General features: G+C 44.0%; 3 protein-coding genes, 3 long non-coding RNA genes and 2 other non-coding genes across 10 annotated transcripts in view; 4 read left to right on the plus strand and 4 right to left on the minus strand.

The window, feature by feature from the left end:
• Positions 1 to 19,470: 19,470 nt before the first annotated feature.
• Positions 19,471 to 64,978, plus strand: PRIM1 (DNA primase subunit 1). Its single transcript, XM_060195139.1, has 14 exons — positions 19,471 to 19,609; positions 31,700 to 32,027; positions 33,176 to 33,333; positions 41,133 to 41,239; positions 41,670 to 41,743; positions 43,482 to 43,618; positions 45,402 to 45,460; positions 46,795 to 46,904; positions 49,471 to 49,562; positions 49,877 to 50,018; positions 51,497 to 51,566; positions 55,361 to 55,452; positions 57,057 to 57,155; positions 64,882 to 64,978. The coding sequence occupies exons 2-14, from the start codon at positions 31,832 to 31,834 to the stop codon at positions 64,899 to 64,901; spliced, it is 1,356 nt and encodes a 451-aa protein (XP_060051122.1). The 5' UTR covers positions 19,471 to 19,609; positions 31,700 to 31,831; the 3' UTR covers positions 64,902 to 64,978.
• LOC132539555 (U2 spliceosomal RNA) lies at positions 29,892 to 30,087 on the plus strand. The gene has a single exon (XR_009550910.1). It is a non-coding gene; the product is annotated as a U2 spliceosomal RNA (small nuclear RNA).
• On the minus strand, positions 35,298 to 35,361 carry LOC132539708 (small nucleolar RNA SNORD78). The gene has a single exon (XR_009551034.1). It is a non-coding gene; the product is annotated as a small nucleolar RNA SNORD78 (small nucleolar RNA).
• Positions 64,979 to 69,991: 5,013 nt separating the features above from the next.
• Positions 69,992 to 84,459, plus strand: NACA (nascent polypeptide associated complex subunit alpha). The gene is made up of 8 exons (XM_007533320.3): positions 69,992 to 70,127; positions 70,937 to 71,008; positions 81,871 to 81,956; positions 82,110 to 82,187; positions 82,290 to 82,436; positions 83,289 to 83,417; positions 84,031 to 84,153; positions 84,328 to 84,459. The coding sequence occupies exons 2-8, from the start codon at positions 70,939 to 70,941 to the stop codon at positions 84,340 to 84,342; spliced, it is 648 nt and encodes a 215-aa protein (XP_007533382.1). The 5' UTR covers positions 69,992 to 70,127; positions 70,937 to 70,938; the 3' UTR covers positions 84,343 to 84,459.
• On the minus strand, positions 76,923 to 77,585 carry LOC132539485 (uncharacterized). 2 transcript variants are annotated; one of them, XR_009550807.1, is made up of 3 exons: positions 77,430 to 77,585; positions 77,211 to 77,360; positions 76,923 to 77,057 (listed from the first exon to the last, which is right to left on the minus strand). It is a non-coding gene; the product is annotated as an uncharacterized LOC132539485 (long non-coding RNA). The 2 variants fall into 2 exon arrangements; XR_009550806.1 differs by having other exon boundaries at positions 77,004 to 77,117.
• Positions 78,278 to 78,889, minus strand: LOC132539487 (uncharacterized). The gene is made up of 3 exons (XR_009550809.1): positions 78,780 to 78,889; positions 78,561 to 78,710; positions 78,278 to 78,467 (listed from the first exon to the last, which is right to left on the minus strand). It is a non-coding gene; the product is annotated as an uncharacterized LOC132539487 (long non-coding RNA).
• LOC132539486 (uncharacterized) lies at positions 82,588 to 83,391 on the minus strand. The gene is made up of 2 exons (XR_009550808.1): positions 83,263 to 83,391; positions 82,588 to 82,627 (listed from the first exon to the last, which is right to left on the minus strand). It is a non-coding gene; the product is annotated as an uncharacterized LOC132539486 (long non-coding RNA).
• A 19,633-nt stretch (positions 84,460 to 104,092) lies between the features above and the next one.
• PTGES3 (prostaglandin E synthase 3) overlaps positions 104,093 to 104,739 on the plus strand; it is a 21,329-nt gene continuing 20,682 nt past the window's right edge. For both annotated transcript variants that reach the window (XM_060195127.1, XM_060195128.1), the window contains exon 1: positions 104,093 to 104,421. In XM_060195127.1, coding sequence (XP_060051110.1) covers positions 104,420 to 104,421 — 2 coding nt within the window. In that variant the 5' untranslated portion in view covers positions 104,093 to 104,419. The remainder of the gene's footprint in view (positions 104,422 to 104,739) is intronic.

Genomic DNA, 104,739 nt, shown 5'->3' on the forward strand with positions numbered 1-104,739 from the left:
ACCATAAACTAGAGATGAGTAATGTTCTGGTCTTTCTCTATATATCTTTCATTAATATAAAATAAATAAAATATTTAATAGATAAATAAAAATCTACCTTCCCTACACTCATAGATTCCACTCTCAGATATATAACAATTATTGTGTCTATATCTCTACTCTTTGTAATAACCAAAAGCTGGAAATGACCAAAACATATACCAACAGTAGAATAGAAATATATTCATGGGGCCGTGGATAGATAGCTTAATGGTGATGCAAACAGACTCCCATGCCTGAGGCTCCAAAGTCCCAGGTTCAGTCCCCGCACCACTGTAAACCAGAGCTGAGCAGTGCTCTAGTTAAGGAGGAAAAAGAGAGAGAGAGAGAGAGATTCATGTAACAAAATGTTAAACAATAATAAAAATGAACAAACTACAACTATCCACAAGTGCATGAATAAATCTCATAGAAATGATATTTAGCACACAAAAAATATGCTGTGTGGCTTCATCTATGCCAAATTTTAAGTAGACAAAACTAATCGATGTTGTTAAAATGGAATTAATTAATGGTTGCCTTTGGCAGGGAAGCTGCCGTCTCAAGTATTGAGAAGGATACTAGGGAGTCACCTGTGGTGCTGGTAATGTTTGTGCTGTGTGGCTGTAAGAGAAGCTTCATCTCGTGAAAATTCATTGAGCTGGATACTTACAATCCATGTGCTTTTGATGAAAAGTAGAAAAAATTAAAATTAAAAAACAAGCAGAGAGAGCCTGGAAGCAATCACTTCTGCACTTGCGCATCAAGAACATAGTGCAAGACTTCAAGTGGCAGACTCTGTCATGGGTTTATTACCAGGAAGCATTTATCCTTTCTAAATAAATACAACACCAGTTATTCTCAATTACCCAATTCTATCATTTTTTTTAAAAATCTTTATTTATTTTTTTAAAGATGTTATTTATTTATGAGAAACATAGGAGGAGAAAGAACCAGACACCACTCTGGCACATGTGCTGCCAGGGATTGAACTCAGGACCTCATGCTTGAGAGTCCAAAGCCTTATCACTGCACCACCTCCTGGACCACAAAAAAAATCTTTATTGTTTTAGTGAGAGAGATACAGAGAGAAATATACCCAGAGACCAGAGCACTTCTCAGCTCTGGTTTATGGTGGTGCTGGGAATTGAACCTGGGATTTTTGGTGTGTCAAGCATGAAAGTCTGTTTTGCACAACCATTATGCCATCTTACTAGCTCCTTTTTTTTATTTATTTTTATTTTTTTCTTATTATTTTATTTATTTATTTACTTATTAATGAGAACAAAGGAGAGAAAGAAATAACCAGACATCACTCTGGTACATGTAGTGCCGGAGATTGAACTCAGGACCTCATGCTCTAGAGTCCAATGCTTTAACCACTACACCAACTCCCGGACCACCCCTTTTTATCATTTTAAAAGTTCAAGGCCAAATGTAACATTCAACCATAGTAATTCATCAGCCTTTGTAGACAGCGTTTTTCTTCCCATTTCTTCTCTCTCATCACTTTGACTTTGTATTTCTTTTTGTATTTCCATTTGAATTTTAATAAATTTACTTTCAAAGTTACTTATTAATATGTATGTTTTTCTTTGGGTTATCTCAAAATCTTTACAACGCTACATCTAGCTAAGAAGAAAATTTGACTCATAGGTCCTCTAGTCTCAATCTCATTCCAAAAACTTGACTCCACAAAAGAAAGTAAGAGATATTCCCTAATCTCACCTGACAGCAACAGCATTAAGGTCACTCCCTTGATAATCTTTAGAAGAAATACTATATACAATTGGCCACGAGATATACTGGCAAGAATATATATATCAAGTAAAGGACAATTACTGTCCCTATCACAACCTCTATTAGAATCATCAAACAAGTAAAATGCAGCAAAACTTAAGGTTAATTTAGATCCCACTTAAACCCTAGGTCTAGTTCCTCCCTAACTTAAGGCCAGATCCCATAAACCCAAAACCAGTTTGGATACAGATACAGATATGATGGGCCTGGTCCTCTAATAGATCCTGTATCTTGCCTTCAATGTAGAGCAGCAACGGTAGGGATTGTCTCACTCTCCAAAGGGAGGCTGGGTCAGCCTAGTCTGCCACTCAAGGAAGACTGGCCCTGAAATGAGTGCAGCCTAGCATGTTCCCAGCTATGACCATGGACTGCGAGCTTAGACTGATAAAGACTCAGAGATCACACAGACTCATGTGCTAAATAGGAATATATCTGGGCCTTAGTTCAGGGATAAACAGTCAATGGTATTTATATATTTTCCTCATATTTGGGAGCTACTCTATCCCCTACTCCAGCTTTCTAGCCCTATTCTAAACTCTGAAAACATCTCCCCAAACAATATTTTTAGTCCACTGTTGGTCTGCTTCTAAATTCTGCTTCTAAGACCCCTTCTGTTTCATTGGTTTAATCCCCCCTGCTTAACACTGTATTCTATTTACATAACCACTGTTAACTAAGCACCGCCCTGCCTCCAGGGCATTGGTTTAATCCTCACTGTTTTGCACATTTTTTCCTTCTCCCCACCCCATATCCTACATACATCCTCTTCGGACCTGACACTTCCGCCTCAGGATATATAAGGACAGGATTGTGATTAGAGATAGTGTAGACTGCGCTGTGTTCCACATGAATAAAGACTGAACTGTGTACCACTCAGCCATGAGTCTCTAGTTGTCTCTCTCTCCCGCCCACGAAGCTATCCCGGCATAATGGCACCTGAACAGGGACTGGCAGTTCACCTGCATGCTAACTATTAGGCTCAGGCAGAAATTACTAAAGTCATGGGCCCCTTGGAACATGCCTATAATAGACTCCCTAGCTTCTTCCCACACAAAGACAACAAATTTCATCTGCTATGTTCCTACCTGTGGGTTCCTGTTTATTAAACAATTTGTCCTGCTTTATTTCTTTTTTTTTTCCTCCAGGGTTATTGCTGGGCTCAGTGCCTGCACTATGAATCCACCGCTACTGGAGGCCATTTTTCCCCCTTTTATTGCCCTTGTTGTTGTAGCCTCGTTGTGGTCATTATTATTGCCATTGTTGACTTTGTTCATTATTGGATAGGACAGAGAGAAATGGAGAGAGATGGGGAAGACAGAGAGGGGGAGAGAAAGACAGACACCTGCAGACCTGCTTCAACCGCCTGTGAAGCGACTCCCCTGCAGGTGGGGAGCCAGGGGGCTTGAACCGGGATCCTTATGCCGGTCCTTGCGCTTTGCACCACATGCGCTTAACCCACTGCGCCACCGCCCGACTCCCTTTATCTCTTTTTTTAATTAATTTTTTAATATTTATTTATTCATTCCCTTTTGTTGCCCTTTTATTTTTTTATTGTTGTAGGTATTATTGTTGTTGTCGGTGATAGGACAGAGAGAAATGGAGAGAGGAGGGGAAAACAAGGGGGAAAGAAAGACAGACACCTGCAGACCTGCTTTACCGCCTGTGAAGCGACTCCCCTGCAGGTGGGGAGCCGGAGGCTCAAACAGGGATCCTTACGCAGATCCTTGTGCTTTGCGCCACATGCGCTTAACCCGCTGTGCTACCAACCGACTCCCTCTGCTTTATCTCTTACTGTCTTTCAGTCACCAAGTTGCACAATAATCTGCAGTGAGTCAGTATATGCAGCAAGCAAGTAGAAAGACCTAAAAAGATACCATTAAGTTCATAATGAAATAGTGTCTACTTAGACTTAGATAACCTCCTCACCTACTTCCTATTACACTTCCTTCACTCACTCCAAAGCTAACCTTATCAAAGTATGGACTGAAAAGCTGAATAAGGGCACGAGACTGGCATACTTTAACAATGACTCTTTAGTCACTATCAGGGCACCCCATCAGCTGGGGCCCTAATCGGGGAGTCCTGAGATTGCCAAACAGACATGATGGGCCTAGACCTCAAATAAATCCCTCTCTTCATTGTTTCTGGTCATCTCTATCAGGAACAACACAACAGACCCCTCTGTGGGCCACCATAGGACCTTGCCCTCAACTTGGATCAACATCCTCCCTTTGGAGGATGGACAATATACTCTATGCTACACCTGAGGAAGATGGGTTCTGAAATTGGGGCAGCTTGGAATGTTCCTACTCATGACCACAGAATGTGAGCTCAGATCTACAGGGATGCAGAGGTCACATAGTCTCCTAAGCTGAATATGGGCCCCATATCACATCAAATTGATGGGGTTTACAGTCAACGATATTTATACCCCTTTCCCATATTTGGGAGCTACTCTCATCCCTGATCCAGCTTTCTGGTCCTTTTTCCAGCCATGACATCATCTCCCCAGACAATAACTTGGGTACACCTGCATATCAGACATCAGACTCAGAAAAAAAAAAAAAAAACTAATATAGTCATGGGCTCTTTCGAATATAACTAAAATATACCTACTAACTATCTACAAAACGGAGGACCCACACACACACACACACACACACACACACACAAAATCTTCATCTGCACTATTCCAGCCTTTAAGTTCATGATTAGTCAACAATTTGTTTGGCTTTATATGTTAACTCTTCTTTCAGCCACCAGGTTCCAGATGCTAGATGATGTCGATCAGACTTCCCTGGACAGACAACCCCACCAATATGTCCTGGAGCCCCACTTCCCCAGAGCTCTGCCCCACTAGGGAAAGAGAGAGGCAGGCTGGGAGTATGGATTGACCTGTCAATGCCCACGTTCAGCAGGGAAGCAATTACAGAAGCCAGACCTCCCATGTTCTGCACCCCATAATGTCCCTTGGCCCATGCTCCCACAGGGTTAAAGAATAGGAAAGCTATCAGGGGAGAGGGTGGGATGTGTAGATCTCTTATCCTATGGTTTTTGTCAGTGTTTCCTTTTTATAAATAAAAATTATAAATAAAAAAATTCTGGAAACAGGAACAAGGAGAGCCCATCCAGTTAACAATGACCTATCGCAGTGTGGAAGGAGCAAGTCCAAGGCTCTGGCCAGCACAGGGGGAGCTTCATGAGTGGTGCAGCAGTCGTGGTGGCTCTCAACTCTCTGTGTCTCTTGCCCTCTCTGTCTTTCATCTACTATCAAAAAGAAAGAGAGGAGGGGGAGTCGGGAGGTAACGCAGCAGGTTAAGCGTACATGGCGCAAAGCGCAAGGACGGGCAGAAGGATCCCAGCTCGAGCCCCACCTGCAGGGAAGTCGTTTCACAGGCGGTGAAGCAGGTCTGCAGGTGTCTATCTTTCTCTCCCCCTCTCTGTCTTCCCCTCCTCTCTCCATTTCTCTCTGTCTTATCCAACAACAACGACATCAATCATAACTACAAAAATAAAACAACAAGGACAACAAAAGGGAATAAATATAAAAAATTATTTTAAAATTAAAAAATAAATAAAGAGAGGAAGAGAGAGAGAGAAAGAGAAAGGAAAAACAGAAGGAAGAAAGGAAGGGAGACAGGCACCAGCTAGAGCAGTAGAATCTTGCATGTGTAGAACCCCAGGCAGGAAATAAGTAAATATAATTTTCTGGAAACAAATGAAAACACAAGGTATCAGTATACAAAAGTCACAGCAAAAGCAGCAATGAGAGTAAATTCATACCAATATAAGCCATACCATAAAACACACACCAAAAAAAAAAAAAGCACCTCAATTTAATAGTCTGACCTGACATCTAAAGGATTAGTCAAATATGATTGCCTGACTGAAACTGACCTTAAGGAGTAAAGCTCACCTTAGGTTCCTGGCCTGGCCCGGAACCACACTTCAGCCTGGGTGTACACGCCCACTGCTCTAGCACCAAGCAATCTCCAAGTCAATGTCAGTCCTTCACTTTGGTAAAATTAAATCAGATTCCAATATTTTATGAGAAGAAGAAAAAAAAAACACCCACTTAATAAGCCCCGAAATGGATTAGGAGAGGGGCTGAAGTTAGTCAGGCCAGCAGAGCGCTCTCCCACCTGGAGGCAAAGCCCAGACACTGTTGTACTGTTGGAAACTAAATCAGTTCCAAAGTGGCCCTGAGAGACAGTCTCCATCTCCTCAACAAAGGCTTCCCAGCTTAGTCCCAACACCACCCAGGTAGGTTTCTGCATTTTGCTATCCCCTGTCTGTGTATCCGAGAGCTGTCTGCATATTACAGAAAAGATGAACAGTTTCACAAAGACAGGGAGAGGAGCCAGAAGACCTGTCCAGCACCTGAGGAACCTCACAAACTCAAGTCCTGCAGTCCACACATCCAATAATATCTCACAACGCTCTCTAGCTCAGGAAAGAGCAGATATCATTAAAGGTTCTTAGTCATAGTGCTGGGAGACAGCTCTCCCCGGAGAGACAGCACTTCCTATTGTTAAAATTCGGCGGCTCTTGCCGGGCGGGTTGGCTTCACGGGCGGGTAACAGAGACGCAGAGACAACGGCTGGGCAGGGAAGCTGTATTTCTTTATTCAAGAACAACGATTCATAAACTAAGACAAACTAATCACCAAACAGAACTCTGCTGTCTCTTTGCGGCGGCGCAAGCACTCTCCCTTACTCTGCCACTCAGGAACTCTCCAAAACTGGAACTCTCGAACTCTGAAACTCTTCCACTGTGGAACTCTCTCTTACTCTGTAACTCTGAAACTCTCGAACTCAGGAACTCTAGAACTCTCCTTTACTCTCGAACTCTCGAACCCAGGAACTCTGGAACTCTGGCGGGGTTCCTTCGGGGCGGGGCCAAGCAGGCCCGCGAAATTAACAGGACTGATGCAATTCTCTTGGCGGGGGAGAACTACCCAATGTAAAGCATACAACAACTTCCTCAGGCTCATGCACCAGGGTTCAAGCCCCCAGTCACCACATGAGAACATCTGCATAGAGGAATCCTCATAAAAGGTGGAAAAAATGTCATAATAGCTCCTGTCTCACCATCTGCTTCTACTCGCCACCCTGTTTTTTCACTGATAGTCACCTTCAAATTAAATTAAAGGAAAAAGGGGGGTGAGGACAGCACTATGGTTTTGCAAAAAAAAGACTTTCATGACTGAGGCTCGGAACCCCCAGATTCAACCCCCAGGCCAGGTGAGGGCGCACCCAGTTAGGAACACAAACTACCTACCATGTGCAAGGATAGGGTTTGAGCCCCCACGCCCATTTACAGGGGGGACACTTCAGGAGCAGTGACGCAGGTCTGCAGGTGTGTCTCTCTCCCTCTTTATCTACCCCTCCCTTCTCAATTTCTCCCCATATTATCAAATAAAATAAAGGGAAAAAAAGGATGGTGGGGGAATGGTAGATTCCAGGAGTGGTAGATTCATAATGCCAGCACCTTGATAAACCTAGTGGAATGAAATAGTAGCCGCAGCAGCAGTAGTAATAGTAGTAATGAAGCAACCAGAGAGGTACCTCTATGGTAAAGAGCAGATCTTAAGTGGTCTGGGAGGTGGCGCAGTGGATAAAGCACTGGACTCTCAAGCATGAGGTCTGGGGTTCAATCCCCAGCAGCACATGTACCAGAGTGCTGTCTGGTTCTCTCTCTCTCTCTCTCCTCCTATCTTTCTCATTAATAAGCAAATAAAATCTTTTAGAAAATCAATCAATAGGGAGTCGGGCGGTAGCACAGTGGGTTAAGTGCAGGAAGCGCATGGACCGACTAAGGATCCCGGTTGGAGCCCCCTGCTCCCCACCTGCTGGGGAGTCACTTCACAGGCGGTGAAGCAGGTCTGCAGGTGTCTTTCTCTCCCCCTCTCTGTCTTCCCCTCCTCTCTCCATTTCTCTCTTTCCTGTCCAACAACAATGACAACAATAATAGTAACATCACTGATAAACAACAAGGGCAACAAAAAGGGAAAAAATGGCCTCCAGCAGCAGTGGATTCATGGTGCAGGCACTGAGTCCCAGCAATAACCCTGGAGGCAAAAAAGAAAAGAAAAGAAAAAAGAAAGAATCAGAGTATCATTGTGGTACATGTGCTGTCACGGATTGAACTCACAACTTCATGCTTGAAAGTCCAATGTTTTATCTACTGTGCCACCTCCCAGGGCACATCATACTTTTTTTTTTGGTAATATTGAAAACATGGTTTTTGGACATAGTGGATTTTGACACACTCAAGGCTGAAATCACTCAAGAAATGGTTCATTTTCCTATGATGAATTTCATGAATTGACTGTCAGCATGGCATTTACTACACACTGTCTCTGGGTTAGGTGCCAGCTGGATTTCACAGATCACGACTGACTTCATTTTCCTTTTAAGTAGGGGATTTGAACCAGAAAGTGAGAAGCGGGGTAAAGGGAGATTCTAGAAGTAAACAGAACGAGAGCGACAGAGGGAGTAGCATCCCAGCATTTCACCTATTGGGAAGCTTTGTGCAGGTGCTCTCAGGTGGTGTCCAGTGCTTGGATGTGGCACCTCAGACAGTCAAGTTCTGCTCTTTATTTATTGATTGATTATATATTTATATATATATATATATATATATATATATATTCCTTTTAGTTGCCATTGTTGTTTTTATTATTGTTGTAGTTATTGTTGTTGTTATTGATGATGTCGTTGTTGGATAGGACAGAGAGAAATGGAGAGAGGAGAGGAAGACAGACAGGGGGAGAGAAAGACAGACACCTGCAGCCCTACTTCACTGCCTGTGAAGCGACTCCCCTGCAGGTGGGGAGCCAGGGGCTCGAATTGAGATCCTTCTGTCAGTCCTTGGGCTTTGCGCCAGCTCTGATTCTTTCTAATGTCCTCTTATCTCTCTCACAAATAAATAAATAAAGTATTTTAAATAAACAAAATATTTTAGGGGGCAGGTGGATAGGGGTAGGGAGTCTCTGCTCCTCTAACTTTCCTTCTGTTGCTCCTTCTCTACTCATCTCCCTCCATCTCTCACTGCGCCACAAACTATTAACTGGGTTAAAAGGAAAGTCAAGGGAAGTCGAGTGGTAGCCAGTGGGTTAAGCGCACGTGGCGCAAAGCGCAAGGACCGGACATAAGGATCCCAGTTCGAGCCCCCGGCTCCCCACCTGCAGGGGAGTCGCTTCACAGGCAATGGAGCAGAACTGCAGGTGTCTGTCTTTCTCTCCCCCTCTGTCTTCCCCTCCTCTCTCCATTTCTCTCTGTTCTATCCAACAACGACGACAACAATAATAACTACAACAATAAAAAAGCAACAAGGGCAACAAAAGGGAATAAATAAATATTTAAAAAAAGGAAAATTATGGAAATCGGGCAGTAGCGCAGTGGGTTAAGCGCACATGGCACAAAGCGTAAGGATCGGCATAGATCCTGGTTTGAGCCCCCGGCTTCCACCTGGAGGGGAGTCGCTTCGCTTCACAGGCGGTGAAGCAGGTCTGCAGGTGTCTGTCTTTCTCTCCCCCTCTGTCTTCCCCTCCTCTTTCCATTTCTCTCTGCCCTATCCAACAACAGCGACATCAATAACAACAACAACAATACCTACAACAATAAAAAAAAAAGGGCAAAAAAAAGGAAATAAATAAATAAATATTTTTAAAAAGAAAGTTAAGGGAGTCGGGCGGTAGCGCAGCAGGTTAAGCGCACGTACCGCAAAGCGCAAGGACCAGCCTAAGGATCCTATTTCAAGGCCCCGGCTCCCCATCTGTAGGGGAGTCGCTTCACAGGCGGTGAAGCAGGTCTCTATGTATCTTTCTTTCCCCCTCTCTATCTTCCCCTCCTTTCTCCATTTCTCTCTGTCCTATCCAATAACAACAACAATAATAACTACAACAATAAAACAACAAGAACAACAAAAGGGAATAAACAAATATAAAAAAAATTTTTTTTTTAAAAGGAAATTTAAGTCACTCATGATCTGTGTAATCCCGTAGGCGGTTAATTCCAGAGATACAGTATAGTGGTTAGGTAAATAAATAATAACAATCCATCACTAAAAGAAACCGTTTCTTTTTTAAAATTTTTTTTTACTATATTTATTTATTTATTTATTTAGGTACACACAGCCAGAAATTGAGAAGGGGGAAGTAGAGACAGAGAGACACATGCAGTACTTCACCACTTGTGAAGCTTTCCCCTACAAGTGAGGACTAGGGGCTTGAACCCGTGTCCTTGAACATTTTTTAAAAAATATTTATTTGGGGAGTCGGGCTGTAGCGCAGCGGGTTAAGCGCAGGTGGCGCAAAGCACAGGGACTGGCATAAGGATCCCGGTTCGAACCCGGCTCCCCACCTGCAGGGGAGTCGCTTCACAGGCGGTGAAGCAGGTCTGCAGGTGTCTGTCTTTCTCTCCTCCTCTCTGTCTTCCCCTCCTCTCTCCATTTCTCTCTGTCCTATCCAACAACGACAACAACAATAATAATAACTACAACAATAAAACAACAAGGGCAACAAAAGGGAATAAATAAAATAAATATTAAAAATATTTTTTAAAATTTATTTATTCCCTTTTGTTGCCCTTGTTTTCTTGTTGTAGTTATTGATGTCGTCTTTGTTGGATAGGACAGAGAGAAATGGAGAGAGGAGAGGAAGACAGAGAAAGGAAGAGAAAGATAGACACCTGCAGACCTGCTTCACCACCTGTGAAGTGACCCCTACCCCTGCAGGTGGGGAGCCGGAGCCTCGAACCGGTATCCTTCCTCGGGTCCTTGCACTTTGCTCCACATGTGCTTAACCCGCTGCGATATCGCCCAACACCCTTCCTTGAGCATTTTAACACATGCGTTTAGCCAGGCGCCATCACTCCACCCCCAAGAAACCGTTTCTTAAACTACGCAGTTCACACAGTAAAATCTACTGTATCCAAAAACTGTGCTCCTAATTTCCCATAAAATGCTTAGAAAAATGTAGTTTGCTGTGTTTTTGCTGCTGCCTGGTGGGCATACCGCAGAATGCATCTGAATATAGAGAAATTCATAAAATCCCTGTTTAATTGACAACTGTACATGTGAGTTCACTTATAAAAAGAAGAGAGACGGGAGTCTGCCGATAGTGCAGCAGGTTAAGCGCACATGGTGCGAAGCACAAGGACCAGCGTCAGGATCCCAGTTGGAGCCCCTGGCTCCCCACCTGCAGGGGAGTCGCTTCAGGGAGTCGCTTCACAGGCGGTGAAGCAGGTCTGCAGATGACTGTCTTTCTCTCCCCCTGTCTGTCTTCCCCTCCTGTCTCCATGACTCTCTGTCCTATCCAACAACGACGACATCAATAACTATTAAATTAAAATACATTAAAATACACTCAGCACAAAAAACTGTGCTCACAAGATCACACAAGAGGCTTAGAAACCATGAGATTTGGCTTTCTCTCCTCTCCTCTCCTCTCCCGGATCAACTAGGAATACTAAAGGAGACCACCGGGACCAAAACAAGACAGGACTAGAATGACCACAAGAACCCAGTAAATAACCAGTGAGTACAAACACGTGTGGCTGGAGGAGAGAGGGGCCTAAGGAGAGATTTAGTGACTGCTAACAGTTCAGCAGTTTATCCGTTGAGACACCACCTCCAGTCTGCTCCACCAACAAGGGAACAGCTTAAGGGAGGAGAGGACTCCCCAGAGACTCACCAAGTGCAACTCTGAGTCTCCATTGCTACTACCCTCAGAATCTGGAGCAGCGACAGGAAGGGACACCAGGGGACAGAGATCTAACCAGGAAACTCAGAAGACCTATACCTCTGTGACATAGTTGAGGGGCTGTGAAAGTCTCTTTGCATAACCACTGGATTATCTCTGCCACACCCTGCTTTATCTCTTGGTCAGGAATCAGTGATTAAGCTAAGAAGCCTATTGATAGTTTAAAAGCCCTCAGGCTCCCATAGCCTACAGGAAAGGGGAAAAAAAAGGCTTTTAAACCACTGAGCTCCAACTCAGGGATTGAAATAACTGTTAACTTCCACCACTGTGAACCCTTTAATTAACTTACTTAGACACAAGTCAATCCAGGCAACAGTGATCAATAATTTGAAAAGTACTGATAAAGGGAACTCATAACATAATATATAAAATGGTTAAAACAACAAGAAAAAATATTGGAGAATCGAACCAGGACAAGAGTCCAGCTAAAAGTCCTCCAGAGGGTGAAGCACAAAATAATGAGTTCAACATCCAAACATTAGCTAAGGAAATAATAACAGGAGTGAGTAAAGAATTTGAAAAAATTGTAATCAGAAATATAGGAACAACAAATGAGAATATGGAAGAAATTATTAATTATCTCATGGTTATTAGAGAGCTGAAAGCTGAAATCGCTGAGCTAAGAAGGCAACTAGCTGAACAAGCTAAAACAGTATCAGAGCAGGGCAACAAAATAGATGAACTCCAGAAAACAGTAGAGGGCAGAGAGAATAGAATCTATGAGGCTGAAGACAGAATTAGCAAGATTGAGGATGAATTAGAGACAACTAAAAAAGAAGTAAGAGATCTCAAAAAGAGATTAAGAGATGCTGAAAACAACAACAGAGTCCTATGGGATGACTTCAAAAGAAACAATATACGCATTATTGGCATACCAGAGAAAGAAAGAGAAGGAGAGGAAGAAAGCATTTTCCAGGTCATAGTAGCTGAAAACTTCTCTAGTCTAGACAACATCAAAGATATAAAAATTCAAGAAGCACAGAGGGTCCCAAACAGAATTAACCCAGACCTAAAGACACCAAGACATATCATACTTAGAATGGAAAGGAATAAGGATAAAGAAAGGATACTGATCCTGGTTCGAACCCCAGCTCCCCACCTGCAGGGGAGTCGCTTCACAGGCGGTGAAGCAGGTCTGCAGGTGTCTATCTTTCTCTCCTCCTCTCTGTCTTCCCCTCCTCTCTCCATTTCTCTATGTCCTATCCAACAACGACAACAACAATAATAACTACAACAATAAAACAGCAAGGGCAACAAAAAGCAATAAAAAATAAAATTTTAAAAAAAGAAAGGGTCCTGAAGGCTGAAAGAGAAAAACAAAGAGTCACCTACAAAGGAAAACCCATAAGATTAGCAGCAGACTTCTCCATACAAACACTACAGGCCAGAAGAGAATGGCAAGATATCTATCGAGTGCTCAATGAGAAAGGCTTTCACCCAAGAATACTATATCCTGCTAGACTGTCATTCAGACTAGATGGAGGCATCAAAACCTTCTCAGACAAGCAACAGTTGAAGGAATCAACCATCACCAAGCCTGCCCTGAAAGAAGTTCTGAAAGGTCTCCTATAAACAACCAGACCACCACAAATAGGACATATATCAAAACACTCTAAAACTCTACAAGAATGGCGTTAAAATATCTTCAATCTTTGATATCAATAAATGTCAATGGCCTGAATTCACCTATTAAAAGACACAGAGGAGGAAGATGGATCAGAAAACACAACCCAACAATATGCTGTCTACAGGAAACCCACCTAACTCAACAAGACAAACACAGACTTAAAGTGAAAGGATGGAAAACTATCATACAAGCCAATGGCCCACAAAAAAGGGCAGGAGCAGCTATTCTCATATCTGACGTGATAGACTTTAAAATAGATAAGATTAAAAAAGATAGGAATGGACACTACTTAATGCTCAGAGGATCAGTCAATCAAGAGGACTTAACAATTATTAACATCTATGCACCCAATGAGAAGCCATCTAAATACATCAAACTTCTACTGAAAGAGCTACAGCAATATATTAACAGTAACACAATCATAGTAGGGGACTTCAACACCCCACTATCTCAACTTGACAGATCATCCAGGAAGAAAATCAATAAAGGCATAAGGGAGCTAAATGAAGAGATAGATAAACTAGAACTACTGGGTATTTTCAGAGTCATTCATCCCAAGAAACTGGAATACACATTTTACTCAAATCCACATGGGTCATTCTCAAGGATAGACCATATGTTAGGCCACAAAGACAGCAGCAGCCAATTCAAGAGCATTGAAATCATCCCAAGCATCTTCTCAGACCACAGTGGAATTAAAATAACACTTAACAATCAACAAAAGATTAGTAACAGTCCCAAAATTTGGAAGCTCAACAGTACACTTCTTAACAACTTCTGGGTCAAAGAGGAAATCAAGAAAGAAATCAAAATGTTTCGAGAGTTCAATGAAAATGAAGACACAAGCTATCAAAATATTTTGGACACAGCTAAAGCAGTCCTAAGAGGGAAGTTCATAGCTATACAAGCACACATTAGGAAACAAGAAAAAGCACAAATAAACAGCCTGATTGCACATCTTAAAGACCTAGAAGAAGAACAACAAAGGAACCCTAAAGCAATGAGAAGGACAGAAATCACTAAAGTTAGGGCAGAAATAAATAACATTGAGAATAGGAAAACCATACAAAAGTTCAACAAAAGTAAATGTTAGTTCTTCGAAAGAGTAAAAAAAATCGACAAACCTTTAGCCAGACTCACAAAACAAAAAAGGGAGAAGACCCAAATAAATCGGATAGTAAATGAAAGAGGAGATATCACAACAGACACCGCAGAAATTCAACATATCATGTGAGGCTTCTATGAACAACTATATGCCACCAAGTTAGAGAACCTGGAAAAAATGAATGATTTCCTAGATACCTACCAACTTCCAAAACTAAGTAAAGAAGAAGTAGATAACATGAACAGGCCCATCACAGTTAATGAAATTGAAACAGTTATCAAAAATCTCCCCAAAAATAAAAGTCCTGGACCAGATGGTTTTACAAATGAATTCTACAAAACTTTCAAAGAAGAACTAATACCTCTATTTTTAAAAGTCTTCCAGAAGATTGAAGACTCTGGAATACTCCCTGCCAGCTTCTATGAAGCCAACATCACCCTGATACCAAAAGCAGACAGGGACACAACCAAAAAAGAAAACTACAGACCAATATCTCTGATGAACATAGATGCGAAAATATTGAACAAAATTCTAGCCAACTAGATACAGCAGTATATCAAAAAGATTGTTCATCATTACCAAGTGGGGTTTATCCCAGGCATGCAAGGTTGGTTTAATATAGGTAAATCAATCAATGTGATCCACCACATCAACAAAAGCAAGACCAAAAACCACATGGTCATATCAATAGATGCAGAGAAAGCCTTTGACAAAATACAACATCCCTTTATGATCAAAACACTACAAAAAATGGGAATAGATGGAAAATTCCTCAAGATAGTGGAGTCTATATATAGCAAACCTACAGCCAACATCATACTCAATGGTGTAAAACTGGAAGCATTTCCACTCAGATCAGGTACTAGACAGTGCTGCCCATTATCACCATTACTATTCAACATAGTGTTGGAAGTTCTTGCCATAGCAATCAGGCAGGAGCAAGGAATTAAAGGGATACAAATTGGAAGAGAAGAAGTCAAACTCTCCCTATTTGCAGATGACATGATAGTATACATGGATAAACCTAAGGAATCCAGCAAGAAGCTTTTGGAAATCATCAGGCAATACAGTAAGGTGTCAGGCTACAAAATTAACATTCAAAAGTCAGTGGCATTCCTCTATGCAAACACTAAGTTAGAAGAAATTGAAATCCAGAAATCAATTCCTTTTACTATAGCAACAAAAACAATAAAATATCTAGGAGTAATCCTAACCAAAGAAGTGAAAGACTTGTATACTGAAAATTATGAGTCACTACTCAAAGAAATTGAAAAAGACACAAAGAAGTGGAAAGATATTCCATGTTCATGGGTTGGAAGAATTAACATCATCAAAATGAATATATTACCCAGAGCCATCTACAAATTTAATGCTATCCCCATCAAGATCCCAAGCACATTTTTAGGAGAATAGAACAAATGCTACAAATGTTTATCTGGAACCAGAAAAGACCTAGAATTGCCAAAACAATCTTGAGAAAAAAGAACAGAACCAGAGGCATCAGACTCCCAGATCTCAAACTGTGTTATAGGGCCATTGTCATCAAAACTGCTTGGTACTGGAACATGAATAGACACACTTACCAGTGGAATAGAATTGAGAGCCCAGAAGTGAGGCCCCACACCTATGGACATCTAATCTTTGACAAAGGGGCCCAGACTATTACATGGGGAAAGCAGAGTCTCTTCAACAAATGGTGTTGGAAACAATGGGTTGAAACATGCAGAAGAATGAAACTGAATCACTGTATTTCACCAAATACAAAATTAAATTCCAAGGACGTGGATCAAGGACTTGGATGTTAGACCACAAACTATCAAATACTTAGAGGAAAATATTGACAGAACTCTTTTCCACATAAATTTTAAAGACATTTTCAATGAAATGAATCCAACTACAAAGAAGACTAAGGCAAGTATAAACCTATGGGACTACATCAAATTAAAAAGCTTCTTCACAGCAAAAGAAACCACTACCCAAACCAAGAGACCCCTCACAGAATGGGAGAAGATCTTTACATGTCATACATCAGATAAGAGTTTAATAACCAACATATATAAAGAGCTTGCCAGACTCAACAACAAGACAACAAATAACCCCATCCAAAAATGCGGGGAAGGACTTGGACAGAATATTCACCACAGAAGAGATCCAAAAGGCTGAGAAACACATGAAAAAATGCTCCAAGTCTCTGATTATCAGAGAAATGCAAATAAAGACAACAATGAGATATTACTTCACTCCTGTGAGAATGTCATACATCAGAAAAGGTAACAGCAGGAAATGCTGGAGAGGGTGTGGGGTCAAAGGAACCCTCCTACACTGCTGGTGGGAATGTCCATTGGTCCAACCTCTGTGGAGAACAGTCTGGAGAACTCTCAGAAGGCTAGAAATGGACCTACCCTATGACCCTGCAATTCCTCTCCTGGGGATATATACTAAGGAACCCAACATATCCATCCAAAAAGATCTGTGTACACATATGTTCTTGGCAGCACAATTTGTAATAGCCAAAACCTGGAAACAACCCTGGTGTCCAACAACAGATGAGTGGCTGAGCAAGTTGTGGTATATATACACAATGGAATACTACTCAGCTGTAAAAAATGGTGACTTCACCGTTTTCAGCCGATCTTGGATGGATCTTGAAAAATTCATGTTGAGTGAAATAAGTCAGAAACAGAAGGATGAATATGGGATTATCTCACTCTCAGGCCGAAGTTGAAAAACAAGATCAGAAAAGAAAACACAAGTAGAACCTGAAATGGAATTGGCATATTGCACCCAAGTAAAAGACTCTGGGATGGGTGGGTGGGGAGAAGACAGGTCCATGAAGGATGATAAATGACATAGTGGGGGTTGTATTGTTAAATGGTAAACTGGGGAATGTTATGCATGTACAAACTATTGTATTTACTGTTGAATGTAAAACATTAATTCCCCAATAAAGAAATTAAAAAAAAAAAAAAACGTGAGATTGTTGTGTTTTTCTGCCGCCTAGTGGACAATCTGAAGAATGCATCTGAATATAGAAAAATTCATACAACCACCCCCTTTTTTTGTGTGTGCCCATAATCAAAACTTTATTCAACAACTGACACCATATTAAAAGATCATTGTTGTATACCTTACAAAATAAAACAGAAGTACATTATCCTAAGAGACAGAATTACTGAACGTATAAGACTTTCTGAGATGTAACACAAATTCAGGAAGTTGTATAGTCTCTTCTGAACCCTGCTGTGAGTCTGGCCTTTCCTCCTGAGGTCTGGCACAAAGTGTGAGCAACCTACACAGAGAGCCACTGTCTGGGTATGGCTGAAGACTGGTGATCTTATAACAGCCGGGCATTTTACATCCATCCATAAATTTGAATTTGGGTTTTGAATTAGTCGTTTATTTTTGTTTTTTTCCTTTCCTCATCGAACGGCTGGCACAGCAAATCTCTGACCAAAGGCACACAGACCCTCTCCTGAGCACAGTGGCCTAAGATCTCCGTTGCCCAAACCCAGTTGTTGTTTTTTTTATTGTTGCTGTTGTTGTTGTTGATGACGTTGTTGTTGGATGGGACAGAGAGAAATGGAGAGGGGAGGGGAAGGCAGAGAGGAGGAGAGAAAGATAGACACTTGTAGACCTGCTTCACCACTTCTGAAGTGACTCCCCTGCAGGTGGGGTGCCGGGGGCTTGAACCCGGATCCTTATACCGGTCCTTGTGCTTTGTGCCACGTGCACTTAACCCGCTGCGCTACTGCCTGACTCCCCCCAGTTTTTTTTTTTTTTAACCTTTTTAAACATTTATTTATTGGATACGGATAGCCAGAAATCAAGAGGTAAGGGGGCGTTAGAGAAGTTGAGAGACAGAGACACCCGCAGCCCTGCTTCACCACTCGCAAGGCTTTCCCCAGGCAGGTGGGGACCGAGGGCTCGAACCCAGATCCTTACTCATTGCAACATGTGCGCTCACCAGGTGTGCCATCACCCAGCCCCCAATCACAATTTTATGGCAGTGAAGGGCAAAGTCCACCTACAGAATAAAGCTTTGCCAGGTAGCATACTTTGGCATCAGGGGTGCATATTCACCGCTCTATAAAGTACAGGCTCCCAGCCAGTGTCTGTCCTTTAGTTTGGCAAAAATCAAATCATATCCCAGCTTTTCATGAGAAAGGACAAATGTCCCAATTTTTCTGTACTTAATTGCCCAGAAAATCGTTCTGGGGAGGGGCTCATCGATGTTAGGAACCACATTTTTTTTTAATTGGGGAATTAATGTTTTTACAAAATACAATAGTTTGTACATGCATAACACTTCCCAGTTTTCCATATAACAATACAACCCCCACTAGGTCCTCTGTCATCCTTCTTGGATCTGTATTCTCCCCACCCACTCACTCCAAAGTCTTTTGCTTTGGTGCAATATGCCAATTCCAGTTCAGGTTCTACTTGTGTTTTCTCTTCTGATCTTGTTTTTCAACTTCTGCCTGAGAGTGAGATCATCCCATATTCATCCTTGCATTTCTGACTTATTTCACTTAACATAAATTTCTCAAGGTCCATCCAAGATTGGCTAAAAACGGTAAAGTCACCATTTTGTATAGCTGAGTAGTATTCCACTGTGTATATATACCACAACTTGCTCAGCCACTCATCTGTTGTTGGACACCTGGGTTGCTTCCAGGTTTTAGCTATTACAAATTGTGCTGCCAAGAACATATGTGTACACAGATCTTTTTGGATGGATGTGTTGGGTCCCTTAGGATATATCCCCAGGAGAGGAATTGCAGAATCATAGGGTAGGTCCATTTCTAGCCTTCTGAGAGTTCTCCAGACTGTTCTCCACAGAGGTTGGACCAATGGACATTCCCACGAGCAGTGCAGGAGGGAGGAACCACATTTCGTGAAACTTTCCCCCAAGAGGCTGGGTGGTGGCGCACCTAGTTATGCACACATTACAATCCACAAGGACCCAGGTTTGAGCCCCTGGTACCCACCTATAGGGGGAAGCTTTGCAAGTGGTTAAGCAGTGTTGCAAGTGTTTCTATATCTTCCTCCCTCTCCATCATCCCCTCCCCTCTCAATTTCAGGCAGTTTCTATCCAATAAATAAAAAACAAAATTTTTTAATGTTAAAAAAACTTTTCCCGGATTCGACTTCCGGAGGCGGAGCTACGAGCAGCAGATCGCTTTCTCTCCTCTCCTCTCCTCTCCCGGATCAACTAGGAATACCAAAGGAGACCACCCGGACCGAAACAAGACAGGACTAGAATGACCACAGAAACCCAGTAAATCACCCGTGAGTACAAACACGCGTGGCTGGTGACAGAGAGGAGAGAGAGGGGCCTAAGGAGAGATTAAGTGACTGCTAACAGTTCGACAGTTTGTCAGTGGAGACACCACCTCCAGTCTGCTCCACCAACAAGGGGACAGCTGAAGGGAGGAAAGGACTCCCCAGAGACTCACCAAGTACAACTCTGAGTCTCCATTGCTACTACCCTCAGAATCTGGAGCAGCAACAGAGAGGGCACAGAGATCTAACTGGGAAACTCAGGAGAAGACCTATACCTCGGTGGCATAGCTGAAGGGCTGTGAAAGTCTCTTTGCATAACCACTGGATTATCTCTGCCACACCCTGCTTTATCTCTTGGTCAGGAGTCATTGATTAAGCCAAGAAGCCTATTGATAGTTTAAAAGCCCTCAGGCTACCATAGCCTACAGGGGAAAAACAAAAAAAAAAAGGCTTTTACACCACTGAACTCCAACTCAGGGATTGAAAAAACTGTTAACTTATATAAAATGGTTAAAACAACAAGAAAAAATAATGGAGACTCGAACCAGGACAAGAGTCCAGCTAAAAGTCCTCCAGAGGGCGAAGCACAAAACAATGAGTTCAACATCCAAACATTAGCTAAGGAAATAACAGGAGTGAGTAAAGAATTTGAAAAAATTGTAATCAGAACTGCAGGAACAACAAATGAGAATATGGAAGAAAATTCTAATAATCTCATGGTTATTAGAGAGCTGAAAGCTGAAATTGCTGAGCTAAGAAGGCAACTAGCTGAACAAGCTAAAACAGTATCAGAGCAGGGCACAAAATAGATGAACTCCAGAAAGCAGTAGAGGGCAGAGAGAATAGAATCAATGAGGCTGAAGACAGAATTAGCAAGATTAAGGATGAATTAGAGACAACTAAAGAAGAAGTAAGAGACCTCAAAAAGAGATTAAGAGATGCTGAAAACAACAACAGAGTCCTATGGGATGACTTCAAAAGAAACAATATACGCATTATTAGCTTACCAGAGGAAGAAAGAGAAGGGGAGGAAGAAAGCGTTCTCCAGGCCATAATAGCTGAAAATTTCTCTAGTCTCGACAACACCAAAGACATAAAGATTCAAGAAGCCCAGAGGGTCCCAAACAGAATTAACCCAGACCTAAAGACACCAAGACATGTCATACTTAGATTGGAAAGGAATAAGGATAAAGAAAGGATCCTCAAGGCTGCAAGAGAAAAACAAAGAGTCACCTACAAAGGAAAACCCATAAGATTAGCAGCAGACTTCTCCATACAAACACTACAGGCCAGAAGAGAATGGCAAGATATCTATCGAGTGCTCAATGAGAAAGGCTTTCAGCCAAGAATACTATATCCTGCTAGATTGTCATTCAGACTAGATGGAAGCATCAAAACCTTCTCAGACAAGCAACAGTTGAAGGAAGCAACCATCACCAAGCCTGCCTTGAAAGAAGTTCTGAAAGGTTTCCTATAAACAAACAGACCACCACAAATAGAACATATATCAAAACACTCTAAAACTCTACAAGAATGGCGTTAAAATATCTTCAATCTTTGATATCAATAAATGTGAATGGCCTGAATTCACCTATTAAAAGACACAGAGTAGGAAGATGGATCAGAAAACACAACCCAACAATATGCTGTCTACAGGAAACTCACCTAACGCAACAAGACAAACACAGACTTAAAGTGAAAGGATGGAAAACTATCATACAAGCCAATGGCCCACAAAAAAGGGCAGGAACAGCTATTCTCATATCTGACATGATAGACTTTGATAAGATTAAAAAAGATAGGAATGGACACTACTTAATGCTCAGAGGATCAGTCAATCAAGAGGACTTAACAATTATTAATATCTATGCACCCAATGAGAAGCCATCTAAATACATCAAACTTCTACTGAAAGAGCTACAGCAATATATTAACAGTAACACAATCATAGTAGGGGACTTCAACACCCCACTATCTCAACTTGACAGATCATCCAGGAAGAAAATCAGTAAAGACATAAGGGAGCTAAATGAAGAGATAGATAAACTAGAACTATTGGACATTTTCAAAGTCATTCATCCCAAGAAACTGGAATACACATTTTACTCAAGTCCACATGGATCATTCTCAAGGATAGACCATATGTTAGGCCACAAAGACAGCATCAGCCTATTCAAGAGCACTGAAATCATCCCAAGCATCTTCTCAGACCACCAGTGGAATTAAACTAACACTTAACAATCAACAAAAGATTAGTAACAGTGCCAAAATGTGGAAGCTAAACAGTACACTTCTTAACAACTTCTGGGTCAAAGAGGAAATCAAGGAAGAAATCAAAATGTTTCGAGAGTTCAATGAAAATGAAGACACAAGCTATCAAAATATTTTGGACACAACTAAAGCAGTCCTAAGAGGGAAGTTCATAGCTATACAAGCACACATTAGGAAACAAGAAAAGGCACAAATAAACAGCCTGATTGCACATCTTAAAGACCTAGAAGAAGAACAACAAAGGAACCCTAAAGCAACCAGAAGGACAGAAATTACTAAAGTTAGGGCAGAAATAAATAACATTGAGAATAGGAAAACCATACAAAAGATCAATGAAAGTAAATGTTGGTTCTTCGAAAGAGTAAACAAAATCGACAAGCCTTTAGCCAGACTCACAAAACAAAAAAGGGAGAAGACCCAAATAAATCGGATAGTAAATGAAAGAGGAGATATCACAACAGACACTGCAGAAATTCAACATATCATGCGAGGCTTCTATGAACAACTATATGCCACCAAGTTAGAGAACCTGGAAGAAATGAATGATTTCCTAGATACCTACCAACTTCCAAAACTAAGTAAAGAGGAAGTGGATAACATGAACAGGCCCATCACAGCTAATGAAATTGAAACAGTTATCAAAAATCTTCCCAAAAATAAAAGTCCTGGACCAGATGGTTTTACAAATGAATTCTACAAAACTTTCAAAGAAGAACTAATACCTCTACTTTTAAAAGTCTTCCAGAAGATTGAAGACACTGGAATACTCCCTGCCAGCTTCTATGAAGCCAACATCACCCTGATACCAAAAGCAGACAGGGACACAACCAAAAAAGAAAACTACAGACCAATATCTCTGATGAACATAGATGCGAAAATATTGAACAAAATTCTAGCCAACCGGATACAGCAGTATATCAAAAAGATTGTTCATCATGATCAAGTGGGGTTTATCCCAGGCATGCAAGGTTGGTTTAATATACGTAAATCAATCAATGTGATCCACCACATCAACAAAAGCAAGACCAAAAACCACATGGTCATATCAATAGATGCAGAGAAAGCCTTTGACAAAATACAACATCCCTTTATGATCAAAACACTACAAAAAATAGGAATAGATGGAAAATTCCTCAAGATAGTGGAGTCTATATATAGCAAACCTACAGCCAACATCATACTCAATGGTGAAAAACTGGAAGCATTTCCCCTCAGATCAGGTACTAGACAGGGCTGCCCACTATCACCATTACTATTCAACATAGTGTTGGAAGTTCTTGCCATAGCAATCAGGCAGGAGCAAGGAATTAAAGGAATACAGATTGGAAGAGAAGAAGTCAAACTCTCCTTATTTGCAGATGACATGATAGTATACATGGAAAAACCTAAGGAATCTAGCAAGAAGCTTTTGGAAATCATCAGGCAATACAGTAATGTGTCAGGCTATAAAATTAACATTCAAAAGTCAGTGGCATTCCTCTATGCAAACACTAAGTTAGAAGAAATTGAAATCCAGAAATCAGTTCCTTTTTCTATAGCAACAAAAACAATAAAATATCTAGGAATAAACCTAACCAAAGAAGTGAAAGACTTGTATACTGAAAATTATGAGTCACTACTCAAAGAAATTGAAAAAGACACAAAGAAGTGGAAAGATATTCCATGTTCATGGGTTGGAAGAATTAACATCATCAAAATGAATATATTACCCAGAGCCATCTACAAATTTAATGCTATCCCCATCAAGATCCCAAGCACATTTTTTAGGAGAATAGAACAAATGCTACAAATGTTTATCTGGAACCAGAAAAGACCTAGAATTGCCAAAACAATCTTGAGAAAAAAGAACAGAACCGGAGGCATCACACTGCCAGATCTCAAACTATATTATAGGGCCATTGTCATCAAAACTGCTTGGTACTGGAACATGAACAGACACACTGACCAGTGGAATAGAATTGAGAGCCCAGAAATGAGGCCCCACACCTATGGACATCTAATCTTTGACAAAGGGGCTCAGACTATTACATGGGGAAAGCAGGGTCTCTTCAACAAATGGTGTTGGAAACAATGGGTTGAAACATGCAGAAGAATGAAGCTGAATCACTGTATTTCACCAAATACAAAAGTAAATTCCAAGTGGATCAAGGACTTGGATGTTAGACCAGAAACTATCAGATACTTAGAGGAAAATATTGGAAGAACTTTTTTCCGCATAAATTTTAAAGACATTTTCAATGAAACGAATCCAATTACAAGGAAGACTAAGGCAAGTATAAACCTATGGGACTACATCAAATTTAAAAGCTTCTTCACAGCAAAAGAAACCACTACCCAAATCAAGAGACCCCTCACAGAATGGGAGAAGATCTTTACATGCCATACATCAGATAAGAGTTTCATAACCAACATATATAAAGAGCTTACCAGACTCAACAACAAGACAACAAATAACCCCATCCAAAAATGGGGGGAGGAATTGGACAGAATATTCACCACAGAAGAGATCCAAAAGGCCGAGAAACACATGAAAAAATGCTCCAAGTCTCTGATTGTCAGAGAAATGCAAATCAAGACAACAATGAGATATCACTTCACTCCTGTGAGAATGTCACACATCAGAAAAGGTAACAGCAGCAAATGCTGGAAAGGATGTGGGGTCAAAGGAACCCTCCTGCACTGCTGGTGGGAATGTCAATTGGTCCAACCTCTGTGGAGAACAGTCTGGAGAACTCTCAGAAGGCTAGAAATGGACCTACCCTATGACCCTGCAATTCCCCTCCTGGGGATATATCCTAAGGAACCCAACACATCCATCCAAAAAGATCTGTGTACACATATGTTCTTGGCAGCACAATTTGTAATAGCCAAAACCTGGAAGCAACCCAGGTGTCCAACAGCAGATGAGTGGCTGAGCAAGTTGTGGTATATATACACAATGGAATACTACTCAGCTGTAAAAAATGGTGACTTCACTGTTTTCAGCCGATCTTGGATGGACCTTGAAAAAATCATGTTGAGTGAAATAAGTCAGAAACAGAAGGATGAATATGGGATGATCTCACTCTCAGGCCGAAGTTGAAAAACAAGATTAGAAAAGAAAACACAAGTCAAACCTGAAATGGAATTGGAGTATTACACCAAAGTAAAAGACTCTGGGGTGGGTGGGTGGGTGGGGAGAATACAGGTCCATGAAAAATGACGAATGAAATAGTGGGGGTTGTATTGCTAAATGGGAATCTGGGGAATGTTATGCATGTAAAAAAAAAAAACAAAAAAGAAGTAGAAACGCAAAGCAGAAATTGACTGAGTTTGGAGTATGGCACCAAAGTAAGAAAGCAGAAGTATACTAGAGTTAGCAGTGAGTACCTCCCTAATACTTCCTCTCCACTTTTTCAAGCTTTGGGTCCATGATTGCTCAACAATTTGTTTGGCTTTGTATGTTAACTCTCTTTTCAGTCACCAGGTTCCAGGTGTCATCAGGATGCCGGCCAGACTTCCCTGGATTGAAGACACCACCAATGTGTCCTGGAGCTCAGCTTCCCCAGAGACCCATCCTACTAGGGAAAGAGAGAGGCAGACTGGGAGTATGGACCGACCAGTCAACGCCCATGTTCAGCGAGGAAGCAATTACAGAAGCCAGACCTTCTACCTTCTGCAACCCTCAATGACCCTGGGTCCATGCTCCCAGAGGGATAGAGAATGGGAAAGCTATCGGGGGAGGGGGTGGGATATGGAGATTGGGTGGTGGGAATTGTGTGGAGTTGTACCCCTCCTACCCTATGGTTTTGTTAATTAATCCTTTCTTAAATAAAAAATAATAATAATAAAATAAATAAATAAATGCTTGGGGTTTTTTTTGTTGTTTTTTTTTAATTGTCATTGTCTATGTGCTCTTCACCAGTATGTATATGGTAATGCCAGCCTGTAGGACTAATAGTTCTGGAGTTCCCTTGTACAACAATGTAAATATATTTAACACTGCTGCATTATACATTTGAAATGGTCAAGGTGGTGAATTTTGTTAATTTTTTTTATTTCTTTATTGGGGAATTAATGTTTTACATTCAACAGTAAATACAATAGTTTGTACATGCATAACATTCCCCAGTTTACCATATAACAATACAACCCCCACTATGTCATTTATCATCTTTCATGGACCTGTATTCTCCCCACCCCCACCCCAGAGTCTTTTACTTCAGTGCAATACGCCAATTCCATTTCAGGTTCTACTTGTGTTTTCTTTTCTGATCTTGTTTTTCAGCTTCTGCCTGAGAGTAAGATCATCCCATATTCATCCTTCTGTTTCTGACTTATTTCACTCAACATGAATTTTTCAAGGTCCATCCAAGATCGGCTGAAAACAGTGAAGTCACCATTTTGTATAGCTGAGTAGTATTCCACTGTGTATATATACCACAACTTGCTCAGCCACTCATCTGTTGTTGGACACCTGGGTTGCTTCCAGGTTTTGGCTATTACAAATTGTGCTGCCAAGAACATATGTGTACACAGATCTTTTTGGATGGATGTGTTGGGTTCCTTAGGATATATCCCCAGGAGAGGAATTGCAGGGTCATAGGGTAGGTCCATTTCTAGCCTTCTGAAAGTCTCCAGACTGTTCTCCAATAAATGCTTGTTGTTTGAAGACATACATGCACATCTTTTCAGAATCATTGAAACTACTTATTTAATAGTGAAACTGGAGTGACACTGACTCATTGCAAATTTGGGTTTCAGGTGAAGTCTTTGAAACAATGTTCAAAGGTTTCCCCCAGGCTGCAGGAAAGCAGCCTTTCTTCTAATTTAATAGCTCCCTGATGTATTTATCTACCTGCCCATAATCTTAGACTCTTTCTCCATTTCTGAGCAGTCTGTAGACTCTACATTGGGCATTATATATTCATTTAAAACACTATGTAGCTGCCAGGTGGTGGCGCACCCAATAGAGCGTGCATGTTACAGTGCACAAGGGTCTGGGTTCAAGCCCCAGGTCCTCACCTGCAGGGGGAGAAGTTCACATGCAGTGAAGTAATGCTGCAGCCCTATTTCTCTCTCTCTCTCTCCTTATTTATTATTGGATAAAGACAGAGAGAAATTGAAGGGGAAAGAGGAGATAGGAAGAGAGACAGAGAGACACCTGCAGCCCTGCTTCACCACTTTTGAAACTTTCCCCCTGCAGGTGGGGACCAGGGGCTTGAACCTGGATCCTTGCACACTATGTGTGTTTATTTTATTGTTTGTTTGTTTTACCAGAGCACTGATCAGCTCTGGTTTTATGGTGGTGCAGGGGATTGAAACTGGGACTTTGGAGCCTCAGGCTTGACAGTTCTGTTGCATAATCATTATGCTATCTACCCCTGCCCAGTAATGTGTGTTCTTAACCAGTTGCACCAACACCTGGTCTCTGTGTGTGTGTTTGTGTGAGAGAGAGACTTTCTCTCCTCTAATCCCCCTTCCCTCTCAATTTCTCTCTCTATAAATAATAATTTCTGTGTCCTATCAAATAAAAAAGGGGGGGTGGAAAAAACGGCGGTGGATTCGTAATGCTGACACCGAGCTCCAGCAACGACCCTGGTCACAATAACTCAACTATTCAGCATTATGCTATTTATGGAGTTAGGTGTCAGCAGAATTTCACAGATCATGATTGGCTCCATGCTCCTTTAATTAGAGGATGCAAATTGGGGGAGTGCTGTTTACAGGGAGATAAAGGTTAAAGAAACAAGAGAGGCACAATGAGAGTAGGTGAAACCATAGCCCTGTTCCAGCAGTTGGGAAGTTTTGCCTGTGTAGGTGCTTTCATGTGGGACTTCAGGCATTCAAGACCTGCTCCTCACGGGTTGCTTTACCATTTTGGTTTTTTTTCTTCTTCTTTTCTCACCACAGCACTGCTCAGCTCTGGCTTATGGTGGAGCGGGGGATTGAACCTGGGACTTAGGAGCCTCAGACATGAGAGTCTGTTTGCATAACCATTATGCTATCTCCCCCGCCCACCATTTTGTTTTAAATGGTATCTAAAGAATCCCCTTATCTCCCTACTCAGCTGCATTATACGATATGTCCACAGGGTGTCGCAAAACGCAGTAAACCAGGTTGTTTCTAAACATTTTTACATTTTAAGGAGACATTCCTGAAAGTCCATTATTCGGATATTAAGAACTGTGCATGTAAGGGGAGGGGTAGTTAGTATAATAGTTATGCAAAGAGACTCCCATGCCTGAGGCTTCAAAGTCCCAAATTCAATCCCCCACACCACCATAAACCAGAGCTGACCAGTGCTTTGGTTAAAAAAAAAAAAAAAAAAAAACTGGGTTTAAGTTCGCTTATAAAAACAGATCCACCGGGCAGTAGCACAGCGGGTTAAGCGCACATGGCGCAAAGGACTGGTGTAACAATCTTGGTTCCAGCCCCCGGCTCCCCACCTGCAAGGGAGTGCTTCACAGGCGGTGAAGCAGGTCTGCAAGTGTCTATCTTTTTCATCCCTTCCTCTCTCCATTTCTCTCTGTCCTATCCAACAACATCAATGACAACAATAGCTGTAACGACAAGGGCAAGAACAAGGACAACAAAATGGGAAAAAACGGCCTCCAGGAGCAGCGGATTTGTAGTGCAGGCACCGAGCCCCAGCAATAACCCTGGAAGCAAAAAATAAAAAATAAAATAAATTTCAGAAACAGAGCAACCGCTTCTTAAACAATGTGTACATTGAATGTTAGGTTGAAAATACATTCAGCGCAACCTGTACTTATAACCATGATGTTGGTGTTTTGCTGCCACCTTGTGGATATGCCGCAGAATGCATCTAAATGAGAGAGACCCACAATGCCAGTTTTATGACAATGAAGAGCAAAGTCAGGAAGTATATACCCTGTCCTTAGGTATACATGTCCAGTGCTCTAGAACTATGCGGTGCTCCCAGCCAGTTCTTGTCCTTAGTTGGGTAAAAATAAAATCAAATCAAATTTTGGTAGAGGAGATAACATAATGGTTATGCAAAGAGACCTGGGGCTGGGTGGTGGGGCACCTGGTTGAGTGCACACATTACAGTGCACAAGAACTCAGGTTGGGTGGGGGTATAGCATAATGGTTATGCAAAGAGACTTTCATGCCTGAGGCTCTCAAGTCCCAGGTTCAATCCCCCACATTGCCATAAGCCAAAGCTGAGCAGTGCTCTGGTGAAAAAAAAAAAAGTGCTCAGGTTCACCACCCTAATCCCCACCTGCATGTGAGAAGCTTCACAAGTGGTGGAGCAGTGCTGTAGATGTCTGTCTGTCTGTCTCCCTCCCTCTCCTCTATTTCCCCTTTTCCTCACAATATCTCTGTCTCTATGAAAAACAAATAAGTAAATCTTAAAAAAGAGAAACTCTTGTGCCTGAAGTTCCAAAGTTCCAAGTTCAATGCCCCATACCACCATAAGCCAGAACTGAGCTGTGCTCTGGTAAAATAATAATGATGATAACAATAATAATAATTTAAATAAGATTTCAACCTTTCATGAGAAGACAAAGTACACACATTTTCTGTGCTTAACCTGCCAAGGCACCAGAGGAGAGGCTGACAAGAGGCCAGGAGTGTGCTCTTCAGTATGGAGGCAGAGCCCAGCCACTATTTAATTGTTGGAATTCTTGAATCAGATCCAGGGTGGTCCTGAGGAAGAGTCCCATTTTCTCAACAAGGACTTCCAAGATTGGTTCTAAGCACCTCCCCGGCAGTTTTCTGTACTGGGCTCTCTTTTGTATTTAAGGGCTATTTGCATGTGACAGTGGAAATGGACAATTTCAAAGACAGAGTGGGCTGGGGACCAGTCCAGCACCTGTGGAGCCTCAGGAAATTAAAGGCTGCAGTCGGATGCCCAACAATTTCCCATGATGCTCTGTAGTTCGAGGTGCTGGGGGGGGGTTCTTATGTTGCTGTTATTGTTACAACAGGAAGGAAGGAAGGATGGATGGAAGGAAGGAAAAAAATTAAATCACAAATCAAAAAAAAAGAAAAAAAAGAAAGAAAAATTAGTCTCTATCGCTTCTCGGCCTTTCGGCTAAGATCAAGTGCAGTATCTGTTCTTATCACTTTAATATCTGATAAGTCCTCTATCCGAGGACAATATATTAAATGGATTTTTGGAGCAGGGAGTCTGAATAGGGGCTTGCTCCATCCGCTCCGCTCCACTCATCGACCTGGTATTGCAGTACTTCCAGGAACGGTGCACCTGCTCCTAATAAAAATTTAAAAAATTAGTCTCTTTCTCTCCCCTTCTTTATCTCCCTTACCTTCTCAATTTCTCTCTCTCTCTCACTCTCACTCTCACTCTTTTTCTCTCTCTCTCTCTCTCTCCATATATATAATATATATATATATATATCCTATAATAAATAAATATATTTTAAAATACATAAATAGAGGCTGGGGAATCAGCATAATGCTTATGCAAAAAAGCTTTCATGCTTGAGGTTCTGAGGTCCCAGGTTCAATCCTCACCATGACCTTAAGTCAGAATTGATCATTTTCTGCTCTCTCTTTCTCTATCTACCCATCCATCCATCCATCTATCCATCTATCTTTTCCTCTGTTTTCTCTTTCTTATTAAAATAAGACAAATAGAGGGTCTGGCGGTAGGTTTAAACAGGTAGTAGATTAAGCGCACATGGCGCCAAGTCCAAGGGCATAAGGACCCTGGTTCAAGCGCCCAGCTCCCCACCTGCAGTGGTGGGGGGGCTCGCTTCACAAGCAGTGAAGCAGGTTTGCAGGTGTCTTTCTCTCCCCCTCTCTGTCTTCCCCTCCTCTTTCCATTTCTCTCTGTCCTATCCAACAACAATAGCAATAACAATAACAATAATGGCGAAAAAAATGGCCCCCAGGAGCAGTGGATTCATAGTGCAGGCACTTCTAGCGTTTGCCCTTCTTCCGTAGCCAGTCAACAGCGTCAGGTTGAGCCTGGTGTAAAGTTTCGAGACCTCCTTTGAATCTGGAGAGGTGGCAGTCATTGACTATGTGGGTCATAGTCGGTCTGTAGCTGCAGGGGCAGTTCGGGTCGTCTCTGGCTCCCCAGCGATGGAACATAGCGGCACACTGGCCATGGCCTGTTCGATAGCCATTGAGGAGGGCCCAATCATAACGTGCTAGGTCAAAGCCGGGTTGACGCTTGCAGGGGTCTGTGATGAGGTGTTTGTTCTTTACCTCAGCTGACTGCCAACTCTGTTTCCAAGAGTCTGGAACAGAGAAGTTCAGTGTAGGCATAGGGGACCAGATTGGGTGACGTCAAGCGTTGAACAGGGCGGGCGAAGATATCCGCGTATATTGGCAGGTCCGGTCGAGACTGAGCCCCAGCGACAACTCTGGAGGCAGAAAGAAAAGAAAGAAAGAGAGAGAGAGGAAGGAAGGAAGGAAGGAAGAAAGAAAGAAAGAAAGAAAGAAAGAAAGAAAGAAAGAAAGAAAGAAAGAAAGAAAGAAAGAGGTAGATAGCATAATGGTTATACAAAGTGATGCATGCCTGAGGCTCCAAAAGTCTCAAGATCAATCCCCCACACCACCATAAGCCATAGCTGAGCAGTGCTCTAGCTACAATAAGAGAGAGGGAGGAGACACCTGCAACAAATCTCCACTGCTGCTGAAGCTTCAACTTCCCCGCCCCAGCCGCATACCCACCTCTACTCTCCACCCCCGCGGATCAGGGAGGGGACTTGGACACAGATTCGTATGGTAACCACCGATAACCCCGAATATGAATATCTACCTATCTACCTACCTATTTATTACTTTACCTAAATAACCAAAATTAATGTGCTCAAGGACTCGCCTTTTGTAGATCCTCCTGGGACCTGCGCAGCCTGCTACCCACCTGAGCTGCAGACCTGGCGGTGGGAGCAAAGGCACAGAAGGGAACCTCCTCCCGGCTCAGGCCAGCCCGTACGGAACTACAATTCCCGGCAGCCCCTGCTGACGGCACTGCGCTGCACGAATGTTCCGCGTCTGCGCAGTGGTGGTAACTCCACTTAAACATTGTTCCCGCCAATTCGTTCAGGGATTCTTCCGGCCATCAATTCCGCGCCCCATGGAGACGTTTAACCCCGCGGAGCTGCCGGAGCTGCTTAAACTTTATTACCGGAGGCTATTTCCCTACGCCCAGTACTACCGCTGGCTCAACTATGGTGGAGGTGACAGGGTGGGGGGGGGAGTCTGGAGGGGATCGTGAGGAGTTTCGGGATTTGGGGGGCAGCTGGTTCATGTGCACCAAGTTTTATGCCGGGCGCTGGCTCAAGCATAATCTCCAGCCTCCCCCCCCCCAAGTCGGGGGCGTCCATGGGCCGAGAGAGAGTAGAATGACCAACCCACAACCACAGTGAAAGGCAGGCTCGCTGCTTCTACCATTGCGAGGTCGGGATCTCATTCTATGCCCAGTTTACCTGCTCCGCAGTCGAAAGCAGAAGTTACTTAACACCTAAAAGAGAGTTTTGCATCTGAGAAAGAGGAGCATTTGCTAGTGCCCACGGAGGAGAGAGAAATGGCATTATATACTTACGCATCTTTCCCCTTTTTTTCTTTTTTCCTGATCAGCTGCAAGATGGTAAATTCCTTCAAGTTAGGTACTAGGTTTTGTTTGTTTGTTTTCCACTGTATGAGCAGTGACAGACACAAGCTCATTAGAAACCTCCTAGGCAAGGGAGACAGCATAATGGTTATGCACAAAGACTTTCATACCTAAGTCTGCAAGTCTCAGGTTCAACCCACGGCACCAGCACAAGCCAGAGTTGAGCAGTGCTCTGGTTAACAACAAAAATCTTCCCACTGCCTAAGGTTAGAATGGCATGAGCAGAATAAAGTATCATGAATATTTATTTTATTTATTTTTTCGTTGTTGTTTTGATAGAGAAATTGAAAGGGGAGGGAGAAATAGGGAAGAGAGAAAACTATGCCTGCAGGCAGACCTGCTTCACTCCCTGCAGGTGGATAGTGGGGGGCTCGAACCTGGGTCTTGGTGCACCACCACCCGGCCCCCTCAAATTTACTTTTTTTTTTGTATTTATTTATTTTCCCTTTTGTTGCCCTTGTTTTTCATTGATGTTGTAGTTATTACTGTTGTTGTTATTGATGGCGTCGTTGTTGGATAGGACAGAGAGAAATGGAGAGAGGAGGGGGAGAGAAAGAGACGTGTAGATCTGCTTCACCACTTGTGGGGAGCCAGGAGCTCCAACCGGGATCCTTGCGCTGGTCCTTGCGCTTTACACCACGTGCGCTTAACCTGCTGAGCTACCTACCGCCTGACTCTTTCAAATTTACTTTTAAGTGCATATTTATTTTGCAGTGATAAAGAATTACTTCCAACACCGTGAATTTTCATTCACTTTGAAAGATGATATTTACATTCGATACCAATCCTTCAACAACCAAAATGATCTGGAAAAGGAGATGCAGAAATTTAATCCATACAAGATTGATATAGGCGCTGTATATTCACACAGAGTAAGACATTTGATTGGGGCTTGTTGGGGTAGGGGTTGTATTTGGTTTTTGGCATCCCCCTTAAATGTGTGTTTGGTTGTTTAATTTTTAACCTCACCACCTTTTCTCCCATCCTGTCCCTCATCCCTTCATGTGTCCTTAGTTCTACTACCAGTATTTATTGTTTCTTTGTTCAGCTGTGTTACAGCATTATATTACACACCTGACTGAAATCATCCAACACTTGTTTTTGTATTTATTTATTTATTTTTACCAGAGCAATGCTCAACTCTAGCTGAGGGAGCAGGGGTTGAACCTGAGACCTTGGATGCCTCAGGCATAAGCCTTTTTGCATAATCATTATGCTTGTCTCCCCCAGCCCTCTAGTCCTTTTTTCTTCTGATTTATTTCTCTTCACCTAACCGTTTCTTTTTTTTTTTTATTTTCCCTTTTGTTGCCCTTGTTTTTTTGATTGTTGTGGTTATTATTGTTGTTCTTGATGTTTATTATTGTTATTATTGTTGTTGTCGTTGTTGGATAGGACAGAGAAATGGAGAGAGGAGGGGAAGACAGAGAGGGGGAGAGAAAGACAGACACCTGCAGACCTGCTTCACCGCCCGTGAAGCGACTCCCCTGCAGGTGGGGAGCCAGGGGCTCGAACTGCGATCCTTATATGAGTCCTTGCACTTGGCGCCACCTGCGCTTAACCCGCTGTGCTACTGCCCGACTCCCATCACCTAACCATTTCAAGTTCCTTCCATTTTGCTTCAAGTGAGGAATTTTTATGTTTTGTATTACCGAATAGTATTCCACTGTATATATATGTACATCTTTATCCAGTCACTCTAGGCACAGCAGCTATTTCCCTATGTTAACTAGTGTAAATAACACTTCAGTAAACATTGGGGTGGGTGTGAATTTTTTTTTAATTTCTTTATTGGGGAATTAATGGTCTACAGTTGGCAGTAAAATACAATAGTTTTTACGTGCGTAACATTTCTCAGTTTCTCACATAACAGTTCAACCCCCACCAGGTCCTCTGCCATCCTGTTCCAGGACCCGAGCCTTTCCCCCAGCACAATCTTTTACTTTGGTGCAATACACCAACTCCAGTCCTGCTTTGTTTTCCCTTCTGTTCTTGTTTTTCAACTTCTGCCTTTGAGTAAGATCATCCCATATTCATCCTTCTCTTTCTGACTTATCTCACTCAACTAGCCCCTAATATAAGTTTCTTTTAAAAAATATTTTGGGAGTTGGGCGGTAGCGCAGCGGGTTAAGGATCTTGGTTCGAGCCCCCGCCTCCCCACCTGCGGGGTTGGGGTCACTTCACAAGTGGTGAAGCAGGTCTGCAGGTGTCTGTCTTTCCCTCCCCATCTCTGTCTTCCCCTCCCCTCTCCCCATCTCTATCTTCCCCACCTCTCTCCATTTCTCTCTGTCCTATCCAACAACGATGACATCAACAACAATAAAAAACAACAAGGGCAACAAAAAGGAAATAAATAAGTAAATATTAAAAAATTTTTAAAGAACTACTTTAAATATATATTTTTTTAATTTACTTTATTTTAATGAGATACAGAGAAAGACCAAAAGCACTGGCTTATGGTGGTGATAGGGACTGAACCTGAGACCTAAGAGTCTCAGATCTAAACTTTGTCATAACCATTATGCTGTCTTCCTAGCCCTGTATTATAAATTTCTATACTGTGCCTGTTATCTCCCTAGTCAAGAACTACTTTTCTTGGCTCTCCAGATAATAATTCAGATGCCTTGGCCAGAGAAATGCAAGCACATGTCTGGGAGGTGTCATAGTGGTTAAAGCATTGCTCAAGCATGAGGTCCTGAGTTCAATCCCCAGCAGCACATATACCAGAGAAATGCAAGCACAGTCACTTAAATCTGCAGAATTATAGAAATCTGAATTACTAACTGCTTGATAAATATATTCTGAACCAACTCTCCTGTTTTTTTTTTTTTTTTTTTTTTCCTTCAGTGTTAACTTGTCTACATATTTATTTTAGGTCAGACATTTGATCAACATCATTCCAACCCTCCTATTTTTAATCTTGGCTTCATTCTATATACGCTTATTCCAAATACAGCTTTTTTGCCTATTTCTGAACCTTTTGGAATTTGTTTTTTTCTTTTTTAAGTATGATGATTTGTTTTGGTCATCACTAGAGCATAATCACTCCAGAATGACTTTTTCAGATAATGAGACCACAAACTGGGAGGTGGCACAGTGGATAAAATGTTGGACTCTCAAGCATGAGATTCCAAATTCAAACCCGAGCATCATGTGCCAGGGCGATGCTCTGGTTCTCTCTCCTCTTCCTCCCCCTCCTCCTCCTTGTCCTGCCTCACTTGTAAATAAACAAATCTTTCCTTCTTTAAAGGAGATTGGGGGGGGGGGGGTATCGCAATGGGTTAAGTGCATGGCACAAAGCTCAAGGATCCCGGTTAGAGCCCCTGACTCCCCACCTGCGGGGGGGAGCATTTCACAGGTGGTGAAGCAGGTCTGCAGGTGTCTATCTTTCTCTCCCTCTCTCTGTCTTCCTCTCCTCTCTTGATTTCTCTCTGTCCTGTCCAACAACAACAAGGGCAACAAAGCGGGGGGAAAATGGCCTCCAGGAGCAGTAAATTCATGGTGCAGGCACCAAGCCCCAGCGATAACCCTGAAGGCGAGAGGGAGAGGATAAAACAGCACGACACCAAAGCTTGCTCCCGTGCAGTGGGAGACAGACTAGAAACGGCCACATACATGGAAAAGCAGGTGCACTGTCCAACTGAGCATTTTGCCAACCCTAGAAGCTTTACTTTACTTCACAAACCCAGGCCTTGCACATTTACAATTGCACCTTTCCCGGTTCTAGTAAGAAAGAAAAAAAGGAAACTTTCCACCATTTTTACACAGACTCGGAGGAAATAAGTACTTATATTTAGTCAACTTTCTTTCCTGGTAGCCACAAAGCACACAATGTAACAACTTGAGCCAAAGACTTAGTTGAAACTGATTGGACACATCCTTTTGAGTCGCTAGAAATGTTTAAATGTACTTTTTCCTACTGACAGCATGTTGGCAGTGCACCCAGTTGAGTGGCATGTTACCATAGTCAAGGATGTGGATTCAGGGGCCAGGCGGTGGCGCACCTGGTTTAAGTACACACATTACAGTGTGCAAGGACACAGGTTCAAGCCCCTGGTCCCCACCTGCAGGGGGAAAGCTTCATGAGCGGTTAAGCTGGGCTGCAGGTGTCTGTCTCTTTCCCTTTCTATCTCCCCCTCCTCTCAATTTCTTGTTTTTAAGTTATTTATTTATTTATTTATTTATTCGCTTTTGCTGCCCTTGTTGCTTTATTGTTGTAATTATTATTGTTGTCTGTCTTCGTTGTTGGATAGGACAGAGAGAAATGGAGGGAGGAGGGGAAGACAAGGAGAAAAGAAAGACACCTGCAGACCTACTTCACCGCTTGTGAAGCGACTTCCCTGCAGGTGGAGGACCAGGAGTTCAAACCGGGATCCTTCCTCTGGTCCTTGTGCTTTGTGCCACATGTGCTTAAGCCGCTACACTACCGCCGGACTCCCCCTCCTCTCAATTTCTATCCAATAATAAATATTTTAAGAAACTTAAAATATATATTTTTTTAAATGGATTCAGCCTTCCAACCCCCAACTTCAGGAGGAAAACTCCATAAGTGGTGAGCAGTTCTGTAGGTGTATTTTTGTTTCTCCCCACCCCATTCCATCTCAATTTCTTTATGTTTCTATCCAAAATAAATAAATAAAAGACTTGGGAGTCGCACAGTTGCACAGCTGGTTAAGTGCAGGTGGTGCAAAGAGCAAGGACCAGCCTAAGGATCCCGGTTCGAGTCTCCGGCTCCCCACCTGCAGGGGAGTCGCTTCACAAGCGGTGAAGCAGGTCTGCAGGTGTCTATCTTTCTCTCCCCCTCTCTGTCTTCCCCTCCTCTCTCCATTTCTCTCTATCCTATCCAACAAGAACTACATCAATCATAACTACAAAAATAAAACAAGGGCAATAAAAGGGAATAAATAAATATTTTTTTAAAAATAAATATAAATAAATAAAAGACTTGTGCCATCGGTAGTACAACAGACCTTCACATCTATTTTTTAATATTTATTTACTCTCTTTTGTTGCCCTTGTTTTATTGTTGTAGTTATTATTGTTGTTATTGACATTGTCGTTATTGGATAGGACAGAGAAAAATGGAGAGAGGAGAGGAAGACAGAGAGGGGGAGAAAAAGACAGACACCTGCAGACCTGCTTCACCACTTGTGAAATGACTCCCCTGCAGGTGGGGAGCCGGGGGCTGGAAACAGTATCCTTACGCTTTGCATCATGTGCACTTAACCCACTGTGCTACCACCCGACTCCCAGACCTTCACATCTTAAGGTTCAGAGGTCCCAGACTCAATTCCCAGCAACAAAGCTAATAATAAGCCAGAACTAAGCAGTGCTCTATTAAAATAAATATATATATTGGGGTGTCAGAAAAGTCATAATGCATTTTTGCATAGAAAAACAGAAAAGGGGGGCTAGGCAGTGGCACACCAGCTTAAGTACACATAGTAAAAAGCACAAGGACCTGTACAAGAATCCCAGTTTGAGCGGTGAACCAGGTCTGCAGGTGTCACGCTTTCTCTATCTCTCATCCACTATCAAAAAAAAAAAAAAAAAAAAAAAAGCCTGCTAGTAATGATGGAGCTGTGCAGGAACCAAACTACAGTGATAAACCTAGTGGCAAGAATAAATAAATACAGACATCTGACTACGTGAAGAATCAGGAAAACAAGTAATAGGACACGAGAAAGGCTTGAATGATAAAAGGCATTCCAGAAAGTAAAAATAAGGGGTTCGGGCAGTGGTGCACTGGGCAAAGTGCACATACTGTGAAATACAAGGACCCACACAAGGATCCTAATTTGAAACTCTGGCCTCCCACCTGCAGGGGGCTCATTTCACAAGCTCTAAGCCTACTGCCTACTGCTGGGACTCGGTGCCTACACTACAAATCCACTGCTCCTGGAGGCTATTTTTTCCCTTTTGTTGGCCTTGTTGTTTAACATTGTCATTATTATTATTGCTATTGTTATTGCTGTCGTTGTTGGATAGGACAGAGAGAAAGCAAGAAAGATGGGGAAGACAGGGGGAGAAAGATAGACACCTGCAGACCTGCTTCACCTTGTGAAGCGTCCCCCCCCCCCTGCAAGTGGGGAGCTGGGAGCTTGAACCAGGATCCTTACTCTGGTCCTTGTTTTATTGTTGTAGTTATTATTTTTGTTGTTATTGATGTCATTGTTGGATACGACAGAGAGAGATGGGGAAGACATATAAATAATAAAAACAGTTATCTGGGAAGTGGCACATGGATAAAATATTAGACTCGAGCATTAGGTCCTGAGTTCAGTTCCCCAGCGTACATATGCCAGAGTGCAGCTCTGGCCTCGGTCACCCACTCAGTCTACGTATCAGTCTTTAAAATTAAAAACGGGGCCGGGCTGTAGCACCGCGGGTTAAGCACACTTGTGGTGCAAACCTCGAGGACTGGCGTAAGGATCCTGGTTGGAACCCCTAGCTCCCCATCTGCAGGGGGGTCGCTTCAGAAGTGATGAAGCAGGTCTGCAGGTGTCTTTCTCTCATCTTCTGTCTTCCCCTTCTCTCTCAATTTCTCTCTGTCCTATCCAACAACAACTGCTATAACAACCACAACGAGGGCAACAAAATGGGAAAAATAGCCTCCAGGATCAGCAGATTCATAGTGCTGGGACAAGCTCCAGTGATAACCCTGTAGGCAAAAAAAAAAAAAAAACAGGGGGAGTCGGGTGTTAGCGCAGCGGATTAAGCTCACATGGCGCAAAGCGCAAGGACTGGTGTAAGAATTCGGGTTCGAGCCCCCGGCTCCCCAACTGTAAGGGTGTCCCTTCACAGGTGGTGAAGCAGGTTTGCAGGTGTCTTTCTCTCCCCCTCTCTCTTCCCCTTCTCTCTTTATTTCTTTCTGACCTATCCAACAACAACGGCATCAATAACAACAACAATAATTATTATAATGAAACAACAAGGGCATCAAAAGGAAATAAATAATAAGTTAAAAAAAAATTTTTAAAAATGGGTAAGGGTAGATAGCATAGTGGTTATGCAAAGAGACTCTTGTGCCTGAGGCTCCAAAGTCCCAGGTTCAATCCCCCTTACCACCATAAGCCAGAGTTGAGCAGTGCTCTGTAAAAAATAAATAAATAAAATGATTGGTTGGTTAATTTAATTAAATTAAATTAAAAGCAGTTGGGGGACCAGGCAGCAGCACATCTGGTAGAGCACACGTTACCATGCTCAGGGACCCAGATTCAGGCCCCCAGTCCCCACCTGCAATGGGGAAGCTTCACAGCTGTTGAAACACTTGCAGGAGTCTCCCTCTCTATCTCCTTCCCTTCTCAATTTCTCTCCATCTCTATCCAAAATAAATAAAATATTTAAAAAATAGGAACAGTTGGGAGTCGGGCGGTGGCGCAGCGGGTTAAGCGCACGAGGCGCAAAGCGCAAGGACCGGCTTAAGGATCCCGGTTCCAGCCCCCCGGCTCCCCACCTGCAGGGGAGTCGCTTCACAGGCGGTGAAGCAGGTCTGCAGGTGTCTATCTTTCTCTCCCCTTCTCTGTCTTCTCCTCCTCTCTCCATTTCTCTCTGTCCTAACAACAAGGACATCAATAACAATAATTACAACAATAATGAAAAACAAGGGCAACAAAAGAGAAAATTAAAAAATAAAAAAATAGGAACAGTTGTAAACCTTTAAACCACCTTGTAATAAGATATTAATTATTTTTATGTACTTTTCCTTATCAGACACTTTAAAATTACTTTGCTGTGATTTCTGTTGATCAACAAATATTTATTTTAGATACACAGAACTGGGAGAAAACAGTTATGGTATATTCATCAACCACAGCTGTAAATAGATTAAATGTATACTGTTATCAGGTTGTGTTGTTTTTGTTTTTTTGAGTTTTTGTTTGTTTATTTGTTTGTTTTGTTTTTTGCTTCCAGGGTTATTTCTGGGACTCAGTGCCTGCACCACAAATCCTCTGCTCCTGGAAGCCATTTTCCTATTTTTGTTGCCCTTGTTTTTATTGTTATTGTTATAGCTTTTGTTGGATAGGACAAAGAGAAATCGAGAGAGGAGGGGAAGGCAGAGGTGGGAGAGAAAGATAGACACCACTTGTGAAGTGACTCCAACCCTGCAGGTGGGGAGGCGGGGGCTCAAACCAAGATCCTTACACCTGTCCTATGCACTTCTCACCATATGCGCTTAACCTGCTGGGCTATCGCCCAGTCCCTTTGTCATCAGTTTTATGTAGGATCTAAATCAATGAGAAAAAAAAATGAAGATTTTTTTTTTTTTTTTTTTTATGAAAGGGAGAGAAAGAGAACTAAAGCATCACTCTGGCACATGTGGTGCTGGGGGTTGAAACTTCAAGCTTCAGAGTCCAGTGCATTTTCCACTGCACCATTCCCCCAAGCCACCAAATTAATGAACTTTAATTAACATAGACTTGACATGTTTGTTTGTTTTGTCTTGTTTGATTTCATTTTAGCCATTTTTTCCAGGTGGATAGAAATAAACATATTTGACTGCACCCCAGGTCTTGTAGAAACTGACTAATATGGGCTGGGCGGTGGGACACCTGCTTGAGTGCTCATGTTACAATGCACAAGGACCGGGGTATGAGACCCCAGTCCCCACCCGCAGGGGGAAGTAAAAAAAAAAAAAGAATGAATGAAACTGACTGATATTTTGTATTTGTAGCCCAATCAACATAATGCAGTGAAGCTAGGCGCTTTCCAGGCTCAGGAAAAAGAACTAGTGTTTGATATTGACATGACAGACTATGATGATGTGAGGAGATGCTGTAGGTAAGTGCTGACCCGCCTTGCTGGTCGAATGGGTGATAATGGGGGTCGGGCGGTAGCACAGTGGGTCAAGTGCACATGGCACAAAATGCAAGGACCAGCGGAAGCATCTCAAGTTAAGCCCCCAGCTCCCCACCTGCAGGGGAGTTACTTCACAGGCAGTAGAGCAGGTCTGCAGGTGTCTGTCTTTCTCTCCCCCTCTCTGTTTTCCCCTCCTCTCCATTTCTCTTTGTCCTATCCAACGACAACAACATCAATAACCAATAATAATAACCACAACAATGGTAAAACAACCAGGGTAATAAAAGGGGAAAAAATGGCCTCCAGGAGTAGTGGATTCATGGTGCAGGCACTGAGCCCCAGCAATAACCCTGGAGGCAAAAAAAAGAATGGGTGATATCACTAGTAGTCAGTAACGATGACTGTCCTCCAGTTCTGCAGATATCTGTTCTAAGTGCTGGACCCTCATGACGATGGCCATACGCATCATAGACCGAGCTTTGAAGGGCAAGTATCAGCAGTATTTGAATATGACGTATTTCCCTGGGACTTATGGTGAGAAAATTAAGAACTAGCATAATAGTTGACAGTCAAATAAAGCTACTAAGCAAACCAGTGAGTTTTTCTTATTTCCCAGTTCACTAACTACTGAGCTAGGTACTATCCTAGATGAAAGGACATATAAAAAACAAAAATTCTTATCCTCTAGTGGGGAAAATAGCTCAATTGAATAGTGCATTACTTTGCCATATGCATGACTCAGGTTTGAGTCAGTCTCTCTGCTGCATTGAGGGAAGCTTCTGTCTCCTCCCTTCACAATTTCACTCTATTCTATCCAGTTAATGAATAAATAAAATATAAAATACTAATTCAGACCAGAAAAATAGCTCACTTGGATAGTGTGCTGCTTTGCCATGTGCACAACACACATGGCAAAGTTGCCCCCACCACTGCCTCCACATTGAAGGAAATAACCCTGGAGGTAAAAAAAAAAAAAACTGACGGCTTATATTTTATATTAAGCATGTGCAGAGTGCTCTGAGAATATAGAGCAGCTGAAGTGCATACAGAATTCTATAGGGCAAGATTGGATCAGAAAAGGCTTCCAGCAGCCATATCAGTACAGAGCTTGCATGCATAAGCTTCCAGATTGAATCCTTAGCACTGCACATGGGGAATGGGACTGTGGCCTCTCTAATAAAGTGGAGCTGGAGATAGAACTTGCTAGGTAAAATACAAGTCTTACCATGCACACAGTCTGGGTTTGAAATGCCAAGGGACGTTCCAGTGTCTCTCTCTCTCTACCTGAAAGGAAAAAGTCAGCCCAGCAACAGTGAAACTGAGCATGTATGAGGCCCCAACTGTGCAAAAAACACAAGAAAAAGCTTCCTAGATGAGATGATGAAAAGATGATAATCATAATAGCTAACTCTTCTATGTGCTGAACACTATTCTAAACACTTGAAACATTAATTTTTAATATGCCTACACGGACTTTTAAGAGTAAATGGCAATGGGGAGTCGGCGGTAGGGCAACAGGTTAAATGCATGTGGCACAAAGTGCAAGGACTGGTGGAAGGATCACCGTTCGAGTCTAGGCTCCCACCTGCAGGAGAGTCACTTCACAGGCGGTGAAGCAGGTCTGCAGGTGTCTGTCTTTCTCTCCCCCTCTCTGTCTTCCCCTCCTCTCTCTATTTTTCTCTATCCTACCCAACAACATGAACTACAGTAACAATAAAAAACAAAGGCAACAAAAGGGGAAATAAATAAATATTTTAAATTTTTTTTAAAAAGAATAAATGGCAGTGAGAGTCAGGCAGTGAGAGTCAGGTAGCTTAACTGGTTAAACACACGTGGCGCGAAGCGCAAGGACCACCTAAGGTTCCTGGTTGGAGCCCCTGGCTCCCCACCTGCAGGGGAGTCGCTCCATAGGTGGTGAAGCAGGTCTGCAGGTGTCTATCTTTCCTCTCTGTCTTCCCTCCCCTCTCCATTATCTGTCCTATCTTAAAAAAAGAATAAATGCCAGTTTGTCAGGGAGAGAAATGGAAGTGCTGAGGCATGAAGAAATTCTTGGCTAAGAGACCAGGATAGGTGGAAACATGAAAGCAAAGCACATGGAGCATGGGAGGCTACAAATAATTTAGTTAGGTGAGTGGACAAGATGTAACAAAAGGAGCCAGGATACTTACAAGAACTAGGGTTGATGGATTCGTTTTAAAACTTGTTGTTTCTCTCCCCCCTTCAGAGGACTTCGGATTTAAGCATCGTCTCTGGGTCTATTCTGGAAGGAGAGGTGTTCACTGTTGGGTCTGTGATGAATCAGTTAGGAAATTGTCCTCTGCAGTCCGCTCTGGGATAGTTGAGTATTTAAGTCTTATAAAGGTAAGATTTTTCTTTTTCTTTTTTTTTTTTTAAAGCAATGCCAAAGAATGAACCCAGGACCTCTATACTTGCACTATTGCTAAGCAGCCTACTGGGCCCCATTTTCTACATTTTTAAAATAAGGAAGGGAGACTCCCATCCATGGTGTTCCCTCGGTGCTATCCATAGTACTCCCATTTGGTGCCAGGACCTCAGGAAGGTACAGCATGTGCTTACCTGCTGAGCCATCCCCTGATCCTTAGTAAAGGTAAGATCCTATTTTTGATAACACTCACATTCCAAACTAGGTGATTTTATCAGTAGATCTATAGATATAATAGTAAAATAAAAGAGAGAGACCCCAGCATAGATGCTTCCTTCAGTTTAGTAGATACTGAGCTCAAACCTGGGTCATGAATATGGCCAAGCAATACACTGTCCAGGTGTGCTGTTTCACCTGCCCATTAACCTATATATTTTTTTAAGATACTGGATATTTTGCTGTGAGTATCTTCCTTAATAGAAATGGGAAAATTAGCTTACTTTTATTTTTCATTACCACCACAATTATCTCTGTGACTCTGTGCCCCTACAATAAATGCACCACTTCTTGCTTTTATTTTTTTAATTTTTATTTATTTATTCTCTTTTGTCGCCTTTGTTTTTTATTGTTGTAGTTATTGTTGTTGTTATTGATATTGTTGTTGTTGGATAGGACAGAGAAATGGAGAGAGGAGGGGAAGACAGCGAGGGGGAGAGAAAGATAGACGCTTGCAGACCTGTTTCACTGCTTGTGAAGCCACTCCCCTGCAGGTAGGGAGCCAGGGGTTCGAACCAGGATCCTTACGCTGGTCCTTGTGCTTTGTTTTCTTTTTTTTTTTTTCTTTTAATTTTTATTTATTTTGGGTAGAGACAAAAATTGAAAAGTGAGGGAGAGAAAAAGAAGCATCTGCAACACTGCTTAAACCACTCCTGAAGATTCCGCCCCCCCAAGTGGGGGCTACCTACCTGCAGGGGAGTCGCTTCACAAGTGGTGAAACAGGTGTCTTTCTCTCACCCTCTCTGTCTTCCCCTCCTCTGTCCATTTCTCTCTGTCCTGTCCAACAACAACGACATCAATAATAACTACAACAATAAAAAGAGGGGGCAACAAAAGGGAATAAATAAAATATCTATATATATTTACTTATTTTCCCTTTTGTTGCCCTTGTTTTTTATTGTTGTTGTAGTTGTTGTCGTTGTTGGATAGGACAGAGAGAAATGGAGAGAGGAGGAGAGAAAGATAGACACCTGCAGACCTGCTTCACCGCCTGTGAAACGATTCCCCTGCAAGTGGGGAGCAGGAGGCTCAAACTGGAATCCTTATTCCAGTCCTTGCATTTTACACCATGTGAGCTTAACCAGCTGCGCTACTGCCTGACTCCCATAAATATATATATTTCTTAATATTTTATTTATTAATGAGAGTGATAGGAGAGAGAGAAAGAACCAGACATCTCTCTGGTACATGTGCTGCCAGGGATTGAACTCAGGACCTTATGCTTGAGAGACCAATGTTTTATCCACTGCACCACCTCCTGGACCACATAAATAAATATTTTTTAAAAATAAATAAATAAATGGGGAAGTGTCTCCATAGGTGGGACACAGGACTTGCACATGTGTGGACCCAGGTTCAATCCCAGCTCTGTGTATGACAGGGCACTGCTCTGGTCTCTCTTTCTAGTGAGATAGATAAGTTAATCTTATCTTGCAATGTTTTAATTTATATTAAATATTTCTCTTTTTTTAATTTATATTTTAGGGTGGTCCAGATGTTAAAAAGAAAGTTCACCTAAATGAAAAAATTCATCCTTTTGTCAGGTCTGTTGCAAAAACTACATGTCATTTAAGTTGTGTTTGATTTACTTGCACATACTTTGAAATTATCTTATTATTGGGCTGGGGAGATAGCATAATGGTTATGCAAAAAGACTTTCATGCCTGAGGCACCAAAGGTCCCAAATTCAATCCCCAGCACCTTATATAAAATAGAGTTGAACAGTGCTTGGGGGAGGGGGCTTCCCTTATTATTGTCTTTGCTGAGATAGCATTTTATAACTAAGATGGCTGAGTATTATCCATAGTATTCATGAACACTGCTTTACATATTTCTCATGGAGCCAGGTGGTGGCGCACCTGGTTAAGTGCACACATTACAGTGCGCAAGGACCCAGGTTCCAGCCCCTGATCCCCACCTGCACGGGGAAAGTTTCATTATTGGTAAAGTAGAGCTGCAAGTGTCTCTCTGTCTCTTTCCCTCCCTGCCTCTCCCTCCCTCCCTCCCTTCTCAGTTTCTCTGTCTCAAATAAATAAATATTTTTTAAATAAAGAAAATAAATTAAGATGAATAAATAAATAAATACGTATGTTCTCATTAATCTTCACTACTACTTCCTGAGGAGTGTAGATATGATGGTATATTCCCTTACATATGAGGAAAGTGAGCTTTGGAGAAATGTTCTAATTTGCAAGGCATCATACAAGTACTTGGATTCGTACTGCTGGCTCCAAGTCCCAGCGATAACCCTGGTGGCAGGAAAAAAAATGTTTGTTCAGTGTTTACATCCAGGTCTACCTGGCGTGAAAGCCCACACTCTTTCCACTGCTTTGACTGCTTCTCCAGGATAGGGGTTAAGAGCATAGAATTAGGAGTAAATATCCTTGTTCTCTCACTTACTGTAACCTTGATAAAATATTGGATTCTTTTACCATATCTCTATGTTGAGCTTCTGGAACATCTGTTCTACCCAGCTCACAAAGTTGTGAGAGGATAAAAGTGAGTTCACATGTGAAATGTATTTGCAGATAGCTAAAAACTGTAGCTGGTGAGCTGTCTGTTCGTACGATTGAGGGTAGACCGTGTAGATGGTGTCCTCCATTGTACTAGTGCTGTATTATATTTTCCTGGGCCTGTTACTATATACATTGTCCCATTTATGCTGCTATGAACCTACGTTATGCCGTTTATGTAGTAAGTATTTCACGAATGCTTAACCTGTGCTAGGTTCTTTCCCCTTCGCATATCTTCGTTTATCTCTTAATATTGTTCCTGTTTCACCCAGTTAAGTTTAGAAAGTCAGTGAAAATAAGCAGTAGACTTCTGAATGTCAACAAACACTATGTATCATATGTTTGTAACTTTGTTAATCCTACAGGAAATCTATAGACATAATTAAAAAATATTTTGAAGAATATGCCTTGGTTGGACAAGATATTCTTGAAAATAAAGAAAGCTGGGATAAGATTTTAGCCCTAGTTCCTGAAAATATCCTTTCCCTAGGCAATTTCTACGTTCACTAGTTGTACTTATTTGTGCTATTATAAATGTAGTGTGCTTGTAGATTTTCATATACTTACTCTTATAAAGTTCTAATACAAAACGTGGGAGCCGGGCTGTAGCGCAGCGGGTTAAGCGCAGGTGGCGCAAAGCACAAGGACCGGCGTAAGGATCCCTGTTCGAACCCCGGCTCCCCACCTGCAGGGGAGTCGCTTCACAGGCAGTGAAGCAGGTCTGCAAGTGTCTATCTTTCTCTCCTCCTGTCTGTCTTCCCCTCCTCTCTCCATTTCTCTCTGTCCTATCCAACAACGACAACAACAATAATAACTACAGCGATAAAACAACAAGGGCAACAAAAGGGAATAAATAAATAAAATAAATATTTTTTTAAAAAATACAAAACGCTACAGGCATCTCTCTGTCTCTCTATCTCCCCCTCCTCTCAACTTCTGGCTGTCTCTATCCAATAAATAAAAGTAATTAATTTTTTTTTTTTTTTAAAGAATCCTGGTGGCCCAGGAGGTGGTGCAGTGGATAAGGCATTGGATTCTCAAGCATGGGGTCCCGAGTTCAGTTCCTGGCAGCACGTGTACAGTGTGATGTTTGGCTCTTTCTCTTTCTCTCTCCTATCTTTCTTATTAATAAAGAAAGAGAGAAACCAACAAGTATATAATTGTATGAAAAGCCTTCCTGGGCTGGGAAAACCCAAACTTAAAATAATAATAAAAAAAAAAGAATGCTGATTATCTATTGGATAGAAACATCCAGAAATCAAGAAGAAAGGAAGTGATAGGGAGAGAAATGCCTGCAGCACTGCTTCACCACTTGCAAAGCTTTCCTCTTGCAGGTGGGGACTGTGGGCTTATAACGTGCACTCAACCAGGTGCGCCAGCACCCAGTCCCCCCAGGGAAGACTCACTTTATTTTATTATTTTTTTAATTTTTTTTATATTTACTTATTTTCCATTTTGTTGCCCTCATTATTTTTTATTGTGGTAGTTATTATTGCTGTTGTTGTTGTCATCGTTGTTGGATAGGACAGAGAGAAATGGAGAGAGGAGGGGAAGACAGGGGGAGAGAAAGATAGACACCTGCAGACCTGCTTTACCGCCTGTGAAGCGACTCCCCTGCAGGTGGGAAGCTGGGGGCTCGAACTGGGATCCTTACACCTGTCCTTGCGCTTCGCACCATGTGTGCTTAACCCACTGCGCTACCACCCAACTCCCTTTATTTTATTTTTTATTTATTTTGCCCCCAGGGTTATCACTGGGGCTCAGTTCTAATACTACAAATCCACTGCTTCTGGCAGCCTTTTTTTTTTTTTCCTATTTTATTGAGTAGGACAGAGAGAAATTGAGAGGAGCAGGGGAGAGAAATATAGACACCTGAAGACCTGCTTCACTGCTATGTAGCAACCCCCTGGTGGGGAACCTGGGAACCGGGATCCTTGCACAGGTCCTTGCATTTCGTACTATGTGTGCTTAACCCTGGGTGCCACTGCCCGACACCCACCTCCCCCACCCCACCCCTGGGAAGATTTTTAAATTAAATAGCAGTTACTTATTTTGGCATTCTTTCTGTCTTCTACAGGGGAATTGTTTAAGGATGTGTGGTTAACTCAATATTTGTATTTTAGTGGACCAGGAGGTGGTGCAGTGGATAAAGCATTAGATTCTCAAGCATGAGGTTCTGAGTTGAATCCCCGACAGCACATGTACCAGAGTGAGGTCTAGCTCTACCCCTCATTTCTCCTATCTTTCTCATAAAAAATAAAAAATTAAGTGCATTTTAGTAAACACTAATAACTTTTTATACAAGCTTTGAATATCCTTGTGGTAATACTGAAAATAAGTTGTTCAGCCCTGGGGAAGTGGGTTAGCAGGCGCACCACAATTCCTTAAATGCATGAGACCCCAGGCTCAGTCTCCAGTAACACATCTAACCAGAAATGCTCTGGTCTCTGTCTCTCTGTCATCTGTGTCTCTCCTGACTAATGTACTATACAGCTCTGTCAGTGCTTTTAGTGATGAGAATTTTTTTTTCTAAATAAAGGCCTGGCAATGGCACATCTGATTGAGCCCACACATTACCATGCACAATGACCAAAGTTCAAGCCCCGTTCCCCACCTGCAGAGGGGGAAGCTTCACAAGTGGTGAAACAGTGCTGCAGATGTATATCTCCCTCTCTCCCTCCCCTCTCAATTTCTCTCTCTCTCTCTCTCTCTCTTTTTTAATTATTTTTATTTACTTACTAGATAGACACAGCCAGAAATTGAGAGGGAAGGGGGCGGCGATAGGGAGAGAGACAGAGACACCTGCAGCAAACTTCACCACTTGTGAAGCTTTCCCCTTGCAGGTGGGAAACAGGGGCTTGAACCTGGGTCCTTGTGCATTGTAATGTGCACTCAACCAGGTGTGCCACCACCCAGCCCTCCCTCTCAATTTCTTTTTATCCTATCAATAAAGATAAGTTTTAAACAAATAACAGAAAGAAAGAAAAAGAAGCTGTTAACTGACATGTTTTAAATGAATGTGCTCCTTAATAACTCGTTACCAGTTCATGATGAACTTCAACAAAGCTTCCAAAAGCAGCACAACTCACTTCAGCGTTGGGAGTATTTGAAGAAAGTGGCCAACAAATATCAGGTATATTCCACTGGAACCTATCTTGCAAATAGAATAATGCAGTGTTTCATTAAATTATGATTGTTTTGTTTAGTAAGTGAAAGATAGATGAAGATAATTTTTTTTAACACTTTAAAGAAATTATCAGGCAGGAGTAGATAGCATAATGGTTATACAAAGAGACTATCATGCCTGAGGCTCTGAAGTCCCAAGTTTAATACCCAGCAATGTCACAAGCCAGAACTGAGCAGTGCTCTGTTTAAAAACAATAGTAATAATAATACATTGTCAAAAATTCCTACTGATTCTTATGCTGGACTTGCATTTGCTTTCAGCCTAACAGCAAGAATGACAAGTGTGGACCATGGCTTGAATGGGAGATCATGCTCCAGTACTGTTTTCCTCGGCTGGATATCAATGTTAGCAAAGGAATCAATCACTTACTGAAGAGCCCTTTTAGTGTTCATCCTAAAACAGGTACCATTGTAAAAAAGGAAAAAGGAAACTTTTTTTTTATATTTATTTATTCCCTTTTGTTGCCCTTGTTTTTTTGTTGTTGTTGTCGTTATTATTGATGTCGTCATTGTTGGATAGAACAGAAAGAAATGGAGAGAGGAGGGGAAGACAGAGAGGGGGAGAGAAAGATAGACACCTGCAGACCTGCTTCACCACCTGTGAAGCGACTCCCCTGCAGGTGGGGAGCCGGGGGCTCGAACCCGGGATCCTTATGCCGGTTCTTCCGCTTTGTGCCACATGCGCTTAACCCGCTGCGCTACCGCCGGACTCCCATGAAACTTTTTTTAACAGAACATCTTTTTTTTTGGTCATTATTTATTATTGGATAGAGACAGAAAAATTGAGAGGGAAGAGAAAGTTAGAGAGGAACAGAGACAGACTCTTGCAACATTGCTTCAACACTCATGAATATTTCCCCCTGCAGATGAGGAACAACGGCTTGAACCTGGGTCTTGAGCACTGTAATGTGTGTGGCTAGCCATGTGTGCCACCACCTGGCCCCCTGTAATTTACTTTTTTTTTAAGTTTATTATTATTTTTCTACCAGAGCGCTGCTCAACTCCGGCTTATGGTGGTGCAGGGGATTGAACCTGGGACTTGGGAGCCTCTGGCATGAGAGTCTGTTTGCATGGTCATTGTGCTGTCTACCCCTGCCCAGAAGTGTACTTTTTATTCTAGCAAACATATCACTGAGAATACATCTGATATCTCAGTTACTGATGCTGAAGAATTGTGGGCCCATACTCCCAGTGGGCGAGAAATGCCGGGGAAGGATGACTAGACAGCTCTGAACTCCAACTCCATCAGGAACTGGAGAGAGAGGAGGAATGTGAGGCAAATTGCTCTCTGAAACTTGATTTTCTCATCTGTAAAATAGAAATGATACCACTTAACACCTACTTCACATGTAGTGGAGACAGAATAGTTATGCAAAAAGACTTTTATGCCTATCTTGCTCTCTCCAGTTAAAATAAATAAATACAGGGGTGGGGGAGATAGCATAAAGGTTATGCAGATAAACTCTCTACCATAAGCCAGAGCTGAGCAGTGCTCTGGTGTTTTTGTGTTGCTCTCTCTGCAGCTCTCAAAAGTAAAATAAAATATTTAAAATAATATATGTATTTTATTTTTTAATAACTACTACCTACCTCAATGGGTTGTATTAAAATCTAAAATGAAAAATATTTAGGGAAATACCTGCCATACTTTCAATACTCCCAAATTGCTTTTCCTTTAGTAGTAAGCCTATAATGAGCCTCCAGCCCACACATTTGCATATCCTATTTTCAGATTTGTGAATAATTCATTTTCTACTATATTTTATTATTGTTGTTTTATTTTAAGTTTAATTCTAAAGCATCACTGGGTATCCCTTTATTCCTGTAGAATCACCTGTATTCTACCCCACAGTTATCATTTTGTAACTTTTATTCTTACAGGTAGAATTTCTGTGCCTATTGATTTACAAAAAGTGGATCAATTTAATCCATTTACTGTTCCAACCATCAGGTATGTTCCAAATCATTAATCACCTCTTATTACTTTTTTTTAATATTTGTATTTATTATTGGATAAAGACAGAACTTGAGAGAGGAGGGGGAGATATAGAGGAAAAGAGACAGACACCTGCAGCACCGCTTGACTACTCATGAAGCTTTCTCCCTGTAGGTGGGGACCTGGGGTTTGAACCTGGGGCCCTTGCACACTGTTATGTGTATGCTTAATCAGGTGTGCCACCATCTGGTCCCTCTTACTACTTTTTTTTTTTTTTTTTTTTACCAGAGTACTGCTAGCTCTGGTTTATAATTGTACAGGGGGTTGAACTTGGACTTTAGAGTCTCAGGCATGGGAGTCCGGCGGTAGCGTAGCGTGTTAAGCTCATGTGGTGTGAAGTGCAAGGACCGGCCTTAGGAGCCCGGTTTGAGCCCCTGGCTTCCCACCTGTAGGGGAGTCACTTCACAAGCGGTGAAGCAGGTCTGCAGGTGTCTATCTTTCTCTCCCCCCTCTGTCTTTCCCTCCTCTCTCCATTTCTCTCTGTCCTAACAACAACATCAATAAGAACAACAATAATAACTACTACAACAATGAAAAACAACAAGGGCAACAAAAAAAGGGAAGGTAAATAAATACAAAATTAATTAATTAATTTAAAAAAGAGTCTCAGGGGGGTTGGGCCGTGGCGCAGGGGGTTAAGCGCATAGGGCGCAGGGACGGGCATGAGGATCCCGGTTCAAGCCCCCAGCTTCCCACCTGCAGGGGAGTCGCTTCATGGGTGGTGAAGCAGGTCTGCGGATGTCTGTCTTTCTCTCCCCCTTTCTGTCTTCCCCTCCTCTCTCCATTTCTCTGTGTCCTGTCCAACATCGAACAGCATCAACGATGGCAATAATGATGGCCACGGCGAGGCTACAAGAACGGGGGCAACAACGGGGAGGAGAAGAGATGGCCTCCAGGAGCGGTGGATTCATAGTGCAGGAACCGAGCCCAGCAATAACCCTGGAGGAGAGAAAAAAAAAAAAAGAGTCTCAGGCATGAGAGTCTCTGTACAATCATTATGATATCTACCCCTGCCCTTATTACTTTTTTGTTTGTTTGAATTTGAAATAGATTGAATTAGATTCCTTTCAGAGAGGCAGCTGCTCTGAGGCTGTATAATGTTGTCCTAACATCACATTTTAGGGTGGCAGAGATAGCACAGTTGTTTACACATAGAATTTCTTGCCTGAAGGTCAAGTGTGTTCTCTCCCAATAAGCCAGAGCTAAGCTGTGCTTTGGTTTCAAAAGAAGGAAGGGTAGGGTGGGTGGTAGGGTATTTTCTTTTGAGTTCCACATAACAAGTTTTCCAGCTATAAAAAAAAAGATTGGTGGGAGCCAGACAGTGACACACCAGGTTGAGCATGCATGTTATAATGCACAAGGACCTAAGTTCAAATCCTTAGTCCCCACCTGCTGGGAGAAACTTGTGAGTGGTGAAGCATGGCTGCAGGAGTCTATCTCTCTCTCTTTTTTTTAAGACTTTATTTACTCATGAGAAAGATAGGAGCAGAGAGAGGAAGAACTAGACATCACTCTGGTATAAGTGCTGCCAGGAATTGAACTTGTGACCTCACACTTCAGTGCCAGGCTAGCATGGGTTTGCCTCTTCCTGGGCGCGTACTCTCTGGGTTGGAGAGAACTCGACTGGAGCCAACCTGGGCTCCTGGGCTACTCACTCAGCAACGTGGGAGAGATGACTCATGAACTCATGGCGGAGTGGAAATGCAATGTCTTTATTGATCAGAGAGCCAACGCTTTTAAACAGTAGACCTGGAAGTGGCAAGTCGGAAACAGAAATGGCTAGGAAGGGGGTGGAGAAAGGCAAAAGTGAGCTGGAAAGGTAGGAACTTCCTTAGCAACTGTTGTGAGGGTTTAAACTGGTAGGATTAATGTTACCCTGCAGGCAGGGAGGGTCTCAAGGTAGAAAGAAGATAGATGAAAGGAATGGAGTGGATGGGGATCTCTCAGGCAAAACAGTGATTATGTAGGTAGGCCATAGTATCAGGAATGCAGGGTGCTTTGTGAGGCTCCTCACAATTACCCAACATCTCCCCTTTCTTTTTATCTAATGGCCATAATATCAGGAATGCAGGGTGCTTTGTGAGGCAGGGAGTCTGATAGGACGAGGCACATCTTTGGGGTTACTCTTGTTCCTTCTTGCACAACCTCTCGGTAGAGAGAGAAACTGACAGGATAGTCACACTCCTCGGGTCAAGCCCTGCCAAGCTCAACCACATCCTCACAATTTCCTGACATCTCCCCCTTTCTTTTTATCTAATGGCCATATTTAAATGGGTCGATGTCTGTAAAAGACTCCATTTCTGTCAGGGGAATAGCAGTGTAGGGGTAAACAGAAACCTTTTGGGCTGAAACCTGAATGTCACGCAGGCATTTTTAAAAGAACTGGAATAAGACAGGGAGCGATAAATAATAATAGCAAGGGCTAGCGTGGGGCTGAGGGGAGGCCTGGTAGGCGGAGAAGGGCTGCCTGATGCTACCTTCCTGAAGATGGGGAGCCAGGGGCTCAAACCAGGATGCTTACATTGGTCCTTGCGCTTCACACTATATGTGCTTAACCCCCTGTGCTACTGCCGCATGGCCCCTGGTGTCTTTTTTTTTTTTTAACTTTTTTTTTTTTTTTTTTTTTACCAGAGCACTGCTCAGCTCTGGTTTATGGTGGTGCAGGGGATTGAACCTTTGAGTTTAGAGCCTCAGGCATGGGAGTCTGTTTGCATAACCATTATGCTATCTACCTCTGTCTTTTTTTTTTTTTTTGCTATGTTTATTTATTTATTTATTGGATAGAGGCAGCCAGAAATTGAGAGGAGGAGGGAAACTAGAGAGGGAGAGAGACAGAAAGACACCTGCAGACCTGCTTAACCACTCACAAAGCTTTCCCTCTGCAGGTGGGGACCAGGGGCTTGAACCCGGGTCTTTGTGCACTGTAGCATGTGCGCTCAACCAGGTGTGCCACCACCTGGCCCTGGTGCCTCTCTTTCTATCCCCCCTTTTTCCCTCTCAGTTTCTCTCCTATCAAACAAAAAAAGGGGGTGGGGGACTTATGGCCAGCTACAAGGAATAGTGGTATATCTGTTGTGCAGGCATGAGCCCCAGTGATAACCCTGGTGGCAGTTTAAAAAAGAAAAGGAAGAAGAGGAAGGGGCTGGGCTAAGTGCACTGGGCTAATGCACATAATGTGAAGCTCAAGGACCCACATAAGGATCCCGGTTCCCACCTGCAGGGGGGGTTCACTTCATAAGCAGTGAAGCAGGTCTGCAGGTGTCTGTCTTTCTTTCCGCCCTCTCTTATCTTCCTCTTATCTCTCAATTTCTCTCACTCCTATCCAATAAAATGGAAAAAATGGCCCACAAGAAAGGTGGATTCATAGTGTTGGCACTGAGCCCAGAGATAACCCTAGAGGCAAAAAGGAAGAAAAGAAAGTATACTACACCACATTTAGTTGGTCATATGATTTTTTTTCCACAGACAATCTTATGGGATTCATATGCTGTCACATAAATGGATACTGCTGACCATAATACAACTTAAAAATTGTTTTATTCTAGGGCTAGGGAGACAGCATAATGATTATGTAAAGAAAAACAACAACAACAACAACAAAACTTTCACACCTTAGACTCTGAGGCCCTAGGTTCAGTCCCCAACAACACCAGAAGTCAGAGCTGAATAGTGCTTTGGTTTTTCACTGTATCTCTCTCATTGAAAATAAGTAAATAAAATATTTTTTCATTGTCTTATTTTATTTGTAGCTACATCTGCCATGAATTAGATACCATTTCTCCTAATGAAGATGAAAAAGAGAAAAATGAAGCTGAATCTGATGTCAAACATAGAACTAGAGGTAGACTGATGTATATAGTCTATATATGTTACTGTAATGTAAGGTTTTACTTTAGACATGTTGCTTAACAAATTAGGACTTTACCTACATACTCTATAGCTGAGAAGCTCCAGTCCAATTTTTCTGGTATTCTTTATTTAGCTGCTTGCTTTTTGTTTAGATAATGACAGACAGGCAAAAAGAGACCACAGCACCAAAGCTTCTTTCAGTATGATAGGGGCCACAGTCAAATGTGGGTCACATGAATGACAAAGCAACACACTATCCAGGTGAGCTATTTTGCTAGCCCTTGTTTATTTTTAAAGATTATTTATGAGAGAGAGGAAAAACAGTCTCACTCTGGCACAATGCAATATCAAGAGATCTAGGTGGTACCTCGTACTTCGGATCCGATGTATAATTCATTGTGTCACCTTCTGGCCCGCTATTGTTTATTTTTAGGAGACTGACACACAAAACACCCCAGTATCATCCATGAAGTTTCACCTATCTCTCTTTTGTGTTTTCATATAATGCTGGGGTTTGAACCCAGCTCTCAAAATATTGAGGACAAGTTTTCTGTCCACTGAACCACCTCCCAGCCACAACATGAGCTTTTTAAATGAATATCCTGTCACTCCTGGAGTTAATTCTCCTTAAATTCAGGCCACTAGGGCTGGGTGGTGGCACAACAAGTGAAGCCTAAGGACCGGTACAAGGATCCTGGTTCAAGCCCACAGCTCCGTGCCTGCAGGAGGGTTGCTTCACAAATAGTGAAGCAGGTCTACAGGTATCTATCTTTCTCTTCCCCCCTCTGTCTCCTCCCTCCTCTCTCAATTTCTCTCTGTCCTATCCAACAACAACAATGGAAAAAAGATGGCCTCCAGAAGCAGTCAATTCATAGTGCAGGCATGAGCCCCAACGATAATCCTGGAGGCAAAAAAAAAAAAAAAAAATTCAGGCCACAATGGATCAGTGTTTATTCTGAAAGGGGAAGGATAACATAGTGGTTATGCAAAAAGATTCACATGTCTGAGGCTCCAAAGTCCCAAGTTCAACCCCTTGCACTTATCATAAACCAGAGCTGAGCTCTGGTAAAATAATAAATAAATTGAGCAGCCTGGGAGGTGGCACAGTGGGTAGGATTAAACTCTCATACACAAGGACGTAGGTTCAAACCACCAGCCCCTACCTGCGGTGGAAATGCTTCACAAGCAGTCTAGCAGCGCTTTAGCTAAATCTCTTTTTCTCTCCCTTTTTTTTTCTTTTTAAATTTCTTTATTGGGGGATTAATGTTTTACTGTCAACAGTAAATACAGTAGTTTGTACATGCATAATATTCCCCATTTTTCCACATAAGAATACAACCCCAACTAGGTCCTCTGTCTCTCTCCCTTTCTAATGTTTATTACATGCTGAAAAAATTTAGATACAGTATGTTAAGATATATTATTATAATTAATTTCACCTTTTTAATGTGATTGCTAGTGTTTTAAATTACATGTTATTCATATTTCTGTTAGATATTACTATTCTAGAGAATTTTTATAAGAAATTTCAGGTTATACTTTCATGTTATTCTTATTGCCAAATGCTAATTTTAATGTGTGGTTTTCACAATTTAGATTATAAGAAGACCAGTCTAGCTCCTTATGTAAAAGTGTTTGAACAGTTTCTTGAAAACCTGGATAAATCACGAAAAGGAGAACTTCTCAAAAAGAGTGGTAAGATTCTGTGCTTTTCCTTAGATCTTAGAATGAATAAGTGAATATTTTACAGGTCTAGTTTTTTACTTTATGAGGGAAAAAATTACTGATTTGTCATACTATCATAGTGATGTGTGAGAGACTATGAGTAAATACATGGTACATTATATGAAATCAAATTCTACACCATGCCCCCCTACTCTTAAGAAGGGCTAACTGCTGGACACTCCAAAGTCCCAGGGTTAGTCCCCAGTTCCACCATAAGCCAGAGCTGAGTGGTACCTTTGTTAAAAGGGAAAAAAGAAGGGGAACCGGGCGGTAGTGCAGCAGGTTAAGCGCAGGTGGAGTCGCTTCACAGGCGGTGAAGCAGGTCTGCAGGTGTCTGTCTTTCTCTCCCCATCTCTGTCTTCCCCTCCTGTCTCCATTTCTTTCTGTCCTATCCAACAACAATGATATCAATAATAACTACAATACAAGCACAAGGATAACAAAAGGGAATAAATTAATATTAAAAAAAGAAGAAGAAACAGTGCTAAGGGCACAGGAGTGGGAAAAGGAAATAGGTTATTCATTCTTGAAGTAATAACAGAAGAAAATATATATATATAGAAACAGGAAAGCATCAGGTCACTGTAGAGGCCATGAAATTGCAGGGGCCGAGTGGTGGCGCACCTGGTTGAGCGCACATGTTACAGTGCACAGGGACCCAGGTTCAGGCCCCAGGTTCCCACCTGCAGGGGGAAAGCTTTGCAAGTGGTGAAGCAGGTCTGCAGGTGCCTCTCTTTCTCCCTCTCTGTCTCCCCTACCCTCTCAATTTCTGCTGTCTCTATCCAATAAAGATAATTAAAGGGAGTCCGGAGGTAGCGCAGCGGTTAAGCTCACGTGGCGCAAAGTGCAAGGACCGGTGTAAGAATCCCAGTTCCAACCCCAGGCTCCTCACCTGCAGGGGAGTAGCTTCACAGGCGGTGAAGCAGGTCTGCAGGTGTCTATCTCTCTCAACCCCTCTCTGTCTTCCCCTCCTCTCTCCATTTCTCTCTGTCCTATCTAAGAACAACAACTACAACAATGAAAAACAACAAGGGCAACAAAAGAAAAAATAAATATAAAAAAAATTTTTTTAAGATAGTTAAAAAAAATTTTTTTAAGAAATTGTATAGCTCATTTTGAAAAAGATGTAATGGGAAAATACCAGAGGGAGTCAGGTACTGTTTCACTTATGTGGGAGAGAAGAGGAAAAAGGAAGGACACTCAGAAATAGTAATAGGGGTCCAGGTGGTAGCACCCCTGGTTAAGCTCTCATGCTACAGTGCACAAGGACCCAGGTTCAAACCCCTGGTCTCCACCAGCAGGGGGAAAGCTTCATAAGTGGTGAAGCAGGGCTGCAGGTGTCTCTCTGTCTCTCCATCACTATCTCCCCCTCCTCTTAATTTCTCTGTATATATACAATAATAAATAAATTGATCTTTTAAAAAAAGAAATAGTAATAGGCTTAGAAGTGACTTAGAAAGAAAGTGAAGGGGCAAAGGGTAGTACCCCAGTCCTTATCTTATAGTTTAGTAAATCAATATTAAAAACACTAGTAAAGGGGGAGTCGGGCATAGTGCAGCCGGTTAAGCGCGTGGCACAAAGCTCAAGGGCCGGCATAAGGATCCCGGTTCGAGCCCCCAGCTCCCCACCTGCAGGTGTCTGTCTTCCCTCCTCTCTTGATTTCTCTCTGTCCTATCCAACAACAAGGACAGCAATAAAAACAGCAATGATTAACAACAAGGGCAACAAAAGGGGGAGAAAATGGCCTCCAGGAGCAGTGGATTCTGCAGGCATTGAACCCCAGGGATAACCCTGGAGACAAAAAAAATAGTGGTTTGGGCAGCTGGCGCCCCGCTTCGTCACCCGGGAAAGCCCGTGGGGTGGGGAACTGGTAGCGCACCGGGTAGAGGCACCGGCCGCCGTGTGCAGGACCCAGTTGAGCCCACCTGCAGGGGGAGCTTCACAAATAGTGAAGCGTAGGGCCTTAGGGGTCTGTCTCTCGCGATTTCTGGCTGTCTCTATCCAACAAATTTAAATATGTATATTTTGGGAGTGGGGCAGTGGCACAATGCGCAAGGACCGGCATAAGGATCCTGGTTAGAGCCCTCGGTTCCCCACCTGCAGGGAAGTCACTTCACAGGTAATGAAGCAGGTCTGCAGGTATCTATCTTTCTCTCCCCCTCTCTGTCTTCCCCTCCTGTCTCCATTTCTCTCCATCCAATCCAACAACGACGACATCAATAACAACAACCACAACAATAAAATAACAAGAGCAACAAAAGGAAATAAATAAATTTTTTTTTAAATATGTATTTTTTTAAGTGGCCTGGGGGATGGCATAGTGGGTAAAGCACTGGACTATCAAGCAGGGGGTCCTGAGTTCAGTCCCTAGCAGCACATGTACAGGAGTCATAACTAGTTCTTTCTCGCTCCTCCTATCTTTCTCTTTAATAAATAAATAAAATCTTTTTAAAAAAAAATAGTGGTTTGAAAAAAACAGAAAGATGGAAGGAAAAGGAGGCTGGGTGGCGGCACACACAGTTAAGCACACATATTACAATGTGCAGAGACCTGGGTACAACCCCCTTCTCCACACTTGTAGGGGGAAGCAATGCTGCAGGTGCCTATCTCCCTCCCTTCTCAATTTCTCTCTCTCAATTATTTATTGATTGATTGATTGATTTTACCAGAGCACTGTTCAGTTCTGGTTTATGATGGTGTGGGGGGATTGAACCTGGGACTTTGGAGCCTCAGGCATGAGAGTCTCTACTTAACCATTATGCTGTCTACCCCCGCCCCCCTCAGAATTCCTATCTCTCTGCAATAAATAAATAAGTAATAAATATACAGAAGAAAAAAGAGGAAGGAAATTATCACAGAATCCAAAGGAAATGGAAGTTTCAAAGAGATTCTCCAGTGTCAGATGCAGTAGGAGACTGACAAAATTCTACTTACTATGAGCAAGAAGTTACCAAAAGAAAAGCAGAATCAAAAGATTTCTGTGACCTAGTTGGTGATGCAGGCACTGGGCTCTCAGGCTTGAGGTTCCAAGTTTGATCCCTAGCGTTGTATGTGCCAGAGTGACGCTCAGGTAACCTCTCTGTTTTCCCCTCTCCCTCATAATTTTTTTTTTTTTTTAATTTGTATCGGTGGGCCAGGAGGTAGTAGATCCACTGAAGCACACATATTACCAAGTGCAAGCACCCGGGTTCAAACCCCCCCCCCACTCCCTACCTGCAGGAGATCCACTTAACTAGCAGTGAGGCAGGTCTGCAGGTGTCGATTCCTCTCCCTCTCTATCCCCCCATCCTCTCAATTTTTCTCCCTTATCTAATAAAAATTAGAAAGAAAAAATGGCCACCGGGACTAGTGAATTCATAATGCAGGCACCGAGCCCCAGCTAATAACCCTAGTGGCAATAAAAATATTTTTTTTTTAAATAGAAAATAATAGTATTGGGAGTTGGGCGGTAGCGCAGCAGGTTTAGCGCACTTGGCGGATCCCGGTTCAAGCTCCCAGCTCCCCACCTTCAGGGGAGTCGCTTCACAGGCGGTGAAGCAGGTCTGCAGGTGTCTGTCTTTCGCTCCCCCCTCTGTCTTCCCCACCTCTCTCAATTTCTCTCAATCCTATCTAACAATGATGACATCAAATAATAATAATAAATACAACAATAAAAAGAAGGGCAGGGAGTCCGGTGGTAGCGCAGTGGGTGGGTTAAGCGCACGTGGCGCAAAGTGCAAGGACCAGCGTAAGGCGGCCAGTTCGAGCCCCCAGCTCCCCACCTGCAGGGGAGTTGTCTCACAGGCCGTGAAGCAGGTCTGCAGGTGTCTCTCTTTCACTCCCCCACCTCTGTCTTCCCCTCCTCTCTCCATTTCTCTCTGTCCTATCCAACAACAACAATAATAATAATAACTACAACAATAAAGCAACAAGGGCAACAAAAGGAAATAAATAAAAATTTAAAAAACAGGTAAAAAAATAAGAAGGGCAACAAGGAAAAATAAATATAAAAGAAGAGAATAATATTCAATAAACTGACAGATACCCTAAAGGACTGCCAGCCACATAAATAAAAGCTTTCTACTTCATTTTTTTTAATAAAATGTGTGGCATGAAAGGATAGTGTCTAAAATAATGCTCATGGTAGATACTCAAATATGTGCTTATTGAATGAACAGTGATGACTCTGAACTTGGAACACTTCATAGGAACCACCGTTCCAACTGGTTTTATTGAGTCCTTTGTATTCCTGGTCTGTACTGAATCAGCCTATAATATGGGTTTCAGCAAATGTGAAAGTAGATCTTTATGCATGATGTGACTTTAATGGAAGCATTAAGAAAATCAGAATGTGAAAATAAATAGGCTTTGTTTTATTTCCCTTTACTATCCTTGGATAAAAATCTGCTCTAGCAGGTCCGGATGGTGACTCACCCCATAGATTGCACATGTCACCATATGTCAGGACTCAGGACCAAACCCCCGGGCTCCACCTGCAGGAGCTTCAGAAGTGGTAGATCATTACTGCAAGTGTCTCCTCTCTGTATCTCTCTCCCTCTCTGTCTCTCACCCTCTATAAAAAAGAAAAGAAGGAGGGAGGCAGGTGGCACAAAGCGCAAGGACTGGCGTAGGGATCCTGGTTCGAGCCCCCGGTTCCCCACCTGCAGGGGAGTCTCTTCACAGGCGGTGAAGCAGGTCTGCAGGTGTCTTTCTCTCCCCCTCTCTGTCTTCCCCTCCTCTCTCCATTTCTCTCTGTCCTGCAACAACGACGACAAAAATAATAACTACAACAAGAAAAAAAAGAAAAGAAGGAAGGGGGGGGAAGGGTCAGGTGGTGGCACACCTGGTTGAGTGCACATGTTACAGTGCACAAGGACCCAGGTTCGAGCCTCTGGCCCCACCTGCAGGGGGAATGCTTCACAAGTGGTAAAGCAGGACTGCAGGTCTCTCTCTGTCTCTCCCTCTCTATCACCCCCTTCCCTCTTGATTTCTGGCTGTCTCTATCCAGTAAATAAATAGATTTAAAAGAAAAAAAAAGGAGCCAAGTGATGGTGTACTTGGTTGAGTACATATGTTACATTGTTCCAGCCCCCACCTGTAGGGGGGAAGCTTCACAAGTGGTGAAGCAGTGCTACAGGTGTCTCTCTCTTCCCTTCTCTCTCTATCTCCCCTTTCCATCTCAGTTTTTCTCTGTCTCTATCCAATAACTGAATGAACGAATAAGTAAGTCAATAAATTGAAAAGAAGGAAGGAATGCAGGCAGGTAGCATAATGGTTATGCAAAGAGACTTTCATGCCTGAGGCTCCAAATTCCCAGGTTCAATCCTGCACACTACCTTAAGCCAAAGTTGAGCAGTGCTCTGGTAAGAGAGAAATAGGGAGACTCACCAGGAATGGTGAGGCCATGCAAATACTGAGCCCTTGGAAGTAGTTCAGATCTTATGATCCAGCAATATCACTCGTAGACATTTACCCAAAGGACACTCAAATACTAATTCAGAGGGGCATATACACCCCTGTATTCATAGCTGCATTATTCACAATAGCCAAAGATTGAAAACAGATAAAACCCCATCAACAGATGACTGGCTAAAGAAGTTAGGGGATAGAGGGAGTCGGGCACAGCGGGTTAAGCGCAAGTGGAGCAAAGTGCAAGGACTGGTGTAAGGATCCCGGTTCGAGCCCCCAGCTCCCTACCTGCAGGGGAGTCGCTTCACAGGCGGTGAAGCAGGTCTGCAGGTGTCTGTCTTTCTCTCCCCCCTCTGTCTTCCCCTCCTCTCTCCATTTCTCACTGTCCTATCCAACAATGTCGATATCAATAACAACAATAATAACTACAACAATAAAAAGACAACAAGGACAACAAAAGGGAAATAAATAAATAAATATAAAAAATTAAAAATATTAAAAAAAAGTTAGAGGATAGTGGCCAGGTGGTGGCACACTTGGTTGAGCACACATGTTCCAATGCAGAAAGACCCAGGTTTGAGCCCCCAGTCTCCACCTGCAAGCTTTGTAAGTGGTAAAGCAGTGCTACAGGTGTCTCTCAGTCTCTCTTCCTCTCTCTCTCCCCCTTCCCTCTCACTTTCTGACTGTCTCTATTCAATAATTAAATAATTTTTAAAAAGTTATGGGGTAGTGGGCCAGGATATGGTGTAAATATAACATTGGACTCTGAAGCATGAGGTCCAGAGTTCAGTCCCTAGCAGCACATGTACCAGAGTGATATCCGGTTCTCTCTCTCTCTCTCTCTCTCTGCCTATCTTTCTTATTAATAAATAAAATCTTTTTTAAAAAAGTTATGGGGCAGAGGGTAGGTAGCATAATGGTTATACGAAGAGACTCTCATGCCTGAGGCTCCAGAGTCCCAGGTTCAATCCCCCAAACCTCCATAAGGCAGAGCTGAACAGTGCTTTGGTTATAAAAAAAAAAAAAAAAAAAAAGTTATGGGATATATATTCCATGGAATACTATTCTTTCAAAAATAATGATATTGTGTCCTTTGGGTCAGAGTGCATGGAGCTGTAGATGATTATGCTTATAAAAGTAAGTAAAGAGGGGGTCAGGCAGTTGTGCAGCGGGTTAAGAACATGCAGCTCGAAGCACAAGGACCAGCATAAGGATCCCTGTTTGAGCCCCCAGCTCCCCACCTGAACTGGGGGTCACTGCACAAGTAGTGAAGCGGGTCTGCAAGTGTCTTTCTGTCCTCTCTGTCTTTCCCTCCTCTCTCCATTTCTCTCTGTCCTATCCAACGACAACGACATTAATAACAATAATAATAAAACAACAAGGGCAACAAAAGTGGGGGGAAGGGCATCCAGGAGCAGTGGATTGCAGGCACCTAGCCACAGCAATAACCCTGGAGGCAAAAAAAAAATTTTTTAAAGGTAAGTAAACAGATGAAAGATAGTAACTGGATGGTTTCTCTCATATGTGGAATCTAAAGAAAAAGATACACACAGGTGGTGGCACACCTGGCTGAGCATATATTACAATGCTCAAGGACCCAGGTTCAAGCCCCTGGCCCCCACCTGCAGGGGGAAGCTTTGTGAGTGGTGAAGCAGTGTTACAGGTGTCTCTGTCTCTCTCTCCCTATCACCCCCTTCCCTCTCAATTTTGGGCTGTCTCTATCCACTAAATATTTTTTTTTACTTACTTTCCCTTTTGTTGCCCTTATTTTTTATTGTTGTTGTTATTGATGTCATTGTTGTTAGATAAAACAGAGAGAAATGGAGAGAGGAGAGGAAGACAGAGGGGGGAAGAAAGATAGACACCTATAGACTTGCTTTACTGCCTGTGAAGGGACTCCCCTGCAGGTGGGGATCTGGGGGCTCAAACCGGGATCCTTCCGCTGGTCCTTGCGCTTTGTGTCACCTGCACTTAACCCGCTGCGCTACCCTCCAACTCCCTAGAAGCAAGTTTCTAAAACTTGTGAGAACTATAGTGCTTATCTGTGGGAGGTGAGAGGGTAAGGATGTAGAACTTTGGTGATGGGTATAATAAGGAACTCTATACAGTAGTCTTACAATCTTATAACCTACGGTTAATCCCAAAAGATGGAGGAGGAAAGAAATAGGTGGCTCCGTAGGTAAAGCATAAAGACTTGTAAGCACAGAGCTCTGGATTTCATCCCCAGCACCACGTGTGCTAGAGTGGTACTCTGTTGTCTCTCGATAAATAAATAAATATATCCTTTTTTTAATCTGTTCTATTTTAGATTTACAAAAAGACTTCTGAAGATAGTGACAAACCAACATGGATATCCTCTACCTTCAACCAACAATCAAATACTTCAAGAGCTGTTTAATACATATATTTAATACTCAAAGCAAAATTTCCTTTTCCTTAAAAATTATTATGTTGTGAAAATATTCCTGAGATAACTAAAAGATGAACACTAATTGGAGGAATAAATGAGATGGCCAGGTAGTGGTGCATCTGGTTAAGTGCACTAAAATTCAAATTCAAGCCCTTGGTCCCCACCTGCAGGGGGAAAAAATCATGAGTGGTGAAGCAGTGCTGCCTCTCTCCCTGTCTGTCTCCCCCTCCATTCTCAGTCTCTCTCTGTTTCTATCCAATAATAAATAAAGTATACATACATATATAAATTAAATAAAGATGACATTTAAAATTTAAAGGAATAACTGGATTGCACATAAATCCATAAAATTTAATATTATACAAAGTTAATTCTAAGACTTGATGTTAATGCACATCCCAGATATAACTCAAGTACATAAGACGGAAGAACAAAACCTTCACCTACAAACATAGCCGTAAGGTGAGATCAGGTTTTTTTGTTTGTTTGTTTGTTTTAACCTTTCAGAAGTAGAAAGAGTGAAAAAGACAGCACCAAAGCTCTTGTCAGTGTGGTTGGGGATTGGGCTCAAACCTGGGTTAAGCACATGACAAAGCGGTGCAATATCCAACTGAACTATTTTGCTGGCCTGTCATACTACATATGACAATGGCTGAATTGATATTATCATCATCGTTATATAAAAGACTTTCATACCTAAGGCTCTGAGGTCCAGGTTCAATCACTAGCACCACTAGAAGCCAGAACTGAGCAGTGTTCTAAGATCTATCTCTCCCTTTCAGTATCTCATTAAAATAAATAAGCGAAATTTAGTTATTTGCCTCCATGGTTATTGCTAGGGCTCAGTACCAACACTAGGAATCTACTGCTCCTAGCAGCCATTTTTCCATTTTATTGGAGAGAAGAGAACATTTGAGAAGGGAGGGGAAGAGATAGAGACATTGCGACCCTTGCATTGGTCTTTGTGCTTCGTACTATGTGCGCTTGACCTGGTGTACCACCACCCCCAAACTTTTTTTTTTTTAAAGAAAGCTTATTATGCTATCACTGACTTCAAAGCAAAGACACTGCTCTGAAAACTCTGTGCCACTACTGACTGCCACACTCAGCAGGAGGCAGAGACAGGTAACTGACCTAGGACTTCCTTAGCTTCAGTGTTCTATTATTTATTTATTGGATTGAGATGAAAGGGGGAAATAGAGGGAGAAAGTGAGACACCTGCAGACCTGCTTCACTAGTAGTGAAACTTCCCCCACCCCCACAGTTGGGGGACAAATTAAATGTCTTTACCTCTTAAAAAAAAAACTGGGGGAGTCGGGCTGTAGCGCAGCAGGTTAAGCACAGGTGGCACAAAGCACAAGGACCGGAGTAAGGATCCCGGTTCAAGCCCCGGCTCCCCACCTGCAGGGGAGTCGCTTCACAGGCGGTGAAGCAGGTCTGCAGGTGTCTATCTTTCTCTCCCTCTCTCTGTCTTCCCCCTCCTCTCTCCATTTCTCTCTGTCCTATCCAACAACAATAATAACTACAACAATAAAACAACAAGGGCAACAAAAGGGAATAAATAAATAAATAAATAAATAATAAATTTAAAAAAAAAAACCTGGGCGGTAGCACAGCCAATTGAACACACATGGCATGAAGCGCAAGGACCTATGGAAGGATCCCGTTCAAGCCCCCGTTCCCCACCTGCAGGGTGAAGCAGGTCTGCTAGTGTCTCTTTCTCTCCCCCTCTCTCTTCCCTTCTCTCCATTTCTCCCTGTCCTACCAACAACATCATCGAAAACAATAATAATAATCACAACAACGTTAAACAACAAGGGCAACAAAAGGGAAAAAGAAATAGCCTCCAGGAGCAGTGGTGCAGGCACGAAGCCCCAGCAAAATCCCTGGAGGACAATAAAAAAAACCTGAGTGAGGAACAATATTGATAAAAACAAACAAAACAGAGCAGGGCTAGATAGCAAAATGGTTATGCAAAGAGGCTCATGCCTGAGGCTCCGAAATCCCAGGTTCAATTCCCCTGCACCACCATAAGCCAGAACTGGGCAGTGCTCTGGTGTTAGAAGAAAAGAAAAAAAAAGGTTGAAAAAGGGATGGGAGAAGCACCTTTGTTGATACTCCCACAATTGGAAAACAGTCTCAAGTACTGCGTAACACAATAGAAGGGATGCTATTGAGAACAGATAAAATGAGGGGGTGGGGAGAGGTAGCATAACGGTTATACAAAACAGTTTTCATGTCTGAGGGTCCAAAGTTCCAGGTTCAGTTCCCATCAGTTCCCACACCATCATAAGACAGAGCTGAGCAGTGCTCACATCTCCATGTAACTCTCATTCACTCTCATTAAGATAAAATACGTTTAAGAAAAAAGATACAATGAGAGAGCCCCTGCTCATCATCAGGGAGCACTTAATAAAAAAAAATTAAAAAAAAAAAAAACGGCCTTCAGAATCTGTCTTGCTCCAGTCCAAGAGGATCTTGGCAATACAGACAACACTGTTAGTTCCTTCCAACAGTCCAGTTAGTTTCCTTTGGAAACCAAGCATTGGAGAAACCATAAGACCAGAAACAGACAAGAGATCTTAATGTTCCAGGCCAGAAAATGAGGAAAGTTCCAAGGATTAAGCTGTGGAGCAAAATGACCACCTCTTGAAATTTCATTGTGCAACATTTAACCCCTTACTTGCAAATCATTCTGTTAGAAATAAGATATTATTGGGAGGTGAAAGGACAGTTATAAGGATCCTGGTTCGAGCCCCTGGCTCCCCACCTGCACAGGAGATGCTTCACAGGTGGTGAGGCAGGTCTGCAGGTGTCAATCTTTCTCTCCCCCTCTCTGTCTTCCCCTCCTCTCTTGATTTCTCTGTCCAGTCCAACAATGACATCAATAACAACAATAATAATAACCACCATAACAAGGGCAACAAAAGAAAAAAAGATAGCCTCCAGGAGCAGTGGCTTCCTAGTGCAGGCACCAAGCCCCAGCAATCACCCTGGAGGCGAAAGAAAAGAATAAAGGAGGGGGGAGATAGCATAATGTTATGCAAAGAGACTCTCATGCCTGAGGCTCTAAAGTCCCAGATTCCCCACCACCACCACCACCACAAGCCAGAAATGAGCAGTGTTCTGGTAAAAAAAAAAAAAATGAGGGGAGGATAGAGAGCAAAGAAACTCATCTTTTCTTTTGGGAGTTATTCTCTTCCCTGATCCAGCTTTCTGGTCCTTTTTCCAGCCATGAGATCATCTTTCCAGACAATAACTTAGATCCACCTGCATATCAGATATCAGGCTCAGGAAAAAAAAAAAACTAGTATAGCCACAGGCCTTTGGAATACAACTAAAATAGTACTACTATCCATAAAACGGAGACCCTCCTCCCATTCTTCATATGAACTTTTCCAGCCTTTAAGTTCTCGATTAGTCAATAATTTGTTTGGCTTTATATGTTAACTCTTTTTTCAGCCACCACGTTCCAGATTATAACATGATGCCAACCGGATTTCCCTGTATGTCCTGGAGCCCCGCTTCCCCAGAGCCCCGCCCCACTAGGGAAAGAGAGAGAGAGGCTGGGAGTATGGATCACCTGTTAAAGCCCATGTTCAGCGGGGAAGCAATTACAGAAGCCAGACCTTCCACCTTCTGCATCCCATAATGACCCTGCGTCCATACTCCCAGAGGGATAAAGAACAGGAAAGCTATCAGGGGCGGGGATGGGAGTTCTGGTGGTGGGAATTGTATGGATCCCATGGTTTTTGTCAGTGTTTCCTTTTTATAAATAAAAAGAAACTCATCCCTGAGGCTCCCAAATCCCAGATTCAATCCCCCACACCACCACCATAAGCAAGAAGAAGAAAAATAATAAAGGGCCAGGTGGTGGTACACTTTTTTTAAAAAAAATTTTTTTAAGAATTTATTTATTTACTTATGAGAAAGATAGGAGGAGAGAGAGAAAGAACCAGACATCACTCTGGTACATGTGCTGCCAGGTGTTGAACTCAGGACCTCATGCTTGAGAGTCCAATGCTTTATCCACTGTGCCACCTCCCGGATCACACTTTAAATTTATTTTAATTTTTTTTATTATCTTTATTGGATAGAGACAGTCAGAAGTCGAGAGGGAAGGGGGTGATAGAGAAAGACAGAGAGAGACACCTACAATACTGGTCTCTTCCACTGGAAAGCTTTCCCCCGTTCCTTGAGCTTTGTAACATGTGCTCAACCAGGTGCACAACCAACCGCTCCCATTTTTTTTTCATTTTTAAGATTTATTAACATGAGGAAGAGAAAACCAGAGCACCACTGGCACATTTGACACCAGAGACTGAACTCAGGACCTCGTGTGTATTTGAGTCCTCACCACTAGCCATGGTGCCACCCACATTCTAGGCTGCAAAACAGGTCTTAGTGTGAGATCTGCGACCTCTAGAGCAGAGAAATTTAAAGCTATGTAAGAAATGGCAAACAGCAAGTGAGAAGAAATGCACATATGCTTGTGGTTGTTTTTTTTCTAGAGAAAGGAGTGTATACCTAATTAATGATCTTGGTGTCGGTCTAAGTTATACCACCCAAAAACAAAGTAATTGAGAACTAGACTAGGCCACTGTTACCTTCCAATAGTGCGAATACAAGTTCTGTGACAGCCCACGTCGTTTACTGTTTGATAGTTAACTGCATTTGAGAAAGGGAAGTTGTAACACTACCCCTCTGGTTCCTTTGCTGACCTCAGGGCAGAGGTTGCTTCTCTCATTACAGTTTTCCTCAGGGTATCAAAGTGCCTCAACTTGGGGGAGGCAGGGGTCGGCTATTTAAGAACTGTGCGGCTCCAATTGTGAGCGCCCGCAAGACCAGAGCGTTCCGTCCCGAATTCGGGGTCGGCTATTTAAGAACTGTGCGGCTCCAATTGTGAGCGCCCGCAAGACCAGAGCGTTCCGTCCCGAATTCTTAGCCTTATTTAGACCTCGTCTCCACCCCGCCCGTAAACAGCCAGCCGGGTCACTAGTGAAAGGAAGTGACTGCCGCGGCTCCTGACCCGGAATTAAATCCTGGCCCCGCCCCCTCCGCCGGGTATCTTTCGGCAACAGGCGTGGGTCACGCTCCCGTTCGTTCTCTTTCTGCCGCCATCTTGGTTCCGCGTTCCCCGCACAGTAAGTACTGTCCTCGCCGCTGCTCTCTATCCGCATCCATCGTCCTTCCTGGCGAGTTAAGCCGCTCAAGGAAGTCGGAGAGAAGGAGCGTTAAGGGCTTTACGGTGCCGCCGAGTTCCTAACTTGGCCCTGAGAAGTGTGGCCTTGGGGCCTCCGGACAAAATGGGGTCTGCGGCTGGTGTCCTGGCAAAGGCCGGGCAGGAAGCCGTGGGTAGTGTCCGCAGTCTAGAACTGCGGGCCAGGGGGCCGCTGGCGGTAGGGGGCGGAAGCGGAGTGTGTCAGCTGTCGGGAGCTGCTTCCCGAGAAGCCGAGGAGGTTAAGGGGTCACGGCTTTGAAGCCCCCCACACACCGTTCTTAGCGTGTTGGGACTCGGCGGCTCCTCGGCTCCCTTCCTGGCACCCGACAGTGTCGGAGGTCCCGGCCTGGACAGCGCGGGTCTCGGAAGGGAAGTGGGTCGGGAGAGTCCGGAGTCTCCCGTAGTTGGGAGCTAGGCCGGGCTCCCCTCCCGCGGCTGGTGAGCGCCGTGACGACGACTGCCCTTGCGGCGTAAAATCCACCCCCGGGGACACTGGCAGGTCTGTTCTCTGCCGAGAAAAAGTTGCGGCGACACAAAGTCACATCTTACTGTCCTGTTCTTCACTTACTCCCAGCTACTTTGGGGTGGGTCGTCCTCCAACGCCCTCGCGGTTTGGTTGGTTTGCTGGTTTTACAGTGCTCCCTAGAATTTGAAAGAATAATATTTGGTTCCAGTTTGGGTAGAGAACGGGTCCCAGTCAATTCAGGCTTCCTTTTTATTCCCTTTCTTCAGAAATGCCCGGTGAAGCCACAGAAACCGTCCCTGCTACAGAGCAGGAGTTGCCACAGCCACAGGCTGAGACAGGTAGGTTCCCCTAGCCCCCTTGCCTTTACGGTGTGAGGTCGACCCCAGGACTAGCATGGCGGGTGTAATCTGGCAAAGGGAGTAACTTGGCTTCTCAGAATTGACCCTCGTGAAAAAAGATGAGGCTGTAGCTTCACCAGGGAGGGTGGGAAGAGTCCTGTTGTCCCGGGGGGCCTTGAAGTTCTAGCCAGGAGTTACTTGCATCAAGGTTTTAGATGGCAGGTGCTGGCATTGTGCCTTCATCACATGCTTAAATGAGGTGCCTACTGGTGGTGATTGTGTCCTGCTGGGCCCCCTGGTGTTTTGGGGGGTGTTTTTTTTCCCCCTTACTGGAGTGTTTCTAATATTTGGGGATAGTTCCGGCATCAACAGTTCATCTGGAAATCAGGATAGAAATAACATTCTTTTAAATACTTTTCAGCTTTGAAATTCATAAGACTATAATAGACAGGTTTTGAATTCTGGTAAGAAAGCATTTCTAGAAAACTTGGGAGGGGTGAAAAATTTTGATGGGAGTCTTGCAGAGTCGTGCAGAAGGGAATCCTCAGATTGTAACTGCTTTCTCAGTCTTTCTTAATGTAAAGTCATTTTTCCCATTTCACCTAGCTCCTAAAATTAAAATAGAGTTGTTTACAATTGAAAGTATTAAATTGTGTTTACCCCACCTGTCTGGCTTCAGCAGCTGAAGGGATTAATACAGCTGCTAAATGGAAAAAAGTCTTGAGCTGGGGGGGTAGGCTATGTGAAATTCTCAAACTGCAAAGAATTTAGGGAAGTCATAACATTGAAAGGACTGTTTTCTTAAGATTTTGTAATTTCAGTGCTAATCTCACCAAATTTTTCCCCCCAGGGCACTGCTTATTAGTAGTGCAGAAGGACCAAACACTTTTTTTAATGTGGCAAAGAAATTCAAATTAGTTAAAAGAAATAAGATTTCCACCTTCAAAACTTGCATCACCTGCATCAAGAGCAGTGTTTACACAGTACCACTAAACTTATGCCTGTTGGGACTATAATTATTAGAATGAATGTAGAATGCTCAGGGAATTGGTTATAGTGTTTGAAGCAAGTATATGGATTTTTTTTTTTTTGCCATCTTGAGGTATGGTCAGTTTTGCATTTCAAATTCTGATTAACATGCTTAAAGTATTTGCTCTGTAATCCTGAAATTTTTGACCCACTGGGTTCCGGAGATAGTCACTCAGAGCACATGCCTCACCTTGCATGAGTCCCTGGGTTCAAGCCCTAGCACCACATGGGGAATCACTAGCAGCCAGCTCAGTGAATAATGAAGCGGTGTTGTGATGTCCCCTTTGTCTCCCCTTTCTAAATTAAAAAGCTGAACCAGGGAGGCTACTCAGTGGGGTTGCACATACCTGAGGTCTAAAGTAATTCCTTGATACCACATTAAAAACTGTTTTTGTCTGTCCTCTCCAACGATGACATCAATAATAGCTACAGCAATAAAACAAGGGCAGCAAAAGGGAATACATTTTTTTAAATGTTTTTGACCTGCCAGCTCACTGGGGGTGGGGGGAGGTTGGTTAATCAACCTGCTTTTTTGTGATTCTTCTCTAAGAAATTCAGAATTCATGGTTAAGTAAGTTTCATACTTGGTTGCTGTGGATTTTTTTTTATTGGAGGATTAATATTTTTGTGAGTTTGTTTTTGCTCTTCTCAGGGTGTTGAAAATTTGTTAGTCAAATTGTTCTGTGTAGCAAGCATGTTCTTTATCCACCATTCAGAAAGCCTTTAACTTAGTACCAAATATTGGTCTTATTTTGGCAGCATGATATATACTTATCCAGATTAAGACTTGGGGATTCAGTGTAGTATATCAACTCCAATTCCCTACTTTCAAAATAGAGCCAGTCTAGTTTAACAAGTTGGGTTATGGTTTCATAATACAGTCCCTACCCTTGTCACTAAACCCCTGAAGATCTAAATTGCTGTCTGAAAAGCTTTTTGACTACAGAGTCCAGCCCATTATAGTTGGGCTTTCTGTTTAATCTTTTTTTTTTTTTTACCAGAGCACTGCTCAGATCTGGTTTACAGTGTGGTGCAGGGGATTGAACCTAAGACTTTGGAGCCTCAGGCTTGAGAATCTCTTTGCATAGCCATTATGCTGTCTGCCCCAACCCTAATCCTTTATTTTGAGTAAGTAAATAAAGGCATAGCAATACTAAATTTTAGTATTTTACACTTAATATTAAATTCTACTTAAATCCATAGTGGAAATCTGATCATACAGAAGACTTTTCCTTTCATATTGCCTTGATTCCCCATCTGTATCACCATTCAAGTATGTTGTTCTGGTTGTCAGTTTGTTACAGTTAATGATCTTTTAGTGGGCAGGATAGCTCAGGTTTTTTGTTTGTTTGTTTTTAATATTTATTCCCTTTTGTTGCCCTTGTCTTGTTATTATTATTGATGTCATCGTTGTTGGATAGAAGAGAGAGAAATGGAGAGAGGAGGGGAAGACAGAGGGTCACCACCTGTGAAGCGACTCTCCTACAGGTGGGGAGCCGGGGCTCGAACCAGCATCCTTATGCTGGTCCTTTTGCTTTACACCATGTGCGCTTAACCCACTGCACTACCGCCCAGCTCCCAATAGCTCAGTTTTTATGATTCTATTGCCTGCATTTTTTTTTTTGACTTAATAGAAACAAATTGAGGGGAAGGGAGGAGACACAGCACTTGCTTCACAGCTTGTAAGTCGTCGTCCCCCCCCCCCCACACACACACACAGTGATGGCTTGAACCCAGGTCCTTACACATGGTGGTAAGATGTGCACTTAACAAGATGTTCCACTGCCTTGTGATGGAGCTCGTGGGGGGGCATTAGTGGGAAGAGAATTTCTACTCCTAGGTCTCTATTCCCCATTTAAAGCCTAATAAGCTGCTCTTATACTGTTATCTGCACCTTAAAATAGTCTGTCTTAGTAGAACTTGGGGGAAGTAGGAGATTAAGAGCCATATTCTTGTCTATTGAAGTATGTTTGAGGAAAGTTGTTGCCTGTCACCTTTGTTTAATCCTGTGTGGTGACTTTCAGTCCCATATTTAAAATTCAGTGTTTCCTGCGAGGCATGTTGTACCAAGTTGGGCTGCATAACTCATCTTTTCTTTTTTTTTTTTCTTCCCTTCCCTTTATTCCATTTTGCTTTTCTCCTCCAGCTGCACTTCCTGTGTCTTCAGGCTTGAATGTCACTGCTGCCTTAGGGCATTCTGACCCTGCCCTTCCCCCACCTTGCTCTGTGGTACCCCAATGTCCTCTAGCAACCCTTAACCAGCCTTCACTCCCTTCTCCCTCCACTATTACTGCAACAACCCCTTTTGAAGGTCCTTTACCCCAGTCGGCATCTGGGACTGCCCACCCTTTGGGAGCTGCCTTTGACACCCCAACTTTTCTACCACACCTAATGGGACCTCCTATCTCCCCAGCTGCCTTAGCTCTGGCCTCCCCCATGATAACTCCATCTATGAAAGGTACCCATACCTCATCAGCACCCTTGGCCCTAGTGGCCTTGGCCCCCCACTCTGTTCAGAAGAACCCTGCTAGTAACCCTCCTTTGGTTGCTACAGAGGAGGCAGGATCAATAGTAACATCCCTATCAGCTACCCTTGCTTCCTCAGAACCAAGGACCTCTCCTGTTGAAGTTCTTTCCCAAGTAGCCCCTAATCTGAAAGGTACCCCCAGCCCTCCCAATACCATTCCTCCTCACTTTGTAACTCCCTTGACCTCTGTTCAGTCCGGAGTAGCTTCTTGTGCTCAGACATCACCTACCACTCACATAGCTGTCACTCCCCCTCAGATCAAAGGTGTTCCTATTTCTTCAACTTTGGCTTCCCCACAGAAGCTGGTAAGCCTCAACCCAAAGGAGCCCCTTAGTCCACCTACTGCCTTACCTTTTTTAACCCAGTCTACTCCTTTGGCTCCCAGTGTCCCTCCAGTTTTTCTCAGTTCTCTTGGCTCTCAACTTACACCTTTACATCAGCATCCTTCTGGGTCTCCTGTACCACCTTTGGGTCAAACAGGCCCTGATGTTGTGTCAGATTCTATAGCGGAGACAACCTCTGTAGATAGTTCTTCTATAAGGGCCTCTTACTCTTCTCAGAGATCTGTAATTCCTCCTATTCCTTCCAGAAATGTGGAAGTTCCAACTTCATCGCTGACTCTGTCTGCTGACAAAGGCCCCCCCTCTACCATCACTAGTATAGCCGCCTACAGCCCTTCTGCTTCCTCAGCTGTAGCTGTCTCTCCTCCATTGTCTTCTACAGCCTCCCTCATCAAAGGCTCTCCTAATGCCACTCATCAGCCCTCGCTGGCCCATATTCTGCTTTCTCCTCTTGGAACCACCCCGCTTGAGACTAGCCCCTCCACAATTTCTGCAACACCCACTGCCTTTGAAGTAGCTACTTCTATGTCTCCTCCAGTTTCATCAGGTCTCATAAATATTAAGGACACGGCTTTGGCTGTAGTTCCCAAAGAGCTCCCTGCTCCTCAAGTAACAACCACTCTGGAGTTACCAGTCTCTCCTCTGCCAACTCCAGAGGACCCCAAACATCTTCCTGCTTCTGTATCTGTAAAGTTTCCAACACACAATCTCCAAACTACAGCTTCCTCTCATGAATCCCCTATTTCACCAACCCAGGCACAAACCTCTTCCAAGAAAGACCCTGCTTCACTGCCGTTAGCTCTAACAACCCCTAAAAATCCCTGCTGTACCCAAAATGTATCTTCTCTGGAGATGTCTCTTTCTCCTGAAACCACCTTAACAAAGAAAAGCCTCACTGACTCTCTCCCTGTTGTTAAGGTAGCTAGTGTTACAACCTCTCCTCTTAACTCTTCAACCGCTACGATCAAAATAGATCCTTATACAAGCGGAAGCCCTACTGCTATTAGCCCTGCCACTGCCACTGCTGACAGAGCTTCTAAAAGCAACCTGGCCAAGAAGGGCACTTCCACTTGTACTACTTTATCTTCAGTTTCTCCAGCCTCTGAAAGTTACCCTTTGGTTCCAGATGTGACTTTACCATCTCAGAATATTTCTGCCTCTCCAGCCTCTGTGGTGCTGGCCACTGAAGTTTCAAAGCCAGAACCCCTTCCTTCTATTTCTCTCCTTGCCACTTTTCCAGGGGCACTGGCACCTGGTGCTTCCGTAACTTCGTCTTCTGAAAGAGTTTACCTAGCTGACTCCTTGTCTCCTTTAGGGGCTAGTGTGTCTCAGACTGAAATACCGCCATCCAGGAAGGGTCCTGCTACTTCTACTACCTTAACTCTTGCTCCTGCAGTTCTTGGTACTTCTGCTGGAAATCTTTCCTCCTCTGTTTCTTCAACTGAAATTACCTTCCTTGAAGATGCCAGTCTTCCTTTTCAAGACCCTAAAGAATCACTAGACAATAAACATACTCCTGCTACGTGTTCCAAAGGGACTTCCCCCAAAGCCTCACCAACTACTCCATCCTCCAAAGAGACTCCTCCAGCTATGACTCCTTCCTCTCCCAAAGGGGTTCAAGCTTCTCTACCCCCCAAAGAGACCCCTCTTCCTCCACCGGTGGTTCCTCCCTCTCCCAAAGGGGGCATAGCTACCCAGCCCACCAAAGAGAACCCTTCTACTCCACCTGTGATTCCTGCCTCTCCCAAAGGGGACACAGCTCCCCAGCTCCCCAAGGAGATCTCTTCTCCCCCACCTGTGATTCTTGCCTCTCCCAAAGGGGACACAGCTCCCCAGCTCCCCAAGGAGATCTCTTCTCCCCCACCTGTGATTCTTCCCTCTCCCAAAGGGTCCTCTTCCAAAGGGGACACAGCAACCCAGCCCACCAAAAAGATCCCTTCTCTCCCACCTGTGATTCCTGCCTCTCCCAAAGGGGGCACAGCTCTCCAGCCCCATAAAGAGATCCCTCCTCCCCCACCTGTGGTTCCTGCCTCTCCCAAAGGGAGCACAGCTACACAACCTCCCAAAGAGATCCCTCTTCCACCTGTGATTCTCTCCTCTCCCAAAGGGGGCACAGCTACCCAGCCCCCCAAAGAGACCGTTTCTCCCCCACCTGTGATCCCTCCCTCTTCCAAAGGGGGCACAGCTACCCAGCCCCCCAAAGAGCCCACTTCTCCCCCACCTGTGATCCTTCCCTCTTCCAAAGGGTCAACTCCCAAAGGGGGCACAGCTACCCAGCCCCCCAGAGAGCCCACTTCTCCCCCACCTGTGATCCCTCCCTCTCCCAAAGGGTCATCTTCCAAAGGGGGCACAGCTACTCAGCCCACCAAAGAGACCCCTTCCCCCCCACCTGTGATTCCTGCCTCTCCCAAAGGGGGCACCACTACCCAGTCCCCCAAAGAGATAACTTCTCTACCTGTTACGCCTCCCTCTCCCAGAGGGGGCACAGCTACCCAGCCCACCAAAGAGCCCACTTCTCCCCCACCTGTTACTCCTCCCTCTCCCAAAGGGTCCTCTCCTAAAGGGGGCACAGCTACCCAGCCCCCCAAAGAGCCCACTTCTCCCCCACCTGTGATCCCTCCCTCTTCCAAAGGGTCAACTCCCAAAGGGGGTACAGCTACCCAGCCCCCCAAAGAGCCCACTTCTCCCCCACCTGTGATCCCTCCCTCTTCCAAAGGGTCAACTCCCAAAGGGGGTACAGCTACCCAGCCCGCCAAAGAGCCCACTTCGCCCCCACCTGTGATCCCTCCCTCTTCCAAAGGGTCAACTCCCAAAGGGGGCACAGCTACCCAGCCCCCCAAAGAGACCGCTTCTCCCCCACCTGTAATCACTACCTCTCCCAAAGGGGGCACAGCTACCCAGCCCCCCAAAGAGCCCACTTCTCCCCCACCTGTGATCCCTCCCTCTCCCAAAGGGTCATCTTCCAAAGGGGGCACAGCTACTCAGCCCACCAAAGAGGAGACCCCTTCCCCCACACCTGTGATTCCTGCCTCTCCCAAAGGGGGCACCACTACCCAGTCCCCCAAAGAGATAACTTCTCTACCTGTTACGCCTCCCTCTCCCAAAGGGGGCACAGCTACCCAGCCCACCAAAGAGCCCACTTCTCCCCCACCTGTTACTCCTCCCTCTCTCAAAGGGTCCTCTCCTAAAGGGGGCACAGCTACCCAGCCCCCCAAAGAGCCCACTACTCCCCCACCTGTGATCCCTCCCTCTTCCAAAGGGTCAACTCCCAAAGGGGGTACAGCTACCCAGCCCCCCAAAGAGCCCACTTCTCCCCCACCTGTGATCCCTCCCTCTTCCAAAAGGTCAACTCCCAAAGGGGGCACAGCTACCCAGCCCCCCAAAGAGACCGCTTCTCCCCCACCTGTGATTCCCCCCTCTCCCAAAGGGTCAACTCCCAAAGGGGGCACAGCTACCCAGCCCCCCAAAGAGACCGCTTCTCCCCCACCTGTGATTCCCCCCTCTCCCAAAGGATCATCTTCCAAAGGGGGCACAGCTACTCAGCCCACCAAAGAGACCGCTTCTCCCCCACCTGTGATTCCCCCCTCTCCCAAAGGGTCAACTCCCAAAGGGGGCACAGCTACCCAGCCCCCCAAAGAGACCGCTTCTCCCCCACCTGTGATTCCCCCCTCTCCCAAAGGATCATCTTCCAAAGGGGGCACAGCTACTCAGCCCACCAAAGAGACCCCTTCCCCCCCACCTGTGATTCCTGCCTCTCCCAAAGGGGGCACCACTACCCAGTCCCCCAAAGAGATCTCTTCTCTACCTGTTACGCCTCCCTCTCCCAAAGGGGGCACAGCTACCCAGCCCACCAAAGAGCCCACTTCTCCCCCACCTGTTACTCCTCCCTCTCCCAAAGGGTCAACTCCCAAAGGGGGCACAGCTACCCAGCCCCCCAAAGAGACCGCTTCTCCCCCACCTGTGATTCCCCCCTCTCCCAAAGGGTCAACTCCCAAAGGGGGCACAGCTACCCAGCCCCCCAAAGAGACCGCTTCTCCCCCACCTGTGATTCCCCCCTCTCCCAAAGGATCATCTTCCAAAGGGGGCACAGCTACTCAGCCCACCAAAGAGACCCCTTCCCCCCCACCTGTGATTCCTGCCTCTCCCAAAGGTAGCACAGCTACTCAACCCACCAAAGAGACCCCTCCCCCAGCTTTAACTCTTTCCCCTAAACAGATCCCAGAGCTCTCATCCCCTAAAGAATCCCTTATTTCCCCTGCTGTGACTCCTTCCCCCAAGGAGTCCCAGGCCACCCCACCTTTCAAAGCGATCCCCCCTCACCTAGATGTGTTACCATCCCCCAAAGAGGCTACTGCTTCTCCATCTCCTAAAGAGGTCCTCACTGCCTCAACTTCAGGTCCACCCTCACCCAAAAAAGGCTCAGGCACCCCATCCTCCAAAAAGTCCCCAGCAGCTCCATCTCCCAAAGGGACTGCTACTCCCTCCAAGAAAGCCCCTAAAGGAACCCGTACTCCCTCAGCTATTAGTTCTCTCCCCACCAAAAAGCACCTAGCACCCAAAGAAGCCCCCACTTCTTTATCTGTGAGTCTTTCCTCTCCTAGAGATTCCACAGCCCCTAAAGGGGCACCAGCAGCTGTATCCCTAAAAGAGTCCCCAGCAGTCTCACTTCACAAAGAGACCTCCACTTCCTCAGTTGGAACTCCTCCATCCAAAAGAGCCCCAGCAACTCCAGCCCCCAAAGACATCTCTACTCCTTCCACTGTAACCCCTCCCACCTCCAAAGAATCTGTTGCACCCAAAGGAGTCGCCAGTCCCTCTGCTGTGACTCCTTCCCCTAAAGAATCTGCTGCACCCAAAGGAGCTCCGGCAACTCCAACACCCCAAGAATCCTCAGCTCCGAAAAAGACCCCAGCCCCCAAAGGGGCTCCCAAAAGGACCCCAGCCCCCAAAGGTGTTCCTACTGCTCTCTCGTCCAAAGAGCCCTTGGCGCCTAAGGCTAGCCCATCGACTCCCGGTACTCCCAGTGAGGCCTCCACTTCCAAATCTCTGATTCCCACATCTCCCAAAGGGACCCATACTCCCCAAGTTACTACTGCACCCACCCCAAAAGACACTGGAAACTTGCCTACTTCCCTGACTCCAGTTACATGTCCCTTGGAGTCTGATACTTCTGGAGCATCTGAAGGACTCACACGAACATTACTTGCTGGCCCAGCTCCAGAAAGTGTACCAGTCATGACAGCTCCTATTGAGAAGGGTCCACTGGCCAAGAAGAGTTCTCCTTCAGATCCTTCAGCTAAGAGCCCTACTATAGCTCCAGCACCTCTTCTGAAAGACTCCCCTCAGAAAGGCTCTTCTCCAAAGGCTGCAAAGCCCCTCCCTGTTTCACCTATAAAAGGCAAAGATTCTTTGCCTTCCCCAAAGGACCGTCCTTTGACTCCTAAATTTGAGAGCCCTCCAGCAGCAACTGCCTCTGAGGCAGTCCTTTCTAAAGCTGCAACAGCACCTCTCTCTCCAGCACCCACCCCTTCAGTTTCTCTGCCTCCTGTTTCTTCCCCTGTTCCCCCTCTGCTTCCTAATAAACAGCAGTTTTCGCCGTCCTCACCTGGGCTGGTGTTGGAATCACCCTGTAAGCCCACAGCCCCTGCTGATGAGGACGAGCTGCCGCCTCTGATCCCCCCGGAACCAATCTCGGGGGGAGTGCCTTTCCAGCCGATCCTCGTCAACATGCCCACCCCCAAACCTGCTGGGACCCTTGTCCCAACCCCCTCTGCCAAGCAGCCTGTTCTGAAGAGCAATAAGGGTACTTGCCTTGGTTTGCTGTGTGCATGGTGTGTCTCGCCCACACCCACCAATACTAACTCTAGGATGCGTCGCTTTCTCCGGTGTACATGCTTGTGTTTGGACGTAGCATATAGAATGATAATTTTAAATGCAAAATCTCTAGGAAAATGAAGCAATCTTGGTTTTCATCACCTCCGATAGTCTGTTGTGTGCCATATTGACCATATTGATGTGGTCCAGACAAACTCTGGGTTCGCCAACATTGTTACTTAACTGATCTGAGATTGAAAACCAAGACCTACTAGACCTTTAATTTGCTCTAATCCTTACCACATCACTAACCTTGTCCCTGGGCCTGGAATTTGCTAAAACTTCATAAAATTTGAAACTACTTGAATTTCTTTTCATTCCTTAGACTTAGTAATGACCAGTTGCCCAGGGACTCAACATCCCGTTTTTTCCTAGCCTGAGAGTGGCATAGTTATTTATTTGCCCTTTAGTCTTTATGTTTGGCTTTTTTATTAAAGAAAAATTCAGATGTGTGAATCTGTTTTGAAGAAATGGGAGAGGTCACAGGTCAATATGCAGCAGAGGTGATTATTAAAGGATATGCTGATTATATCAGATGGCTAGAGTCAATAATTTGAGGATAAAGTCAAATGTGTGTACACAGCTACTTCTGGCCTCCCCTGACCTAGTAATTATCTGCTTCAACAATTTCATCTTGTACTATCTATCTCTCTGTTTTATAAAAAAAGAACCAGATCATCACTCTGCAGTGATAGGAATAGAGCTCAGGGCTTCATGCTTGAGGGTCCAGTGTTCTTAAACCAGAGCACTGCTCAGCTGTAGCTTATGGGGGGTAGATGGGGACATTGAACTTTTAAGTATAAAAATTTAAAGACTCCTTGTCTGTCATAGTTTTTCTGGGATAGTTGAATTTGTAGTAATAACATAGGTCATTGGTGTTTACCTGTCATTCCTGGGGCCAAGTCTTCAATGGATGTGTACACACTAGTTGGCGATTAACTTGAAGACTTAGCAACATTAAACTAGTTTCACATAAGTCGGTTTACATTGACTCTGTGAAGTCTACCATTAAACCAGTAACCTGGTATAGGTAGAACATGGAAATGAGCCTCTTGTAATGTGCTTTAAAATTGTAAAATTTGTTGTTTTAGGGTCTGGAACAGAATCTGATAGCGATGAGTCAGTACCAGAGCTTGAGGAACAGGATTCCACACAAGCAACCACACAACAAGCTCAGGTATGTGTTCCTCTTCACTGGTGTAAGTACTGGTATCAAAGAAGCATTGGGAAACCGGGATTGACCAGAGATTGTGAATCAGTGAAGACCACGTGGGATCATGATATCCAGGTCATACATCACAGTTTACTCTTAGCTGTTGTATCTTATTAGCTGGCGGCGGCAGCTGAAATCGATGAAGAGCCAGTCAGTAAAGCAAAACAGAGCCGGAGTGAAAAGAAGGCACGAAAGGTGGGGTTTTTTTTTTGTTTGTTTGTTTGTTTTTTTAGGTCAAACAACATATTTAAAGGAGTGGCAAAGAAGTTAAACTCTGTGTTCTTTTCTATTCCTTAGGCTATGTCCAAACTGGGTCTTCGGCAGGTTACAGGGGTTACGAGAGTCACTATCCGAAAATCAAAGAACATCCTCTTTGTCATCACAAAGCCAGACGTCTACAAAAGCCCAGCATCAGATACCTACATAGTTTTTGGAGAAGCAAAGGTAAGGAAAGGTTTTTGTTTGTTTGTTTTTTTAATCAGGGTTTCTCAACTTAACACTTGGCATTGTGGGTAATGCTTTGCTATAGAACTATATTGTAGATACTTACTAGTATCTTATCTAGTGTGATAAAGAACTGAGAAATCTTCAAACATATGGACCAAATTTTAACTCAGTGGGAGAACATGTGTTCCCTAGGTTGGGGAGAGACAGTGCTTATGCAATCAATCCCTGGCATTGTTCATAGCAAACAGAATTTAACATTTCATGGCCATCAACTAGGTTTGAGCCCCTAGCACATAACACGAGAATACTGCACTTGGGGGAACAAGTCTCCAGACATTTACAGATAATCCCCCGGGAGAAAAAAAAAACCTTCCCTTCCAGTTAATAGCCCCTGGTTTAAACGTATGCTAGTTGCCTCTCTGTAATTATACAAATCTGTGTGAAACCCAGCTGTTTAATGCTAAATATTACATCTGGTGTGAATTTAGATAGAATGGGTAAGCTTTTGGGGGCCAGGCACAATGGGTTAAGCACACATGGCAAAGACCAGGTCAAGGATCCCAGTTCGGTCCCCGGCTCCCCAGCCGGGGAGTCGTTTCAGAAGCGGTGAAGCAGGTCTACAGGTGTCTTTCCCCCACTCTATCCTATCCAACAACAATGACAACAGCAAGGGCAACAAAAATGAGAAAATTAGCCTTCAGAAGCAGTGGATTCATAGTGAATAAACTGAGCCCCACTGGTAACCCTGGAGGCAAAGAAAAAAAAATTAAAGTTTAAAGAAAAAGAATGGATAAGCTTTTTTTATACTGAAAACAGGTCTCACATGAATCTGTATTTTCTGCTCTGTAGATTGAAGATTTGTCTCAGCAAGCACAGCTAGCAGCTGCAGAAAAATTCAAAGTTCAGGGTGAGGCGGTCTCAAACATCCAGGAAAACACGCAAACTCCAACTGTACAAGAGGAGAGTGAAGAGGAAGAGGTATTATCATTCAAAGACACCTTTTATGTTGCTAATTCTCTCCAGGTAGAAATGTTTGTTGTGGGTTGACTAGGTAAAAATTGGGGCGACCAGGAGTGTGGTGGTAGTGCAGCAGGTTAAGTGGTTAAGCACACATGGCGCAAAGCACAAGGACCAGCATAAGGATCCCGGTTTAAGCCCCCGACTCCCCACCTGTAGGGAGGTTGCTTCACAAGAAGTGAAGCTGGTTTGCAGGTATCTCTCTCTTCCCCCTCTATCTTCCCCTCCTCTCCATTTCTCTGTCCTATCTATCAACAACAATAATAACTACAACAACAATAAAAAAAGGGCAACAAAAGGGAAAATAAATAAATATAAAATGGGGAGGCCATGGTAGCACACTTAATTGAGCATACACATAACCACATGCAAGGACCTAGGTTTGAGCCCCCACTCCCCACCTGCAGGGGAGACTTCACAAGCTGTGGAGCAAGTCTGCAGGTGTCTCTCCCTCTCTTCCCTCCCTCTATCTCAATTTCTCTGTCTTACCAAATAAGGGAGGGAGGGGTGTGTGTGAAGGCAGTGTAGTATACGAACACAGAAATTGCTTATTGGGTGTTTTTTATCCTCTTAGGTTGACGAAACCGGTGTAGAAGTTAAAGACATAGAATTAGTCATGTCACAAGCAAATGTATCAAGAGCAAAGGCAGTTCGAGCCCTGAAGAACAACAGTAATGATATTGTAAATGCTATTATGGTAAGTGTCTAAGTCTTCTTTAACTAGTACCTTACAAATATGTATATTTTTCTGTTAGTATCAACCAATTAGGGAATCCTCATTCAGAGAATCCTGTGTTGTGTCTCAGGTTTAAGTGACCTGAACTTTCTATTTGCCTTTAACCGCCTCTGATGATATCTTTTTTTCTTACAGGAACTAACAATGTAACCATCTGGGGAAAAAAAAAAAACACTTTTAGGGACGGGTACTACAAGAGTATCTGCAGCTGTGGTTTGAAATTTGTACTGTTTCTATCAATAAAGTTATGGCTTCTTGTTGGATGAACTCAGTGTTTTATCTTCCCATAAAGGGGCTGGGTGGTGATGGCACACCTGGTAAAGATAAAGTATAAAATCTTTTTTTTTTTAAAGTTTAGTGCTGGGCAGAGGATAGATAGCATAATAGTTATGCAAACAGACTCTCATGCCCGAGGCTCCAAATTCCAGGTTCAGTCCCCCCATACCACCATAAGCCAGAGCTAAACAGTGCTCTGGTAAAAAAAAAAAAAAAAAAAAGTTTAGTGCTGGTAATCCATCGATAGTGAAGCAGGTTAACACACATGGCACAAAGCTCAAGTACCTGCATAAGGATCCCAGTTCGAGCTCCCAACTCCCCACCTGCAGGGGGGTCAATTCACAAGAGGTGAAGCAGGTCTGCAGTATCTTTCTCTACCCCTCTGTCGTCCCCTCTTCTCCATTTCTCTCTGTCCTATCCAACAACGACAATAAGAACAAGGGCAACAAAAAGGAAATACATATTTGAAAAGAAAAAGCTTAGTGGGGGCCAGGTGGTGGTGCACCTGGTTAAGCACTCACATTATAGTGACAAAGACCCAGATTTAAGCCCCTGGTCACCACCTGTAGGGGGAAGCTTCATGAGTGATGAAGCAGGGCTATAGGTATCTATCTCCCCCTCTCCTCTCAATTTCTCTATCAATAACAAAAATGATTTTTTGAAAAAAAAAAAGTTTAGTGCTCCAAGTTCTCATTCAGTCAGAAGCCGCCTGTTAGGTAGCCTTCCATTACTTAACTCCTCTACTCCTCTTTGACCTACAGTCTAAATACATGATGGGCATGATCTGATTCTAATAGTTCACACTGAGATCCTGAGTTAAATCCTTAGCACTGAATATGCCATAATAATGATTACTAGTTCTAACCAATAAGTAGGTAAAAATACTTCTAAAAAAATACCTTGGCAGGCGGGGTAGATAGCATTATGGGTATACAAAGAAACTCATGCCTGAGGTTTAATCCCCTGAACAACCATAAACCAGAGATAATCTGGTTGGGCGGGGGGGTTGGCAAGCAGAGAACAAACTGTTGGAATGGCTACAAAAGTAAATGTAGACGTGGCACACCTGGTTCAGCAGAGAATACAAAACAAGTTCAGAGCCTCTTTTTAATTTCTGCTAAGCTTGTCACTGGGGCTGGGTATCTCCATGATGAATCCACTGCTCCTGGCAGCCACTGTTTATTTTATTCAATGGAACAATTTAAGGGGAGGTGGAGAGGGACTCCTCTAGTATTTGCTTTGCTTTACCACTCCCTCTACAGATGGGAGCCAGGGGCTTGAACCTGGGTTTTTGCACATTGCAACATACTCGCTTAACTAGGTGTGCCACCACCCAGTCCCCTGGCTGGACAGGGGTAGCATAATGGTTATGCAAAGGGACTCATGCCTGAGGCTTTGAAGTCCCAGGTTCAATCTTTACCTACCCACCCAGCTCCACCATATACCAGGGCTGATACTTGTTACCATGTATAGCTGGCTGTACTGAAGGAAGACCTGACTTAATCCCCTGTACTACCTCCCCCTGCTAGGGAGACCTAGCTTTGCTAAATAAAGTCTTTTAAAATGTAGTTTAGACTTACTCAGTGTTTTTATTTTATGTATCTACTGGCTGGAAAGAAGTAGCGAGGGAAGGAAAAGATTGAAAGGGCAGGGGTGAGTAGATAGCATTATGGTATGAGGCTCCAAAGGCCCAGGTTCAATCTCCCACCCCACTACCACCACCACAATCCAGAGCTGACTAACACTCTGGTTAAAAAAAAAAAGCGCAAGGACTGGCGTAAGGCTCCCAGTTCAAGCCCCCGGGTTTAACTACAGGGGAGTCACTTCACAGGTGGTGAAGCAGGTCTGCAGGTATCTCTATCTTTCCCCCTCTGTCTTCCCCTCCTCTCTCCGTTTCTCTCTGTCCTATCCAACAATGAACAACATCAACAATGGCAATAATAACCACAACGAGGCTACAACAAGGGCAACAAAAGGAAAAATGGCCTCCAGGAGCGGTGGATTCATGGTATAGGCACCGAGCCTAGCAGTGACCCTGGAGGAAAAAAAATTTTAGGGCCAGGTGGTGGCGCACCTGGTTAAGGATACCACATTACAGTGTGCAAGGAGCCAGGTTCAGGTCCCTGGTCCTCACCTGTAGGAAGAAAGCTTCACAAGTGGTAAAGCAGGGCTGCATGTGTCTCTGTCTCACCTTCTCTACCTCTCCTCCTCTCAGTTTCTATCTGATAACAAAAGATTTTTAGTGCCTGCACTGAACACCAACAATAAAAGGTCTGTTTTATAACTTGCCTGTCTCCCTTTCAAGGCAGAAAGGAAGGGGAATAGCACAAAAGCATCCTTCACCCCACCTACAGGGAAAAGCTGCAGGAGTGGTGAAGCAGTGCTACAGATGTCTGTCTGTCTATGAGCTATTTTCAGACCTCATCCATGGCATTGCTTGGGCAAGGGAGGAAGCAAATGGTGATGCAAAGAGATTTTCATGCCTAAGACCCTAAAGTGGCAGATTCAACCCCTAGCGCTACCATAAGACAAAGCTGATTATACTGTGGTTAAACAAGGGACCTCATGTTCCCAGTCCTGAAATTTTCACCATGGCACCACCTCCTCTGTTGCTCAACAATAGATTTTGAACATTGAGTAGATGATGCCAACTTTGCCAGTTATCTCGTAATCTACAATGTGACAAAAGCAAGATAAATATCTTCCCCCTACTCCAGTTACAAGAAGGGCAAATCTGGGTCAGCTGCTCAGTGCCACAGAAAGCAAACTGTTAGACCAGTTTTGTTTTTTTTTGCAAAATAGGAAAAAGCTTTATTTCCATTCCAAACCACTAAAGTAGTGTATAAAAGTAATTGCAAATATTTGTACCGCCCTCCATCTTCTGGTGTTTGTATGGCCCTGAGAGCTTTAAGCTTTTCACTGCCTCTGCCCATCTACTCACCCAACTGAAGTCATAGCCTTAGTGGACTGTTTTACTATAAAAAAAGAAACTACTGTGGTCCAGGAGGTGGCGCAGTGGCTAAGGCACTAGACTCTCAAGCATGAGGTCCTGAGTTCAATCCCTGGCAGTACATGTACCAGAGTGATGTCTGGTTCTTTCTCTCCCCTATCTTTCTCATAAATAAATAAATAAAATATTTAAAAAAAAAAAAAAAAGAAACTACTGAGATGTGGGGCCAAGAACTTGTAGTGTGAGCTAATTCTGGGTCAGAACCAATAAATACACTTCTGCATCTCAGGTGCTGTGGCTTTAAGGGAAAATCATGGGCTTCAAGAGCAGTAGCACCTACCGCAGTGATAATTATGGTGGCAAAGGGGCCAGGCAATGGTACACCTGTTTAAGACCACAAACCACCAAGCTCAAGGACCCTGGTTTGAGTCCCTACTCCACACCTGCAGGGGGAACACTACATGAGTCATGAAGCAAGTCTGCTTCCCTTCTCTTATCTCCCCCTCCCTTCTCAATAATTCTGGGGAGTTGGGCTGTAGTGCAGCTGGTTAAGCACAAGTGGCATAGAGTGTAAGGACTGGCATAAAGATCCCGGTTCAAGTCCCCACTTCCCACCTACAGGAGAGTCACATCACAGGCTGTGAAGCAGGTGTCTTATCTTTCCTCCTCTTTGTCTTCCCCTCCATTTCTCTGTCCTAGCCAACAACATCATCAATAAGACTAATAACTACAAGAATAAAACAAGGGCAACAAAAGGGAAAAAGTAAATATTAAAATAATTCTGGTGGCAATTAAGAAAGAAAAAGCCTAGGAGCTGGGTGGTGGAGCAGCGGAGTAACTGCACGTAGCAAGGACCGCCATAAAGATCGCAGCTCCCCACCTGTAGGGGAGTCTCTTCACAGGCGGTGAAGCAGGTCTGCAGGTGTCTTTCGCTCTCTCTGTCTTCCCCTCCTCTCTCCATTTCTCTCTGTCCTGTGCAATAATGACAACATCAATAATAACTACAATAAAACAAGGGCACCAAAAGGGAATAAATAATTTTTTTTTAAAAAAAGTCCAAGTTGGGAGTCAGGCTGTAGCGCAGCGGGTTAAGCGCAGGTGACGCAAAGCACAAGGACCGGCATAAGGACCCCGGTTCGAACCCCGGCTCCCCACCTGCAGGGGAGTCGCTTCACAGGCGGTGAAGCAGGTCTGCAGGTGTCTATCTTTCTCTCCTCCTCTCTGTCTTTCCCTCCCTCTTTCCATTTCTCTCTGTCCTATCCAACAACAACAACAATAATAATAACTACAACAATAAAACAACAAGGGCAACAAAAGGGAATAAATAAAATAAATATAAAAAAAAAAGATTTAAAAAAAAAGTCCAAGTGGATCAAGGACTTGGATGTTAGACCACAAACTATCAGATTCTTAGAGGAAAATATTGGCAGAACTCTTTTCCGCATAAATTTTAAAGACATCTTCAGTGAAACAAATCCAATTACAAAGAAGACTATGACAAGCATAAACCTATGGGACTACATAAAATTATAAAGCTTCTGCACAGCTAACGAAACTGCTGCCCAAACCAAGAGACCCCTCACAGAATGGGAGAAGATCTTTACATGCCATACATCAGACAAGAGGCTAATTGTTGGTATGTTCCCTAATAAACAGAATATATAAAGAACTTGCAAATCTCAACAAGACAACAAATAACCCCATCCAAAAATGGGGGGAGGACATGGACAGAATATTCACTGCAGAAGAGATCCAAAAGGCTGAGAAACACATGAAAAAAATGCTCCAAGTCTCTGATTGTCAGAGAAATGCAAATAAAGACAACAAAGAGATACCACTTCACTCCTGTGAGAATGTCATACATCAGAAAAGGTAACAGCAGCAAATGCTAGAGAGGCTGTGGGCTCAAAGGAACCCTCCTACACTGCTGGTGGGAATGTAAATTGGTCCAACCTCTGTGGAGAACAGTCTGGAGAATTCTCAGAAGACTAGAAATGGACCTACCCTATGATCCTGCAATTCCTCTCCTGGGGATATATACTAAGGAACCCAACACATCCATCCAAAAAGATCTGTGTACACATGTTTTTGGCAGCACAATTTGTAATAGCCAAAACCTGGAAGCAACCCAGGTGTCCAACAACAGATGAGTGGCTGAGCAAGTTGTGGTATATATACACAATGGAATACTACTCAGCTATACAAAATGGTGACTTTACCGTTTTTAGCCAATCTTGGATGGACCTTGAGAAATTTATGTTAAGTGAAATAAGTCAGAAATGCAAGGATGAATATGGGATGATCTCACTCTTAGGCAGAAGTTGAAAAACAAGATCAGAAGAGAAAACAGAAGTAGAACCTGAAATGGAATTGGTGTATTACACCAAAGTAAAGACTCGGGTGGGTGGGCGCGGAGAATACAGATGGATCCTTCATCCTTCTTGGAAGAAGGATGACAGAGGACCTAATGGGGGTTGTATTGTTATATGGAAAACTGGGAAATGTTATGCATGTACAAACTATTGTATTTACTGTTGAATGTAAAACATTAATTCCCCAATAAATAAATTTTTTAAAAAAGTCTTCAGGGGGCTGGCTGTAGCACAGCAGGATAAGCACACGTGGCACAAAGCTCAAGGAGCAGCATAAGGATCCTGGTTTGAGCGCTGGCTCCCCACCTACATGGGGTTTGCTTCACAAGTGGTGAAGCAGGTCTGCAGGTGTCTATCTTTATCTCCCCCCTCTGTCTCCCCTCCTCTTTCCATTTCTCTGTCCTATCCAACAACAACGATAAATAACAAGGACAACAAAAGGGAAAAAGCCTCCAGGAGCAGTGGATTCATAGTGCAGGTACTGAGTGAGCCCCAGCGATAACCCTAGAGACAAAAAAAAAAAAAAAAAGACTTTCAGGGGGCCTGGCGCTAGCACAGTGGTATAAGCACATATGTGGCAAAGCAAAAGGGCCAGCATGAGGATCCCGGTTTGAGCCCCCGTCTCCCCATCTGCAGGGGGGTCGCTTTAGAAGCAGTGAAGCAGGTCTGCCGGTGTCTGCCTTACTCTCCCCTGCTCTGTCTTCCCATCATCTCTGGATTTATCTCTCTCCTATCCAACAACAAAATTACTTTCATGGGACCGGGTGGTGGTGCACCTGGTTGAGCGCACGTATTACAATGCGCAAGGATCCGTGTTCGAGCCCCCAATCCCCAGCTGCAGGGGAAAGCTTCAGGAGTGGTGAAGCAGGGCTGCAGGTCTCTCTCTCTCCCCCTTCCCTCTTGATTTCTGGCTATCTCTATCCATTAAATAAAGATAATAATAAAAAATAAAAAGGGAGTTGGTTGATAGCACAGTGGGTAAGTGCAGGTGGCGCTAAGCACAAGAACCAGTGTAAGAATCCCAGTTTGAGCCCCCAGCTCCCCACCTGCAGGGGAGTAGCTTCACAGGTGGTGAAACAGGCTTGCAGGTGTCTTTCTCTCCCCCTCTGTCTTCCCCATCTCTCTCCATTTCTCTCTGTCCTATCCAATAACTACAACAATAAAACAACAAGGGCAACAAAAGGAAATAAATATTTTTTTAAAAAAAAGTGGTCCGGGAGGTGGCGCAGTGGCTAGGGCACTAGACTCTCAAGTATGAGGTCCTGGGTTCAATCCCCGGCAGCATATGCCAGAGTGATGTCTGGTTCTCTCTCTCTCTCTCTCCTATCTTTCTCATTAACAAATAAATAAAATCTTTAAAAAAAATAAAAATTAAAAATAAAGGTAAATAGACTCAATTAAAAAAAAAAAGACTTCCCACACCACCAATGTGTCCTGGAGCTCAGCTTCCCCAGAGACCCATCCTACTAGGGAAAGAGAGAGGCAGACTGGGAGTATGGACCGACCAGTCAACGCCCATGTTCAGCGAGGAAGCAATTACAGAAGCCAGACCTTCTACCTTCTGCAACCCTCAATGACCCTGGGTCCATGCTCCCAGAGGGATAGAGAATGGGAAAGCTATCGGGGGAGGGGGTGGGATATGGAGATTGGGCGGTGGGAATTGTGTGGAGTTGTACCCCTCCTACCCTATGGTTTTGTTAATTAATCCTTTCTTAAATTAAAAAAAAAAAAAAAAAAGACTTTCATGCCTAAAGTTGTGAGGTCCTAGATTTAACCTCTGGCCCACCGTAAACAGACTGAGCAATGCTGTGGTAAATTAAAAACTAATAATAATTTTTAAAAAGAGGGGAGTCGGGTGGTAGCGCAGTGGGTTAAGCACACCTGGTGCGAAGCGCAAGGACCAGCAGAAGGATCCCACCCCAGCTCCCCACCTGCAGGGGAGTCACTTCATAGGCAGTGAAGCAGGTCTGCAGGTGTCTATCTTTCTCTCCTCTCTGTCTTCCCCTCCTCTCTCCATTTCTCTCTGTTCTATCCAACAAAGCTATGACAACAATAACAACTACAACAAGGGCAACAAAATGGGAAAAAGGAAAAATAGCCTCCAGGAGCAGTGGATTCATGGTGCAGGCACCGAGCCCCAGCAATAACCCTGGAGGCAAAAAAAATAAATAAATTATATATATATATATATATATTTAAAGGGGGGGTTCCAGGAGGTGGCACAGTGGATTAAAGCATTGGACTGTCAACTATGAAGTCCAGGGTACAATCCCTGGCATCATATGTATCAGAGTGATGTCTGGTTCTTTCTCTCCACCTTTCTGATAAATAAATTCTTTAAAAGAAAAAAAAAGTGGGAGTACGGGGGTAGCGCAGTGGGTTAAGCGCACATGGTGCAAATTACAAGGACCAGCATAAGGATCCCAGTTCAGTAAGGATCCCGGTTCAAGCCCCCAGCTCCCCACCTGCAGGGAAGTCGCTTCACAAGCGGTGATGCAGGTGTCTATCTTTCTCTCCCCCTCTCTGTCTTCCCCTCTTCTTTCCATTTCTCTCTGTCCTATCCAACAATGACAACAACAATAATAACTACAATAAAACAAGGGCAAAAAAAGGGAAAATAAATATTTTTTTTAAAAAGTGGGTGGTGGGAGTCAGGCGGTGGCGCAGTGGGTTAAGCGCACGTGGCGCAAAGCGCAGGGATCGGCGTAAGGATCCCGGTTCGAACCCCGGCTCCCCACCTGCAGGGGAGTCGCTTCACGGGCGGTGAAGCAGGTCTGCAGGTGTCTATCTTTCTCTCCCCCTCTCTGTCTTCCCCTCCACTCCCCATTTCTCTCTGTCCTATCCAATAACAAAGCAACGTCAACAATGGCAATAATAATAACCACAACGAGGCTGCAACAACTAGGGCAACAAAAAGGGGGAAAAATGGCCTCCAGGAGCGGCGGATTCATGGTGCAGGCACCGAGCCCAGCAATAACCCTGGAGGAAAAAAAAAAAAAAGTGGGTGGTGGTCCAGGCGGTGCACCACACATCACAGTGCACAAGGCTCTGGGTTCAAACCATTGGTCTCCACCTGCAGGAGAAAAGTTTCATGAGTGGTGAAGCAGTGTTGCAGGTGTCTACCTCTGTTTCATTCCCTATCTCTCCTTCTCTTAGTTTCTGTCTTTAACCAAAAATAAATGAAATTAAAATATTATGAATAAACAATTCTTAAAAAAAACTTTTTTAGGGGTTCAGGCGGTAGCACAGAGGGTTAAGCACACATGGCACAAAGCGCAAGGATCGGCAGGCATAAGGATCCAGGTTCTAGCCCAGGCTCCCCACCTGCAGGGGAGTCACTTCACAGGTGGTGAAGCAGGTGTGCTGGTTTCTCTCTTTCTCTCCCCCTCTGTCTTCCCCTCCTCTCTCCATTTCTCTCTCTCCTATCCAACAACAATGACATCAACAAAAACAACAATAATAACTACAGAAACAATGAAACAAGGGCAACAGAAGTGAAAATAATAAAAATTAAAACAAACTTTTTTTAAAAGCTGAGGAGCTGGAAAACTAACTCAGCATAAGGCACAGTAGAGCACAAACACATGTTTTTGGCAGCACAATTTGTAATAGCCGAAACCTGGAAGCAACCCAGGTGTCCAACAACAGATGAGTCGCTGAGCAAGTTGTGGTACATATACACAATGGAATACTACTCAGCTGTAAAAAATGATGACTTTACCGTTTTCAGCCGATCTTGGATGGACCTTGAAAAAATCATGTTGAGTGAAATAAGTCAGAAACAGAAGGATGAATATGGGATGATCTCACTCTCAGGCCGAAGTTGAAAAGAAAACACAATTAGAACCTGAACTGGAGTTGGCGTATTGCACCAAAGTAAAAGACTCTGGGGTGGGTGGGTGGGTGGGGAGAATACAGGTCCATGAAAGATGATGAATGACATAGTGGGGGTTGTATTGTTAAATGGGAATCTGGGAATGTTATGCATGTACAAACTATTGTATTTACAAAAAAAAAAAAAAGCTGAGGAGCTGGAAAACTAACTCAGCATAAGGCACAGTAGAGCACAAACACACACACCTCAGCTAACTCCCATAAATATATATATATATGGGTAGATAGCATAACGGTTATGCAAAGAGACTTTCTTTTTTTTTTAAGTTTTATTTATTTATTCATGAGAAAGATGGGAAGAGAGAGAGAACCAGACATCACTCTGGTATATGTGCTGCCAGGGATTGAACTCAGGACCTCATGCTTGAGAGTCCAACGCTAATTTATCCATTGTGCCACCTCCTGGACCACACAAAGAGATTTTCTCATGCCTGAGGTTCCAAAGGTTCCTCCTTTGTATCACCAGGTTCGATCCTTTGTATCACCATAAACCAAAGCTGATCAGTGCTCTGTTAAAATAAATAAATAAATAAATAAATAAATAAATAAATAAATCCAGGTGGTGGCACACACCTAGTTGAATGCACATGTTATAATGTGCAAGGACCCAGGTTCAAGTCCCCATCCCCCACCTGCGGGGGGGGGGGAAGCTTTAAGAGTGGTGAAGCAGGGCTACAGGTGTATCTCTGTCTCTCTTCCTCTCTATCCCCCCTCCCTCTCTATTTCTTTCTGTCTCTATCCAATAAATAAATAAAGATAATAAAATAAAAGTTTTAGGGGCCAGGTGATGGTGCACCTGGTTGAGCACACATGTTATTGTGCACTAGGACCCAGGTCTGAGCCCTTGGTCCCCACCTGCAGGGGAAAGCTTCACAAGCCGTGGAGCAGGTCTGCAGGTATCGCTCTGACTCTCTCACTATCTTCCACTCCCCTCTCAATTTCTCTCTGTCTCTACCCAATAATAAATAAATATAATTTTAAAAATTGTAATTAAAAAAACAAATTATATACATCTCCAGTTACTGGGGCTTGGTGCTGACACTATAGATCCACCGTTCCTGGTGGCCCTTTTATTTCTTTTTTTCTGGATAGGACAGAAATTGAGAGAGGATCAGGAGACAGAAAGGGAGAAGGGGAGCCGGGTGGTGGCACACCTGGTTGATCACACATGTTACACTGCACAAGGATCCCGGTTTAAGCCTCCAGTCCCCACCTGCAAGGAGAAAAGGTTTGGGAGTCATGAAGCAGTGTTGCAGGTGTCTGTCTCTCTCCCTCTCTATCTCCACCACCCCTGTTGATTTCTGGCTATCTATATCCAGTAAATAAAGACAATAAAAATTTTTAAAAAAAAAGAAGAGAGAGAGAAAGACACCTGTAGACATTCTTCATCGCTTGTGAAACTTTTCCCTGCAGGAGGGGAGCTGGGGAGGCTCAAACCCAGATCCTTGTGCAGTTCCTTGCACTTAACCAGCTGCACCACTGACCTGCTCCCTCATAAAAACAATCTTGGGAGGCTGGGTGGTGGCGCACCTGCTTAAGTGCACATGTTATAGTTGGGCCCCTGGTCCCCACCTGCATGGGGAAAACTTCACAAGCAGTGAAGCAGTGCTGCAGGTGTCTCTCTTGTATCTCTCCTTCCCTGCCCCTCTTGATTTCTGGCTGTCTCTATCCAAAATAAATAAATAAATAAAAGATAATAAAAAATTTTTGTAGATCTTGTGAGTTGGGCAGTAGTGCAGCGATTAAGCACACGTTGTGCTAAGCGTTAATGGACCAGCGTAAGGATTCTGGTTCAAGCCCCCAGCTCCCCACTGGCAGGGGGGTCACTTCACAGGCTGTGAAACAGGTCTACAGGTGTTTTTCTCTCCCCCTCTCTGTCTTCCCCTCTTCTCTCTATTTCCTTTTTTTTAAATAAAGATTATTTATTTATTTATTAATGAGAAAGATAGGAGGAGAGAGAGGAAGAACCAGACATCACTCAGGTACATGTGCTGCCGGGGATTGGACTCAGGACCTCATACTTGAGAGTCCCATGCTTTATCCACTGCACCACCTCCTAGACCACTCTGCTCTCTATTTCTCTCTGTCCTGTCTAACAATGACCATCAATAACAACAACAATCATGAAAAACAACAAGGGCAACAAAAGGTAAAATAAATAGATAAATATAAAAATGTATTTAAAAATTATAATAATAGTCTTGGAGAAACATTGGAATGTTCCTGAACATCACAGAGTCAGTAAACACTGGACTTGCAGACATGAGGTCCAGAAAATTCCTCCTTTGCATGATGCTCCCATGTTGGGGGGAGGGCCCCATGTACTCTACCAAATATTTATTTATTTATTTATTCTCCCTTTGTTGCCTTTGTTGTTTAACATTGTGGTTATTGATGTCATTGTTGTTGAATACTACAGAGAGAAATGAAGAGAGGAGGGGAAGACAGAGAGGCAGAGAGAAAGTTATACACTTGCAGACCTGTTTCACCGCCTGTGAAGCGACACCCCTGCAGGTGGGAAGCCGGGGGCTCGAACCAGTTTCCTTACGCCAGTCTTTGTGCTTTGTGCCACCTGCGCTTAACCCACTGCGCTACCACCCGACTCCCATCTTATAGCTCTTTTGATTTTGTTGTTTTAGAGAAAAGAGAATTAAAGAGATCACAGTAGTCGGCTGGGGAGACAGCATATGATTATGCAAAAGACTCATGCCTGAGGCTCTGAGATGTCAGATTCAGTCCCTACATCATAAGCCAGACCTGAGCAGTGCTCTGGTCATTCTTCATCTTTCTATCTCTCACTCTCATTAAAATATAATTTAAAATACCACAACAGGAGGCTGGGTGGTCGCTCACTTGGTTGATTACATCTTTTTTTTTTAATATTTATTTATTCCCTTTTGGTGCCCTTGTTGTTTTATTGTTGTAGTTATTATTGATGTCATTATTGCACAGGACAGAGAGAAATGGAGAGAGGAGGGGCAGACAGAGAGGGAGACAGAAAGACAGAGACACCTGCAGACCTGCTTCACTGCCTGTGAAGCGACTCCCCTGCAGGTGGGGAGCCAGGGGCTTGAACTGGGATCCTTAAGCTGGTCTTTGTGCTTTGTGTCATGTGTGCTTAACCCACTGCACTACCGTCCCAGTTGACTACATCTTAGTGTACAAGGACCCAGGTTCGAACCCCTGGTCCCCACCTACGGGGGAAAACTGCAAGTGGTGAAGCAGTGCTGCAGGTGTATCTTTCTCACCCCTTCCCACTCAATTTCTGGCTGCCTCTATTCAATAAATAAAGATAATTGAGGGGCCAGGTGGTGGCACACCTGGTTAAGCACTCACATTATAGTGCACAAGGACCCAGGTTCAAGTTTCTGGTCCCCACCTGCAGGGAGACAGCTTCATGAGCAGTGAAGCAGGGCTGCAGTTGTCTCTCTATCTCAATTTCTCTCTGTCTCTATCCAATAATAAATAAAAATATTAAAAAAGATAATTGAAAAAATAACTCACTTATTTTATTTGATGGAACAGAAAGAAATTGAGAGGGATGGGGCCAGGGGGTGGCGCACCTGGTTAAGCACACACATTACAATGCACAAGGACCCAGGTTCAAGCCCCTGGTCCCCACCTGCAGGGGGAAAGCTTCATAAATGGTGGAGCAGGCCAGCAGGTCTCTGTCTCTCTTCCTCTGTGTCTCCCTTCCCTTCTCAATTTGTCTCTGTCTCTGTCCAATAATAAATAAATAAAAATATTTTTTAAAAAAGAGGGGGGTGCAAATAAATACAACACTGAGATACCACCTCACCCCTGTGAGAATGGCATACATCAAAAAGGACAGAGCAACAAATGCTGGAGAGGCTGTGAGGACAAAGGAACCCTCCTGCACTGCTGGTGGGAATGTAAATTGGTCCAGCCTCTGTGGAGAGCAGTCTGGAGAACTCTCACAAGGCTAGACATGGACCTTCCATATGACCCAGTAATTCCTCTCCTAGGGATCTACCCCAAGGACTCCATAACACCCAACCAAAAAGATATTTGTATGTCTATGTTCATAGCAGCACAATTCGTAATAGCTAAAACCTGGAAGCAAACCAGGTACCCAACACCAGATGAGTGGCTGAGAAAGCTGTGGTATATATACACAATGGAATACTATGCAGCTATTAAGAACAATGAACCCACCTTCTCTGACCCATCTTGCATGGAGGTAGAAGGAACAATGTTAAGTAAGATAAGTCAGAAAGATAAAGACAAGTATGAGATGATCCTACTCATAAACAGAAGTTGAGAAAGAAGAACAGAAAGATAAACTCGGAGCTAGGTGGTGGTGCACCTAGTTGAGCACACATATTACAGTGCACAAGGACCCAGGTTCAAGTCCCTGGTCCCCACCTGCTGGGGGAAAGCTTCACACGTGGTGTAGCAGGGCTGCAGATGTCTGTCTCTCTCTCTCTCTCCCTTCCTTCTAGATTTCTGGCTGTCTCTATCCCATAAATAAAGATAATAAATTTTAAAATATTAAAAAAAAAAAAGAAAAAAAGAAAGGTCAACTCAAAGCAGGATTTGACTGAATTTGGAGTAGGGCACCAAAGTAAAAACCTTGGGTTGAGGGTGAAGGTGGATGTTCTGCTTCATGGGGCAGGGGATGGGACACAGTCTTTTGGTAGTGGGAAAGGTATTTATATATACTCCTATTAACTTTTAGTCATAAAAATCACTAACTGGGAGTCGGGCTGTAGCGCAGCGGGTTAAGCGCAGGTGGCGCAAAGCACAAGGACCCGCATAAGGATCCCGGTTTGAACCCCGGCTCCCCACCTGCAGGGGAGTCGCTTCACAGGCGGTGAAGCAGGTCTGCAGGTGTCTATCTTTCTCTCCTCCTCTCTGTCTTCCCCTCCTCTCTCCATTTCTCTCTGTCCTATCCAACAACGACAACAACAATAATAACTACAACAATAAAACAACAAGGGCAACAAAAGGGAATAAATAAATAAAATAAATTTAAAAAAAAATCACTAACTAACATGAGGGGGAAAAATTGGAGTTTTACCCCTCTTATCCTATGGTTTTGTCAGTGTTTCATTTTTATAAATTAAAAAAAAGGGAGGGGGAGGAGAAAGAGAGGCGCCTTCAACCCTGCTTCACCTCTGGTGGAGTTTTCCTCTGCAGGTGGGGACTGGGGGCTTGAACCTGGGTCATTGTCCATGGCAATACATGTACTTAACCAAGTGGACCACCACTCAGCCCCCAACTGTACTTATTTTTATTCAACATAATTGGAGTCAGGTTGTGGTGCACCTGGTTAAGCTCACACACTGTAATGTGCAAGGACCCAGGTTCAAGCTCCCGGTCCCCACGTGCAGTGGGGGAAGCTTCATGAGGGGTGAAGCAGAGCTGCAGGTGTCTCTCTCCCTGTATACCCCCTCCTCTCAATTTGTCTCTGTCTCTAATAAATAAATAAAATATTTAAAAAGAAAAAAATCACAATAGAAAAGCTTTCTTTGATATACTGGGGGCGGTGGGGCTGATCGGTGGCACACTTGAGAAAGCTTACATACATATCACCATGTGCCAACAACTCAGGTTCGAGCCCCTGCTCCTCACTTGCAGACCTGCTTCACCTCTCATATGATATGTATGTAAGCTTTCTCAAGTGTGCCACCGATCAGCCCCACCGCCCCCAGTATATCAAATAAAGACAACAATGAGATACCACTTCACTCCTGTGAGAATGTCACACATCAGAAAAGGTAACAGCAGGAAATGCTGGAGAGGGTGTGGGGTCAAAGGAACCCTCCTGCACTGCTGGTGGGAATGTCAATTGGTCCAGCCTCTGCGGAGAACAGTCTGGAGAACTCTCAGAAGGCTAGAAATGGACCTACCCTATGACCCTGCAATTCCCCTCCTGGGGATATATCCTAAGGAACCCAACACATCCATCCAAAAAGATCTGTGTACACATATGTTCTTGGCAGCACACTTTGTAATAGCCAAAACCTGGAAACAACCCTGGTGTCCAACAACAGATGAGTGGCTGAGCAAGTTGTGGTATATACACACAATGGAATACTACTCAGCTGTAAAAAATGGTGACTTCACCGTTTTTCAGCCGATCTTGGATGGACCTTGAAAAAATCATGTTGAGTGAAATAAGTCAGAAACAGAAGGATGAATATGGGATGATCTCACTCTCAGGCAGAAGTTGAAAAACAAGATCAGAAAAGAAAACACAAGTAGAACCTGAAATGGAATTGGCATATTGCCCCTAAGTAAAAGACTCTGGGGTGGGTGGGTGGGGAGAATACAGTTCCATGAAGGATGATAAATGACATAGTGGGGGTTGTACTGTTAAATGGGAATCTGGGGAATGTTATGCATGTACAAACTATTGTATTTACTGTTGAATGTAAAACATTAATTCCCCAATAAAGAAATAAATTAAAAGTAAATAAATAAATAAATAAATAAATATGGTCCGGGAGGTGGCATGGTGATAAAGCTTTGGACTCTCAAGCATGAGGTCCTGAGTTTGATCCCCGGCAGCACATGTGTCAGAGTGCTGTCTGGTTCTTTCTCTCTCTTCCTATCTTCCTCATTAATAAATAAATAAAATATTTAAATAAATAAATAAATAAGCACAGGTGGCGCAAAGCACAAGGACCGGCGTAAGGATCCTGATTCGAGCCCCCGGCTCGACATCAATAACAACAACAATAACAAGGGCAACAAAAAGGAATAAATAAATAACTAAATATTAAAAAAAGTCTCAAAAAAAAAAAAAAAAAGAACCAGACATCACTCTGGTACATGTGCTGCCAGGGATCGAACTCAGGGCCTCAAGCTTGAAAGTTCAGTGCTTTATCCACTGTGCCACCTCTTGGACCACTTTTTTTAAAATAAGGGTGGAGGTAGATAGCATAATGGTTATGCAAACAGACTCTCATGCCTGAGGCTCCAAAGTCCCAGGTTCAATCCCCCGCACCACCATAAGCCAAAGCTGTGCAGTGCTCTGGTATTTGTGTCTTTCTCTCTCTGCATCTCTCTCAAAAACAAAATAAATAAATAATAATAAAAAAATAAAGCCAGAGCACTCACTGCTCAGCTCTAGTTTATGGTAGTGTGAGGGATTGAACTTTTTAAAAATTTATTTTTAAAATATTTATTCCTTTTTGTTGCCCTTATTTTATTGTTGTAGTTATTATTGTTCTTATTGATGTCATTTTTGGATAAGACAGAGAGAAATGGAGAGAAGGGAAGACAGAGGCGGGAGAGAAAAACATACACCTCCAGACCTGCTTCATCACTTATGAAGTGATTCCCTGCAGGTGTGTGTGTGTGGGGGGGGGGCTTGAACCGGGATCCTTATGTAGATGCTTGAGAATTTTTTTTTTTTTTTAAGATTTTATTTATTAGAAAGATAGGAGGAGAGAGAGAAAGAACCAGACATCACTCTGGCACATGTGCTGCCAGGGATGGAACTCAGGACCTCATGCTTGAGAGTTCAAAGCTTTATCACTGCGCCACTTCCTGGAGGATGAGAAACCTCTTCTTTTTAACCAGAGGACATTTTAGCTCTGGCTTGGGCCCTTCTCCACTCATACTATACTGTTTTTTTCTTTCATCCTTTTTTTTTTTTTACCAGAGCACTGTTCAGCTCTGGCTTATGGTGGTGCAGGGGACTGAACCTGGGACTCTGGAGCCTTAGGCATGAGAGTCTGTTTGCATAACCATTATGCTATCTACCCTCTGCCCTCTTTCCTTCTTTTTAAGTTGTCCTGAACTGGGTGGAGGAGACACATAATGGTTGTGCAAAAGGATTTTCACAAGCTTGAAGCTCTGAGGTCCCCAGATTCACTCCCCCACACCACCATTAACCAAAGCTGATCAGTGCTCTAGTTAAAAAAAAAAGTCCTATGCATGTACAAACTATTGTATTTACTGTTGAATGTAAAACATTAATTCCCCAATAAATAATTTAAAAAAAAAAGTCCTGAACTAATGCTTTCAGTCAATATCGACCTCTTCTGTCTTCCTTTCCCATCCCAAATATTTTATTTATTTATTGCCACTAGGGTTATAGCTGGAGCTCTGTGCTAGCACTAAGAATCCACCCAGGGACCTACATGGTTGATGGATCACCAGGTTGAGTTCACATATTATGACCCACATAGTCAACGACTGCCACCTCTCCAGATTCAAAGGAGGTCTCGAAACTTTACATCAGGCTCAACCGGACACTGTTGACTGGCTACGGAAGAAGGACAAACGCTAGAAGAAGAATCCACTACTGCACCACCTCCTGGACCACTAGGGGGAAAGTGGTGAAGCAGTGCTGCAGACGTCTCCCTTATTTCCCTCTCCCCTCCCAATTTGACTGTCTATCCAACAAATAAATTAAAAAAAAGAATCCACTGCTCTTGGTGACCATTTTTTTTCCTTTTTTCTTTTTTTGACAGGACAAGGTAGAGGAGGAGAGAGAAAAGATAAAATACTTCCCCAGTCATGAACCAGTCACCCGAAGGTGGAAAGGGGGGGATCGAACCCCGTCCTATGAGCTTGGTAATATGTACACTTACTTGGGTGCACCAAGGCCCCCTATTTACTTTTTTTTTTTTTTTTGCTTCCAGGATATATGGGGCTCAGTGCCTGCACTAAGAATCCACTGTTCCTGAGGTTCCCCCCCCCCATTTTGTTGTCCTGTGTTGTATTTGTTATTGCCATTGCTGTTGTTGTCGGATAAGGCAGAGAGAACTCCATTTCTCCATAAGACAGACACCTGCAGACCTGCTTCACTGCCTGTGAAGTGACTCCCCTTCAGGTGGGGAGGCGGGGCTGGAACCGGGATCTTTATGCTGGTCCTTGTTTTGCGGGACGTGCGCTTAACCCGCTGCGCTACCGCCCGAGTCCTGGTCATTTCTTTTCCTGTAAACAGGGGTAAAGACCCCTGCAGCACTGCTCCTGATGTCCCCCCAACCCCGGAAGTGGGGGAGAGAGGCTTGAACCTGGGTCCTCTTGCATCATGTGTACACTACCGCTGGCATATGCTCCCGACCTCAATTCTTTCTCCACTGCCATTACTTTCTGCCACTTCGATTATCTTGATTTTCTCTACCACCGTAGCCACCTCCTTAGAATCACAGTACTCAAGAGCTAGGATTTCACCTTTAAAAAAAATTTTTATATTTACTTTCCCTTTTGTTGCCCTTGTTTTATTGTTATTGATGTCGTCATTGTTGGATAGGACAGAGAGAAATGGAGAGAGGAGGGGAAGACAGAGAGGGGGAGAGAAAGACAGACACCTGCAGACCTGCTTCACTGCGGGGGAGCCGGGGGCTTAAGCCGGTCCTCGCGCTTTGTCAGAAATTGACAAGGGAGGAGGGGGTGGAAAGGAAGAGCGAAGGAGTCCTGTTTCACCACTCGTGAAGCTTTCCCCCTGCAGCTGGGGTCCAGGGGCTGGAACCTGGGTCCTTGCGCGTTGTGACACAAGCGCTTAACCAGGTGCGCCACCACCGGGCCCGGGCCCCTTAGCTTTTTAGCGGAATCCGAGTTAAGGTCCGATGTCCGCAGGCTCCCATAGCTGCCTGCAGAATAAAGACCCTCTCTCCTACCTCCCCCCACCCCTGAATGCTCCTGATGCTGAAAACAAGCCTCTTCAGAAACACTGTTCTCGGTGGCCTAGCCGGCGGGGGAGTCCGGGTCAACGTCTCCATTTCCCCCGTCGGGGATCCACGAAGGGCCTGAGCCAGGGCTGCGCGCCGGGGACAGATCCGGACCGGCGGGTTCCGGCGCGGGCTCCGTCCGCACCCGCACCTGCACCCGCGGCGGGGCCGCCGGGAAGCAACGTCCAGAAGCCCCGCTCCTCCGGGTCTCGCCTCCACCACTGACGGCTCAGGGCAGGGAGCAAAACTGCAAATGTCCCGAAGACTGAAAGTGTTTCAGCCCCCAGACAGCGTGTCGCCAACCTTTAAAAAAAAAAAAAAATGGCGCTGCAGACCCTCGGATTCTTCTGAAGTTTTCAGTTTTTAAAAATTTTTTTTATTTTGCAAGGGAGGTTTCCTCGGAGCGCTGACCTACCTGTAGAGTAACCAACCCCCCACTTCGGTCGTCAGGCTGCGGCACTGGGAGCCCCTCCACCTCAGCCCGGCTCCGCTGTCAAGGAAGCTGTTTCTCAGGGCGACGGCCCTGGGCACGTGGCCGGGCAGTTAGCCGCCCAACGGTTTTCTAAATCGACGGGGGGCGGGGGGACGCGGGAGCAGAGGCGGGAAGCAGGGAGACCCGGGAAAGCAGACGAAGGGCGGGGCGAGCGCCGGGAAGGATCGCGAAGGAACTGGGAGGCCCCGCCCTTTCCGTAGATACCTCTAGAAAGCCGCGCAGGAGGCCGAAAACAAAGAGTGCGCAGGCGCGGCGGCAGGGCGCGGGCATTTTGCTGCGTCACCAGCCGCCGCCCGGCCTCACCACCCCCTCGCTCGCACGCACGCACGCACGCACGCACGCACGCACGTTCCTCCTCCATCCCCGCGCTCCTTTTCCTACACTTTCCTCTTCTCCCCGGCTGGAGGAGCCGCTCTCCCCGCGCAGTGCATTCTGGGCACCCGGGTCGAGCCCGCCGTCGCCTGAGGGAAGCCAGGAGAGGCCGCGATCGGGAGAAAACGCCGGAGCCGCCGCCGGAGAGGAATCGACTCCTTAGTAGCTGCCGCCGGAGAGGCCCGCCCACCCGCTCGCGCGTCCCCCTGCCCCGTTCATAATGTGAGTGCGCCACCCGGCCGAAGAAAGGGCGCCCCGGAGCGAGGCCGAGGCCGCCTGGGGGCTGCCGGGAAGCCGCCCCTCCTTCACTCTTCCCCCCGCCGCGGGCCCCGAGGCTTTCTCCCCGCGCTGCGAGCCGCCCTCCTTGCCTGGGGGTGGGAGGTCCAGTCTCCTCGTTCCGGTTACCGTTGGAGGGCGGAGGACATTTTTCCTCTAAATGTTGGTTTTCCCCCATCTCCACCGCGACCCTCGGCTTCCCGGGGCCGGAAATCCCACTTTCCCCCTCGGGCAGTCGAGATTCCCCCGTAGCTTGGCTCTAGG

This window comes from Erinaceus europaeus, chromosome 7 (genome assembly GCF_950295315.1).
Source record: "Erinaceus europaeus chromosome 7, mEriEur2.1, whole genome shotgun sequence".
NCBI lineage: Eukaryota > Metazoa > Chordata > Mammalia > Eulipotyphla > Erinaceidae > Erinaceus > Erinaceus europaeus.

Bases quoted from the DNA above. Each gene is read 5' to 3' on its own strand.
- PRIM1 (XM_060195139.1), top strand. From the start codon at position 31,832: ATGTTCCGCGTCTGCGCAGTGGTGGTAACTCCACTTAAACATTGTTCC. The intron at 32,028-33,175 runs GTGACAGGGTGG...TTTATTTTGCAG, and splicing joins CTGGCTCAACTATGGTGGAG to TGATAAAGAATTACTTCCAA. The intron at 55,453-57,056 runs GTAGACTGATGT...TTCACAATTTAG, and splicing joins TGTCAAACATAGAACTAGAG to ATTATAAGAAGACCAGTCTA.
- NACA (XM_007533320.3), top strand. From the start codon at position 70,939: ATGCCCGGTGAAGCCACAGAAACCGTCCCTGCTACAGAGCAGGAGTTG. The intron at 82,188-82,289 runs GTGGGGTTTTTT...TCTATTCCTTAG, and splicing joins GTGAAAAGAAGGCACGAAAG to GCTATGTCCAAACTGGGTCT. The intron at 83,418-84,030 runs GTATTATCATTC...TTATCCTCTTAG, and splicing joins AGGAGAGTGAAGAGGAAGAG to GTTGACGAAACCGGTGTAGA.